The sequence below is a fragment of the Aotus nancymaae genome, unplaced genomic scaffold, assembly GCF_030222135.1.
Source record: "Aotus nancymaae isolate 86718 unplaced genomic scaffold, 86718_ANA_hifiasm-v0.15.2.pri h1tg000049l, whole genome shotgun sequence".
In the NCBI taxonomy this organism is placed as follows: domain Eukaryota; kingdom Metazoa; phylum Chordata; class Mammalia; order Primates; family Aotidae; genus Aotus; species Aotus nancymaae.
In genome coordinates, this window is record NW_026988463.1 from 28344060 (window position 1) to 28480559 (window position 136500).

General features: G+C 51.4%; 8 protein-coding genes across 22 annotated transcripts; 5 read left to right on the plus strand and 3 right to left on the minus strand.

The window, feature by feature from the left end:
• The first annotated feature begins 426 nt into the window (after window positions 1–426).
• ITGAD (integrin subunit alpha D) lies at window positions 427–37127 on the plus strand. 5 transcript variants are annotated; one of them, XM_064362683.1, is made up of 30 exons: window positions 433–506; window positions 1353–1458; window positions 4992–5095; window positions 5230–5300; window positions 5408–5522; window positions 9776–9906; window positions 11209–11354; window positions 15703–15856; window positions 15954–16104; window positions 16609–16682; window positions 18457–18586; window positions 18945–19087; window positions 19268–19408; window positions 19496–19708; window positions 21398–21528; window positions 21658–21815; window positions 23787–23941; window positions 24194–24325; window positions 26123–26196; window positions 26424–26565; window positions 27997–28113; window positions 28225–28304; window positions 28404–28487; window positions 32752–32830; window positions 32990–33097; window positions 33209–33286; window positions 33486–33599; window positions 33741–33842; window positions 34104–34214; window positions 35631–37127. In XM_064362683.1, the coding sequence occupies exons 1-30, from the start codon at window positions 476–478 to the stop codon at window positions 35742–35744; spliced, it is 3489 nt and encodes a 1162-aa protein (XP_064218753.1). In that variant the 5' UTR covers window positions 433–475; the 3' UTR covers window positions 35745–37127. The 5 variants fall into 5 exon arrangements, with proteins under 5 accessions (XP_064218756.1, XP_064218753.1, XP_064218754.1 ...); XM_064362684.1 differs by having other exon boundaries at window positions 19499–19708; XM_064362685.1 differs by lacking the exon at window positions 34104–34214.
• Window positions 37128–37851: 724 nt separating this feature from the next.
• Window positions 37852–53454, minus strand: LOC105729271 (cytochrome c oxidase subunit 6A2, mitochondrial). Of its 2 annotated transcripts, none has more exons than XM_064362688.1 (5): window positions 53372–53454; window positions 50081–50186; window positions 38381–38545; window positions 38143–38279; window positions 37852–37978 (listed from the first exon to the last, which is right to left on the minus strand). In XM_064362688.1, the coding sequence occupies exons 3-5, from the start codon at window positions 38451–38453 to the stop codon at window positions 37895–37897; spliced, it is 294 nt and encodes a 97-aa protein (XP_064218758.1). In that variant the 5' UTR covers window positions 38454–38545; window positions 50081–50186; window positions 53372–53454; the 3' UTR covers window positions 37852–37894. The 2 variants fall into 2 exon arrangements, with proteins under 2 accessions (XP_064218758.1, XP_012325375.1); XM_012469952.3 differs by having other exon boundaries at window positions 53354–53434.
• ZNF843 (zinc finger protein 843) lies at window positions 44648–53632 on the minus strand. Its single transcript, XM_021676240.2, is given in 8 exon segments — window positions 44648–44669; window positions 45839–46607; window positions 46610–46726; window positions 46729–46793; window positions 46795–47012; window positions 47015–47208; window positions 52983–53150; window positions 53434–53632. Coding segments are annotated over 8 exon segments (1752 nt in total).
• Window positions 53633–69814: 16182 nt separating this feature from the next.
• On the plus strand, window positions 69815–79016 carry ARMC5 (armadillo repeat containing 5). 3 transcript variants are annotated; one of them, XM_012469926.2, is made up of 8 exons: window positions 69815–70013; window positions 70375–70499; window positions 70994–71522; window positions 73451–73558; window positions 73663–74449; window positions 76597–77093; window positions 77699–77831; window positions 77929–79016. In XM_012469926.2, exons 3-8 carry the CDS (start codon window positions 71051–71053, stop codon window positions 78737–78739), a joined length of 2808 nt encoding a protein of 935 aa, XP_012325349.1. In that variant the 5' UTR covers window positions 69815–70013; window positions 70375–70499; window positions 70994–71050; the 3' UTR covers window positions 78740–79016. The 3 variants fall into 3 exon arrangements, with proteins under 3 accessions (XP_012325349.1, XP_012325350.1, XP_064218759.1); XM_012469927.3 differs by lacking the exons at window positions 69815–70013; window positions 70375–70499 and adding an exon at window positions 70700–70860 and having other exon boundaries at window positions 70992–71522; XM_064362689.1 differs by lacking the exons at window positions 69815–70013; window positions 70375–70499 and having other exon boundaries at window positions 70804–71522.
• A 5549-nt stretch (window positions 79017–84565) lies between these two features.
• Window positions 84566–90953, plus strand: TGFB1I1 (transforming growth factor beta 1 induced transcript 1). Of its 3 annotated transcripts, XM_021676235.2 has the most exons (11): window positions 84566–84615; window positions 85853–85968; window positions 86094–86146; window positions 86248–86390; window positions 86553–86640; window positions 86754–86859; window positions 86967–87161; window positions 88674–88847; window positions 89140–89221; window positions 89519–89667; window positions 90307–90953. In XM_021676235.2, the coding sequence occupies exons 1-11, from the start codon at window positions 84603–84605 to the stop codon at window positions 90571–90573; spliced, it is 1386 nt and encodes a 461-aa protein (XP_021531910.2). In that variant the 5' UTR covers window positions 84566–84602; the 3' UTR covers window positions 90574–90953. The 3 variants fall into 3 exon arrangements, with proteins under 3 accessions (XP_021531910.2, XP_021531909.2, XP_012325367.1); XM_021676234.2 differs by having other exon boundaries at window positions 84574–84615; window positions 89140–89667; XM_012469944.3 differs by lacking the exon at window positions 84566–84615 and adding an exon at window positions 84672–84862 and having other exon boundaries at window positions 89140–89667.
• Window positions 90954–96530: 5577 nt separating this feature from the next.
• SLC5A2 (solute carrier family 5 member 2) lies at window positions 96531–104070 on the plus strand. Of its 2 annotated transcripts, XM_012469928.2 has the most exons (14): window positions 96531–96670; window positions 98104–98175; window positions 98250–98354; window positions 99163–99327; window positions 99599–99704; window positions 100264–100344; window positions 100480–100709; window positions 100985–101120; window positions 101366–101473; window positions 101604–101754; window positions 101870–102038; window positions 102115–102330; window positions 103095–103221; window positions 103300–104070. In XM_012469928.2, the coding sequence occupies exons 1-14, from the start codon at window positions 96545–96547 to the stop codon at window positions 103524–103526; spliced, it is 2019 nt and encodes a 672-aa protein (XP_012325351.1). In that variant the 5' UTR covers window positions 96531–96544; the 3' UTR covers window positions 103527–104070. The 2 variants fall into 2 exon arrangements, with proteins under 2 accessions (XP_012325351.1, XP_064218760.1); XM_064362690.1 differs by lacking the exon at window positions 96531–96670 and having other exon boundaries at window positions 97270–98175; window positions 100606–100709.
• On the minus strand, window positions 102493–122094 carry RUSF1 (RUS family member 1). 4 transcript variants are annotated; one of them, XM_064362692.1, is made up of 14 exons: window positions 121899–122094; window positions 120532–120646; window positions 116635–116798; window positions 114183–114228; window positions 113029–113061; window positions 112831–112936; window positions 110404–110505; window positions 107171–107241; window positions 106908–107092; window positions 106772–106829; window positions 106275–106345; window positions 105175–105318; window positions 104987–105064; window positions 102493–103927 (listed from the first exon to the last, which is right to left on the minus strand). In XM_064362692.1, the coding sequence occupies exons 1-14, from the start codon at window positions 121933–121935 to the stop codon at window positions 103830–103832; spliced, it is 1308 nt and encodes a 435-aa protein (XP_064218762.1). In that variant the 5' UTR covers window positions 121936–122094; the 3' UTR covers window positions 102493–103829. The 4 variants fall into 4 exon arrangements, with proteins under 4 accessions (XP_064218762.1, XP_012325369.2, XP_012325371.2 ...); XM_012469946.2 differs by lacking the exons at window positions 116635–116798; window positions 121899–122094 and adding an exon at window positions 120833–121150; XM_012469947.2 differs by lacking the exons at window positions 116635–116798; window positions 121899–122094 and adding an exon at window positions 120833–121132 and having other exon boundaries at window positions 103840–103927; window positions 104987–105093.
• Window positions 122095–134762: 12668 nt separating this feature from the next.
• Window positions 134763–135733, plus strand: AHSP (alpha hemoglobin stabilizing protein). Of its 2 annotated transcripts, none has more exons than XM_012469950.3 (3): window positions 134763–134890; window positions 135064–135142; window positions 135388–135733. In XM_012469950.3, the coding sequence occupies exons 2-3, from the start codon at window positions 135068–135070 to the stop codon at window positions 135619–135621; spliced, it is 309 nt and encodes a 102-aa protein (XP_012325373.1). In that variant the 5' UTR covers window positions 134763–134890; window positions 135064–135067; the 3' UTR covers window positions 135622–135733. The 2 variants fall into 2 exon arrangements, with proteins under 2 accessions (XP_012325373.1, XP_012325374.1); XM_012469951.3 differs by having other exon boundaries at window positions 135068–135142.
• The last annotated feature ends 767 nt before the right edge of the window (window positions 135734–136500 follow it).

Consider the following 136500-nt stretch of genomic DNA (forward strand, 5'->3'; position numbering starts at 1 on the left):
AGTGGTAGCACATTGCATGACTGTTACTTTCGGCGTCCATTCTCATCTGGAGGGGCTCTGCTTTTTGAAACCACACCCTGGCCTAGCTCCCCCTCTCCCTGCCTCTCTCCAGGCTCACATCCACATGCTGGGGACTCTGCAGCTTCCTGCTCTTCCACTCCTGTGGGACCCCGGAGAGCTACGGGGCTCCCTGTGTACCAACTGGCTCCCAAGGCTGGGAGAGGGTGGTCTTCTGGGAGAAGGAAGCCAGGTCGCTGCAGGTGGTGGAGGGGGAGTGGGTGAGAGTTTTTCCCCAGGGCGTCATTGGCCTCTGCCCCCACTTCCGTTCTCTGATTAACCAGGGCCCTCTTACCCACTGTGCCCCTCCTCCTGCCACGTGGAGTCCTGAGTCATTATTTTAACTACCCCCTGGAGAGTGAGCACCTTCTGTGCTCTGTCCCCAGCGCTCCACTTCCCCTCGACACGCTGCTCAGGGATGACCTTCGGCGTCGTGCTCCTTCTGGGTGGTGAGTGGGGCCAGGGGGTTGCAGAGAAGCTTGGAGGGGTTCTGAGGGGTCTCCATCTGGGAGGGCAGGCTGGGGGCTGGTGGTCGGCTCTCACTACTCTCGTGAAAAGCTGAGACAGGGAGCCACCTCATGTGTGAGTGGCCTGGAGTCGGGACAGTGTGACCTGAACAAAGAGGGGCTCAGGGTCTGTGTTCAGGTGGCGACTGAGCTGCCTCTCCAGATGGCCATGTTGTCCCAGGCTTCCCTGCTCCTGTTCATAGGGTCCCTGATGTGGATGAGAGAGGTCTCCCCAGCATCCCCCTGGGAGTGGAAAGCCACAGAAGCCACCAGGGAGGGGGAAAGTTTAGATATCGCCTCTGTGGGCCTGTTTTCCCCAAATCCTGACTGCACATAGGGAAGAGTCCCCCCAGTGAAAACTGCATCACAGCCACATTCACGTGCCATCAAAACTCAGGCCTGGCTGGGCGCAGTGGCTCACGCCTGTAATCCCAGCACTTTGGGAGGCTGAGATGGGCAGATCACTTGAGGTCAGGAGTTTGAGACCAACCTGGCCAACGTGGTGAAACCCCATCTCTACTGAAAATACAAAAAAGAGCCGGGTATGCTAGTGTGCACTTGTAATCCCAGCTACTTGGGAGGCTGAGGCAAGATCACTTGAACCCAGGAGATGGAGATTGCAGTGAGCTGAGATTGCACCATTCAACTTCAGCCTGGGCAACAGAGCAAGACTCCGTCTCAGAAAAACAAAAAAACAAAAAACGAAGAAGAGGCCGGGAGATCTGAGGGGTTGGGGCTTCTTTAACTCCCAACTCCACCCCACCCCCACCCCCACCAAATATTCCTCAGTCCTGGCTTCTTATCATGGATTCAACCTGGATGTGGAGGAGCCCACGATCTTCCAGGAGGACGCAGCCAGCTTTGGACAGAGCGTGGTGCAGTTTGGTGGATCTCGGTAGGCGCCACTCACCATCCCCCACCCCCACACACAACCTCCACCGCATCGTGTGCTGTGGGTGGGTACACACGGGCTACCCCAGGGAGGTGTCCTGGAGGAAGGGCGGCAGGGCTGAGAAGTCTTTCCTCGGCTCCTTGGAGGCCCTGACACCACGCATTATTGATCTCTAAAAATGAGTGGAAAACAACAAATTTTGCTGAGACGAGCGATAATATGAGTTAGGCGAAGTTAGAGAATTTTACAGTTGCTGAAATCAGCAAATCGTGAGTTTCAAGCACTGCTTATGGAAGGAAGTCCAAAATTAAAGGTGATGTAAGAAATGTGTAAAAGATGAGGTGCAGGGAAGATGGAGGAAGTGAAGAGATCTTTAAATGTTTGAACTATGAACAATCATCAATCCCAAGAAGGGCCACAACACTCTAGGTGAGAGGCGTTTAACCTGCCTGCTACGGGGCCAGTGCAGTCACACGGGGCCCACACTCATTAAGTTTCGAGTTTAATGTTCTGCCCTTGACCTCTTGAAATTCCTGATGATTTTTATTTTTAGTTTTACTCCAGCTCTGTTGCCCGGGCTGGAGTGCAGTGGTGCAATCACAGCTCACTGCAGCCTCAACCCAGACTCAAGTGATCCTCTCACTTCAGCCTCCTGAGCAGCTGGGACCACGGGTGCATGCCAGCATGCCTGTTTTATTTTCGTTTTATTTTGTTTTACTCTTTATAGGGACGGGGTCTTGCTATGTTGTCTAGACTGGCTGAACTCCTGGGCTCATGCGATCCTCCCACCTTGGCCTCCCAAAGTACTGGGATCACAGGTGTGAGCCACCCTGCCTTGCCAATTCTTAATGATTTTATCTCTGCACTTGTGTTTTGTAAGTGAAGAATGATGGCAGGGCTGGGCACCGTGGCTCATGTCTGGAACCCCAGCATTTTGGGAGGTCGAGGCAGGCAGATCACCTGAGGCCAGGAGTTTGGCCAACACTGTGAAACTCCGTCTCTACTAAAAATACAAAACAATTTAGAAAGGTGTGGTGGCGGGCACCTGTAACCCCAGCTACTTGGGAGGCTGAGGCAGAAGAATTGCTTGAACCTGGGAGGTAGAGGTTGCAATGGGCCAAGATTGCGCCATTGCACTCCAGCCTGGGTGACTGAGACTCCATCAAAAAAAACAAAAAACAAACAGAAAAGAGTGATGGGAGAAGGGAGATGCACTGGGGGTTTGGAGCCTCAGCTCAGCAGCAGCCCCACCTCCCACCGCCTCTTTGGGAAGGGTCTCAGCTGCTGGCTCCACCACCCACATGGGTGCAGTGACCGCTGCCACCTTCCGCCCCTGGCATGAGCTGGGTAAAGTCAGGGTTAGTTGTACTCACCCTGTGAGTACCCTGAGGGAGTGGGGACACTACATAGCAAAAAAAAAAAAAAAAAAAAAAACAGGACAGATTGAAGGAGAGAGCAGAAGAAAGGAAAGAGCCCCCCAACCTCAAGAGACCTCACATTTTTATTTTGAATTGGGACCCACAAATTATGAACCTGCCCCCGCTTCCAGGAGCTCACATTCTCCTGTCCCAGAGAGCTCAAGTCACAATGTGACACAGGTGTCACCAAGGTCTGGGGGTCACAGGCAGGGAGTGAGCAGACCCGGGAGGGCTCCATGGAGGAGGTGGTGCTGGCAGTGAGCCCCAGAGAACAGGAAGGCTCAATTGGTCACAAGGAGGTACAAGAGGTCACCGAGCTCCAGCCACACATCCCTCCCCCTTCCTCACGTGGCCGGCAGTCTCGGGGGATGGAAGCAAGTGCCGGGCACCAGGCTTTTTTCTTTATTTGGAAATGTGGCCAACTAAACAGCGCAGATCTGAAAGACCCAACTTAATGAAGGACTACACCTGTGTGTGCCTGGGTGAGCACCACCTAGGTCAGCTGCTCCTGTGTAAAATCCCACAGGCACAGGGCTGCCATGGGCCCCTTCTCATTACCCAGCAAACCCAGAGATCCCCTGGCCTGACTTCCATCACCATCAGCTTTTCAGGTCCCATTAAAAAAAAGAATATATTGGCTGAGTGCTGTGGTTCATATCTACAATCCCAGCACTTTGGGAGGCCAAGGCAGGAGGATTGCTTGAGGCCAAAAATTTAAGACCAGGCTGGCCAACACAGCAAGATCCTGTTTCTATAAAAACAAAATAACAGCTGGGTGAGGTGGCACGCATCTGTAGCCCCAGCTACTCAGGAGGCTGAGGCAGGAGGATTACTTGAGCCCAGAGCCCAGGAGGTTGATGTTGCCATGAGCCATGATCGTGCCACTGCATTCCAGCCTGGGTGACAAAGCGAGACCCTGTCTCTAATTGAACAGAAAAAGAGAATATAAAAACTATTTATTGCTTACCATTCCCCAGTACTCACATTACAGTAAACTAATATATCGTTGGTAACGCTCTGGTCTGGTCTGGGGGGCCAGAGTCACCGAGGTCTGGGGGCAAAAGCAGGGAGTGAGCAGACTCTGGAGGGCTCCATGGAGGAGGTGGTGCTGGAGTGAGTCTCAGAGGATAGGAAGGCTCAGTTGGTCACAGGGAGGGGTCCATGGAGGAGGTGATTACAAGGAGGAGATTACTATAAAGTCACTGTTTTTTCTGGCTTCTGTTCATTCATAACCCAATACTGAAAAGATGGAGCCAGCCTGTCAGTAATGGTTTGGGTAAATAAAAACATGCGGGTTGATAGCTTCCACTAAAGGTTTGCTTGTCATTCATATCAGAGGGTCCCAAACTGCCGCCTCTCTAGCCAAAGCTCAGGGTTTCATCACAAAGCCTTAGGCGTCCCCTGAACCACGGCACACAGACTGTAGCTTTCTGTAAAGGAAGGGCCCTGTGGAAGGAGCCCCCGTAGGCCCATTTATCAAAGCCTTGCTTGGTGCATTAAAATATACCAGTATTTGTCTGTTTTTCTCACTCGGGTGGGGAGATTGTGGGTAGTGATAAACATTTCCAAAATTAAAAAATTTTTCCCACTCAGGGAGTTTTGCAAATAAACCGTCGACTCTACATAACTATAGATATAGCTATGAATCCTAGTATGCTACTTTAAATAATATTTTCATTGATCCAATGAATCGACTATTTATTTTGAAGGCTCCTGTCTTCAGGAAACTGTTCCAATTAACTTGAGATGATCTATTTCTTGGGTGGCTCAAAGTAATGGCAACTCAGAAATGCAATGTACTTACCCATGATGGGGAAATGCCATTTTGGTCTTTAAATAGTTTTCTTTTTGGTGAATGTTAAAAAAAAAAAAATTCTAAACATAAATACACACATACGTATGTATACATGCTCAAAACCAAACAAACAAAACCCCAGCAGGGTCCCTGGGCATTTGTGGGTTACACCCGGGCCCTGATTTCTGAACATTCTGCCAAGCGGCCAGGAACTACCCTCACAAAGTCTCACTTCCCCATGGAGGGCACTTCCTCACCCCCAAGTGCCCGCGGCTGCCACCCCTCCTGCAGCTGCAGTGACATGGCCACGGTTGTGTCTCCAGACTCGTTGTGGGAGCCCCCCTGGAGGTGGTGGCGGCCAACCAGACGGGACGTCTGTATGACTGCGTGGCTGCCACCCGCGTGTGCCAGCCCATCCGGCTGCACAGTGAGTGACCAACCTGGGAACTGGGGCCCTCAACCCTCCTGAACCCAACTGTGCCCCCCGCTTAGCTTCCAGTCTAGACCCTCCCCACAAATGAGTGTCTGTGTGAGTGAGGTCCCGCGTGTCTGCCCTCGCAGTCTGCCCCGAGGCCGTGAACATGTCCCTGGGTCTGACTCTGGCAGCCTCCACTGACCTCTCCTGGCTTCTGGTGAGTGAGTGCCTCCGGCCAGGGGAGGGTTGTAGGGGAGGAGGCTGGGGCTGGGGGTGAGGAGGAGCGGGGGCTGGGGGCTCCTAGCTCACAGGCTTCTGCTCCAGGCCTGCGGCCCGACCCTGCACAGAGCCTGTGGGGAGAACTTGTACTCAAAGGGTTCCTGCCTCCTGCTGGGCTCGCAGTGGGAGATCATCCGGACAGTCCCCGATGCCCTGCCAGGTAGGTCCCAGGCAGGCCATGGCTCCTGCTGGAGCACGTGCTGGCACTGAGGGTGGGCAGGTGTGAAGCCTTTGTCTGGGACCCTGTACCCTCCCTTGAGGGCTGAGTGTGGCTAGGACAGAAGCCGGGAGGGGAGGGCCTCTCAGGCAGAAGTCCTGCTGCTCCAGGTTAGAAATTCTTCGTAGGGTTTTTTCTTTTCTTTTTTCCTTTTTAAGACAGGGTCTCTGCTGGGCATGGTGGCTCATGCCTGTAATCCCAGCACTTTAGAAGGCTGAGACGGGCAGATCACCTGATGTCAGGAGTTCAAAACTGGCCTGGCCAATGTGATGAAACCCCTCTACTAAAAATACCAAAAAAATTAGCCAGATGTGGTAGGCTGCATCTGTAATCTCAGCCACTCGGAAGGCTGAGACAGGAGAATCACTTGAACCTGGGAGGCGGAGGTTGCAGTGAGCCAAGATTGCAACATTGTACTCCAACCTGGGTGACAAGAACAAAACTCCATCTCAAAAAAACCAAAAAACAAAAAACAGGGTGTCTGTCAGGCTGCATGCACACCCTGATAATTTTTTTGAGACAGATTCTTGCTATGTCGCCCAGACTGGAGTGCAGTGGTGCAATCATAGCTCACTGCAGCTTTGAACTCCTGGGCTCAAGTGATCCTCCTCTCTCAGCCTCCCGAGTAGTTGGGACAGTGGGTACATGCACCACACCTGGCTAATTTTTCTTTCTTTCTTTTTTTTTTTTTTTTTTGTAGAAATGGGGGTCTTGCTATGTTGCCCAGGCTGGTCTTGAACTCCTGGGCTCAATGGATCCTCCACCACAGCCTCTCAAAGTGTTGGGATTACAGACGTGAGTCCTTGTGCCTGGCCTGAGGGGTGAAAGTTCTGATGGGAGCAGAGAGGAGCCCCAGTGTGCAGACTGTGGAGGGCACGAGTATCTTCCAGTTGCCAACAGGTGCATGGCCGCTTCTTGAGTTTCAGAGGAAGGACCTTAGGGTGGTGAAGATGTGTTGAGGATGATAAATCCACGAGGGAGGTATTTCTTCTGGATGGTTAACTGCTGAGCTTCGAGGATTCCCCAAACTAACTTTCCTTTCTAAGGGGAGCCGCACTTTTTCCAGGACTCTGGAAAAAGTGATGTGCAATTTTGCCAGTGCCCACGTCTTCCACAGAGAACGGGGCCTGAGGACACCACCGTGGCATCTCTCTGAGGGTCGGTCTGCATCATAGTGGTGCCCAAGTTCACTTTCCATGGGTGCCAGGCTTCATTCCCTTAAAGCTTCATTTCCTCAAAGGCATTCAGTTTCCTCATTGGCAAAATGGAGCTCAATAATCAGGGGGTTATGAAGATGGAAGGGATTGAGGTGTATAAAGCACTTGGAACCCTGCCTGGCACATAGTATGTGCTAGCCCCTCTGACCCGTCTTCCAGCTGGGGACTGCGTCCTGGGACTGGGAGGAAGATACAGGCAAACTGTTTCATCTACGGTGCTGGCGGGAATGCCAGGGCCGCTCAGGGTGCTGACCGAGGGTGCCGCTTGAGCCAGAGAGGCCATGATGCCAGGCATGTTGGGCCTTTAGACAAAGGTGGAGCAGCCGCAGAAACATCCCCACAGCAAATGGAGAAGGTGGAGTCTATGGAGGGGTCCGAGGGAAGGGGGAAGGGGCATCCAGGGCTCCTGGGGGAACCACGACCAGCTTGAGATTTCTGTGAAGCCAGGTTAGGGAGGTGGCACTTAAAAACAAGGAGTAAATGTCTTCTCAGAGCCATCTCTGAAACTCATGAGGTGGGATGCCTGATGCAAATGAGACTGGAGCATAATCGTTGTGCAGGCAAGGTGGGTGTGGGTCCAAATGGAAGGGACCAGGTCCACTGAGCATCACCTGTGTGCCAGGCAGTGCTGAGTGCCTGGTAGGAATCACCTTACTGCATCCTCACAACATCCCGGGTGGTGGGCAGGCCCATTCCCATTTTACAGAGGAGAAAACCAAGGTTCAGAGAGATGAGTTCCCATCGATAGCAAGAGGCAGAGCCCAGAGCTTGAGCCATCCTTGCCTGATTGGCAGAGCCTGGACATGACCAGGCTCCTGCTAGTACAAGCCCAGGAGATACAATAAAAAGACCAAGAAACAGAAGAGACATTGTGAGAGGATTGCCACAGACCTGGCCTGAGAGAGGATGAGAGGGTGGTTTTTGGGTGCAGCTGAAAAAATGGGCACCACTGCAAGACGGTGGCTGCCCAGACGTGGGCAAAAAAGGGGAGCTCCTAGGGGATCTGCAGCCTGCTCTGTGGATGTTGAGATTTGCTGGTGATGGAAGAAGCAGGAAGGGAAGTGACCTTCTGTTTCTTCCCAGCACCCTTGAAGCACCAGGTGGTTGAACAGCTGGGGCTGGGGAGAGGAAAGAGGGAAGGCATTTTTTTTCACAGTGGTGGGCAGGGGGCAGAAACCGCAGCCCTGCGGTGTGGGCCTCACACCTTAGTGCTCTGGTGGCTGATCTCCCACCACCCTGGTGGCAGCACAGGATGTGGCTGCTGGTGGAGCCACCAAATGGGCCCTGAACATGGTCACATCCCCCACATAAGCCTGGGGACAGCATGAAGAGTCTTGTTTGTTGATGTGCATATGGTGTGTCCTCATGACTGTGGAGTGAGCTCCATAAGGGCAGGGGTGGCATCTCTTTTAAAGCCATGGTCTTAGGTGTGGTTCCCCCAGACAGACTCTAAGGTCACTTGGGAATGTTCTTTTTTTTTTTTTTTTTTTTTCTTTGAGATGGAGTCTCACTCTGTGGCCCAGGCTGGAGTGCAGTGACGTGATCCCAGCTCACTACGACCTCCACCTCCTGGATTCAAGTGATTCTCCTGCCTCAGCCTCCCGAGTAGCTGGGATTACAGGCACCCACCACCATGCCCAGCTACTTTTTTTTGTATTTTTAGTAGAGATGGGGTTTCACTATGTTGGCCAGGCTGGTTCTGAACTCCTGACTGCAAATGATCTGCCCTCCTCAGCCTCCCAAAGTGCTAGGAATACAGGTGTGAGCCACTGCGACCGGGGGAAAGTTCTTGGGTGCCGCACCTGTGGGAGTGTGAAGGGTGGATGCAATACAATCATAACAGAGGCCCAAGGCCAACGCAGGGGCACTCAGTTGTCATCCCAGCACTTTGGAAGGCCAAGGTGGGTGGATCGTTAGAGCCCAGGAGTTTGAGACCAGCCTGGGCAACATGGCAAAACTCCATCTCTACAAAAAGATACAAAAATTAGCCAGGCAAGGTGGTGCATGCCTGTAGTCCCAGCTACACAGGAGGCTGAGGTAGGAGAACTGCCTGAGCCTGGGGAGGTCAAGGCTGCACTGACCTGTGATCACATCACTACACTCCAGCCTGGGTTGTCACCCAGAGTCAGACTCTGCCTCAAAAAAACAAGAAATGAAAAAACTAGAGGCTTCAGCCTCTAGTCATCAGATAAAGGTTGCCTTCAGGGGCAGAAGGTGTCCCTGTGGGCGACAGTTCCCCTCTGCCTAGCGCAATTCCTGGGAAGGGACCCAGCTGAGAGCCAACTCCACGGAGCTGGAAATGAGGGCCTCTGTCCTGATGGGGGTTGGGGCGGGGTCTAAGGTGGATCCCTGGCCCTCTTCCCCCTCCCCAGAAGCCCACCACCCCGCATCATCCCTACAGGCATATCCTACAGGCCTCGAAGGTGCCTGGCACATGGTGAGGATGGTGACAGCGGCTGACCCTGGCAGAGGGCCAGGCCTTGCCTCCAGCATCTATGTGCATGTTGCTTTATCCTCGCAGTAATCCCACGTGGTAGCCACTGCTATTACCCTCATTTTACACACGGGGACACTGAAATTCCACAGAAGTTAAGTAATGTGCCTGAATTCACCAGTTAGCACGTGGCTGAGCTGCGGTTTAGCGCAGGCGCACTGGCTCCAGAACACGCATCGTGAACCATTTTGCTTGACATTCTCCCACGAAGCTTGTAGCACCCCTAATGTCTGTGTTTGATGAATTATTTGTTGATTAAATGAATGAGGAGCCCACCGGGGCCCGGCGTCCTCCTCCTGCTCTTTCCAGGCTATGTGAGAGGAAGGGAGCAGGGGGCTGGCGCGGCTGATCAGGGCCTCCTCCAAGGAGGGGTCGGAAACCAGCTGGGGATGCCAAGACCAGCCCCTGGGCTCTGTTGAGCAGGAGCTGCAGGAAGGGGCTGGGCCCCTGCAGTGCGTCTCTGATTCCTCCTCATTCCCCTACAGAGTGTCCACATCAAGAGATGGACATCGTCTTCCTGATTGACGGCTCTGGAAGCATTGACGAAAATGACTTTAACCAGATGAAGGGCTTTGTCCAAGCTGTAATGGACCAGTTTGAGGACACTGATACCCTGGTGAAGACTGGGCACCTGGGGCTGGGGGATAGGGGCTGGGGGCGGGGGAGGCTGGCCTGGGGCAGGTCAGTGGAGCCACGTGCGAGGGGGCTGGGCTGGAGGATGGAGCTGTGGTCCCAGCGCAGGCCTGACTTGAGCCCTGACCTAGGAGGCCCCCCATGGCATTTAATAGGTATCCAGAAACTACAGGAAATACAACGTTTCTGCCATTTAAAAACATTGAAAGTGTTTAAAAAATAATTTTGCTATGAAATTTGACTGACTATAACTCAGCCAACTGATTGATGGTTTTATTTTCCATGTAACTGATGATTTTTTATTATTTCCCAGCAAGTAGCGCCTATGTATGTGCAAAAAAGCCCACTTTTTTTTTTTTTTAAACAAGGTCTTGCTCTGTCATCCAGGCTGCAGTGCAGTGGTGCAATCATCCAGGCCGCAGCCTGGACCTCCCAGGCTCAAGTGATCCTCTGGCCTCAGCCTCCCGAGTAGTTGGGACTACAGGTGCATGCCACCATGCCTGGTTAATTTTCAAATTTTTATTTGTAGAGATGGAGTCTTGCTATGTTGCCCAACATGGTCTCCAACTCTTAGCCTCAAACACTCCTCCCACCTCGGCCTCCCAAAGTGCTGGGATTACAGGCATGAGCCACCATGCCCAGCCACAAATTCTTGAGAAGTGAGGAAATACGTAAATTGATTTAAGGCATGATAAAAATTTTTAAAAGCTAAGGGTAGCAAATATTGTGGTTGGCAAAGTGATTCTTTGTAAACTGTGAAGGAAACATCATTTGGTTTCGATTTTCCAGTTTACATTTTGTATTTTTGGGCCAGTGAATTTTCCTCTCTGGGTTTCAGTATATTATTTGTAGGGCCTCAAAACACATGGGAAATGGTTTGTAAATCCAAAATAATTCCAAATAAAAAGTTTACTAACAATAAAACCAATATGGCTGGGTGTGGTGGCTCACACATGTAATCCCAGCACTGTGGGAGGCTGAGGTGGGAGGATTGATTAAGGCCAGGAGTCCGAGACCATCCTGAGCAACATAGACCTTGCCTCTACCAAAAAAAAAAAAAAGCCAGGCATGGTGGCATGTGCCTTTAGTTCCAGCTACTTGGGAGGCTGAGGCAGGAGAATTGCTTGAACCCAGGAGGTAGAGGTTGCAGTGAGCCAAGATCATGCCATTGCACTCCAGCCTGGGTGACAAGAGCGAAACTCTGTCTCAAATAAAAAAAAAAAATTAAAATTAAAACAATAGTAACAGCCGCTGAGTCCTGGGCTCTCCCCTCTGGCCTTTGCAGTTCGCACTGATGCAGTACTCAAACCTCCTGAAGATCCACTTCACCTTCACGCAATTCCGGACCAGCCCGAGCCTGCAGAGCCTGGTAGACCCCATCGTCCAACTGAAAGGCCTGACATTCACGGCCACAGGCATCCTGAAAGTGGTGTAAGCACCCCCGACGCTGGCCTGCTGACGTGTCTGCCACCCCCGCTTCCTAACCATGGGTCAGCACAGCTCTTCTCAGAGGCTGAGGGAGGCTGGGGAAAGGGGCTACCGAGCATGTCGGGGCTGCAGGGAGAACCTCCCCCCGGGGTGCTCCCGGCTGCTCACTGCCGGTCTCCCTGATATAAGACTAGGTTTTTCTGCGTTATGCCTCCTCTTTGCCTGGTTCTGTGGAGCCTGGACCCTAGGACCTCCACTTCCTGCTCCCCCGCCCCCTACAGCAGCCAGAGGCCCAGGCTTTGTCTCAGATACATCAGGCTCCCATGCTGGCTCCCCGAGAGCTACTCTGGGTGTAACCCTGGGTGCGATGGGCTGTAAGTCTCAGTGACTCTCAGATGAGGATACGCTTACAGCTTAGAATTGAGACCATGTGTGTGGGGTACCCAGACCAAGTGTGTGGGGTACTCAGACCATGTGTGTGGGGTACTCAGACCAAGTGTGTGGGGTACTCAGACCATGTGTGTGGGGTACTCAGACCAAGTGTGTGGGGTACTCAGACCAAGTGTGTGGGGTACTCAGACCATGTGTGTGGGGTACTCAGACCAAGTGTGTGGGGTACTCAGACCATGTGTGTGGGGTACTCAGACCAAGTGTGTGGGGTACTCAGACCATGTGTGTTGGGTACTCAGACCAAGTGTGTGGGGTACTCACCTCAGCAGGAGGTATCGGATAAATGCCTGAGATTTTATCAGAGAATGGAGCAGTCAGGGACTCAGGAATTGTCACCCAGGGTCGTCCTGGTGCCTTTCTCCCCACTCAGTTCCTGCCCTGCTTCCCTCACCCCTGTGCTGCCAGGCGCTCACCTACGCCTGTCCCGCACATGCGGTCTGTGCCTTAAACAGTGTAGGAGGTGGGGCTCCCGAGAAGGGCATGTGGTTCTGTGGGAAGCTGCTGGGCTGAAGGTCTGGATCCTTGGCTTCCTGCACACACCCCTGGGAGCATGCTAGAATTTGGCTTAAGCATTAGGTGGTCCTGCCAAACTCACCCTCTTTATTTCTGGGAGGCTCTTCTGCCTTGAATGGTGGCCCCTTGTAACTCAGCAACCCGGAGGAAGGCCTCCATCTGTCCTGTAAGTTTAAAGTCACACGGGAGTGTCCCCTTCTGGAGTCTCCACCTCACCCCTCAAAGTTCTTCCGGTGTTGTGGCCAGGAGAAAAAAATGAATGAGGCAGGGGTGACCGAGTGGATCTCACCAACTCCAGTCCTGCGCCCAAGCCCTGAGTACAGGGAATTTCCCAGCAGCCTCCGCTCCCCAGACCCACGCACATCTCAGGGCTGGAACCAGCCAAGGATTAGAACTCCCTGACCCTGGTCCTTCCTTCCTCATTCCCTCCCTCCCTCCCTTTGCCCCTCTGCTTCCTTGAGATGGAGTCTCACTCTATCATCCAGGCTGGAGTGCGATGGTGTGATCTTGACTCACTGCAACCTCCGCCAATCAGTTCGAGCAATTCTTCTGCCTCAGCCTCCCGATTATGTGAAACTACAGGCCTACACCACTGCACCTGGCTAATTTTTGTATTTTTAGTAGAGACAGGGTTTCACCATGTTAGCCAGGCTGGTCTTGAACTCCTGACCTCAAGTAATCTGTCTGCCTCAGCCTCCCAAATACTGGGATTACAGGTGTGAGCCACCGTACCCAGCCTCTTTCTTCTCTCTCTTTTTTTCTTCCTTATGTTCTTCTCTTTCTTCTTTCCTTCCCTTTCTTCTCTCTCTTTCTTTTTTTTTAAAGAAGTTTTATTACAAAAAAGCAAAAACAAAGCAAAATCCAAATGGCAATAGCAGTAAGGAAACTTTTTTTTTTTTCTTTTTTTGGAGACGGAGTTTTGCTCTTGTTACCCAGGCTGGAGTGCAATGGCGCGATCTCGGCTCACCGCAACCTCCGCCTCCTGGGTTCAGGCAATTCTCCTGCCTCAGCCTCCTGAGTAGCTGGGATTACAGGCACGCGCCACCATGCCCAGCTAATTTTTTGTATTTTTAGGTAGAGACGGGGTTTCACCATGTTGACCAGGATGGTCTCGATCTCTTGACCTTGTGATCCACCCGCCTCGGCCTCCCAAAGTGCTGGGATTACAGGCGTGAGCCACCGCGCCCGGCTAAGGAAACTTTTTAAAAAAGTATTATATCACTTCAGTCCCTCTAGTCAACCACCCTACAGTATTTTAGCAACATCAAGGGATACCTACAAGTCAATCAGTAAATCTCAGTTGCATAGCACAGTGCTACTGCCATCCTCATCTTTATTCAGGCTTCTTTTGTATGGTCACATTCGGGGCAGAAACTATTTTCACCTTCTTTGGGTTTTTTTTCCCCTCATCTACGTCCACAATTTTTTGTTTTCCTTTTTTTGTTTTTTTGTTTTATGAGACAGTTCTCGCTCTGTCACCCAGGCTGGAGGGCAGCAGCACGATCACGGTTCACCGTAGCCTCCCACTCTGGGGCCCAACAATCATCCCGCCTCAGCCTCCCGAGTTGGGACCATAGGCGCATGCCACCACATCTGGTTAATTTTTCAAAACAGTTTTTGTAGAGACAGGGTCTTGCTCTGTTGCCCAGGCTGGTCTTCAACTCCGGGCCTCAAAAGATCCTCCTGCCTCGGCCTCCCCTACTGCTGGAAATAGCTGTGTGCTTTTCTGCTAACAGGCTAGGTCACGACTGGCTAGACCCTTTCCCGGTGTCGGATATTTGGGTTGTTTCCAGTATCATATTTGGAACCTGTGTGTATTTGCTCTGAGTTTATAGAGTTACATGAGCAGATAGTTATTTATTTATTTACTTTTGAGATGGAGTCTCGCTCTGTCGCCCAGGCTGGAGTGCAGTGGCACGATCTCGGCTCACTGCAACCTCTGCCTGCCGGGTTCAAGCGATTCTCCTGCCTCAGCCTCCTTAGTAGCTGGGATTACAGGGTCACGCCACCCTGCCCGGCTAATTTTTGTACTTTTAGTGGAGACGGGGTTTCACCATGTTGGTCAGTCTGGTCTCAAACTCCTGAGCTCGTGATCCACCTGCTTCAGGCTCTCAAAGTGCTGCGATTACAGGCGTGAGCCACTGCCCCGGCTGATAGTTACATTTTTAATTGTTTGTTACAGCTGCCATCTAATTAGTGTAAAAGCTTGGCGGCGTTTAAGCCTGGGGATAACCCACACTACTCGTTTCAGTTATCTACTGTTGCCTAACACATCATCCCCAAGTTAAGTGGATTAAGCACAATGCTTCATAATTTTTCTTGGTCCTGGGGCTCAGCTGGGCGGATCTCCTGTTCTTGCAGAGCGTCTCTCACATGACTGTGGTCCGCTGTTGAGCCGGCACATAGAGAGCGTCATTCCTGCGTCTGGTGCCTGGGCAGGATGGGCTGGAAGACAGGCTCAGTGGGGACGGCTGGGCCTCTTATGCCAGGTGACCTTCCTCCAAGCGGCCACTCTATGGGCGCCTCCAACAGGGCAGCCGGACTCCTCTTATTGTGGCTCAGGGCCCCAAAAGTGCAAAAGCAAAAGAAACTAAGGCTTCTGAGACCTGTAACTGGCATGATGTCATTTCCACCGCATGCTACTGATGAGGGTGGGACTTAGCCAGGCCAGGTTCAGTGTGGGAGGGAACCAGGTGTGATCCACTGGGGGCCGTCTTTAGAGACAGCTGCAGTGCAGTTATTATCCTCATTGTGCATGGAGAGGGGCAGAGGCCGGGAGAGGTTAAATCCCATGCCCCAGGTGTGTCTGACTCCAAAGCCCCTGCTCTGAACCACACTGCCTCCGGTGAAGAGAGTTCAGCTGTGGATAGAATTTTAGAAACAAAGAATGTGACTTCTTTTATTATTGATCCGACTAATTATGGTTTGCGTGGCTTTCAAAAATGGCTAAATTAGTCGAGTGCGATGGCTCACGCCTGTAATCCCAGCACTTTGGAGGCTGAGGCGGGTGGATCACTTGTCAGGAGTTTGAGACCAGCTTGGCCAACATGGTGAAACCCCATCTCTACTAAAAATACAAAAATTAGTCAGTGTGAGGGCGGGTGCCTGTAACCCCATCTACCCAGGAAGCTGAGGCCAGAGAAACCCTTGAACCCAGGAGGCGGACGTTGCAGTGAGCTGAGATCGCGCCACTGCACTCCAAAGCCTGGGCAACAGAGTGAGACTCCATCTCAACAAAATCCCAAAATGACCAAAATCACTTCCTTAACATGCCTTTAGAGTATGAGGGTACCAGGATGCCCCAGCCTTTCAGATGAGAGCGTGGCAAGCAATGTCTTCCAGAGTCAATCACATCTCAGTAGAATCATCTCCCTCTCTTCCCCGACAGGACACAGCTATTTCATCATGAGAACGGGGCCCGCAAAAGTGCCAAGAAGATCCTCATTGTCATCACAGATGGGCAGAAGTATAAAGATCCTCTGGAATACAGTGACGTCATCCCCCAGGCGGAGGAAGCTGGCATCATCCGCTACGCGATCGGGGTGCGCCTCCTCCTCACCCTGGCCCCAGGCTCAGCCTGCACCTCCAGCAGGTGCGGGGCTGCTGGGCTCCCCCTCCTCAGCTGCCTTTCTGCTGCAGGTGGGAAACGCCTTCCAGAAACCCACCGCCAGGGAGGAGCTGAACACCATCGGTTCAGCACCTCCGCAGGACCATGTGTTCAAGGTAGACAACTTCGCAGCCCTCGGAAGCATCCAGCAGCAGCTGCAGGAGAAGATCTTTACAGTCGAGGGTAAATGGAAGCAACAGTGCACCTGGGAGCCAAGGAGGTCCCCACCCAATTGTTCCGAGTCTTTTTTATTTTTTGACGGAGTCTCACTCTGTCCCCAGGCTGGAGGGCAATGGTGCTATCTCGTCTCACGGCAACCTCTGCCTCCTGGGTTCAAGTAATTTTCCTGTCTCAGCCTCCCAAGTAGCTGGGATTACAGGTGTGCACCACCATGGCTGGCTAATTTTTGTATTTTTAGTAGGGGAAGGGGTTTGCCCTGTTGGCCAGGCTGCTATCGAACTCCTGATCTCAAGTGATCCAGCGCCCTCGGCCTCCCAAAGTGCTGGGATTACAGGCGGGAGCCACCACTCCCAGCCTGTCCCTCGCAGTCTTGATGGGCCATTCCTGTTCACAGCGCACTCAAATTTGCTCTCTGGAACCCGAGCCCCAGATCATGTTTTCCTCCCTGTGTTCTGAGTCCTCATGGTCTCATGGCTTCTGGGAACTCACTCAACTGTTTTCCCACAGGAACCCAGTCCAAGGCAAGCAGCTCCTTCCAACACGAGATGTCCCAAGAAGGCTTTAGTGCAGCCCTTACAATGGTGGGTAGAGCCTGCCCTCAATCCACAGCTCTTGGACACCGACTCTGCTCCTGCCCTTGGCTGGGGGCTGGGAGCCAGATGCAGACCCCATCCTCAAATTCACCCCTTTGCCAAGGAGAGGCCCCCACGCTGTGTGTTAGGGGCCAGGAGCACAGCAGGGAGGAGGGTGACTGGGTTGCTCTCAGGGATCACATATTCTAGTGGAGGAGACAGTAAGCATGAGCCCCTCAGATGGCACTAGGCATGGGGGTAGAGAGAGAGATGGCCAGAGGAGGCTCAGAGATGGAAAAGGCTGGCTCTAGAGGAATCAGGGGAGACTGCTCTGGGCACAGGACAAAGCAAGTGCCAGGGTCCTCAGCGAGAGAGAGCCGGGGCAGCCTGGAAGGAGAGGGTTGGAGGCTGAGAAGGACCAGGTGAAATTAAAGACCTGGTTTGAAAGTGTGAGTGTGTTCAAAGGATCCAGATGGGGCCCGGCGCTGTGGCTCATGCCTGTAATCCCAGCACTTTGGGAAGCTGAGAGGGGGGGTATCACTTGAGGTCAGGAGTTCAAGACCAGCTTGGCCAACATGGCAAAACCCCATCTCTACTAAAAATAAAAAAAATTAGCCAGGCCTGGTGGCGTGCGCCTGTAATCCCAGCTACTTGAGAGGCCCAGGTGGGAGAACCGCTTGAACCCGGAAGGCAGAGGTTGCAGTGAGCCAAGATCATGCCACTGCCCTCCAGCCTAGGTGACAAAACAAGACTGTCTCAGGATCCAGATGGGTTTGCTTCAGAGTAATTTGTGGGTGTCTAGGGAGTGGTGAAATCAAACAAGATTGGTCAAGAAGAACTGATACTGAAGATAAGTCACATGTACTTGGGGGTTCATTATACATTTATTTCTATTTCTGTATGTGTTCTAAATTATCCATATCAAAAGTTCAAAAGAGCAATAAACGAAGTACACCCAGGAGGAAATGCCTGTGGCCCCCTGAAGGAGCTGAGGAAGCCCTCACAGAGGAGGTGACATTGAGGTTGACTTTTCCTGCCAGCCATAGTGACTCACACCTGTAATACCAACACTGTGGGAGGCTGACGTGGGAGGGTCACTTGAGGCCAGGAGTCCAAGACCAGCCTGGGAAACATAGTGAGACTCTCTCTCTACAAAAAATTTTAAAAAATTAGCCAGGTGTGGTAGCATGTGCCTGTGGTCTCACCTACTCAGAAGGCTGAGATGGGGGGATTACGTGAGTCTAGGAGTTCAAGACTGCAGTGAGCTATGATCGTGCCACTGCACCACAGACCTGCGTGGCAGAGCAACAGCCTGTCTTAAAAAAAAAAATGAAGTTGACTCTTCCAGAGAGGGAAAATGAGCAGAGTCCCAGAGGAGGAGAAGGGGAGGGAGGTGTCCAGACCATAGGCTTGATGTACTTTGGAACAGAGGGAGGCTCCATGGGTTTGACAGGGAAGGGTCCTAGGTGCCACCATAAGGCCTTGGAGATGGTTTTCCAGAGGGGGTGGCTGCACATTTGGGTTTGAGGAGGCCTGGGACTGGGGACAGGAGAGAGAGGGGAAGTGATGAGCACGGAGGGGGGCAGACAGGGCAGTGAGTGAGAGGGGATGGGGCTGGTGGAGCAGTGGCTGTGGGGACAGGCAGAGGCCCAGAGGCTGCTGGTGAGGGCTGGGAAGACAAGGAAAGCCCAGACTGTGAGAGGCACGGGCAGCAGGCCTATCTCCGGGACACGCTGTCTTCCTGCTCTGGCCTCTGCTCAGCCCTGGAATCCTTTCTTCCCAGGATGGCCCCGTCCTGGGGGCTGTGGGGAGCTTCAGCTGGTCTGGAGGTGCCTTCCTGTACCCCCCAAATATGAACCCCACCTTCATCAACATGTCTCAGGAGAATGTGGACGTGAGGGACTCTTACCTGGGTGAGAAATGGCCAGGGGCTGGGGACAGGTGGGAGATGCGCTGCCCAGGCTGGGGTCCAGGGTTCTGGGGAAGGGGGATGGGGGCTATGCTGCCCGGGGTGGGGGTCCAGGCTTCTGAGGAGGGGGGATGGGGGCTGCGCTGCCCAGGCTGGGGTCCACGGTTCTGGGGAAGGGGGATGGGGGCTGTGCTGGCTGGAGTGGGGTCCAGGGTTCTGGGGAGTGGGGGATGGGAACTGGGCTGGCTGGGGTGAGGTCCAGGGTTCTGGGGAGGAAGGATGGGGGCTGTGCTGGCTGCGATGTGGTCCAGGGTTCTGGGAAGGGGGATGAGGGCCTTTGTGCTGAGGCCTGGACCTCTCAGGTTACTCCACCCAGCTGGCTCTGTGGAAGGGGGTACAGAGCCTCGTCCTGGGGGCCCCCCGCTACCAGCACACCGGGAAAGCCGTCATCTTCACCCAGGTGTCCAGGCGATGGAGGATGAAGGCTGAAGTCACGGGGACCCAGGTTGGGCGTGGTGGGAGCCAGAGGCGAAGATGAGGGTGTGGGAAGTGATCGGGGCAGAGGAGAGGAGGGAGGGGCTTTGGGGGCCTTTGGGGAGGTCCTGGTACCTGGGGAGAGGCAGGACCTGGCCCTCAGGGCTGCCTCTGGCGGGGCAGGCAGCGCGACCCAGCCTCTGCCCTCCAGGTCGGCTCCTACTTTGGGGCCTCCCTCTGCTCCGTGGACATGGACAGCGATGGCAGCACCGACCTGATCCTCATCGGGGCCCCCCATTACTACGAGCAGACCCGAGGGGGCCAGGTGTCCGTGTGCCCGTTGCCCAGGGGGGTGAGTGGCCTATGGGACCTGGGCTGGGTGGGGTCTGGTGTGGGTGGAGGGGTCGCCCGGGTTGGGCCTGACACTGCTTGTGTTCAGCAGAGCGTGCGGTGGCAGTGTGACGCTGTTCTCCGAGGGGAGCAGGGCCACCCCTGGGGCCGCTTTGGAGCAGCCCTGACAGTGCTGGGGGACGTGAATGGGGACAAGCTGACGGATGTGGCCATCGGGGCCCCGGGAGAGCAGGAGAATCTGGGTGCTGTCTACCTGTTTCCCGGAGCCTCGGGATCCAGCATCAGCCCCTCCCACAGCCAGGTGAGGCCCCCCATCCCCTCCCCACGTCTTCAGCCACTTCTAGTCCCAGCTCCTTCCTGTGTCATGAGTTCACTGAAGGCAGCCTCCTGTCTCTGTCACCATTCCCTTCCTTGTTTTAGTGATTCGTCAGCTAATCACAAATCACCTCTTTTCTCTCCTTTGTTCCAGAAAGCCTTCCAACTGTGTGGGCAGTTTAATGGTTAGGAGAGCAGGTTTTGAGGTCAGAGACCAGTTCAAATCCCTGGCCTGGCCAGCCATCCTGAGCTGCGTGACCTACCGCAGGTGACTGACAGTCTCTGTCAGCCTTAGTTTCTTCCTATAAAACCAACTCCTTAGGCTTCTTGTAGAAATAACAGTGAGAGTGCTAAGGCCCCCAGCACCGCACTCGCTGAATGTTCACGAGTGACCTAACCAGTGTCAAGTACACGAATCTGTTATACACCAATTGTTAGGCTCTTATTTCATCACCAACCTGCACCCTCATGACGGGCTGGACCCAGAGAGCTCCCTTCTCTGTTTAGGGGCTCCTGAGGTCCTTACCCCATTTGCTTTTTTTTTTTTTTTTTTTTTTTTTGAGAGAGAGTCTCACTCTGTCAGCCAGCCTGGAGTGCAGTGGTGAAATCTTGGCTCACTGCAACCTCCACCTCCTGGGTTCAAGCGATTCTCCTGCCTCAGTCTTCCGCGTAGCTGGGATTACAGGCGCCTGCCACCACGCCTGGCTAATTTATATATATATATATATATTTTTGTTTTGTTTTGTTTTTTGTTTTTTTTTGAGACGGAGTTTCACTCTTGTTACCCAGGCTGGAGTGCAATGGCGCGATCTCAGCTCACTGCAACCTCCACCTCCTGGGTTCAGGCAATTCTCCTGCCTCAGCCTCCTGAGTAGCTGGGATTACAGGCACATGCCACCGTGCCCAGCTAATTTTTTTGTATTTTTAGTAGAGACGGGGTTTCACCATGTTGACCAGGATGGTCTCGATCTCTTGACCTCGTGATCCACCCGCCTCGGCCTCCCAAAGTGCTGGGATTACAGGCGTGAGCCACCGTGCCTGGCCTAATTTTTATATTTTTAGTAGAGAAGGGGTTTCACCATGTTGGCTAGGCTGGTCTCGAACTCCTGACCTCAGGTGATCTGCCCACCTCGGCCTCTCAAAGTGCTGGGATTACAGGTGTGAGCCACCACACCTGGCCGTATTTGCTTTCAATTTCTATCCCTTTATCTCTCCTTCCCAATTTCTATCTTCAGATCCTCTTTCACCACAATCTCTTTTCCAAATCTCTCTTCTCAAACCTTTCCCATCGCCTCCCTTTGGCTTCCGCCTCTCCTGTCTCTCTCTGGCCAGCAGATCGCTGGAAAGATGAGGAAACCGAGGCACAGAAAGATTGAGTCCTTGCCCCCTGCCTCGTGGCTCAGAGGTGGAGGAGTCAGAATTGGACTAGAGACTGACTGAATGAATGACACTCGGGTCACCAGGACACCCTTCCAATCTCCACTCCTACATCTCTTTCTTAGCAACCATCTCCCCACCCCTACCTCCTCTTTTCAGACTCTTCTTGGTGACATCTGTTCACACCTCACCCCTTCTGTCCTTCCCCCGCGGCCCTACCTCCGTATTCCCCTTGTTACTTATCTCCAAGTTCTTCCCCAGCCTTCCAGCCTGATTCACCCTTTTCTCTTCTGGCCAGCGGATCGCGGGCTCCCAGCTCTCCCCCAGGCTGCAGTATTTTGGGCAGGCGCTGAGCGGGGGTCAGGACCTCACCCAGGATGGACTGGTGGACCTGGCGGTGGGGGCCCGGGGCCAGGTGGTCCTGCTCAGGTAGCAACTCCTCAACTTCCCGCCCTTGCCCTCTGTGTCTGATTTACTGGTGCTGCCCACACCCCCAGCCTCGTTCTCCTCCCAGAAGCCAGTGTCCTGTCCTCCCCCCTGCCCTTTCCTGCCCCTCAGGAGTCTGCCGGTGCTAAAAGTAGGGGTGGCCATGAGATTCAGCCCTGTGGAGGTGGCCAAGGCTGTGTACCGGTGCTGGAAAGAGGGGCCCAGCACCCTGGAAGCGGGGGATGCCAACGTCTGTCTCACCATCCACAAAAGCACATTCGACCAGCTAGGTGCGTTTCCCCAGTAAAGGGGGCCCTGGGCTCTCATTCTATTAGGAGTCCCAATGCCATCCTGAGATGGGATGGGCCCAGAAATCCAATCTCACCTCCACATCCACTCACCACTTGTGCCAGAAACCTGGCTCATTCTCCCCCCTCCTCCTCACACCCAGGCCTGTGGGTCCATCTCCAGGGCTGACCTAAAGTCCAACCAGTTTTCTCTCGGACCCCAGCCGCTGCCTTCCCCCGGCCCCCAGCCACTGCCTTCCCCCGGCCCCCAGCCACTGCCTTCCCCCGGCCCCCAGCCACTGCCTTCCCCTAGGCCCCAGCCACTGCCTTCCCCCAGCCCCCAGCCACTGCCTTCCCCCAGGCCCCAGCCACTGCCTTCCCCCAGCCCCCAGCCACTGCCTTCCCCCAGGCCCCAGCCACTGCCTTCCCCCAGGCCCCAGCCACTGCCTTCCCGTAGCCCCCAGCCACTGCCTTCCCCCAGGCCCCAGCCACTGCCTTCCCCCAGGCCCCAGCCACTGCCTTCCCCCAGCCCCCAGCCACTGCCTTCCCCCGGCCCCCAGCCACTGCCTTCCCCCAGCCCCCAGCCACTGCCTTCCCCCAGCCCCCAGCCACTGCCTTCCCATAGCCCCCAGCCACTGCCTTCCCGTAGCCCCCAACCACTGCCTTCCCCCCGCCCCCAGCCACTGCCTTCCCCCAGCCCCCAGCCACTGCCTTCCCCCGGCCCCCAGCCACTGCCTTCCCCCAGGCCCCAGCCACTGCCTTCCCCCAGCCCCCAGCCACTGCCTTCCCCCAGGCCCCAGCCACTGCCTTCCCCCAGGCCCCAGCCACTGCCTTCCCGCAGCCCCCAATTATCTCCCACCAACACCAGAGTCATGACATGAAGCAGTTCCCACAGCTATTCTTGCACCCTCCCACCCACTTTCCATGAGGAACTAGAGTCAGCTGGTCCTAAAATGTAAATCTGGGCTCCTCACTCCCCTGCGTAGCCCCACCTTGCATTCACAAAGACCCCAGTCCTTCCCTCTGATCCCCTCTCTGACTTGGCCTCCTGGCCTCTCTGGCCTTGCCGCATGCCACTCCCCTCACTAGGCACGCTTTTCATAAATGTGCCAGCCTTGATCTCCTTTCTGGTCTTAGGCCCTGTTCTCACGGTCCTGTACGGTCTCAGACGGTCTCCCCACTCCTCACCTGGCTCCTGCTCATCCTCCGGATGGCTGCTTAGCCATGGTCCATCCAGGAGGCAGCCTGGCCAGGTCCAGCGAGTGTGTTCTCCTTAGAACCACAGGAGAGCCTCCCCTCACACGGATCATGCTGTGACATCACCGCCCATGTGCTTGGCTTCTTTCTTAGATTGTGAGGTTCATGAGAGCAGGGGCCATATCTGGCTAGCTAATCTACCATCTATCTACCAAATCTATCATATCTCTACTATCTATCTAATCTATCATCTACCTACCAGTCTATCACCTATTTATTATCTATCATTTATCAATCTAATCTATCACCTATCTAATCTATCTACCAATCTATCACCTATTATCTATGTAATCTATCATCTATGTAATCTATCATCTACCTATCAGTCTATCACCTATTTATTATCTATCATCTAGCTATCTAATCTATCACCTATCTAATCTATCATCTATCAATCTATCACCTATTATCTGTCATCTATCTATCTAATCTATCACCCATCCAATCTATCTACCAAATCTATCATCTATCTATCTAATCTATCACCTATGTAACCTATCCTCTATTTATCTATTATCCATCTATCCACCATCCATCCACCCATCCATCCGTCCATCATCTATCTGTCCATCTATCTTCTCTGCATGTATCCCCAGCATGTGGTACAGTTCACGGCCCGTAGAACTGTCCGGCAAAGATGTACTGCATGAACAAATAAATCAAAACAGAGCATTCTGGGTTATTCCTGCCTTTTCATTTTCCACTTCTGCACTTCAGGTGACATCCAAAGCTCCATCAGGTATGAGCTGGCACTGGACCCAGGCCATCTGACTTCTCGCGCCATTTTCGATGAGACCAAGAACCGAACTTTGACTCGAAGAAAAACCCTGGGACTGGGGGTTCACTGTGAAACCCTGAAACTGCTTTTGCCAGTGAGGACTTTAGGTTCTGGGAAAGGGGAGGGAGGAGGAACCCAAAGCTGGCCTGGAGCAGCCCGGTTCTCCGCTGAGTGAGGTGGGAAGGGTTAGGATGGTGGGGCTGGAGAGAGGAAAGTTGCGGCAGGAAGACCCGGCTCCAAGGCTTGGATGGGGCACTGTCAGGGCAGAGGGAGTGGATGCAGTGGAGGAGGCCTTGCGGTGGAGCGTGGAGAGGGCAGGGGGTTCTTGAAGCCTGTTCTCCCTCAGGATTGCGTGGAGGATGTAGTGAGCCCCATCATTCTGCGCCTCAACTTCTCCCTGCTGAGAGAGCCCATCCCCTCCCCCAAGAACCTTCGCCCCGTGCTGGCCGCGGGCTCACAAGACCTCTTCACTGCTCCTGTGAGTCTTCCGATGGAGCCCCAGGGATGTGCTGACCTCATTGTGTCTCCATGTGCTTATGAATCCACTGTAGCTCCCAATCACCCACCAACCACATCCGTCCAGAGACCTGGCTCCAGCCTCTCCCCTCCTCCTCACATCCAGGCCTGGGGGTTCTGACTCCAGGACTGGCCTGAAGTCTACCCTGTTCTCTTCCTGGCCCCAGCTGCTGCCTTTCCCCCACCCCCCAATTCTCTCCCAGAGTCGTGAGATGAAGTGGTTCCCATACCTATTCTTGCACCCTCCCACCCACTTTCCACAGAGGAGCTAGAGTCAGTTGGTCTAAAATGCACGTCTGGGCTCTTCACCCCCCTGCATAACCTCCCTTGCATTTACAAAGACCTCAGTCCTTCCTTCTGATGCCCTCTCTGACTTGGCATCCTGGCCTCTCTGGCTTAATGGAATCCCACTCCCCATCACTAGACACACTTTCATAAATGCACCAGCCTCGCTGTCCCTTCTGGCCTTAGGCCCTGTTCCCACCTCACCCACGTCCCCAGGCCCTGCACACATCCCAGGCGGTTCCCACTTTTTCCCAGCACAGACTCATTCATTCCCAGATCCCTCCCGTTTTCTCATTCCCACCTCTGTGCCTTTGTCCCTGTTTCGCTTCTCATTTGGAAAACACTGCCTTCTGCCTTCTCTGCCCCTCTATCCTCTGAAGCTCCAGCCTCACCTCCCTCTCTTCTGAAGACCACACTCAGCAGCTGCTGCCCCTTCCCTGGTCCCTGTTAAACCAAGGTGGTGACACAGCAGATGCCACACAGCTGTTATAACCATCTGCATCTACTTTTGAGACTGTCCTGGAACTGTAGTTTCCTTGAGCATAGGAACTGTAAGGTCTGTTCTAGCCGAGGATAAAACGAAGAAACTGAGGCCAGCATGAAAATAATCCAATGCGAAGGGTTTTATTTGGGCTCCCGGGTGAGGTTCACAGGAAGGGCCGGAGAAGTCACGCGGACTCCTGTTAGACGTGGGGTTTTATAGGGAGTGGAGGCGTTTGATTGGTTGTGCTCAAGGTGAGTGGGACAAAATGGCGGGGAGTGGGGCCTAGACAGGACAAAATGGTAGGCAGGAAGACAAAATGGCAGGCAGGGAGTGGGGCCCAGATAGGACAAAATGGTAGGCAGAAAGATAAAATGGCAGGCAGGGAGTGGGGCCTGGATTGGACAAAATGGTATCAGGTAGGTCCTGGCGGGGCTTTTTTTCCCTGGGCTCCCAGTGCGGGGGTTGTGTGCGAGCTCCTGGCAAGGGAAGGAGGTGTGTCCGAGCTCCCGGCGAGGGGAGGGGGTGTGCCCGAGCTCCCCAAGAGGGGAGGGGGTGTGTCCAAGCTCTCCGCGAGGGAGTGGGGAGCGTCCGAGCTCCCGGCGAGGGAAGTGGTGGGGGGTGTGCGTGAGCTCCTGGCGACGCTACCAGCCTTACAGGAACCATGGGGAATTCCTGGCATTTCCACCTTCCCCCAGCCCCCACCCAACCCAGAACCTGACCAGTTATTGGCACTTAAGAATGTTTGTGGAATAAATGTTCCGGGATGAGCTGGAAGTGACTCACTGAACTTTATGTCCCTTGAAGCCAAGGATCTTGTTTTATCTTTCTCATATACCAACCTCCAAACCACACTTCTGCCCCTCATTGGTGTCCAGCAAAGTCCTGGGGGCAGCGGCTTAGTAATGCTCAATGTTGGTGGGTGCTTCCAACGAGGAGCTTGGAGAAAGACTAAGATGTAAGATGGGAACAGAATATACTGTTTTGCCGCAGCTCCCCTTTGAGAAGACCTGTGGGCAAGATGACCTCTGTGAAGGGGACCTGGGTATCACCCTCAGCTTCTCAGGGTGAGCTGTGACACCTTTCATATCCAGACCCTCGAGCTTCCAAGTCCCCAGCCCTCCTGGGATGAGAAGTGCTTGTGCTGCTCTCTGGCTGTCTTTCTAACAAAAGTCATGTTGCCTGGGATGTTATCAGCCCAGAGCCCTGGAGTTCCCAAGGTCCTGTCTTGCCCTTCCCAGTTCCTGCCAATTTCCAGTGGAGTCCCACTCCCAGCCTCATCCTTCCCCCTTAGCCTGCAGACTCTGACCGTGGGGCGGTCCCTGGAGCTCAACGTGATCGTGACCGTGTGGAACGCGGGGGAGGATTCCTATGGGACTGTGGTCAGCCTCTACTACCCAGCTGGGCTGTCCCACCGACATGTGTCCAGAGCCCAGGTAACAACTGTTGTGGGCTCTAGTGGGAGGGGGCCTCTCTCCTGCCCTGCAGACCTGGGAGTTATAGAATGTTCTTTAAAATTCTTCTGTGATATGCGCTCTCTCTCTCTCTCTCTCACACACACACACACACACACACACACACACACACACAGACAGAGAGAAAGTGCATAAAGCATATGTACAGTTTAATGAATAATATTAAACAAACCATAGAGTTAACATCCAGGTCTAGAAATAAATCACTGCTAGCATCCCCAGTACCTTCTCCCCGTGTGTCTTTCCCCATCACAGATCCACTCTCTCCCCAAAGGTCATTATTATTCTGACTTTGTGGTCATCATTTCCTTGTATTTCCCTCTCCTTCACTCGATCCCTCCTTCCCTCCCCTCCTCCCTCCCTTCCTTCCCTCTCTCTTTCTCTCTTTTTTTTGAGACAGAGTCTCACTCTGTCACCCAGGCTGGAGTGCAGCGGCACAATGACCATTCACTGCAGCCTAGACGTCCTGGGCTCAAGCAATCCTCCCACCACAGCCTCCTGAGTAGCTGGGACTACAGGTGCATGCCACCACCCCCAGCTAATTTTTTATTTTTTATTTTACTTACTTATTTATTTTTTAGAGACAGGGTTTCACCATGCTTCCCAGGCTGGTCTCAAACTCCTGGCTCAAGTAATCCTCCTACCTCAGCCTCCCAAAGTGCTGAGATTACAGATGTGAGCCACTGTGCCTGACCATATTGTTTCTGTGTGTGGGTCTTGTTTAAAAAACATTTCCAGGTTATAAAAATAGCTCCCTATATTATTTTCCAAATGCTTCATCATTTTGCTTTTTCACATTTAAGTCTTTAATCTATTTGGAATTTATTTTAATTTATGGAGTGAGGTAGGGATCCAATTTCTTTTTCTTCTTTCTTCATTCTCCTCCTCCTCCTCCTCTTGTTCTTTATTTTTCTTCTTATTCTTTTTTTTTTTTCTTGGTATGAGTCCATTTTCCTGGCATTGATGGAAATTGATTGAAAAGTCTGTCTTTGGCCAGGCTTGGTGGCTAATGACTGTAATTCTAGCATTTTGGGAGGCCAAGGTGGGCAGATCATCTGAGGTTAGGGGTTTGAGATCAGCCTGGCCAATACGGTGAAACCCCATCTCTACTAAAAATACAAAAATATTAGCTGGGTGTGGTGTCAGGCGCCTATAATCCCAGCTACTTGAGAGGCTGAGGCAGGAGAATTGCTTGAACCTGGGAGGCGGAGGTTGCAGTGAACCAAGATCATACCATTGCACTCCAGCCTGGGTGACAAGAGTGAGATTCCATCTCAAAAAAGAAAAGAAAAGTCTGTCCTTTTTCCTGCTGCTCTGCAGCGCCACCACTGCTGCGTATCAAGCCCACACATGCATGTGGGTAACTTTTTAAAATTCATTCAACTCCTCTAGAAGCAGCCCCATCAATGCGCCCTGCGCCTGGCATGTGAGGCAGTGCCCACTGAGAATGAGGGACTGAGGAGCAGCCGCTGCAGCGTCAACCACCCCATCTTTCACGAGGGCTCTAACGTCAGTGCCTCCCCAAAGTCCCCATCCCCACCCTCCTCCCTTGTCCCCATCTGTCCCTCACTCCCCCATGGCCTTCTTTTTATCTCCATTCCTTCCTCCTTCTTCCCTCAGGGCACCTTCATAGTCACATTTGATGTCTCCTACAAGGCCACCCTAGGAGACAGGATGCTGATGAGGGCCAGCGCAAGCAGGTGGGTCCAGGCCAGGGGTCCCCCACCCTCCATCTCATGCCCCGGCTAGACATCCCTCTCCTGGATTCCTTCCTATTGGTCCTCCCTCTCTTTCTCCAGTGAGAACAATAAGGCTTCAAGCAGCAAGGCCACCTTCCAGCTGGAGCTCCCAGTGAAGTATGAGGTCTACACCGTGATCAGCAGGTGCCCAGTCCCTGGCCCTCCCCTTGGCCCTCTGGCCTTCCTCTACATCTGGTACCTCCCTCTGAGTCCCAAGCTGTTCTTCCAATGATGTACATCTAAGCTCTCCTGTTTCGGGACGGCTTTGTGGGTGAAAAGCCATATATAATGATGTTTATGCTGCATAAAGATGTTTCTGAGCTGCGTGCTGTGGCTCACGCCTGTAATCACAGCACTTTGGGAGGCTGAGGCAGGTGGATCACCTGAGGTCAGGAATTCCAGACCAGCCTGGCCAACATGGTGAAGCCCCGTCTCTCCTAAAAATACAAAATTAATTAACTGGGTGTGGTGGCACATGCCTGTAATCCCAGCTACTTGGGAGGCTGAGGGAGGAGAATTACTTGAATCTGGGAGGCAGAGGTTGCGGTGAGCCAAGATTATACCACTGCACTCCAGCCTGTGTGACAGAGCAAGACTGTCTAAAAAAAAAAAAAAAAGCTGGGCGTGGTGGCACGTGCCTGTAATCTCAGCTGCTCGGGAGGCTGAGGCAGGAGAATCTCTTAAACCAGGAAGTGGAAGCTGCAGTGAGCTGAGATTGTGCCACTGCACCCCAGCCTGGGCAACAGAGCAAGATTCTGTCTCAAAAAAAAAAAAAGTTTCTGTCAACGATGGACCCACATTTATGACAACGGTCTCCTAAAATTATAATGGAGCTGAAAAATTCCTATCACCTAGTGATGTCATAGCAGTTGTAACATTATAGTGCAACTCATTGCCTTTTTTAAAATGTCTAGACACAAATACTTTCCATTGTGTTACAATTGCCTACAATATCCAGTACAGTAATATGCCACACAGGTTTGTAGTACAGGAGCAACAGGCTACACCATATCACCTAGCCGTGCAGTAGGCTCTGCCATCTAGTTTTGCAAAGTATGAGGTTTCACAATGATGAAATTGCCTAAGGCCAGGTGTGGGGCTCACACCTGTAATCCTTGCACTTTGGGAGGCCGAGGCAGGAGGATCACCTGAGGTCAGGAGTTCAAGGCCAGCCTGGGCAACATGGTGAAACCCTGTCTCTATTGAAAATACAAAAATTAGCTGGGCGCGGTCGCATGTGCCTATAATCCCAGCTACGGGGGAGGCTGAGGCAGGAGAATTGTTTGAACTCAGGAGGCAGGTGAGAGAGAGAGAGAGAGAGATTGCCTAATGATGAATTTCTCGGAATGTATCCTTGGTGTATTTGTAACCTAATAATATATACACAGCTCTTGCTGCTTCTCTCAAATTGACTTGCTGGTGGGACACACACACTTTGCCTCCGTGGAGCCTTTCCCTACTCCCTCCAAAAGGAAAGCTGTTTCTTCTTTTTTTAAAAAAAAAACATGAAACAAATCCTGTCCTTTGTACTAAGTGTGAATGTGCTGAAGCAAAGCTGCTAGATGGAGATCAAGGCTTTTCTGAGCACCCTGAATTGGGGAGCTTGTTTCCTAAGCCCAACAGGATATGGTCTGTCACCACACAGAGGAAAGGAAAGGTCAGGTTTCTATAAAACTCAGAGTGGGGCAGAGGTGTGAGAAACTGTTGGGAAGGTCTCTAAGAGCCCAGCTGAGGCAGCACAGGAAGGGCGAGTGTAGGGCAGAGGGCAAGAGGGTTCTCTGCAGGGGGTGGAGGTTCAGGGGCAGGCCAGGCTGGATGCAGAGCAAGGCATCCCACACACTGTGGCTGAAAGCCTGTAGTATTGCCGTGGGACAGAGTTTGCTGCTTCTGCTTTTGTTTTTTTGTTTGTTTGTTTTGAGATGGAGTCTCGCTCTGTCGTCCAGACTGGAGGGCAGTGGTGCAATCTGGGCTCACTGAAGCCTCCACCTCCCAGGTTCAAGCAATTTTTCTGCCTCAGCCTCCCGAGTTGCTGGATTACAGGCATGCACAACCATGCCTGGCTAATTTTTGTATTTTTAATAGAGACGCGGTTTCACCATGTTGGCCAGGCTGGTCTTGAACTCCCAACTTCAGGTGATCCACCTGCTTAAGCCTCCCAAAGTGCTGTGATTACAGGCGTGAGCCACCATGCCTGGCCGCTGTTGCTTCTGATGTATGAAGTTGTTAGGGGAAGGAGGGAGGGAGATCAAGGAGTATCATTCTCCTTTCAAGCCACATGTAAGTTTCCCTTTCTATCCACAGGAAGATACTTACAATAAGAGCTTACAGTTATATATACCCACGCCAGGCATCGTTTCATGTTGCTGTTGTCTTACGGTGGTTTTGTCGCATCGTCATAAGTACTTTATATGTATTTACGTTTATTTGATTCTCCCAATAATTAAATTGTTATTCTCATTTTCACTGACAAAGACATCAAGAAGTGAAATACATTGCCCCTGTCAGTCTCCAAGTAAGCAACAGAACCAGGAATCAGACCCAGACGGTTTGGCTGCAGATTCCGTGCCCACAGCCATACATGGCATGCCCCTCTGAAGACTGGTGAAAGCTGGGTGGTTTACTTAGATCTGAAAACAGGCTTAGGCTGCACGTGGTAGCTCATGCCTGTAATCCCAGAACTTTGGGAGGCCGAGTGCTGTGATTACAGGCATAAGCGGGAGGAGTGCTTGAGCCTAGGAGTTTAAGACCAGCCTGGGCATCATAGTAACACCTCATCTCTAACAAAAAATAAATAAAAATGAAAAATGTTAAATTTTAAAAAATGAAAAGAGGTTTAGAACTAGATTTTAAGGTGAGAAAACAGAAGCATAGAGAGAAGGGTTTGGGGTAGGGAGTACAGAACACAGCCAGCATACTTAGGGAAAAATAAACCCTAAGATTTATGGAGGACTCCCTGTATGCTGGGCACTGCCAAGCCCTGGTCACAACTCTACTACAGGGAGATGCTATGGTTGGCATCCCTATTTTAAAGAGGGAAAAGCTACAGGCTCCGGAGATGTGAAGTGGCTTGCCTCGGTGACTCAGCTAGGAAGTGGTAGACCTGAGATGTGAACCCAGGTGGTTTGACATTGGAGCCCGTGTTCTTCGTCATCAGGCTGATGGAGGGTAGAGTGCTGGGGCCCAGGGATTCTGTGCGGCTGGTCTGGCTGCTGCATGTGAGGTGCAGGCCCCCCTCTGCTGGTCTGCTTGCTTTTGCCTTTTTTTGTTGTTTTTTTTTTTTTGAGACAGGGTCTCACTCTGTCGCCCAGGCTGGAAGGCAGTGGTGTGGTCACAGCTCACTGCAGCCTCGACCTCCCGGGCTCATGCAATCTCCTGCCTTGTCCTCCTGAGTAGCTGGGACCACAGGTCTGTACTGCCATGTGCAGCTAATTTTTGCTTTTTTTAATTTTTTGCAGACATGAGGTCTCTCTATGTTGTCCAGGCCAGTCTCGAACTCCTGGGCTCAAGCGATCCTAACTCTCTGTGTTGGGATTACAGGCGTGAGTTACCTCGCCTTGCCAGCTTGCTCATTTCTAGTAAAACTTTAGATGTTACGTGGTGAGAGGGCAGGGAGTGTGGCTTAACTTGAATCCCCAGTGCCAACACACAGCCTGTGTTTGCTGAAGGATGGTTAGATGGATAGACCCCACCCGCCACCTGGAACACTGATGTCCCTTCCACAGGCTTGTGTGTCCTGACCCAGGACAGATTAATCTATTTTCTCCATTCCCACCATGAAGGGGCCCTCACTCCATGTCTTCCTGAGTGACCCAGCTCTCATTCCTAGAGCCCCCTTAGACTAGCTTGTTCTGGTGCAGTCTCTGTAAGCATTACCAGAGCAACCACTACCTATTAGAGAAGGCAATGCAAACGCCTTTGCTCCATGGGAAAATGTTTGAACGTTAGGAGGGGTGAGGCTTAAGTTGGGCCTTTAAGTGTAAATTTCCAAAGGGAGAGAGAGTAGGAATGTTCCAGGAAGAGCTTGAACAAAGTCACGAGGCTATGAAAGAGCCAGTGGTGTGCAGGGCACAGCTAGCGGATCTGGGTGATTTGAGGGACTTCGGAGGGAGGAGAGCTGAAGCCGAGGCGGCAGAGGTTATGTGGGACCATCTTTCATTTATTTATTTTGAATAGGAACTGGGTCTCACTATGTTGCCTTAGCTGGTCTGGAACTCCTAGGCTCAGGCGATCTTCCTGCCCTGGACTCCCAAAGTGCTGGGATTACAGGCATGAGCCACCACCAATAGGTGGGACCATCATTATTTCCCTGAGACATCTGCCCGGCCCAACAGAGCTCTCTGCAGTAGGACAGGGCACAATTGGGAACAGTTTCAGGGCTGTTTTTCACCAACAGGCTCTCTCTCTCCAGGCAGGAAGAATCCACCAAGTATTTGAACTTTTCAACCTTCGATGAGAAGAAAATGAAAGAGGTGGAGCATCGATACCGCGTGAGAGCCTAGGGATTATCCACGTCTGCCTTCCACAGTGTGGAGAAAGCTGGAAGTTGGTGGAGAAGATGGAGAGGCGCCTCGGAGTAGGGCCAGGAGGGAAGTGGGACGTGGGAGGCTCCAGGGACCACAGTAGCGCTCTGCCTTTATTTCCTGCAGGTGAAAAACCTCAGCCAGCGAGGTCTGGCCATCAGCGTTAACTTCTGGGCTCCTGTCCTGCTGAACGGTGTGGCTGTGTGGGATGCGGTCATGGAGGCCCCAGCCCAGGTACCCGCCCACCTCTCCTCTGTCTCCAGACTGGCATCCCACAGCACCGCACTCCCTCTTACCAGGGACGTGTTGCTCATTCTGTGGCTAAGTGCTTCTCTCTCTCCCCAGAGTCTCCCCTGTGTATCAGAGAGAAAACTTCCCCAGCATTCTGACTTCCTGACCCAGATTTCCAGAAGTCCCATGCTGGTGAGAAGGGCCCTGAACCCCCATCACAAGATCAGCCCCCACCGGGGTATCCCAGGAAACGTACTGCTATAACAACTGTCATCCCGGAAAATGTCCTATAACTGTTCATCTGTCCCCTACCCCAAACCTGACCATATTTTTTCCTATGGTCCCTTCCTCAGTGAAGAACCCCTCAGCTTCACCCCTCTTCTGCCCCCAGGACTGCTCCATTGCCGGCTGCCTGCGGTTCCGCTGTGACGTCCCCTCCTTCAGCGTCCAGGAGGAGCTGGACTTCACCCTGAAGGGCAACCTCAGCTTTGGCTGGGTCCGCCAGGTGTGTGGGTGCAATGGCAGAACCCCTGCCCTGGACTCAGGCGGGACCTGGCGTGTCTGTGCCCATCTGCAAGCCCGGCTGTCCCCGGAGCCCTGAGCCTCCCCAGAGCCAGTTCCACAGGTTTCCCCAACCCCTTTGCAGACATCGCAGAAGAAGGTATCGGTCGTGAGTGTGGCTGAAATTACGTTCGACACATCGGTGTACTCCCAGCTTCCGGGACAGGAGGCATTTATGAGCGCTCAGGTAGAGACGGTGTGGGGGCAGCGGCCAGGCTGGAAAGAGGGCCCCTGGGGCTCCATCTGTGGTGCTGGGTGGGGATTTGTAAGCCTGGGGGAGGAGGGTGAAGGTCCCTGGGCAGGACGGCTGTCCCTAAGGGCATGGGTGCTGCTGCATCTCACCGCTTGGAGCAGGGACTGGGGGAGGAGAGGAGGGAAATAAACGTTGGGGAACCTGGGAGGCATCTGGGATGGCAGGAGGCTGGGTGCTCTCTGATCTCTAAATCAGATGGAGACCGTGCTAGAAGAATACAAGGACTACAATGCCATCCCCCTCATCATGGGCAGCTCTGTGGGGGGTCTGCTGCTGCTGGCACTCATCACAGCCGCACTGTACAAGGCAAGTGTTTAGTCCCACTCTTTTTTTTTTATTTCTTTTTTTGAGATGGAGTTTCCACTTGTTGCCCAGACTGGAGTGCAATGGTGCAATCTCAGCTCACTGCAACCTCCGCCTCTCGGGTTCAAGCGATTCTCCTGCCTCAGCCTCCTGAGTAGCTGGGATTACAGGTGCCCTCCACCATGCCCGGCTAGTTTTTTGTATTATTAGTAGCGACAGGGTTTCACCATGTTGGCCAGGCTGGTCTCGAACATCTATCCTCAGGTGATCCACCTGCCTCGGCCTCCCAAAGTGCTGGGATTACACACGTGAGCCAACGCGTCTGGGCTTATCCCACTCTTGACACCACCAGAATCCAACCCAAGCCCTCCTACAGACAGGGTGTTATAATGAGAACTCAGGTATCTGTGGAGGCAGGCAGGCCTGGACACACATTTTGGCTCTATCAGGTACTCACTGTTTAATGTTAGGCAAGTCGTAGCAAATCTCTGGATCTGTTTCTCTCTCTTTTTTTTTTTGTCTCAGTCACCCAGGCTGGAGTGCAGTGGTGCAATCTTGGCTCACTGCAATCTCCACCTCCTGGGTTCAAGAGAGTCTCATGCCTCAGCCTCCCAAGTAGCTGGGACTACAGGCACACCCCACCCCACCCGGCTAGTTTTTGCATTTTTAGTTAGAGACAGGGTTTCACCATGTTGGCCAGGCTGGTCTCGAGCTCCTCACCTCATGTGATCCGCCCACCTTGGCCTCCCAAAGTGCTGGGATTACAGGTGTGAGCCACTGCGTCTGGCCATTTCTCATTTTTGAAATGATAATAATGCTTATATCATAGAGTAGCTGAAGTGAGAGAGAGGCCAGGGCATGTGCACAGACCTGCCTGCATGTATGCTGTCCTGCTACGGTCATGTGTGTACCTACTGTGCTCGGGGCCAGCAGATACTTGATGTATGATAACTGTGGTTCACATAAACGTTCTTGCACAGAAACATGTTAGCTTAGTTGTCGTCTCCTCTTCTCTCTCAGCTTCTTCTTACTCCCAACTTTCTTCCCTGCCCTCTTCCCCAGCTTTTCTTTCTTTTTCTTTTTCTTTCTTTCTTTTTTTTTTTTTTTGGTATGGAGTCTTGCTCCATCGCCCAGGTTGGAGTACAACGGCACCATCTCTGCTCACTGCAACGTCCGCCTCTGGGTTTAAGCAATTCTGCCTCAGCCTCCTGAGTAGCTGGGATTACAGGCGCATGGCATCACACTGGGCTAATTTTTGTATTTTTAGTAGAGACGGGGTTTCACCATGTTGGCCAGGCTAGTCTCAAACTCCTGATCTCAGGTGATCCACCCGCCTCAGCTTCCCAAAGTGCTGGGATTATAGGTATGAGCCACTGTGCCCAGCCTTACCCAGCTTTTCTAATTTACTTCCCCTGATAGCTTGGCTTCTTCAAACGCCACTACAAGGAAATGCTGGACGACAAGCCTGAAGACACTGCCACATTCAATGAGGAGGATTTCAGCTGTGTGGCCCCAAATGTGGCTTTGTCCTAATAATCCACTTTTCTGTTTATCTCTACCCCTGTGAGCTGGTCTTCCTTGCACCCATAAATCAACTTACACGGAAACAACTTCTGCATAGATCTGCACTGGCCTGAGCAACCTACCAGGTGCTAAGCACCTTCTCAGAGAGATAGAGATTATAATATTTTTACATGTCTGTCCACCTTTTTCAGCGATGACCCACTTTTTACAGAAGCAGGCATGGTACCGACATACCGACATAAAATTTTATATGTATAAGAAATGTCACATGAAATGAGGACGTTTATAGCACACTTTCCTTGCATGGGAGAGCTCTAACCCAAGGACCTGAGTGCCAGTCTGGGAATAGTTGGGGAAACCTATTTGTGGGCATTGAAAAAGTTCTCTCCCTTTCTACAGCAACGGATGCCTGAGGCCGTCTTTTCTTTTTCTGTTTTTCTTTTTTTCTTTTTTTTTTTTAAAAAACAGAGTCTTGCTCTGTCACCCAGGCTGGAGTGCAGCTGGGCAATCTTGGCTCACTGCAACCTCCACCTCCCAAGTTCAAGTGATTCTCCTCTTCTCAGCCTCCTGAGTAGTTGGGACTACAGGCACATACCACCACACCCAGCTAATTTTTGTATTTTTAGTAGAGATGGGGTTTCACCATATTGGTCAGACTTGTCTTGAATTCCTGACCTTGTGATCTGCCCGCCTCAGCCTCCCAAAGTGTTGGGATTACAGGTGTGAGCCACCATGTTCAGCACGGTCATCTTTTCTTAATGGGGCTGAGAGGTGTATTGGGGAGAGGGTCAAAGTGTGTGTGTGTGTGTGTGTGCGTGCGTGCGCGCGCACATGTACACAGGCATGCATTGATCATGGGTTTCTGAACACACTTCAGGTTCTTCCATAATGGCAAGTGGGCAGACTGTCCTAGGAGGTGAATGTAGGAGGTAGAAAAGTTCCTCTTCAAAGTTTCTTTTCTTGTTAAAGAATAAATCCTTCTTGCTTGTTGTTAATAACTCTTTGTTAAGCCCTATCCTATGTAGCTGTTAGACATACTTACAGGCACATAGTACGTTCTATGTCCTTGAACTTTAACCAAAATATCTGTGCTGAACGTGCTCACAGGCATGTCCCCACTCGCAGCCTATGCCCCTTCCTTATTTGGACTTCCTTTCTGTTCTCCATTGCTTCTACCCTTTTAGAAAAATTTTAAGTTGTTAGCAAATCAGGTTTTAGTTTAGATTGTGAGGTCTGGCTCCAACCAATGGAGAGCAGACACAGCAGTAAGGACGACCTCAAATGTGTAAGGGATAAATATGTCTGCTTTTCCTTTGTTCATTGAACTCTTGTGGTAAGATGGCTAGTGAGGGTACCCTTCCTGCAGGAAGTAAAAATTGCCTTGCTGAGAGATCCTTTGTCTCAGTGCTAATTTTTCTTTGCAGCACTGAGCATCTGTTTCCAACATGAAATGTCCAGAGCTCATCTGAACTCCTGTGCCCCTTGAATGGGGTACCCAGAAGCCAGGAGAGCCAGGCTAGGAACATGTGATTTGCCAAATAGAAGCCCCATTAGGAAAGGTCATAGAGAATGACCAAAAGATTCCAAGTCCAGTATTAGGTCCCCAGGCCACACACACACAGGACTGTGGAGCCTGTGTCTGAAATCCAGATAGCTGGGATTCAGAGACACCAGTGGCTCAGGTGTCAGGCAAGAAGCAGACTTCAGGATCTGCAGCCCTGGGCTCCCAGGAGAACTCTGCCAGGCTGCCTGAACTTGGACAAGTCATTTAATCCCTGAGAATCTCAGGTTCTCCTCTGGAGAAGGGGAACCAAAATTATACCCTGCTCCCAGAGTTACTGCGGGGATTCAGTGTATAGGGAAGCCCATTACAGCCTAGAGCCCTAATTATTAATAGCTGTGTGTGAGAGAGAGGACTCATTATTACTAGGTCAGAGAGAGGGAGCTGGGATCACCTACCTGTGCATGGGGGAGGAACACCCCAGTATCAGTGACGTGGGAAAAACACGTGGAGCGCCCACCGAGCTGTGTGCATGCGTGGAACAGGTGCGCTTACCGCGCTCGGGGCCTCTGCCAGCGCTCCCCGCGGCCCCGCCCTCCCCACAGAGCCGCGGACTTGAAGCTTCACACCTTTATTGCACCCGTAAGCGTCACGGGCCTCAGGGGCTTTCGTAACCCGTGGGCAGAGGGTTGACGTGGGAATTGTGGAACAGAGTGTGGTTGCCGTCCCCCCAGGGGAAGCGCTGCGGAGAGAGCGGAAGAAGGAGGGCGCGTGAGCGCCCTGAGTCCGGCTCCGCCCCTCCCGCGCCACCCCCTCGCTCCCCTGCGCACACATCCCGCACCTCCCCACCGCCGTATCCCCAGTGCGCCTGTACCCCGTCCCCACCCACGCGCCTGTCCCGCGTACCTTGGTGCGGATGCGGAGGTGGGGGTAGGCAATGAACTCGGGGCGCGGGCGGTTGCCTGAATGGAGATAGGCGTTGAGGGTGCATAGGGCCACGCTAGGCAGCGCCAGCACGAAGGTCAGCAGGCGCCAGGTGCGAGCTGCGGGCGGAGCGAAGTGAACGTGGCGGGCCTGGGGGGGCTGGCCCGGGAACAGCTGGGCAGGGTCGGGGAGCCCCGGCATCCGCCCGCTCCCCACTCACCTCCTGTCCCTCCGTGGCCTTCTTTGGCAGCGCTGGCCAAGCCCCGGCTCAGGGGCCTCAGCGGCAAAGCCATGGCGGTGTGGGGAGCCGGGAATCAGTACTGTCCTGGCTCTCCTTCCTGGGGCCTGGGGTCTCCTCCCCTCTCTGGCCAATCACCTGTTGAGTCTGGAGTACAGGCGGCTATTTTTAGGGGTTTCTATATTTAAAATGGGGCCTGACTGGCTTGAGGGCGTCTCCAGACAGCTGTTGTCCTGTGCCTCTTATTTTGGCAAGGGGGCATTTAAAGTACAATGCCATTCTTTTTATATAGTTGCAGGGAAAATATTTTGTTCCCTATTCTATGTCTGGTTGCTGGTACACGGTTAGCCTTTAATAAATATTTGTAGAATGAATAAAATTGTCTTTTTGATTCTCAGTTTTTTCAGCTGTAAAATGTATAATTCATACCTTAAAAGAATTTTTAAATAATAGAGACGGGGATCTCACTGTGTTGTCCAGGCTGGTCTGGAACTCTTGGGCTCACGTGATCCTCCCACTCAGCCTCCCACAGTGCTGGGATTACAGGCATGAGCCACCGCACCCAGCCCTTAAATGATTTTTATGAAGTTTATGTAAGGTAGGAATGTGTCAACCTAGATTTTGGCAGGTAATACTAGTTCAGTATATGTATTAGTCACAGTTCTTTGCAAAGAACAGAACTCACTCTCACTAGTTTTAAAAGATAGATAATTGAGAATCTTAGGTAGCTCACTATGTCTGGTATGGTCAGAGAGGCCTACAGTCTGCACAGTCAGAAACAAGTCATTCTGTTGGCCAGATGCAGTGACACCCCCACAGCTCACACTGCTGGACCCTCAATGCCGAAAACTTCATTAATGCTGCCCTGGAAAGCCAGTCTTCTACCCTGATCCCCGTGAAACCTATATCCTGGGTCACTCTCTTCTGAGTCATGTGATTGCACCCATTGGCAACCCCTAGGTGCCCAAGCTGCAGGAGGGGCTGGGAAACTGAGCTCTGGATTCTGCCTTAGGGAGGCAGGAATTGTAGGGAAAATCCCCAGGTCTAGGATGAATATTCAAAAGACTCTGAGCAGCCACAAGCCTGACAGGTGTCTACTGCAAAGTGCATTATTTCGATCTGAAAAACATGACTGCTTGGAGAAAGTGAGCCTAGACGGGGCCGGTATGAGCCCTCTATCAAAGCAGGCCATGAGAAAGCCACAAGACCAGGCAGGAATGACATGTGCCTGTTCTGCCCTCAGCACCCGGCATGGACCTTGGCATGAAGTAGGTGTTCTAAAAATATGTATGTAATGAATGCTTGAATGTTGTTCCTTTGGTTAACCCTGCAACAATGCCTTTTCAGAATTACAATCCAATAGGAAGCTTCCAGCTTTTATCAAGGGTTGATGTATCTAATATGAACTTAATATACAAAAGAAAAATGAATTATATAGACATATAATCTGAACTTAATATATAAAAGGAAAACGAGGAAGGTACATTTTCAAGAAGGGGCCCTATACCTGTTTCTGGTCAGTAATAAACTGAACAAAATGCTGCTACTTTTTAAAAAACTAACCTCCTTGAGCAGTCAAATGTTATACAGCGTTGCAAAATTACTCCCTCACAGTTGTTTTTCCCAGTTGGACTTCCGCATTGTTGCAGAGAAGATGGGGCCCTATTCCAGTTAAAGATACCTGGCATCTCCCTCCACGCATAGCCCCCTCCCTACCTATATAAGATAATGGCTTCTGGAGAAAATGGAAATGAAGACAGATACTTTTACTTGAAAAAGTTCTAGTGAGATGTGGTGGCTCATACTTGTAATCCCAGCACTTTGAGGGGCCCAGGCAGGAGGGCTGCTTGACATCGGGAGTTTGAGATCAGCCTGGGCAATGTAGTGAGAATATACCATCTCTTAAAAAAAAAAAATTAGCTGGGTGTGGTGGTGCATACCTGTAGTTCCAGCCACTTGGGAGGCTGAGGCAGGAGGACTGCTTGAGCCCAGGAGAAGGAGGCTGCAATGAGCTGTGATTGTACCACTGTACTCCAGCTTGGTGACAGAGCAAGACTCTGTCTCAAAAAAAAAAAGGAAAAGGTTCTAGGCTTCTTTTCTTCCCTAAAATGACCCCCTCAGAGTTTTGCTGGTTGTTGCCAAACAATTCCTTGGAAATTCCCATTCCTTTGTTCTCAGCTTGGGACCTCTCACGGAGTTTTCTTGCTGGGACATGGAAAATGGCCTGAGGGCTGCTGTAGCAAGAGCAGCAGGAAACAAACTCGAACACCGAACTGCGGAAGGAAGCGGCTTTTTATTTGGCCAGGAGCTGTGGGAGATCTACAGCCTCATTCACTGAGCTCCCCGAGCTGCAGCTTCTCACCCCTTTTATAGGCTTATGATGCTAAAGGGGAAAGTGAGGCAGAACTATGTCATTGTCATTTGCTGGACGTCTGACTTTAAAATCTTTTGGCTTCATTGATTTGCTAATTCAGCAAGGGAGAGGGGCTTACAGAGACAAAAACAACAAGCTGTTTGTTGGCAGAGGTGTTTCCAGGAGGGCTCCTGGTCTGTGATGTGAGGGCATGAACCAGTGCCGGGCTTCAGCTAGCAGAGATAGCATTCATTTGCAGCTCTTTTAAGGTTAACAGATAGCAGAGGTGCTTGGAACTAAAGAGGGAGTCATTTTCCCAGCTCTTTGGTTTTTTTTTTTTCTTCTTCACTCTCCTTCCCATCTGGAAGGGGGGGGAGGGAGGAGGTGAAATTGAAGGATGCGAGGTGGCCTCTCCTCTCACTGTCACCATCACAAGGTGTACTTGCCCAGGTACCCAGAGACCACCAGTCAGGTGGTCTGTGCTTTTCTGGGCCCGTCACGGTCCTACCTCTCTACTCTCTAGAGGGCATGCAGAGCTGTCTCTTCCAGGCTGTGTACTCACTATTGTTTCTGTAAGTTCTCACTCATGCAGTTCATTAACCCGGCTGCTGCCAACGCTTTCAGTTTCTAGAGGTTTAATTTTTTTCTCTATTTTAGGCAGAGGGAAGAACAAACTCACCAGGTCCTAAATAAACCCCAGAGGGCAGCATCTCAGCCTCATGTATCTCAGCTGTTGGTGTAGGAGGTGGAGGCATGACTCAGGATCAGTTTCTCCACATTTTCTAAAGCAAAGATCGATTACAACATGTGATCCACTAAGTATAAATGTTTACGGGGGCCCTAGGGACAGCGTGTTTGAAATTGGAATTGTCCTGGAAAAAGGACTGTATGGTGATACAGGACATGGGTTAGCTAGAACAAACAGAGTTGCAGCTCAGATGGCATTGGGGTGGGGCCCAGGGGCAACAGGGGAATAGACTCTAACTAGTTTGGAGCTTGTGCTCCTCTGCCCCTGGGAGGGGCCAGTGGCTTGTAAAAGTGGATGCCTACTGTTTTGTGTCATATGCCCAATATATATGTCTTTTTTTTTTCTGATATTGACATGCCCCCTACTCTCCTTTTTCTCAGTTCACAGTTCAAGTGGGGTTGACTTCCTCCTCTAGCTCCAAGAAGGGCCACATTACCCAAGCCTAGCAGATCAGAGTATTCTATTTTCCAGGCCATAGTGATTTTTTTTTTTTTTTTTTTTTTTTGAGACAGAGTCTCACTCTGTCCCCCAGGCTGGAGTGTGGTGGCATGATCTTGTCTCACTGCAACCTCTGCCTCAGCCTCCCGAGTAGCTGGGATTACAGGTGCACACCACCGTGCCTGGCTACTTTTTTGTATTTTTAGTAGAGATGGGGTTTACTATGTTGGCCAGGCTGGTCTCAAACTTCTGATCTCAAGGGATCTGCCTGCTTCAGCCTCCCAAAGTGCTGGGATTACAGGCATAAGGCACTGCACTCAGCCATAGTGATTTTTTGTGTGTTCTGTTTTGAGACAGGGTCTGGCTCTGTCTCCCAGGCTGGAGTGCAGTGGTGTGTTCATCGCTCACTGCAGCCTCAACCTCCTGGGCTCAAGCAATCCTCCTATGTCAGCCTCCCATGTAGCTGGGATTATAGGCACATACCACTGTGCTCTGCTAAGTTTTTATTTTTTGCAGAGATGGGTCTCACTGCGTTGCCCAGGCTAGTGATTGTTGTAGGGAGAGGCACAAGTTCATGAGTCTCAATTTTCAGGCATATTTCTTGGACTATTGAGACACAACTGTACTTCATCTGGGCTTGGAACTGCTGGAGCCTCAGGCTGGGGCCTTCAATGGAAGCCAATATTGAAGCCATTTCAGAGCAGACCTGAAAGATGAGAGATCTAGCCTTGTTAATATTATGTGAACCCCTTAGTCAACATATACCAGAATTGAGAAAGAGCTGAACCCTAAGACTTTTCAGTTATGTGAAATAACAAATCCCTTATTTGTAAAAGCCAGCTTGAAATTGGGTTTTAAGTCCTAATTTACTGTTAAACATTTTATGTGAAGCTACAGCAAATCTCTCAACTTTTACCAGCACATTTCAGATTTCTGTTCCCCTATACTGTGATCCATGTTTTATTGAAGTTTTAGAGATTCTTTTGTAGAAATGATAGAAATGTCTTTAATAAACATTCTGGAGTATGAATGGCTTTAATGAATTAAACCTAATGGGCCCTTGATATGAAGGAATTTAATATTTGTTGAAATGAAGTGAGACAAATAAATTACACATTGAGATACAGCCCAAGTTGCTAAATGTTTAAAGGCTGAGGCTTGTAATTTTATTTTCTTCCGTTTCCTAATAGTGTAGTGTGACACATCACAATAAATCTCTACACTGTGACTTGATTTCTCCTGAATCTGTGTCTAATGCTGGGAACCCTGAGGTTCTGGCTCATGACACTTGCACACATGTGCTCGGTTTGCCTCATGACTGAGTCACTTGAGCCAAGACTGCAAATAGGACAGAGTTTGAAGCTGCTGCTCCTGTGGGAGGCCTTTATCTCACATCCTATGAGACCAGGACCACTAGGCCAGCTGGTCTATAAAGAGCCCCTAAAATGGTAACCTATTAATCTCAAATATTTGTTTTGAGACAGAGTCTCACTGTGTTGCCCGGGCTAGAGTGCAGTGGTGTGATCTCAGCTCACTGCAGCCTCAGTAGTTGGGATTCTAGATGCCTGCCACCACACCCGGCTAATTTCTGCATTTTTAGTAGAGACGAGGTTTCACCATGTTGGCCAGGCTGGTCTTGAATTGCTGACCTCAGGTGATCCACCCGCCTGAGCCTCCCAAGGTGTTGGGACTGCAGGTGTGAGCCACTGTGCCTAGCCATAATCTCAGATATTTTCTAAACCAGTATTTTGTCACCAGTAAATGCTGATTATTGAAAATATACTCAAAGTCCTTTCTGTCCTATGACTGATGCTGCTGAAAATTTGATGTGACCATCTTGACAATTTGTGGTAATCTCATTTCTACAAATGTATGGAGGTGATGCACCAGACCCAAGTCAACAACATTGTTTTTAGTTGCTTTTCTCTGTTACTGCTATAGAAATAACCATGGAATCATTGAATGACAGGCACAGTAACCAGGAAGACATAGATTGGGTGGGGTCACCTTCACAGTCACCTTGGGTAACTTTCTATGTATGTCCACGTTGTATCTTGGGAGGACAACAAGGATGAAAGAAATCCAAGTTTTAGCATAAAAACACGTGAGCGCTAGAAGTGGTTCCTTCACTTAAGTAATATTTACTGAGTGCCCACTGTAAGCCAGGCCCTGCACCAGGGTCTCTGCTCTTGTGGACCTCACAGACTGCTGGAGAGACAGACAGGATACCAGACAGACATGCCCTACGTTCTCAATGCCACTGGAGCAGTTACCATATCAGGTGTGACATGAGAGGTGAGGCAGGCTCTCAGTGGAAGTGGGGCTCACATAAATGAGTAAGGCAAGTTTGGGAGACAGAAAAGGAGAAAGGTCATTTTGGGCAGTGGAAGGAAATAAATCAAGTGCAAAGGCACAGAGGTACAGGAGGCCCTAGCCAGCAAAGGCACAAAGGTTGGGTAAAGTCCAGTGGAGAAGCATGCGTGGCACACTGAAGCATTTGAACCCTCTTCTGTAGGCCCTGCTGGGATTGGGGAGGGGGTGGGGGAGTAGCAGGCAGGAGATGCTTTCAGGCAGGAGACTGACGTCAGATTTAGTGTTGGAGTCTGGGGGAGGAATCTATAATAACTGGTAGGTTCTATGGATGATGAACCAGAATGCAGAGGCAGAAAGCAGGGGAGACTGGCTAGGAGTCTTCTGCAATAGTCCAGGCTCATGATGACAAGGACTTGCACCTGTGGGACAGCACAGGCACCAGACGGCATAGGGTGCCGTCAACAACTTTTCTGAGGTAGAACAAGTAGATGGCGGTGCCCAATACTACTTGTGTTGAGAGAAAGAGGCATCAAGGACTGGGGTAACAAGCTTGGAAACTGAACCGGTAATGCTACCACGGACTTTCATGCAGTTTAAATTCTCATAGGGTAACTTTTTTTTCTCACTCTAATAGCACATCGTTAAGACAATCAACAAACACTTTTAAAAACACTTCTTTAAAAAGCACAAGAGAGGCTGGGAGCAGTGGCTCATGCCTGTAATCCAAGCACTTTGGGAGACTGAGACAGGCGGATCACCTGAGGTCAGGAGTTCAAGACAGCCTGGCGAACATGGTCAAACCTCGTCTCTACTAATAATACAAAAATTAGCTGGGCGGGGTGGTGCACGCCTGTAATCCCAGCTACTCAGGAGGCTGAGGTAGGAGAATCATTTGAACCTGGGAGGTGGGGGTTGCACTGAGCAGAGATCATGCCACTGCCCTGCAGCCTGGGCGACAGAGCAAGACTCCGTCTCCAAAAAAAAAAAAGAGAAATATTAATCACTAATATTAAGACAACACAATATTTTCCTTGTCCACACCAGGAGTATACCTTGTATATTATTATTACTTCAATAACATACCTTTGCCTACTACCTATCTAAATCCTTTTGTTATTTTAGTTTTATTTAAGAGGCAGGGTCTCACTCTGTCGCCCATGTTGGGGTGCAATGACCTGATTATAGCTTACTGCAGCCTTGAACTCTCGGGTTCAAGCGATGCTTCCTCCTCACCCTCCTGAGTAGCTGGGACTACAGCCCAGCGCCACCACACCAGCTTGTTTTATTTTATAGAGACGGGGTCTCGCTTGCTGCCCAGGCTGGTCTCTTTGGCGTCAAGCGATCCTCCCACCTCGGTCTCCTAAAGTGCTGGGATTACAGGAATGAGTCACTGCCCCCAGCCTCACCTGCCTAAATGCCTTAATGTTTAGGGGAAAGGAGAGAGAATAATTCAGGGGAAAAAAAACAAAATAGCCCGCAGCACTTCTGCGGAAGATTTGCGGTACAGAAGAGCTGTCCTGAGCGGGTCTGTGTGGAGGGGAGGGAGTGCATTTCGGATCCAGTCCCCCCGGAGCTACAACTCTCCCACCCAGTGCTGCAGCACGCTGGTTCTTGGGTGTCCGGCCAGGTTGGACCTATGGCTGGAGGCCTTCCTACATTGGAGACACTGCTAGGGCTCCTGTCCAGTGTGGGTTCGAGGGCGGCAGAGAAGCTTGGCGCTGTCGCCGAAGCCTGGCCCAGCCTTGCTGAGCGGTGGGGCTGCTCTACGCTGGGAGGCCTCCCGGGCTGGCTCAGGGCAGCTTGGGGCCTGAACCGCCTCCCGCGAGTCCCGTCCCACACTCGCACAGCTTCTGGGTCCCGTCGCCTCCGCCTGCTGAGCTGCCGGCTGGCGGCACCTGGGTAACTTCCAGGCCTCCCAGAGGCACTGAGGGCTGGAAACCGCCACTCCCGGGGTGCACGTGCTGGGCAGCCGCGGCCGCCCTCCGCATACAGTTGTGGCTTTTCGGGACAGTGGGTCTTCCTGTGCTGGACCAGGGAAGAGCTCCAGCTGCAGCAGAGGCAAGGCTGCTCCCCGGCGTAGGTGCGCCGGTGCCGGAGAAGCTTCCCGCCCCCGAGCAGGCAAACCTGGCGGCCACAGCTGACCCCGGTTCCCCACGGAGGGCAGACTTGCATCTGGGCTTTGCAGAGAATCTGGGAAGGGGTGAGTGGAGAAGGGCTGAGGGCGGGCTGCTGTGAAAGAGATAGGTTGCTGGGAGGAATCTGGGGAAGGCCTGGTGGGACCAGAGGCTGGATACTGAATGGGGGGCCAGGATAAAGGAAGGGATGTAGGGGCAGGAGTGTGGATGGGGGCAGATGCTGAAGGACCCGGGGCTCCCGCAGGGCCGTAGCCCAGAGGTGCTGCCCGGGGCGGCTGAGCTAGATGCAAGGCTGACGCTCCCTGCCCTCCCGTGCCTACAGGGCTTCTCCCCTGGTGCGAGTGGATGCTAAGGGAGGAGATCTTTTCGCTGACGCTGTCACCGCAGCTGCAGCAGCAGAATGGACACTCTTCTGTGTGAATTCGCAGGTAGCCAATCAGCTTCGACCAGTCCCCAAAAACCTTCTGGCACTGGGGACAGATGCGGGACTTCGGCCAGTTCGTGCTTCGTGGTGAGCCAGCAGCAGAGCTGGCTGTGAAGCCCTTGCGACACTCCCCGCAGACGACGGTTTCTCCCGAGTGGACTCATGGGTGCTTGATGAGGTTGGAGCGGCCACAGCAGGTCTTGCGCCGCACTGGGGACAGCGAAAGGAACTTTCGCCAGTCGCTGTGGACCCGCCGGTGCTGGAGGAGGGATGTGCTCTGAGCAAAACCCCTCCCACAGGCCCAGCACTTGGGGGGGCTGACGGCCCGGGTGAATCTGCCTGCGCTGGAGCAGGTTGGAGCTCTGGCTGAAACGCCTTCCACAGTCGGCAGGAGGAAGGCTTCTCACTAGCAGGGCTTCAGAGATGACCACTCAGAGAGTAACTGTGCCGAAGGCTCTTGCCGCACTCGGCGAAGCTGTGGGGCCTCTGCCAGACTCAGGCTTCCCATGGCCACGAGCTCACAGTCTGGGAGCGGCAACCAGCCCCAGGCTTCGGGGGCTGTCTGGAGAGTTCTTTAATGTAAGCCTCTGGGTAACGTCATCCGAAAGTGTTTCTTGAGGCGCTGGGGCATGTCCCTGGGTGTTCCCCATAACTAAGTCCGACCTCTTGGATAAGCTGGTACTCACTGTTGTGCCCAGTTCCTGTGGAAGTAAAGATTTCTGATCCCGGAACCATCATTCTCTCCAGAGGGAGACCAAACCGCAGAAGAGTTTTACTACAAACTGCAAAGAAGACTTTGCTTTCAGAATCCTATAATCAGTATTTCTTTATTATTTTACTTTTTCTTTCTTTTCTTTTTTTTTAAGACAGGGTTTCACCATGTTGGCCAGGCTGGTCTTGAACTCCTGACCTCAGGTGATCCACCTGCCTCGGCCTCCCAAAGTGCTGAGATTACAGGTGTGAGCCACCACGCCCGGCCTCTTTTTTTTTTTTTTTTTTTTAAGACAGGGTCTATCTCTGTTACCCAGGCTGGAATGCAGTGGTGCGGTCTCTGCTCACTGCAACCTCTGCCTCCCCAGCTCAAGTGATCCTCCCATCCTAGCCTCCCAAGTAGCTGGGACTATAGGCACACACCACCAGGCCCAGCTTTTTTTTTTTTTTCTCCTTCGTAAAAGCTGGTTTTTACCATGCTGCCCAAGCTGCTCTTGAACTCCTGGGCTCTAGTGATTGGCTGGCTCAGGCCTTCCAAAGTGCTGGGATTAAAGCATGAGCTACCATGCCTGGCCTCCTATCATCAATGCTTCTTAATAGTAAGATTTATTTTAGTATTTGGATTGGGGTTATAAGACTTTCAGTAGTATTGGATATTATCATCTTTATCCTGAATGAAAGTGTAGCAAGATGCTGGGCACAGTGGCTCACACCTATAATCCCAGCACTTTGGGAGGCTGAGGCCAGAGGATCCCTTAAGCCCAGGAGACCAGCCTGGGTAAAAAAGCAAGACCCTGTCTGTATTAAAATTACAAAAGTGTGGTAAGGATCATTTCCTCATTAACCTTGAACATTCAAACAGAAACCACCAAAAATAATCAACTTCAGAAAGACATTATCGCTTTATTGGTTAAGGTGATTAATAGAAGGGGGCCCCTCAGGCCACAAAGATAATTGATTTGTCACGAACCATAGTGAAACTTTTTTAAAAAGGGTATAGATAACTTTGCAATTCACAATTTTAACAATCAAATTAGCCAAGAGTAGCGTTTGCAATAGGACTAGTAAGTATTCCAGTGGCTCATATGTAAGTAGGCTAATTTTATCTATTTTTAGGCCTATCAGGCTTATCAGTTTGGATTTTCCTTTACTTGGAAATGGGGTCTGGGGAACAGATGCTTCTGGCCACTGAGCCCTGGCTTGGTCCTTGGCTCTCATCTCTCTCTCCCCGTTTTTGCTTCACCTCACAGCGGATACCTGGCTCTTATCTCAGGACCTGACCTGAGCTGCAAGCCTGCAAAGCATGCTTCCACCCAGGTATTTCCCCCTTAATAGCCTGCCATCACTTCAAATGTAATACCTCTATGCTAAAAAAAAAAAAAAAATCACTGACTTCTAATTTCACCTTTGTCAGTGGCAGTTTCATTCTCTTGGATACCTAAGCTTAAAAGCGGTGGCACTTCCTTTAATTCATCCCTATCCTTCCTTCCCTAGAAGTGAGCTACCATTTAAAAGTGATGTGCTATCATCAGTCACCCGGGAAATACAAATTAAAACCACAGTAAGTGCCCTTATACACCCACTAAAATTGAGCAGACTGATGATGCTAACAGTTGATGAGGATACGGACTCTCACATGTTGCTGGGGAGATGTAAAAGGGCCTGGGGATTCTGGAAACCAGTTTTAGTTTGCTAACAGTAAATTAAATGTACACTTACCACATGACTCAATCATTCTACTCTCAGGATTTACCCAAGGAAAGTAAAAACGTATGTCTATACAATGAGTTTTTCACAAGTGTGAGTATCAGCTTTATTCATAATAGGCATAAGCTAGGAACATCCAAATGTCCATCAATGGGTCAAAGAATAAATTGTGGTTTACACATGTAACAGAATACTAGCAACAAAGATGAACTGCTGTTACCTGCAAGCAATGGATGAATCTCAAAACTATGTTAAACCAGAGACACCAGACACAACAGAAAACATACTATATGACTCCATTTCTGTGAAATTCTAAATTCTACAAAAGGCAAAACTAATTCATAGGGGCAGAAAGTAGACCAATGGTTCTCTGGGGCTGGGTCATGAGAGAGCAGCTGACTGCATAGGGCATGAGATAACTCTGAGGGGTGGCAGCAAAGTTCTGCATCCTGACTGTCATGATGGTTACACCCATGTATACATTCACCAAAAATCAGCAACCTGTACACTTAATATGGGTGTGTTTTAGATATACTTCAGTAAGGTGTCAGCACAGATAGGCTAAGGTAGACAGGAGTATCAGTGCTGATTGGCCAACTATCTTAAAATGATTTTATTGAGCTATAAGTTGGAATTGAATAGCCAGGACTTACAGCATACTTACTATGTGCCAGGTACTGTTTTAAGGGTTTCCCACAGCCAAGCATGGTGGCTCACGCCTGTAATCCCAGCACTTTGGGAGGCCAAGGCAGGCAGATCATTAGGTCAGGAGATTGAGACCATCCCAACTAACATGGTGAAACCCCATCTCTACTAAAACTACAAAAAGTTAGCTGGGCATGGTGGCACATACCTGTGGTCCCAGCTACTCGGGAGGCTGAGGCAGGAGAATCGCTTGAACCCAGGAGGCCGAGATTGCACCACTGCACTCCAGCCTGGATGACAGAACAAGACTCCATCTAAAAACAAACAAATAAATAAAAGTTTCCCACATATTGGATAGACCTCATAACTCTCCAAGATAAGAACGATTACCCCATTTTACAGATGAAGAAACTGAGGCATAGAAAGGTTAAGTAATTTGGAAAAGCCATACATATGGTAAAAATTGTTTTGGCTCCAGGGAACTTAAACAAGCTCTTACTACTATGCCACAATACTTCTCATTGAGACAATTTTGAATTAGACACCCCCTTCCTCCATAATTTCATCTTCTCTACAAAAAAAATTTTCATGTTTGCATATTTTATTCAGGCTTTGCCAACATGCATACGCATTTTAGCTACTCCATAATCATAGTTTAGACACAGAGCAAAAGGAAGCCATTCCAAGCAACAGATGAGTCTAATTTTGCGCTCTGAAAGATATGCATTTTTTTAACTTACGAACATTTCTCATTTTCTTTCATAATGATCTATGTTCATGGCTTTTTGTTTGAAATACCATATTGTATTTTATTCATTTCCTTTATTAGTGGAATAGATCATTAGTAGAGATAATGTTGTAATGAGCGTCTTCATGGAATGCACAGAGCTTATTGTTTTCCCCCATGGAATCTTTTGTGTATGAATCATTTGCAGAAGTGCACCTGCTGCTCTGTATAAGAAAGGGTCTCTGGCCTTGATAAAGCAGCAGGTCTTATACCAGTATGAATGAACTGCTGTTCAATTTGCTAGTGCCTGAGACTCCAGCCCATTCATGGTCTTGAGGGCCCTAAGGAAGACCACAGCAATTCCGGCAACTCTCCTCTAGAAGTCAACAGGGACATGATACTGAAATCAGTCCTTGTGCCAGTTAAAAGTACCACAGGCTGCCAGAAACTTCCATCTAGTTTGCCACTATCACCCAACATTCTTCCTGTGACTATAACTCCTTTCACCAGCCTTGCCCAGGCTTTCCTGACCTCATCCCTAGATGAGTGTTTTCCAACTGGCCTTTTGTGATTTGATTCCCCACTCTTCCAATGATCTGACACAAGGCTGTCAGGCATGCTTGTTACCATAGGGCAGTGCTTCCTGTTTTCACAGCATGAAACCCACAAAAAATGTTACAATCTGAGCAACTCACAGGGATAAAGGGTTGAGATTGCTCCCTACTGGAAAGGAGCTGCTTTAACCCCTACTTACCTGCCTTAGGGATTAAAGCAGTGGTTCTCAGAGCTAGCTTCGTTTTAGGATTACCCAGGAGCTTTCAAAATTATTTTGCCTATGCTGCACCCAGGAGTAACAACATACAGCCAAGGTTAAGAACGTTTTTAGCTAAATGGTTATGTTTATTCTCAATAACCTCCACAGCTTATCCTTCTGCTACAGTGCCTCCTGAGGAGTGGGTACAGGGTACAGTATTATTATTGAGACAGGATCTTGATCTGTCACCCAGGCTGGAGTGCAGTGGCACAATCATGGCTCACTGCAGCCTTCACCTCCTGGGCTCAGGCAATCCTCCTTCAGCCTCCTGAGTAGCTGGGATCACAGGTATGCACCACCATGCCCTCCTAATTTTTTTTCTTTTAATAATTAGTGTTGACAGGATCTCGTTATGTTGCCCATGCTGCTCTCAAACTCTTGGGCTCAAGCCCACCTTGGCCTCCCAAAGTGCTGGGATTACGGACGTGAGCCACAGGGCCCGCCAGAATACAGTAGTAATAAACTAAGGTCAAGGCCATGTACTGAGGTGTTCAAGTCTCTGAGAAGCTGGATTTGATGTCACAAAATACAATTTTTTTTTTTTTTTGGAGACAGAGTTTCACTTTTGTCACCCAGGCTGGAGTGCAATGGCATGATCTCGGCTCACTACAATCTCCGCCTCCCGGGTTCAAGGGATTCTCCTACCTTAGCCTCCTGAGGAGCTGGGATTACAGGCGCATGCCACCATGCCCGGCTAATTTTTGTATTTTTAGTAGAGACAGGGTTTCACCATCTTGGCCAGGCTAGTCTCGAACTTCTGACCAGAGGTGATCCTCCCACCTCGGCCTCCCAAAGTGCTGGGATTACAGGCGCAAGCCACCGCGCCTAGCACAAAATAAATTTTAACCTCACCATACCCTCTCAGCTTAAGAGTATCTGCTAAGTTCTGAGAAAGCAAACGGGGCATATGAAAAGATGGGTGTTCATGCCTGTGTGTATGTGGGGGGCGATGGCGCAGTTAAGGGCAGAACCCAGGGGAGGACTCAGGGGCCGGGAAGGAGGCTGGGGTTTTAAGGTGGGGCCAGGTGTGCTGCAGCCAGCCTACTGGAGAATCGCTGGACAACGGTTCCAGCAGGAGACTGGAGGGTGGAGAGCCGCAAGGGCGGCGGAGGTGCTGGCCCGACCCTTCCCTCCTGATAACACCGACGTGCGTGCCGGATTCACGGAGCGCCCCACCAAGCCAGCCGGGAGCGGGGTCGAGGGGCTCGGCGGAGGCGTGCGTTCAGAGGCAGAGACGCTGGGACCCGGCTGCGACCCTTCTCTCGTTTTTTCTGACACGGAGTCTCGCTCTGTTGCCCAGGTTGGAGTGCAGAGCGAGATCTCGGTTCACTACAACCTCCGCCTCCCGGATTCAAGCGATTCTCCTGCCTCAGCATCCCGAGTAGCTGGGACCACAGGCGTCGTCCAACACGCCCAGCTAATTTTTGTATTTTTAGTAGAGATGGGGTTTCGCTATGTTGGATAGGCTGGTCTCGAACTCCTGACCTCGTGATCCGCCCGCCACGGCCTCCCAAAGTGCTGGAATTACAGGCGTGAGTCACTGGACCCGGCCCCTTCGCTTGCTCTTACCCGGTGAGGTCCCGTGCCCGCGTGCCTCTAGCATGACACTTGGGCGTGAGGCCGAGCCGGTAGCGCCCCTGCCCAGCGAACGTCCCCGGAGAGACACCGCGTCTCGGAAAGCCGCCAGGCGCGCAGCTCCGGGAAGAGGACGCGGCGAGGGCCCGGCCGCCGCGGGGTCTGCCGGGAAACGTGGTCCCCCGGGAAACGTGGTCCCCGCAAGAGACCCTGGGAGCTGGAGGCGCCGGGGCCTGAGGTCCTGAACCTACGCCCCTGGACTAAAATGCCGGGGGTCCCGGGCGCCCTCCCTAGCTTCAGTCATAGGGCGCTCTGTATCCAGCCCGCCCTGCTTGTCTCTCGCTTCCCCTAAATACTGCCCCTACCTGTCCCCTGGCCCTCACCAAGACGAGGCGAAACGACTGAGGCAGGGAAGACACCACAGTCGCCTAAGAACCGACTCCACTTCCAGACCGGGCTGAAGGAGTCCACTCCACGCGCATGCGCACGCTCTGGTCCCGCCTGTCCCGCCCTCTGCGCCGGACGTGCGCCTCGCCGGTGAACCGAGGGAAGGGAATGACGGCGCGACGGCGACCCCTAGGGGCGGAAGGAGGCGCGAGGAGCCGGGGCGGGGAAGCGCCATGGTGCAGGTTGGAGGGGGACATTGGGTCACTGCACTGGGATTAGGGTAGGGCGAATGAGCCACTGGGCTTCTAGCACGGATTTTTTTTTTTTTTTTTTTGAGACGGGGTTTCGCTCTTGTTACCCAGGCTGGAGTGCAATGGCGCGATCTCGGCTCACCGCAACCTCCGCCTCCTGGGTTCAGGCAATTCTCCTGCCTCAGCCTCCTGAGTAGCTGGGATTACAGGCACGCGCCACCATGCCCAGCTAATTTTTTTTTTTTTTTTTTTTTTTAGTAGAGACAGGGTTTCACCATGTTGACCAGGATGGTCTCGATCTCTTGACCTCGTGATCCACCCGCCTCGGCCTCCCAAAGTGCTGGGATTACAGGCGTGAGCCACCGCGCCGGGCTGTAGCACGGAATTTAAGTAGGCACCCCAAAATTTAGTAATCAGCATAAACAGGCCTGTAAGCCCTGCACTTTGGGAGGGCGAGGCTACGGATCACTTGAGGTCAGGAGTTCGAGACCAGCCTGGTCAAGATGGTAAAACCCCGTCTCTGTTAAAAATACAAAACTTAGCCGGGCATGGTGGCGTATGCCTGCAGTCCCAGCTACTGGGGTGACTGAGGTGGGAGGATCACTTGAGCCCAGGAGGTGGAGGCTGCAGTGTGCCGGGGTTGTGGTACTGCACTCCAGCCTGGGTAACAGAGCATACCCTATCTCAAAACTAAACACAACAACCTAGAAAATACCTCCAATTGGTTTGAACAATAAGACGATTTGTTGGTTCACATAACTGGGAGGCAGGGTGGTTTCAAAGTTAATTAATTCAGCGGCTCCACAATATTATCAAGACTCAGGTTCTGGTTGGGCATGGTGGCTCATGCCTGTAATCTTAGCACTTTGGGAGGCCAAAACGGGTGGATCACTTGAGGTCTGGAGTTTGAGACCGGCCTGGCCAGCATTTTGAAACTCCCGTCTCTACTAAAAATACAAAAATTAGCTGGGCATGGTGGCACGCTCCTACAATCCCACCTACTCAGGAGGCTGAGGCAGAAGAATCGCTTGAACCTGAGGGGCGGAGGTTGCAGTGAACCGAGATTGCGCCGCTTCTCTCCAGCCTGGGCGAAAGAGCAAAATTCCGTCTCAAAAAAAAAAAAAAAAAAAGTGTATTGGAATATCTTCTCAGTCTTAGCCCCTTGTGATCACAGACAGCTACAACAACTCCAATCACCACATCCTCTTAAAACAATGCACAAGGGTTGGCAGAAAGGTCTCTCCTTAGTGTCCTCTCTCAAGAACAAGGAAGACTTTCCCATAGTCTCCACTATTCCTCTTACATATCATTGGCCAGAACTGCATCACATGTTGTTCTTAAACCAATCCCTGGCAAGGGGAATGGAATCACCCTGGGTGACTTAGGTATTCATTTTGGTTACATGATTTATGTGAATACAGACCATAGGGCTAGCCCATGGCTTCCCACTGGACATTGCTGAACCAAATCTGAACCTGTTTGCTCACTTAAGTTCCAAGAAAGCAGATCCTGTGGTGTCAACAAATTCATCAAGCAAGGATATTTTATCAACCAGGATTATTCTTCTTGGAGAAGCAGATTTGTCTCATAATCATAAGAATTTTTTTCATCCCAAAGTCATAAGATTTTTAGGCTGGAAGGAATCTCAGAATTCTGGGAAGTTTAAAAAATTGTTTTAAATGAGGACTCCAACCTTCTTCCAACCTTCCTGGGCTCCATGGGTGAGTCTAAGTCAAAATTTCTATTACTAGGTCAAAGTATATTATATACAGCCGGATGTGGTGGCTCACACCTGTAATCCCAGCACTCTGGGAAGCTGAGACAGGTGGATTGCTTGAGGTCAGGAGTTTGAGATGAGTCTGGCTAACGTGGCAAAATCCCATCTCTACTAAAAATACAAAAATCAGCTGGGCATGGTGGTGCCTGTGTGTAATCCCAGCTACTTGGGAGGCTGAGGCAGGAGAATCGCTTGAACCCAGGAGGTGGAGGTTGCAGTGAGCCAAGATCGGGTCACTGCACTCCAGCCTGGGTGACAGAGAGAGACCCTGTCTCAAAAACAAACAAACAACAAAACAAAACAAAAAACCCCAAAGTATATTATACTCATACTCTCTGGGTTTGATTCCTGGTTCCGCCAGTTAATAGCTGTGGGAGTTTGGGCAGTTTGGTTAATCTAATCTTCGTACCTCAATTTCTTTATCTGTAACATGGCAATAATAACAGCACCCACCTCATAAGGTTGCTGGGAAGATTCAAGGAGATAAGCCATGTGAAGAGCTTAGCACCATGTCTGACACGTGGTTAAGTGTTGAGTGAATGTCAATCAGTTGGTAGCTATGGCAGCCATCTGCTGAGATAGTTCCCAGTGATCCTACTGGTGTTCACACCCTTGTTAGTCCCGTCCCATAGTGCACGAGGGTTGGTCTATGTGACCTGTAGAATACTATAGAAGGAGTTACTTCTAATTTCTTTTTTGAGACAGAGTCTTGCTCTATCATTCGGCTCACTGCAACCTCCGCCTGCTGGGTTTAAGCGATTCTCATGCCTCAGTCTCCTGAGTAGCTGGGATTACACACACGGCTACCAAGCCTGGCTAATTTTGTACTTTTAGTAGAGATGGGGTTTCATCATGTTAGCCAGGCTGGTCTTGAACTCCTGACCTTAGGTGATCCACCCACTTCAGCCTCCGAAAGTGCTGGGACTACAGGTGTGAGCTACTGTCGTACCTCGCCGGAATTACTTATGATTTCTCAGATTAGGTTATAAAAGTCATGACAGTGAAAATATCCCAACTTATTCTGAGGCCAGTATTACCCTACTGTGAAAATCAGACAAAGACATCATAAGAAAATTATATATGTATAGTTTTCTGAATATATATATATATATATATACACATTCAGAAATATATATAAAGGATAACCAGGTGGGATTTATCCTAGGAATGCATGGTTAGTTTAACCTACGAAAATCAATTAATATACTACATCAATAAAATAAAGGGAAAACATTATGTTATGATTTCAATCGGTGTAAAAAAAGCATTTGACAAAATTCAGCACCCTTCATCCTAAAAATACTCAACAAACTAGGAATAGAAGGAAACTCAATTAACGTGATAAAGGGCATCCATGAAAAACTCACTGCCAACATCATACTCAATGGTGAGAGAATAAAAGCTTTTCCTCTAAGATCAGGAACAAGAAAGGGATGCCCACTTTTGCCACATCTACTCAACCTTGTACTGGAAGTTCTCACCAGTTCTTGCCTAGAAGCTCTTGCCATGAGGCAAGGAAAAGAAATAAAAAGCAGGCAAATCAGAAAGGAAGAAGTAAAATATCTCCATTTACAGATGAGATGATTTTATAGAAAATCCTAAAGAATCCATGAAAAAAACCTTGTTAGAGGTAATAAATTCTGCAAAGTTGCAGCAAACAAAATTAATACACGGAAATCAGTTGTGTTTTTATACTCAATATATCCTATATTCTGGTGTAGTCTATTTTCTGCTGCTATAATCATGCCACAGATTGGGTAATTTATAAAGGAAGGAGACAGAGTGAAACTCGGTCTCAAAAAAAACAAAAACAAAAACCAAAAAAATAGAAAAAGAGGCATAATTGACTCACATGACTTGGGAGGCCTCAGGAAACTTACAAATCCTGGCAGAAGGTGAAGGGGGAGCAAGGCATGTCTTACATGGAGGCAGAAGAGAAAGAGAGCAAAGAGGAAGAGCCACATACTTATCTAACAACCAGATCTCCTGAGAACTCTATCACAAGAATAGCAAGGGGAAAGTCCACCCCCATGATTCAGTCACTTCCCACCTGGCCACTCCCCCAACATGTGGGAATTACAATTCGAGACAAACAGAGCCGAACCACACAAGGCATGCAATCATGAGAGACATGAGACAGAGGAAGAAATGGTGCTGAATTCACCCTTGTATCAGGAGCCCACCCCTGTGATCACTAACTCATTCCCATGATAATGGCATTAATCCATTCATGAGGACAGAACTTTCATGACCTAATCACCTCTTAAAGGCCCCTTCTCTTAATATTGTTACAATGGCAATTAAATTTCAACATGAGTTTCGGAGGGGACGTTCAAACTATAACACTCTCAATAAAAATTATACAATAGGTCAGGCGCGGTGGCTCATTCCTACAATCCCAGCACTTTGGGAGGCCAAGGGGGGGCAGTTCATTTGAGGCCAAAAGTTCAAGACCAGCCTGGCCAACATGGCAAAACCCAGTCTCTATTAAAAATACAAAAATTAGCCGGGCGTGGTGGCACACGCCTGTAATTCCGAGAGGCCGAGGCAGGAGAATCACTTGAACCCAAGAGGCAGAGGTTGCAGTGAGCCAAGATCATGTCACTGTACACCAGCCTGGTGCCAGAGAGAGACTCCATCTCAAAAAAAAAAAGGAAACTCAAATTGGATCATCATAGACCTAAATGTTAGAACTCTTAGAATCTTTATAACTCTGAATTAAGCAATGCTTTCTTAGATATGACACCAAAAGCACAAACAACAACAAAAATACAGAAACTGAGCACTATCTAAATTAAAACCTCTTGTGCTTCATAGGACATTATTCTTTATTTTTTTGTTTTGTTTTGTTTTTCTTTCCAAACACTCATAGGACTTTTTTTTTTTTTTTTTTTGAGTCGGAGTTTCGCTCTTGTTACCCAGGCTGGAGTGCAATGGCGTGATCTTGGCTCACCACAACCTCCGCCTCCTGGGTTCAAGCAATTCTCCTGCCTCAGCCTCCTGAGTAGCTGGGATTACAGGCGCGCACCACCATGCCCAGCTAATTTTTGTATTTTTAGTAGAGGCAGGGTTTCACCTTGTTGACCAGGATGGTCTCGATCTCTTGACCTCGTGATCCACCCGCCTCGGCCTCCCAAAGTGCTGGGATTATAGGCGTGAGCTACCGCGCCTGGCTGGACATTATTAAGAAAAGGAAAAGATAATCCACAGAGCAGGTGAAAATCTTTGCTAATCGTATATCTGGTAGGGAATTTGTACCTAGAACACATAAAGAACTACTGCAACTCAATAAAAAAAAATAATAATAATCCAATTTAAAAATGGAATAAGACTGGGCGCAGTGGCTCATGCCTGTAATCGCAGCACTTTGGGAGACTGGGACAGGCGAATCACCTGAGGTCAGAAGTTTGAGGCCAACATGATGAAACACTGTCTCTACTAAAAATACAAAAATTAGCCATGCGTGGTGGCATGCGCCTGTAATCCCAGCTACTCGGGAGGCTGAGACATGAGAATCACTTGAACCCAAGAGGCAGAGGTTGCAGTAAGCCAAGATCATGTCACCACACTCCAGCGTGGGCAACAGAGCAAGACTCAGTCCCAACAAAAAAAGAGAAAGAAAGAAAATAAATAAATAAATAAATAAATAAGTCACGTGTGGTGGCATGTGCCTCTAGTCCCAGCTACTTGGAAGGCTGAGGCATGAGAATCGCTTGAACCCAGGACATGGAGGCTGCAGTGAGCCGAGATTACACCACTGCACTTCTAGGTGACAGAGGAGACTGTCTCAAGAAGAAGAAAAAACAGAAAATGGGCAAATGACGTGAATAGACAATTCAAAGAAGTTATACAAATGGCCCATAATTACATGAAAAGATCCTCAACATCATTTGTTCCCAGAGAAATGCAAATCAAAACTACGAGAGAAATGCAAATCAAATCATACCTATTAGGAGGGTGATAATAAAAAAGGCAGGTAATTAGGCTGAGCACAGAGGCTCACCCATGTAAACCCAGCACTTCAGGAGGCCAAGGTGGGTGGATCACCTGAGGTCAGGAATTCAAGACCAGCCTGGCCAACATGGTGAAACCTAGTCTACTAAACACACAAAAAATTAGCTGGACATGGTGGCAGGCACCTGTAGTCCCAGCTACTCAGGTGCTGAGGCAGGAGAATTGCTTGAACCTGGCAGGCAGAGGCTGCAGTGAGCTGAGCTCATGCCACTGCACTCCAGCCTGGGCAACAGATGGAGACTCCATCTCAAATAATAATAACAACAATAATAATAATATTTTTAAAACAATATTTACAGGTTGTGGCTTACACCTGTAGTCACAGCACTTCGGGAGGGCGAGGCCAGGCAGAATCACCTGAGGTCAGGAGTTCGAGACAAGCCTGATCAACTTGGTGAAACCCTGTCTCTACTAAAAATCCAAAAATTTTCTGGGCATGGTGGCAGGGGCCTGTAATCCCAGCTACTCTGGAGGCTGAGGCAGGAGAATCGCTTGAACCCAGGAGGTAGAGTATGCAGTGAGCCGAGATGACACCACTGCACTCCAACCTGAGTGACAGAGTGAGACTCCGACTCAAAAGAAAAAAAAAGTAAAAGCTGAAGAAAGACAGGTAATTAATGAGTTTTTGTGAGGATGTGGAGAGATTGGAACCCTCACACATGGCTGGTTGGAATGTAAAATCATACACTAACTTTGCAAAATAGTCTGGCAGTTCCTCAGATGTTGAAACATAGTTATATGATCCAGCAATGTTACTTCTAGATATGCAACCAAGAGAAATAACAGCATATTCCATAAAAAACTTATGCATGAATATTCATAGCAGCATTATTCATAGTAGCCCCTAAGTGGACACAACCCGAATGTCTATCAACTGACGACTGAAGAAATAAAAGTGGCATATCCATGTCTTTGTTTTGTGCTGCATCATAGAATGCCTAAATCTGGGTAATTTATACAGAATAGAGATTTCTTTCTTTCAGTTCTGGGGGCTGGGAAGTCCAAGGTCAAGGGGCCCTGCATCTGGTGAGGGCCTTCTTTCTGCCTCATCTCATGGCAGAAAGAGGAAGGGCAACACGGAGCAAGTGATGGGATGGGGTGGGGGCAGAACCCATCCATTTATCAACTGTCCACTCCCTTGATAACTAACCTACTTATGCAATAATGCCATTAATCTTTCATGAGGGAAGAGCCCACATGACCTAATCATATATATATATATATATATATATATTTTTTTTTTTTTTTTTTTTTTTTTTTTGAGATGGAGTCTTGCTCTGTCACCCAGGCTGGAGTGCAGCGGCAGGATCTCGGCTCACTGCAACCTCTGCATCCTGGGTTCAAGCAATTCTGCCTCAGCCTCCTGAATAGCTAGGATTACAGGCACATAACACCATGCCCAGCGAATTTTTGCATTTTTAATAGAGATGGAGTTTCACCATCTTGGCCAGGCTGGTCTCAAACTTCTGACCTCGTGATCCACCCACCTCATCCTCCCTAAGTGCTGGGATTACAGGCGTGAGCCACTGCACCCAGCAACCTAATCACTTCTTAAAGTTCTCACCTCTCAACGGTTGCATTAGGGGTTAAGCATCCAATGAATGAACTTTAGGGCACACGTTTAAGCCATAGCAATCCATAAAGTGAAACTGTATTATTATTATTTTTTTTTTGAGACGGAGTTTCGCTCTTGTTACCCAGGCTGGAGTGCAATGGCACCATCTCGGCTCACCACAACCTCCGCCTCCTGGGTTCAGGCAATGCTCCTGCCTCAGCCTCCTGAGTAGCTGGGATTACAGGCACGCGCCACCATGCCCAGCTAATTTTTTTGTATTTTTAGTAGAGACGGTGTTTCACCATGTTGACCAGGATGGTCTCGATCTCTTGACCTTGTGATCCACCCGCCTCGGCCTCCCAAAGTGCTGGGATTGCAGGCTTGAGCCACCGTGCCCGGCTGTATTATTCTTAATAAAAAGAAATAAAACGCCATAACACAAATGAACCTTGATAACATTATGCTATGTGAAAGAAGCCAGACAGAAAAGATTGCACATTGTATGATTCCATTTATATGACATGTACAGAATAGGTCATGTGCAGAGATAAGGTGTAGATTAGTGGTTGCCTAAGGTTGGGGATGGGGGTGATATGGACTGAATGTTTGTATCCCCCACAAATTTATACACTGACGTTTAACCCCCAATGTGAATGTATTTGAAGACAGGGCCTGGCCAGGTGCTGTGGCTCACGCTTGTAATCCCAGCTCTTTGGGAGGCCAAGGTGGGCGGATCACCTGAGGTCTTGAGTTCAAGATGAGCCTGGCTAACATGGCGAAACCCCGTCTCTACTAAAAATTCCAAAAAATTAGCTGGGTGTGGTTGTAAGGGGCCTGTGAGCAGGTGATAAAGGTTAAATAAGGTCATCAGGATGAGGCACTTCCAAAAGGATGCTGGTGATTAAGGGAACTGGGCCAAGGTACGGTGGCTTATGCCAGTAAACCAGCACTTTGAGAGGCCAAGGTGGGAGGATCCCTTGAGCCTAGGAGTTTAAGACTAGCCTGGGCAACATAGCAAGACCTCACCTCTCTTTTTTTTTTTTTTTTTTGAGACAGAGTTTCACTGTTATTGCCCAGGCTGGAGTGCAACGGTGTGATCTCAGCTCACTGCAACCTCCACTTCCCGGGTTCAAGTGGTGCTCCTGCCTCGGCCTCCCGAGTAGCTGGGACCACAGGCATGCACCACTACGCCAGGCTAATTTTGTATTTTTAGTAGAGACAGGGTTTCACCATGTTGGTCAGGCTGGTCTCGAACTCCCGACCTCAGGTCAGCCACCCGCCTTGGCCTCCCAAAGTGCTAGGATTACAGGCGTGAGCCACTGCGCCCAGCCTGACCTCACCTCTATTTATAAAATTTAATTTGTTTAAAAAAGGGAAGAAACTGCAAGGAGGTAAAAAGAGAAAGGGCCAAATGATTCAATTCTAAGCTTTGGAATTTTTGTTGTTTTTGTTCTTTCTAATTTTGAGGGGAAAATGTTGAAGCAATTTAAAAATTCTTACTAAAAAAATCCAAAAACCAAAAAACCTGAAACCCAAGAGCATAACCTTCCCAGGGAGCTGACAAAGCCCAAGAATCTCCAAGCTGCAAACATTCTTCTGTCTACTCATTTGCGAGGATCCAGTGCCGTGTGTTCACTGCTGGGAAGCGAGGGCATCTGCTGGTGTGGAGCAGCCACGCTGAGGGTGCCTTGAAGCCTGTGGACGCAGTTCTCTGTGATCTTCCCTGGGCTCTCTCTAATATCTTCTGCACCCCTGCCTCTTCACCTTCTCTGGGGCTTTCTTCTCTACCCATCTAGGGAGGATCCCTTGAGCCTAGGAGTTCGAGACCAGCCTGGGAAACATAGCAAGACCTCGCCTCTATTTTTTTTTTTTTTTTTTTTTTGAGACGGAGTTTCACTCTTGTTGCCCAGGCTGGTAGCAGAAAATGCTACCACACCACACACTGCATTGAGTTGTCATGACTCTCTAGTCCCCATCATTCCAGAGCAGCACCTCAGCCGTTTCTTAATTTTGATTACCTTAAAACTTTTCGTTACCCTTGTAGTCCCGGCACTTTGGGAAACTGAAGTGGGAGGATTGCTTGAGCTCAGGAGTTCAAGACCACCCTGGGCAATGTAGCAAGACCTCTGTCTCTACAAAAAAAATTTTTTTAATTAGCTGGGTGTGGTGGCATGTGCCTGTAGTCCCAGCTACTTGGAAGGCTGACACAGGAGGATCATCTGAGCCCAGGAGGTCGAGTCAGCTGTGGTTGCACCACTGCACCCCAGCCTGGGTGAGAGAGGGAGACCCTGTCTCAAAAAGACCAAAAAACCATAAAAACCTTTTTGTTATTGGGAAGGCACTGCTCCAAGGCCTTCTAGAGATAGGGAATCCATGGACACTCACACATCTGTGTGCACACACATATTGACACACCCATACTAATTTCTATGTCTATCTAAACACTTTCTGAAAATCCAGAGTCCACTCCTATACCTCCAGCTCCAATTCGACACCACGAGGGCCACCCATGTTTTCTGCCTTTCCCGATCCGCCTCTCGGTTTTCTCTAACACTGAAAAACCTGACTGTTGTTATCTTATTTGACTAATAGCCGGTGGAAGCAGTTTCTTATCTCTCTCATCATCTCCTTCCCGTGGCTGACGCCCTCCTAATCCTATCAGGTTCTGCCACGCCGAGACAGACCACCCTCTCATGTGGACACCCACCTCCCACTCCCCCCCCACCCCACCCCACTCTCCTGATGGAGCTCTGATCTGCGTTTCATTCCCCACAACCAGCAGATGCCTCTCTGGCTCTGCCTGCCCCTAGAAACTATAAGACCACATTGCTCAGGAAAGGGAGGAAAGGGAAGGGGTGTAGGAAAGGAAGAGCAGATCTTCTTTGAAGAATTCTCTTTAAAAGAAATTCTTTTTTAAATTTTTTTTAGAGGCAGAGTCTCACTCTGTTGCCCAGGCTGGGGTGCAGTGGCACAATCCTAGCTCACTGCAGTCTCAAACTCCTGGGCTCAAGCGATCCTCCTGCCTTAGCCTTCTGAGTAACTAGGACTACAGGTAAATGTCACCACACCTGGCTGGTTTTTATTTTCTTTATTTTTTGCAGAGATGGGGTCTTGCTATGTTGTCCAGGCTAGTCTTGCACTCCTGGGCTCAAACCATCCTCACACCTCAGCCTCTCAAAGTGCTAGCATTATATGTGTGAGCCACCATCTTCTTTTTTTTTTTTCATTTCTAATTTACTATAATATTTTTAGTAAGCCATTGGCTTAGAAACCAGATTCACTAATCCATTCATTTACCCTTCCATGATACAAAATCTTTTTATTTTATTTTTTTAGAGATGGGATTTCACCATGTTGACCAGGCTGGTTTCAAACTCTTGACCTTGTGAGCTGCCTGCCTCAGCCTCCCAAAGCGCCGGGATTATAGGTCTGAGCCACTGCGCTCGGCCTCATGATACAAAATTTTTTAACCAAGGGAAGCCTTTTTTGAGAATTGAGGGCATGAGCTTTGGTGCATGGACTTGGAGATCTCTGCTTCTTGAACTCCTAGGGGCTCCCTTTACTTCATTCACTCCCGGAGCTCAGCTGGGTTCTAAATGGGGGAGGTTGGCCAGCCTGGGAGAGGGAGGCCCATTTCCAGGAATCAGAGAGACCCTTTCCCAGGAATCAGAGAGACCCATTCCCAGGCAGCAGAGAGACCCATTCCCAGGCAGCAGAGACCTATCTCAGAGGTCCTCACACCCCTGATAACAAATCAGTCAGGAGGTAGGGTGGAGAGAGGAGTGTCCTACCAGGTCCGAGGAGGCCGTTTAGTTCCTGGACTTCTTGCTAAGGACTCCCCGTCCCACCCTTCATGGGTAGCTGAGGTCAGGGAACCTGTGGGGACAAGACTGGCTTTCTTTTAAATGCTAATCTGCTGACTAACTATGAGTCTGGGAATGCCTCCAAAATGTCATGCTAAACTATTTTTTTTTTTTTTTTTTTGAGACAGAGTCACTCTTTCACCCAGACTGGAGTGCAGTGGCACGATCTGGGCTCACTGAAACCTCTGCCTCCCGGGTTCAAGCGATTCTCCTGTCTCAGCCTCCCCAGTAACTGGGTTTACAGGTGCGTGATACAATGCCTGGCTAAATTTGTATATTTTTGGTAGAGACAGGGTTTCACCCTGTTAGCCAGGCTGGTCTCAAACTCCTGACCTCAGGTGATCTGCCCGCCTCAGCCTCCCAAAGTGCTGGGATTACATGCATGAGCCACCACGCCCGGCCCTAATGTGTTACCCTTTATGTAGAAACATCTCTTCACTCTTAAGTTTCCTCCAAAACAACCTTTGTGCTGTTCCAGAAATCAGACGCTGTGACGCCAGCAACCACCTGGACATTCCTTCCAGAGCATGCATACTTTTTCCCCATGACACAAGCCCTGGGTCTGGTACCTTGCAGTGCCGAGACCTCCCTGTTTCACAGGTAGACCATGGGGTCACTTTACATATGACTCTTGGATCTGCCAGCCATCCCCTTCCCCATCACCATCCTGTTCCCAAACCCTTGGTCTCTGTCCCTGGCTAGGGATTCACCTACGCCCATGCCTGAGTAGCCCTGGGGTCTTCAGCCCTGCAGCTGCTAGGGTAGAGGGTGGGCAGGTCTGCCCTAAGCCAGCCTCCCCTCCTTCCTCCACTCCTTTGGGAAAGGACCCAGATCCCAGGGAAGAGAAGCTGCCAATCACCTAGGCAATGAGGACACCTTTCTCACTGCTCTCTATACCTGCCCCATGTGGGATGCTGAGGACTTAGCAGGGACAGTGCAAACAGTCTCTGTCCTCCTGGAGAATGCCTATGGGGATATCCAGGGAAGAAAGGGAGGGAGGGAATCTGGCCTGGGATGGGGGACACTGCTCCAGCATCCCAAGTACCCCTCCAAAACCACCTGCCTCACCACATCTGAACTTCCAGGTGGGTGGGCTCCTGTGGCCACATCCACCCCACAGCATCAGTGTCTGTGTCCTGCCAGGCTCAGAGCCGGGAACTTGGGACCTGGGACCCAGGACTAGGTGAGCTGACATAAGTATGATTGCACTAGTGTCAGTCTCATGCCCAGAGCTAAGCAGGAGCAGGGCCAGCCCAGAAGAGACGATGTTACCAACTCCTACCCACTCCTGTCTAGCGTTTAGAGTACCTCCACACTGGCTTGCTTCCTGCAGTGACTCTGGGAGGAACGTCTGCCAGGGACCCTGACCTCTGATCCAAGCATGTGAGGGTCTGCCTTGCCTAGCTGGGCCTGCGCAGTCCGTCTTTACCTCCCTTCAGATAGGGAAAGAAGTTTCGAATTAGGGAGTGATGTCATAGTGGGGAGTGGAGGTGTGGTGGCAGAGACAGGGAGGCTCAGGAAGGAAGCCAGGTCATAGAGGAGTTGTGGGGGAGGGGAAGGAAAATGGCAGGGTAGGGAACAGGAAGGGGTGAAGGGGAAAAGTGCATGGAAGAGTACTTCTTGCCCACAGTGGGATGGGATGGAGACTACAAACTCAAGTACTTTTCTGCAGGGGACAGGCGAGTAACACATATAAAACGTGCTGAGTCAGGGATGCAACAGGCAGTGTCCCTGTTTCTATGTCACGGACAGCCACTTCTTGACAAATTGCTGCCATAGAGATCCAATGCTGCAGCATCTTCTGACATAAATAATAAAGCAGGCGGGATGTGGTGACTCATGCCTGTAATTCTACCACTTTGGGAAGCTGAGTCTCGCGGGGGAGGAAAGGGCCGGGGCAGGGGACCATTTGAGCCCCAGAGTTCAAGACCAGCCTGCAACCTAGTGAGACCCTGTCTCAAGTTAAAAAAAAAAAAAAAGGGCAAACAACATACCAAACCCCGGAAATTGATTGTGATGTGCAACCTCCTTATTTAAATGTTGGCTCTTTAACAAAATTAAAAAGGCAGCTAGGGGCAGTGGCTCACCCCTGTAATCCCAGCACTTTGGGAGGCTGAGGCGGGCGGATCATGAGGTCAGGAGTTCGGTCCAGCCTGACCAACGTGGTGAAACCCTGTCTCTACCAAAAATACAAAAATTAGTTGGGTGTGGTGGTGCACGTCTGTAATCCCAGCTACTCAGGAGGCTGAGGCAGGAGAATTGCTTGACCCCGGGAGGCAGGGGTTGTGGTGAGCTGAGATCAAGCCACTGCACTCCAGTCTGGGCAACAAGAGCGAGAATCCATCTCAAAAAGTAAAAATAAAAAAATTAATAAATAAAAATAAAAAGGCCAGATGAGGTGGCTCACGCCTGTAATCCCAGCACTTTGGGAGGCCATGACCAGAGAACACTTGAACTCAGGAATATAAGGCCAACCTGGGCAACACAGTGAGACATTTTCTCTACAAAACATTTTTTAAAAATCAAAAAATTAGCCAGGTGTGGTGATGTATGACTGTAGGCTCAGCTCCTTGGGAGCTAAGGTGGGAGGATCACTTTAGCCCAGAAGGTTGAGGCTGCAGAGCCAGGACTGCACCACTGCACTCCAGCAAGGATGACAGAGTGAGATTCTGTCTCAAAAATAAATAAAAATAAACAGGCATGGTAGCTCACACCTGTAATTGCAGCACTTTGGGAGGCTGAGGCAGGAGGACCACTTGAGCCTAGAAGTTTGAGACCAACCTGGGCAACACAATGAAACCTTGAGTAAAGATGTTGGCTTGTTTGAAAACACACACACATACTGTGAGAGCCAAAACTGTTTCTCATCTCCAGCCTGGGAACTAGGTCACAAGCTTGGACAGTGAGGCTGCTTCTAAACCCAGCGCCGGGCACAGTGGATGCAGGGCAAGGGATAAACTCCTGTGGGATTAAGCCCGTCCCTCTGCTTCTGGTCAGAACCTGTTTCATGCAATTGGAGAGGAGAGGGTCCCAGGAATACCTGCCCTAATGTGAGGAATTAGCTTACAGGTCTCTGAAAGGGATTCTGTAAACCAGTCCTCCTCCCATCCCCACCTCTACCCATACCTAACACTTCACATCCCTTCCCCTTTAGTAGCTCCTACTCTAGTGGACAGTGTCCTAGACACAGAAAGCCTGATAAAAGAAGGCAAAGTTTGGGGGCAGCAGACTTGATCCCTGGACTGATGGTAGGACTGTCCCACACGGGTGGGCATCAGGCCCTGGAAACAGACAACTCCCTCCACTACCTGGGAAGGGAAGGGCCTCAGAGCTTGGCCTCTTCTCTGAGCAGTTAGGTAGGTGCTTGGGAAGCCTCCCCCTGGCTCCCACATACACGAAGTTTTACCAGTAGAAATACATTTGGGCAATGCCCAGGCAAAAGGGCCACGTTCAGTCCCCAATGTCCAGGCCCAAGCAACTCTTCACCACTCTTCCCTCTATTGACGGAGGAGCAGAAAAGGAGCCTGGGGAACTTGGGAGGGAAGGGGAAGGGGCAGATGACAAACCCTGGGCCTCTTGCCCCTGCCAGGGGATGCAACAAAGCAACTCCTGAACTCAATATACAGGTTTTTTGTAAATTTCCGGGGCCCCCACCACCCAGCATCACCCATAATGATAGTTCTCACGTGTTGAGAGGTCTTTCTAAGGGTTCACACAACCCAGGGCTCATGCAATGGTCCCAAGTTCAAATTCTCTGACTAGTCTGCTGGAACACAGGCTCCCTCATGGTTCCCTCTGGAGGTTAGGAATGCCCTGCCCACCCCCTGCCATGGCACTCCTCACAGGAGCTTGCTTGATTTCTGGTCCCATTCCTCTGGGAAGAGGTAGCTGTTGCTCTAGGTGTGATTAATCCCATCAGTCCCTAGGCCTGTGAAGGATAGGGTCAGCCACTGCCAGAGGTATCCTACATCTGCAGGTAGCTGGGTGCGCGCCGGACAGCTCCGGCCATCCCCAAACTCTTCCTTCAGCTGGTTGACGTTCTGATTTTGTAGCTTCAAAGAACAAACATAAGCCCTCTTAGCTGGGTGGACTCTTTGAATTCCGTCAGTGATCACAACTCTAGTGTTCTGATTCCTCCAGACTGGTGTTCCTTTTTTAAAAAAAAAAATTTAAATTTTACTATTTCCTTGAGACAGAATCTCTTTCTGTCGCCCAGGCGGGAGTGCAGTGGCACGATCTTCGCTCACTGCAGCCTCTACCTCCTGAGGTTCAAGTGAGTCTCCTGCCTCAGCCTCCCGACTAGCTGGGATTACAGGCGCAAGCCAACACGCCTGTTTTTTGTTTTTGTATTTTTAGTAGATACGGGGTTTCATTATGTTGACCAGGCTGGTATTGAACTCCTAGCCTCCAGTGATCTGCCAGCCTTTCCTCCCAAAGTGCTGGGAAAACAGGCATGAGCCACCATGCCCAGCCCACACAGGGGTTCCTTGACTCAGCAGAGGGGTGGGCAAAAAGATGTGGAGCCCGCAACAAAATCAACAGGGGAGCAGAAGAGGGTCTGCTTAGAGACCCTGGTTCCTTCCCTTTCCTGGAGGTCGGAACCAAAGTCAGAGCCGAAGTTTCAACTAAAACTGAAGCCAGGGTTATCTGCAGAGGCTGCCGCCCTTGTGCGTCCGCTGGTGCTGGCCCAGGTTGGAGCTTCGGGCTAACTCTGCCACACTCCAGGCGGATGCAGGGCTTCTCACAGCTGTGGGCCACCTAATGGACGAGCAGGTAGGAGCTCTGGCCGAAGCTCTGGCCACACAAGCATCAAGCTTCCGGTCTGTGTGACTGTGCTGGTGCCGCAGCAGATTCCAACTGTGCACAGAACTCTTGGTACAAACAAGGCACTTAGAGGCCTCTTCACCCGTGTGGAGCGCTAGTGCTGCAACAGGTTGGAGCTAAGGCTGAGGCTCTTGCCGCAGTCCCCTCAGCAGTAAGGCTTTTAGCCGGTGTGTGCGCGCTGGTGCTGAATCAGGTTGGAGCGGACGCTGAAAGTCTTCCCACACTCGGCACAGGTGTAGGGCTGAAGCGACGGCCACACTCCGGGCAGGGGTATGGTTTTTCACTGGTGTGTACCCGCTGGTGCTGAACCAGATCACAGCCACGTCGGAAGCTTTTGCCATACTCCGCACGATGGTAAGGCTTGTCACCCGAGTGGCTGCCTTGGTGATGAATGAAGCTGGGGAGGTAGGCTGTGGTCAGCCCACACTTCCCGGCACTCGAAGAAAACCTGGTTTTGGGGCTTGTAGACAGTTGCTCTTGGCAAAAGTTTCTTCCTCCCCAGGGTCCGAGCTTGACTATTTTCCGGGCGGAGAGCTGCCCCGGCCACACCCGGAAGGGCTGCTCAGGAGGAGCCAACTCGCAATCCAGGGGTGACCTGGGGGCTCCCCGGGATGCGAACGTCCCGCTCCCCCGCCGCTCCGCCCCGTCTAGATTCTGCCTCGCCACTTCTGGCGCCGCCGACTGCACCGCGGGTGAAGAGCGCCCCATTTCCTAGATGCCAGGTGCTGAGCTCACAAGCACGCCCAGAGCGGGGGACACTCGGGACCCCGGGGTCCAGCTCCGGAAACGGAAAATTCCACAACCCCTTGTCACTCTAGGAAGCGGCAACAAACGGTCTCGGTAGGTTTAACCCTCTCCTTCCCCTGACCGAGCAAGGGCTCCCCATCTGCCGCGCGGTCAGGACCCAACACTTTCCGCCTGGCTCGGGGTTATCGGAGTCCGTCCCAGGGTAGGGCCCCGCCACCGCTGGGGGGCAGCGAAGCGAGCCTGGAGGAGGAAAGGCGGTCACCGCCGAGCGCACGCCGAGGGCGGAGCACGACACGAAGGCTCCGTAGTCGGACGTCCGGGCTGTCCGGAGGCCCCAGCGCATCTGGAGGGCCCTGAAGAGTCTCCAGCGCGTCCCGAGGTAGGCGTGCGAAGCTGGGCGCGAAATACACCTCCCGCATGCACCGCCCGCGCGTCCCAGGTCGCGCAGCGATTAGGTTACCGCCGTGCCTCCTGTGCAAGGACAGACTTCCGGGTTCAAGAACTACAACTTCCGACTCGCAAAGCTGCGGCGACGTTATTTAAACAGTGTCAGCAAGGCGGTGCCCGGCGACTCCCCTGTCTTCCAGTTCCGCTCCCTGGGATCTGCGGCGAGAGGCGGGGCGGAGTCTGAGGCCCGAGCCAAGATGGCGGCTGCGAAGCCAACCCTCACGGACTCGCTCTCGTTCTGCCTCGCGCAGCTCGCGGCGGCGACCGGGGAGGGTCTGGGTGGGGAACAGGACGCAGCTACCAACGAGACACCCTTGGGCTGCGCGCTTCTAGCCCTCCGCACTCGCCATATCAAGGCAGCAGGGGGAATCGAGCGCTTCCGGGCACGCGGCGGGCTCCGCCCCCTTCTCGCGCTGCTACGGCGAGCGGCTGCAGCGGGTCCCGCCCCGTCCCAGGCAGGCCCCGGCTCCGCCCCCTCGTCGGGCGCGTCAGCAGCTTCTAGCCCCGCCCCCGCATCGGGCCCCGCCCCCTCTGTGTCGTCGGCGACTCCTTCGCCACCAGTGCGCCTGCGCAAGACGCTGGACTTGGCGCTCAGCATCCTAGCCGACTGCTGTACGGAAGGGGCGTGCCGGGCCGAAGTGCGCAGACTCGGAGGTATACTCCCGTTGGGTAAGTGCTCCGCCCCTGTTTCCTAGAAAGATTTGGTTTGCGGCTCTCTCGCTCTAGACTTCCTGGGCAGTCTGGAGTTCTTTGTGTCAAATCCCGGAATAACGTGCTTTAGGATGGGGTAGCGCTCCTGTTTCTCAGGCTGTTGTGTCCCATGACGTCACTGCTCTCTCTATAGATTATTCCTGACCCCTCCCAGATCAGATAATTACAGCCATTATGTAGGAATTGGTTGTTGAGGACTTTTATCGGAGCTGGACTAGCGGAGGCCAAAGGGTTATTTGGTGACTTTTTCAGTTGATTCATATCCTCCAGTTATGATGTTCATAGCAGAAGTTCAATGCCTACTGTGTGTCTAGCCCTGTGCAAGGCTCTGAAGCCCCACTGATGAGCTGGAAGGTGTAGTTGTTCACAAAGGGAGTTCTGCAAAAGTCACCTAACCCTTCCGAGGCTAGAATTCCTTGTAAAATAGGGCAATAATAGCAACCTCAAAATATCGGAGGGGAGAGAAAACGAAGTACAAATATAGCACCAATATTCCTTGACATGTACAGGTAAAAAAAAAAGACAAATATAGCACGAATATAAAAATATTGTAAGCATGGCTACTTCAAGTTATTAAAAACTAGCACAAGCCAGGCGCAGTGGTGAGCGCTTGTAGTTCCAGCTACTTGGGAGGCTGAGGCGGGAGGATCACTTGAGCCCAGGAGGTCGAGGCTGCAGTGAACAATGACTGTGCCTCTACTCCGGCCTGGTCAACATAACAAGACCTCATCTATTAGAAAACCAAACAAACCAGTAGTCCCTTAGGGAGCAGGAAAAAATAAATAAAAATAATAAAAACCAGCACCGTAAGAACGAATCTTAGCAAAAGAAGCTTTTCTGATTACCAGCTAAATTGGTGCCTCCTAGTGGCAATGCGTGAAAGCAGTTTACATGTCACTACCTGCCCTCCACGAAATTATGCTAGTTTTGATGACATCTTAATTTCTTGGATAAAGAGAAACATTAATATATTTAAAATTTACATAAAATGTATCTGGGCTGTAATATGTTTGACGAGAGGCTCGATTATTAAATAACCTCCATCATTCACCGACTATTTTAAATATCTTCTGAATCCATCTGCTTCTCTGTCTTCCTACTTCCACTTTGTGCCCAGAGACTGGTACCTTTGTGCTGTGTGATGCTGGTAGCTGGGTTAGTTCAAGCTATTATCTTTTCTTGCTTGGACTATTATGACAGCCTTTTGACTCCTCCCCCTGTCCTATTCTTTCCCCTGTAATGCATTCTCCGTATGGATGCCAGATTGTACCATGTCACTCCCTTTCATAAAACCTTTGTGTGGCCCCCAGTGCCTTCACAGTCAAGCCCTTGGCCTGGCATTTGAAGCCTTTCACAGACACTGCATCTTACCCCTGGGCCTTTGCAAAGGCTACTTCCAAACCTGAAATGCCTTCTCACACCCCATCCACTGTGTTTCTAGCATATACCTCCCTGTGTACCCCTCCAGACCCAGCTCTTCTTTTTGTTTTTGAGATGGAGTCTTGCTCTGTTACCTAGGCTGGAGTGCAGTGACGTAATCTCTGCTCACTGCAACCTCTGCTTCCCGGGTTCAAGCAGTTCTCCTGCCTCAGCCTCCTGGGTAGCTGGGATTACAGGCATGCACCACCATGCCCAGATAATTTTTGTAGTTTTAGAAGAGACAGGGTTTGGCCTTGTTGGCCAGACTGCTCTCGAACTCCTGACCTTAGGTAACCCACACACCTTGGCCTCCCAAGTGCTGGGATTACAGGTATGGGCCACTGCGCCCTGCTGAGCATTAGCCTCTTCTGCAAGCCTTCCCAAACCTCTCAGGCCACATTCTCCAGGTGATTGATGGGAGAGACAATAAGGTGTAGAACCCTCATGAGCCCAAACTCTCCTTGCAGTGACCATTCTTCAGTGCATGAAGACAGACAGCATCCAGAACCGAACGGCCCGTGCCCTGGGGAACTTAGCCATGGAACCCGAGAGCTGTGGGGACATCCACTGTGCTGGTGAGAGGCTGTGAGGGTGGGGTCAGCTAGGGCTCGGGGCGGAAGAAAGACTTGAGTATCTGTCCTTGTTCACCCTCTGTGCTCCCCTTTCCTGCCCTCCTCAGGTGCTGTTCCCCTGCTCGTGGAGAGTCTGACAGCCTGCCAGGACTCGCTGTGTCTGCAGAACGTGGTGCGTGCCCTCCGCAACCTGGCAGACTCACCCCAGCACCGCCTGGCCCTGGCACAGCAGGGAGCAGTGCGCCCGCTGGCCGAGCTCCTGGCCACTGCCCCAGACGCTGCACTGACCTCAGCCCTCGTCCGTGCCCTCCTGGAACTCAGCCGAGGCTGCTCCCGGGCCTGTGCTGAGCAGCTTAGTCTGGGTGGGGGACTGGGCCCACTCGTCAGCCTGGCTTCCCACCCCAAGCGGGTAGTACGTGAGGCAACCATTCTGACCCTCGCCAACCTGTGTGCCCAGGGCTTGATTCGTCCTGCACTGGGCAATGCTGGTGGGGTGGAGGTGCTGGTACGTGAGCTCCAGCAGCGCCGGGGTCCCAGTGGAGCCAGCCCAGCCTCCCAGCAGCCCCTGGTGCGGGCCGTGTGCCTTCTGTGTCGCGAGGCCATCAACCGGGCGCGGCTGCGGGATGCTGGTGGCTTGGATCTGCTGATAGGCCTGCTGCGGGACCCTCGTGCCAGCGCATGGCACCCTCGTATCGTGGCGGCCCTTGTGGGCTTTCTCTATGACACTGGGGCCCTGGGCCGGCTTCAGGCTCTGGGACTTGTGCCTCTCCTGGCTGGGCAGCTGTGTGGTCAGGCTGGCGAGGAGGAAGAAGAGGGAAGAGAAGCTGCTTCCTGGGACTTCCCTGAGGAGCGGACCCCTGAGCGGGCACAGGGTGGAAGCTTCCGGAGCCTCAGGTGAGTCCCTGCCCCAAGGATTGGGAGGGTGAGCAATATGGTGACATGGGGTTTATGTCTGTCCTGGCCCTCTTCACTACCTCCACCCCCATTCTGTCCAAATAAGACTTATTACCCAGACTCCTGATTGCCTGCCACGACACACCCACCTGTCAGTTCCCATTTAACACGTTCCTCTCTACCTTTTCTTTTTTTTTTTTGGAGACAGGGTTTTACTCTGCTGCCCCGGCTGGAGTGCAGTGGTGCCATTTGCACTCATTGCAACCTCTGCCTCCTGGGTTCAAGCAATTCTTCTGCCTCAGCCTCCCAAGTAGCTGGGATTACAGGCGCTCGCCACCACTCCCAGCTAATTTTTGTATTTTTAGTAGAAATGGGGTTTCACGGTGTTGGCCAGGTTGGTCTCGATCTCCTGACCTTATGATCTGCCCGCCTTGGCCTCCCAAAGTGCTGGGATTATAGGCGTGAGCCACCGTGCCCAGCTGGATCTACTTTTTAACCTTGGTTCCACCCTAGCACCTTTGAACTTTGGGACCCAGACAAGTTCACTGGGAGGTGGGACGTACGCTGGTTAAGACAGTGGGTTCTGGAGTTCAAATTCTTACTCTGTTACCGTCATCACTCATGAGCTGAAGCATCCCAGGAAAGCTGAGGAATTCTGGGAGTCCGAGTCCCTGTGTGTGACATACACGCCCCATAGAGTTGTTGCAGAGATTTGAGGGTCCTTTGCCCCATGCCTGGCACTAAGCATTGCTCACTGGACGTCAGCCTTCTCATGAGCTCTCCGACCAGTCCTGTTGCCTGCAGCTCTCTTTCGCACTGGCCTTCTAGCTAGTTTTCGCAGATGATAGGTGGGTATACTGCATCTGGGGCTGCTGTTCTCTCTGCCTAGAACACTCTTCCTCCCATCTGCCCTCCTCTCTCAGCTCCTTCAAGTCCTTATTCAGATCTTACCTTCTCAGTAGAGGCCACCATCATCACCCTGTTTAAAATTTCAGCTCTCCCTTCCCCTAGCTTTTTATTTTATTTATTTATTTATTTTGAGACAGAGTCTTGCTCTGTCACCCAGGCTGGAGTGCAAGGGTGTACTCTCGGCTCACTGCAACTCCCACCTCCCAGGTTCAAGCAATTCTCCTGCCTCAGCCTCCCAAGTAGTTGGGATTACAGGTGTGCACCACCACGCTTGGCTAATTTTTATATTTTTAGTAGAGACGGGGTTTCACCATGTGGGTCAGGCTGGTCTCGAACCCCTGATCTCGTGATCTGCCCGCCTGAGCCTCCCAAAGTGCTGGGATTACAGGCGTGAGCCACTGTGCCCGGCCGGTTATTTATTTTTTTTTAACATTTGAGATGTAGGGGGGTGTCACTTTGTTGCCCAGGCTGGTCTCGAACTCTTGGCTTCTAGTGACCCCCTCCTGGCTCAGCCTCTTAAAGTACAGGGATTACAGGTGTGAGCCACCACACCTGGCCCCAGTGCTTCCTATTTTCTTTTTAGTTTCTCCATGATCCCTGTACTCTAACATGGCCCCGCACTAACATAAGTCATGGTTCACTTACTTGTCTGCTTCCTCTCACTGGAACATAAACTCCAGGAGGACAGGCGCTTTGTTCAGCGCTTCTACCCAGCACCCAAAGCAGGGCTTGGCACATGACAGGCATCGGTAATTGATGAATGAGGATTTGGTCCCATCCCCCCTCACTTCTGTTTCTTCCCTTTCTCTGCTCTCCTCCTCGCCCCTGGCTTTGCCTCCCTCCAAGACAGCTTTTAGCTAATGTAGCGGCCCATGCCTGTAATTCTCAGGAAGCCAAGGCAGGAGGATTGCTTGAGCACAGGAGTTAGAGACCAGGCTGGGCACCATAGCAAGACCCATATCTGCAAAAAAATTTTAAAATTAGCAGAGTGTGGTAGTACACACCTGTAGTGCCAGCTACTTGGGAAGTCGAGGTGGGAGGATTGCTTGAGCTCAAGAGTTCAAGGCTGCAGTGAGCCAGGATCCTGCAACTGCATTCCATCCTGAACTACAGAGCTAGACCACGTTTCTTTAAAAAAAACAATGAAAAGCGATGAAAAAAGACAGCTCATGGCTCTTGGACTCTGCCCCTTCACCTTGGCTCTGGGTTCAGTCTCCTTCCCTTTCTGTCCTCTGCAGGTCGTGGCTGATCTCCGAGGGCTACGCTGCGGGCCCTGATGAGATCTCCCCCGACTGGTCTCCTGAGCAGTGTCCTCCGCTGGAGCCCACGGAGCCGGCCAGTCCCGCCCCCAGCCCGACCTCCCTGCGGGCACCTCGCACCCAGCGCACTCCAGGCCGCAGCCCAGCCACCGCCATTGAGGAGCCTTGGGGACGCGAGGGGCCAGCCCTGCTGCTGCTGTCACGCTTTTCCCAGGCCCCTGACCCAAGCGGGGCACTGGTGACCGGCCCGGCCCTGTGTGGCCTGCTGACCTATGTGACCGGGGCACCGGGTCCACCCAGTCCACGTGCACTGCGCATCCTGTCACGCCTCACCTGCAACCCCGCCTGTCTCGAGGCCTTCGTGCGCAGCTATGGCGCCGCGCTGCTGCGGGCCTGGCTGGTGCTCGGGGTCGCGCCAGACGACTGGCCAGCCCCGCGTGCCCGGCCCGCTCTTCACAGCCGGCACCGAGAGCTGGGTGAGTTCCCACGCCCACCCATCTCCCCTCCCCCGCGTGAGTTCCCATCCTCCCCCATGGCTTCCGTGGGCCCAGAACCTCACCTTCCCACTCACCTGTCCTCCCCAGCCTGTCCTCCAGACAACCTATCGCCAGAGTGGGGTGGGGGTGGGTAGCAGGATGCTCCCGTCCGCATGCCCACAGGCAGAGTTCTGCTGCACCCCCTGCCCAAGCCCTGGGGCCCAGATCCCCTAACTCCAGATGCAGTCCCCAGCCGAGACCCGCCTGTCTGTGCCTCTTTCCTGGCTCTTCCCTTGGTTCAGCGCTGCCCTGGCTGCTCCCCACCTGCGCCATTACCACCCCAGCACTGCCAGGGACCGCCTTGTCTGCTGTGGCCTGACCACAGGCTGCTTCCGGGGCTGGGACTTGCACCCTGACCGTCCCACCTTCTGTCCTTGTCCTGGACTTCAGGTTCCCAACGTCCCGACTCCAGCCCTCGCTCTTCAGTGCCCTGATTTCTCACCCCGAGTTTTTACCCTCCTTCCTCTCACCGGCCCAGAGTCCTGTCTCACCCACCCCACCCGCCTCAGACCCCAGCTCCAGCCTGACAAGCTCTCCACCCGCAGGGGAGAGGCTACTGCAGAACCTGACAGTTCAGGCCGAGTCGCCCTTTGGGGTCGGGGCCCTCACGCACCTGCTGCTCTCCGGGAGCCCTGAGGACCGAGTGGCCTGTGCGCTGACCCTGCCCTTCATCTGCCGGTGAGTGGGAAGTGGGTGCCTTTTCGGGGTCGGGGGAACAGTGCTGTGTTTCCCAGGCCTGCCGTTTCCCACCTGAAAGGTGCTCTCTTCCCCGTAGGAAGCCCTCTCTGTGGCGCCGGCTGCTCCTGGAGCAGGGTGGCCTCCGCCTCCTCCTCGCAGCGCTGACCCGGCCAGCCCCACACCCGCTCTTCCTCTTCTTTGCCGCGGACTCCCTATCCTGCCTCCAAGGCCTGGTGTCTCCCACTTTGAGCCCAGCGCTCCCACCGGCAGTCCCCATGGACCTAGACCCACCCTCCCCTTGCCTCTACGAACCTCTGCTGGGCCCAGCTCCTGTCCCAGCGCCCGACCTGCACTTCCTGCTGGACTCAGGCCTCCAGCTCCCCGCCCAACGAGCGGCCTCAGCCACCGCCTCCCCTTTCTTCCGGGCCCTGCTGTCAGGCAGCTTTGCCGAAGCCCAGATGGACCTGGTGCCCCTGCGAGGCCTGTCGCCTGGCGCAGCCTGGCCTGTCCTGCATCATTTGCACGGTTGCCGGGGCTGTGGGGCCGCCCTGGGGCCCGTGCCCCCGCCAGGCCAGCCCCTGCTGGGCTCAGAGGCCGAGGAGGCGCTGGAGGCCGCTGGCCGTTTCCTGCTGCCTGGGCTGGAGGAGGAGCTGGAAGAGGCCGTGGGCCGCATCCACCTGGGACCCCAGGGTGGCCCGGAGTCAGTGGGTGAGGTGTTCCGCCTGGGCCGGCCCCGGCTGGCTGCCCACTGTGCCCGCTGGACACTGGGGCCAGAGAAGTGCCCGAGGAAGCGGGCCCTGGCCCTGGTGGGGCTTGTGGAGGCAGCAGGTGAAGAGGCAGGGCCCCTGACAGAGGCTTTACTGGCTGTGGTGATGGGGATCGAGTTGGGGGCAAGGGTCCCAGCCTAGACTGTTGACATCCCCTTGGGAAGGGGACCCAAGGATGAATTGGCTGTGAAGGAGCCTCCCTGAGATTGGTAAGGGAGGAGGCTGAGCAGAAGGAGTCGTCATGGAACAGTGGTGAGAACCTGGAAGCGGACCCCAGGATGATGGTCTGAAGACCCAGGAGTGACAAGCCAAGGCCAGGATCTGGGCATGGGGCCCACAGAAGCAGAACAGCCCAGGGCCCCAGGTTCCTGGCCCGGCCCGGCCCTCGAGTTGAGATTAAAAACTTTGGAGTTAGATACCTGCGTTGCGTGGTGTGTCTGCTTCTGTTCCTTGGGAATATCCCCTTCCCTTCACCCACCAAGCAGGGTCTTATTCAGGTCTGTGACTGGACACAGACCACCCTTGCATGTGAGAGTTTAATAAGTATTGGGACAGGGTGGAGTTCCCAGGCTGTGGCTTAGGATGTGGTTTTGGGCCCCAGGGGAAGCCTGCTTCTTGCTGTCAGGGCCTCATTGCTCTGACATAGCCACCCGGCTGGACACACAGACCTTGCTCAGGGCTGAGAGGGTCATGCCGAGGGAATGCTGTTAGTCTGATGATGTGTTGAAGATCTTGGCCCCCATTGTCTGGCTCCCATTTCATCTCCTGGGCCACGTGTCCTACTGCTGTCTGCCTGGGGGAAGACCTGCTGTGCTTCTGGAATCTCTGAGCCCTGTCTTAGTTGTGCCCAGAGACAGCCAAAGCCCTGTGCTGGCGTTCAGGAGAAGGAATGGCTCACATTGCTTTGGTCTCCAAATCAGGGTCTCCATCACCTGGCTTCCAGATCTTTTTTTTTTTTTTTAAACTATCATTTTGCTTTAGATCGAGGGGGCACGTACATGTTTGTTACGTGGGTATATTGTGTACTGGTGGGGATTGGGTTTCTAGTGTACCCATTACCCAAACAGTGATCACTGTACCTGGTAGGTAATTTTCCAGCTCTTGCTCTGCACCCACCTGCCCCCCTTTTGGAGTCCCCAGTGTCTGTTATTTCCATCTTCATAGCCATGTGTACCCATTGTTTACCTCCCCCTTATAAAGGAGAACATGTGGTATTTGGTTTTCTGTTTCTGAGTTAGTTTACTTAGGATAATGGCCTCCAGCTCCATCCATGTTGCTGCAAAGGACATGATTTCATTTTTTAAGGCTGTGTAGTATTCCATGGTATATGTGTGCATTTTCCTTTTCCTTTTTTTTTTTTTTTTAAGAGACAGGGTCTTGCTGTGTTGCCCAGGCTGGTCTCAAACTCCTAGGTTCAAGCAATCCTCCTGCCTCAGCCTCCCAAAGTGCTGGGATTTACAGGCATGAGTCACTGTGCCAGCCAACATTTTCTTTATTCAGTCGACCATTGATGGATACTTAGGTTGGTTCTGTGACTTTGCTATTGTGACTAGTGCTGCAATGAACACAAGTACAGGTGTCTTTAACATGATTTATTTTTCTGTGGGTAGGTACTCAGTTGTGGGATTTTTGGGTCAAATGGTAGTTCTAGTTTTAGGTCTTTGAAAAATTTCCATACTGTTTTCAGTAAAGGTTGAGCTAATTTACATTCCCACCAACAGTGTGTAAGTATTCCCCTTTCTGCACATTCATGCCAAGCTGTTGTATTTTGACTTTTTAATAATTGGTTGCAGATGGAGAGCGGAGGTTGGAGCTTGCTCTCTGAGCCTCTGTGAGTGTTGGTCTGGGTCTCTGGTTTTCAGGCTATGCATTAGAACTAAACAGAGAGCTTTGAAAAACTATCCATGTGGTCAAGGCGGGCAGATCACAAGGTGAAGAGATTGAGACCATTCTGGCCAACATGGTGAAACCGCATTTCTACTAAAAATACAAAAATTAGCTGGGTTTGGAAGCACATGCCTGTAGTCCCACCTACCTGGGAGGCTGAGGAAGGAGAATTGCTTGAACCCGGGAGGCGGAGGTTGCAGTGAGCTGAGATTGCACCACTCCAGCCTAGGTAACAGAGGAGACTCTCTCTCAACAACAAAAAGAAAAAAGAAAAAAAAAGAACCATTGATGCCTGGGCCCTTTTTGCTCACATTGGACTGGGCATCGGTATTTCATTTTTATTTTTGGAGTCTTGCTCTGTTGCCCAGGCTGGAATGAATTGGCACAATCTCAACTCACTGCAGCCTCCACCTCCTGGGTTCAAGCAATTCTCTTGCCTCAGCCTCCCAAGTAGGTGGGATTACAGGTGCCCCCACCAGGCCCGGCTAATTTTTTTGTATTTTTAGTAGAGACAGGTTTTCACCATGTTCGTCAGGTTGGTCTCAAACACCCGCCTTGGCCTCCCAAAGTGCTGGGATTACAGGTGTGAGCCATCGCTCCCGGCCAGGCCCTATCTTCGAATATAGTCACACTGGGGGTTAAACTTCAATGTATAAATTTGAGGGAACGGGACACAACCATTCAGTCCATATCACTCCCTTTCCTCCAACCTTAGGCAACCACTAATCTACATCTTATCTCTACATATGACCTATTCTGGACATGTCATATAAATGGAATCATAATGTGTGATCTTTTGTGTCTGGCTTCTTTCACATGGCATAATGTTATTAAGGTTCATCTGCACTGTGGCATTTTATTTCTTTTTATTAGGAATAATAGTTTCACTTTACAGATTGCTATGGCTTGAACATGTCCCCTAAAGTTCTTGTATTGGAAACTTAACCCCCAGTGCAACTGTTGAGAGGTGGGAACTTTAAGAAGTGATTAGGTTATGTGGGTTCTTCCCTCATGAAAGATTAATGGCATTATTGTGTGAGTACGTTAGTTATCAAGGGAGTGGACGGTTGATAAATGGATGGGTTCTGCCCCCACCCCACCCCATCTCTTGCTCCGTGTTGCCCTTCCTCTTTCTGCCATGAGATGTGGTTTTGGGCCCCAGGGGAAGCCTGCTTCTTGCTGTCAGGGCCTCATTGCTCTGACATAGCCACCCAGCTGGACACACAGACCTTGCTCAGGTTCTTTATCACTATTCTTTATAAATTACTCGTCTTGGGCATTCTATGATGCAGCACAAAACAAAGACATGGATATGCCACTTTTATTTCTTCAGTCATCAGTTGGTGGACATTCAGGTTGTGTTGACTCTGGGGCTACTATGAATAATGCTGCTATGAATATTCATGCACAAGTTTTTTGTGGAATATGCTTTTATTTCTCTTGGTTGCATATCTAGAAGTAACATTGCTGGATCATATAACTCTGTGTTTACATTCCAACCAGCCATGTGTGAGGGTTCCAGTCTCTCCACATCCTCATAAAAACTCGTTAATTATCTGGGTTTTTTTTTTTTTTTTTTTTGAGTTGGAGTTTCACTCTGTCACCCAGGCTGGAGTGCAATGGTGCAATCTCTGCTCACTGCAACCTCTGCTTCCCGAATTCAAGTGATTCTCCTGCCTCAGCCTCCCAAGTAGCGGGGATTACAGGCCCCTGCCACCATGCCCAGCTATTTTTGTATTTTCAGTAGAGACCGGGTTTCAACAAAGTTTACCAGGCTGGTCTTGAACTCCTGACCTCAAGTGATCTGCCCCCATTGGCCTCCCAAAGTGCTGTGATTACAGGCATGAACCACCAAGCCTGGCCATTAAAATATTATTGTAAGGTTTGTTCTTGGGTTCTTGCCGAGTTTAAAAGGAAGAAACTGAAGCCAACACAAGAAGATCCAATATGAAGGAATTTATTCAGCCTCCCTGGTGAGGTTCTGCGGTCCGACAGGAGGGGCCGGAGAAGTCGCACGGACTCCTCTCAGACCTGGGGTGTTATAGGGAGTGAAGGAGCTCGATTGGTTGTGGGAGAGCAGGACTCCTATTGGGTAAGTTACAAGCCTTTGTTTGCATACAGGACTTGGCTGCTATTGGTTAGAATTACTCAGCTGCTATTGGCTAGAAAGACTTAGCTGCTATTGACTAGAATCACAAGACCTCGCTTGCATACTGGGTTCTTTAGGGAAGGCCAGGCTGTACAAGAAAGGGAAAAGGGAACAACCCAAGCATGTCCGAGTTTTCGGAAAAAAGAGGGGGGGGATGTGCGTCCGAGCTCCCAGTGAGGCAACCGGCCTTACAATTATGATTTTTTTTTGAAATGGACTCTCCATCTGTTGCCCAGGCTGGAGTGCATTGGTGTGATTTCAGCTCACTGCAGCCTCTGCCTGCCAGGTTCAAGTGATTCTCCTGCCTCAGCCTCCCAAGAAGCTGGGACTACAGGCACCCACCACCATTCCCGGCTAATTTTTTTTTGTCTTTAGTAGAGACTGGGTTTCACTATGTTGGACAGGCTGGTCTCAGACTCCTGACCTCAGGTGATCAGCCCACCTCAGCCTCCCAAAGTGCTGGGATTACAAGCGTGAGCCATTGCTCCTGGCCTAAATATCTGTGTTTTTTATTATCGCCATCTTAATAGGTATGGTGTGGCATCTCATTGTGGTTTTGCTTTGCATTTCTCTGGGGACTAATGATGTTGAGGATCTTTTCATGTAATTATTGGCCATTTATATAACTTCTTTGAACTATCTATTCAGGTCATTTGTCCATTTTATTTTTTCTTTTTCTTGAGACGGTGTCCTCTGTCACCCAGTTCAGTGGTGCAATCTCGGCTCACTGCAGCCTCTGCCTACGGGGTTCAAGCCTCAGCCTCCCAAGTAGCTGGGATTACAGGTGGCTTCCACCACACCCGGCTAATTTTTGTATTTTTAATAGAGACGGAGTTTTGTCATGTTGGCCAGGCTGGTCTCGAACTCCTGACCTCAACTGACCTGCCCTCCTCGGCCTGCCAAGGTGCTAGGATTACAGGCGTGAGCCACGTTGCATTTTAAAAAGCTCCCCAGGTTGTTCTGATTTGCTCCTGAATTGAGACCCACAGTCCAGTGCTCAGATCTGTCCAGGAGACTGGCTGCAGCACAGTTGTCTGTCCATAACCACCTCTAGAGCCTCTAGTTTCTACCTTGTTTCCCAGGGTCTCAGTCCAGGGAAGGCCTTGCTGCTTTGTGGCTAGAGACTGCGTCTTGCTTTCTGCCCTGAATTCAACAGTAACTTGGGAAAGGGCTGTTTCGGAGCAGGCCTGGGATACTTCAGTGTTGGGGAAGGGCTTTGTCTTGCAGGCTGGCTATGGGTTGTTTGCCTAGGAGTGTTTTCCCTGAATTTGCAAGGGGCTTGCTTTCGGGTTTGAGTTTACCTGTGTCTGTGACCAAGTCTTGGAGGAAAGGTCCTATCGTAGAGTCTGTGGGTGGGTTCACTGTGTCTGTCCCCGTCGTTGAGATATTTTTTTTTTTGTCTGGTATATATGCCTCTTGGGGTCTCTATTTATCTGTCAGGGTCTCCGATAGGAAGGTCTCTGAACCTGCGGTCTAACTGAGCCTTAGAACATCACTCCTGCTACCAATCCAGAAATTCCATCTGGGACAAGTCTCCCAGGAATGGCATGGGTGGGAGGGGGCCTCTGTCTAGGACTCAGGCGCTGGCTTTGCGGGGTGTCTGCTTGGGGGCCTCACTCTGTGTCTGTAAGTCTCCCTAGGCAGCTGCTCTAGGGCTTGGTCTGGAGGAGCCACTTCTCTCTGGCTCTGGCCGCCTGGGGCTCCCTGCAGCTGAGGCCAAGTCTGGGGTGTGGCCGCCTCCGCGGCAGGCCGGCGGGCTGGGCTCGGGTGGGTCGGGGCGCTCCCTCCCTTCCACGCCCCCACCCCGGGTTTCCCGTTCATCGCCCCCCCTACTCCCTATCCCAGCGGGTCCCGGCTTCCTTACATGGTCACGGCCGGGCTTCCAGCTCCCGGACGTCCCCCGCCCCCCGCCCCCACCGGACACGGCCCCCGCCCTGCTCGCCCCGCGCCACCCGCCCGCGCCCCGCCATGGAGGACCTGGGTGAGTGGGGCCGGATCCCCGGGTCCGCAGCCCCTCACCGCTGCCCAGATCTGCCTCCCCGCCGTCGCAGTCCCGCATCTCCCCATCCCTGTCTTCTAGCTCCTGCTTTTCGCCTCTGCCCGCGCCTCCTTTCCAACTCCACGTCCCCCTTCCTGCCTCTCCCTTCCTGCCTTTCCTGGGCCGGCCGCTCCCTCCCTTCTTTCCTCGCTCCGCTCCTCCACCCCAGGCTGCGGCGGATGAACAGGAGGTGCGGCGCCCGCGGGCGGCAGGGCACTGGGCTCTGGGGAGGGAGGGGTTAAAGGGGCCTCGGCCCGGGGACCGGGAAAGTAGACGGCGCGAGAAAGTCTGGCATCAAGTTTTGGAGAAAAAAGCGGGCCTGCCTGCGCCAGGGTTTTGGGAGAGGAGTTACGGGCTCCTGAGCACGGTGGGGTCAGGTCCTTGAGGCAAGGGAGAGAATAGTAGCCCAGGAGGGCCTAGGAGCCCGCGAGGGCGTCAGGGTTTCACGCGGGTGCTCAGAGACGAAGACTGAAGGCAGGACTTCTGGGTTCTGGAAGGGAAAGGGCTCAAAGGACCCGGATCTGGGGATGCAGGGATGGAGGGGGGTGTCTTGTCCGGAAGGGGCGCACAGGTATCTCGTCCTCCCTGTTTGCCGAGCCTGGGGCTGGAAGGCTGTGCGCTCCACGGGAGAGAGGGGCTTCCGACCCCCGGCGGTAGAGGGCGCTGCTCGGTAGGGGTAACTGACGCGGTACCGCGGAGAAGCAGCCAATCAGAAGGCAGGTTCCAGCGAAGCGCTAGTAAGGAGCGCCGGGCCGGACTCAGGGGCCTGGGGGTGGCCAGGCTGGGCGGGGTCTGTGTAGGTAGCGGGAGGAGTTAGTGAGCGGGGAAGTGAGAGCGTCCAATCAGAAAGCTGGGGTCAGGCATGGGGCCAATGGAGCAATTTGGAGGGGAGCCAAGTTTGACTTGAGTGAAGAGCCCATTCTGACTGTATCAGAGAAGATGGGGAGAAAAAAAAGAGTCAGGAGACTGGGTTTGTGCTTGGCTCCCAGCGTGAGCAGCTGAGATGTTCTGGTCATAAATATTCCTTGCTACCCTTCAATCAGTGCTCTGCCTGGGTCTGGCCCTGTGACCTCTGGTCTTAATACTGGCTTCTGTCCTTCTATAGTACTGCCCATTGGGAACCTTACCTTCTGATCTAATCATGACCCTCGTCTCTCTCCCTGATGGCTTCTCCCTGCAGATGCCCTGCTCTCTGATCTGGAGACCACCACCTCACATATGCCAAGGTCAGGGGCTCCCAAAGAGCGCCCTGCAGAGCCTCTCACCCCTCCCCCACCCTATGGCCACCAGTCACAGGTGAGATCGGATGTTGGGGACTGGGGCAGCCACTAGGGCCAAGCTCGGCCTAAGCTATGGGGATCTCAGCCTGAGTGGGGCAGAGTGCAGACCTGTCATCCCACCTGTTCGTCTCTGCTCTGTAGACAGGGTCTGGGGAGTCTTCAGGAGCCTCGGGGGACAAGGACCACTTGTACAGGTGAGGAGCCTGGCAACTGGGGCATAGGGGGCCAACTGAAGCTCAGGTGAGGAGGCTTGGAATCCCCACCCCTGAACCCAGGCTCCCACTCTGCTTCCCAGCACGGTATGCAAGCCTCGGTCCCCAAAGCCTGCAGCCCCGGCGGCCCCTCCATTCTCCTCTTCCAGTGGTGTCTTGGGTACTGGACTCTGTGAACTAGATCGGTTGCTTCAGGAACTTAATGCCACCCAGTTCAACATCACAGGTACCAGGGTGACTGAGAGAGGACTTGATTGGATGGGGGGAGGGGAGGGAAGGGCAGGACAGAGACTAAGGGGAATACATTTCCCAGAGCAGCAACTCTCCTCAAGTTGGAGAGTGAGTTGAGCGTGGCCCTATGTGCAGCATCCTCCTCTCCTCTCTCCAGATGAAATCATGTCCCAGTTCCCATCTAGCAAGGTGGCTTCAGGAGAGCAGAAGGAAGAGCAGTCTGAAGACAAGAAAAGACCCAGCCTGTGAGTTTGACGTCATTGTCAGGGCTAAGAAGAGATGGGTCCTGGATGTCTGAGTCACTAGAGGGAGTGTTACTCTGGGAGGCTCTGAGATAACACAAGCATGTTCTTCACAGCCCTTCCAGCCCGTCTCCTGGCCTCCCAAAGCCTTCTGCCACCTCAGCCACTCTGGAGTTGGATAGACTGATGGCCTCACTCTCTGACTTCCGCGTTCAAAACCACGTGAGCTGGGCAGTGCGCCAGTGTCCATTTGTAGCTCTCCAACCCCTTCTAGACCCTTCCACATCTGCTGCTTTGCTGATTCAACTGTCTTGTCATCCCTGCTGCAGCTTCCAGCCTCTGGGCCAACCCAGCCACCAGTGGCGAGCTCCACGAATGAGGGCTCCCCATCCCCACCAGAGCCGACTGGCAAGGGCAGCCTAGACACCATGCTGGGGCTGCTGCAGTCTGACCTCAGCCGCCGGGGCGTTCCCACCCAGGCCAAGGGCCTCTGTGGCTCCTGCAATAAACCTATTGCTGGACAAGTAAGTGGAGCCTTGTGAGTAGCAAGGCAGAGACCCATCACAGACCCATCTTTACTGAGAGCCAGGCTTTATGCTGTTCCTTTTAATAAGTAACTCTGGGAAGTGGGTATCATTGTTGTTTATATTTTATGGATGAGGAAACCGAAGTTCTGAACCACACAGCAGATTAGTGGTAAGGTGAAAATTCCAACCATGTTACTATGCCATCTCCTTTACAAACCCATATCTCATCTGATCTTCACAAAACACTCAGTGGCTTCACCCACCATCTCTCACACATCTACAAAGACTCTGTCTTCCTCCATCAGAGTCTGGACTGGGGTCACTGGTCATTTGCTTAGTGACTGAGCAGATGTGATTGACAAGAGCTGTGCCTAGCGGTTAACCTAGTTCCTCCTGCTAGATTAAGTACCTGACTCCCAGTGTAGGATTGCCCATCTCAGCAAAGCAGGGTGACATTGTAATTTTTTTTTTTTTTTTTGAAACGGAGTTTCGCTCTTGTTACTCAGGCTGGAGTGCAATGGCGCGATCTCGGCTCACCGCAACCTCCGCCTCCTGGGTTCAGGCAATTCTCCTGCCTCAGCCTCCTGAGTAGCTGGGATTACAGGCACACGCCACTATGCCCAGCTAATTTTTTGTATTTTTAGTAGAGACGGGGTTTCACCATGTTGACCAGGATGGTCTCGATCTCTTGACCTCGTGATCCACTCGCCTCAGCCTCCCAAAGTGCTGGGATTACAGGCTTGAGCCACCGCACCCAGCGACATTGTAACTTTTGTGGATCATAGGTACTTTCATCTTCATGAATTCCTTCGTCCATTAAAATAGTTTTTTATGCCTGTGTTAGTGTAAACATAGATATGTTATTATATATTAAAGCAGTTTCTTCCAGTTAATTTTTTTATTCTGAATTTTTAAAATCTGATTTTTTCACTCCCTCCCTCTTATTTATTTATTTATTTAGAGACGAAGTCTCACTTTGTGACCCAGGCTGGAGTGCAGTGGTGCAATTGTATCTCACTGCAGCCTCCATCTCCTGGGCTCAAGCAATCCTCCCACTTCAGCCTCCTGAGTAGCTGGGACTACAGGCGCCAGCCACCACGCCTGGCTAATTTTATTTATTTATTGTAGAGATGGGGTTTCAGCGTGTTGTCCAGGCTGGTCTCAAACTCCTGGGCTCAAGCAATACTCTCACCTCAGCCTCCCAAAGATTAGAAGTGTGAGCCACCCAGTCTGGCCTTATTCTGATTTTAAAAAATTAAAACGTTTTTATGGGCCCCTATACGTATTGCGGGCTCCAGGCACTGTGCCTAGTGTGCCTGATGTATAGGTGAATAATGGAGCGCAGCTGGAAGACCGGAGCTGGATCTCCATCGATTACAGGCTGCACGATCTTGAACACTGGATCCTTCATTCTGATCGTTCAGAGACTCGAAACGTCGTGTAAACCTTGCCTCACTGAGCATGTGGCCGTCAGAGCCGCTCTGACCCCGCCTCACCTCCCACTCACAGGTGGTGACGGCTCTGGGCCGCGCCTGGCACCCCGAGCACTTCGTTTGCGGAGGCTGTTCCACCGCCCTGGGAGGCAGCAGCTTCTTCGAGAAGGATGGAGCCCCCTTCTGCCCCGAGTGCTACTTCGAGCGCTTCTCCCCAAGATGTGGCTTCTGCAACCAACCCATCCGACACGTGAGCCCCGCCCCACCGCACCGAGCCCTCCCGGTCTCACCCGGAAAGCTGTGGGACGGGCCTCCTCCGCATGGGTCCCGCCCCACTCGCACTACCCCACCCCACCCCACCCCCTACCCTTTGGCAACGTCTACGGCCCCTTGGACTCCACTATTCCTTTCTGACTCCCGCTTCCTAGTGAGACCTTCCCCCAACCCCCACGCATGCCTTAGGCCAGTCACCCGGATTCCGCGTGGGAGAGGAAGGCGCGAAGGCACGGAGGCCGCGCTGAGTGTTCTCTCTCTCCCTGCAGAAGATGGTGACCGCCTTGGGCACCCACTGGCACCCAGAGCATTTCTGCTGCGTCAGTTGCGGGGAGCCTTTCGGAGATGAGGGTGAGAGTGGACTCGACTCCCACCTTAAAAGCTGCGGGTCCCCTCGACGTCTCGCCCCAGCCCCTCTGACCTCCGGAGTCCTCCGGACATTGGTTTTCCTCCTGCTCTCTTCTGGCCCTGCCTCTCTCTCACAAGCTCCAGACCCGAGCTCTCCCGCTCTGCCCTGGCCTAGACCCGGCTCCTCCTTCCCCACGGCTCCATCGGACTGCCCCTCCTTCGGCCCCAGATCTCAGGTCTCCTGGGTCCCCCGTCCCGCTCGCACCCTTTGCTTTCAGCCCACTCGGTTCCCGCTCCTAGGTTTCCACGAGCGCGAGGGCCGCCCCTACTGCCGCCGGGACTTCCTGCAGCTGTTCGCCCCACGCTGCCAGGGCTGCCAGGGCCCCATCCTGGATAACTACATCTCAGCGCTCAGCGCGCTCTGGCACCCGGACTGCTTCGTCTGCCGGGTGCGCCCGGGGGTGCGGGGCCTTGGAGGGGAGGGTAAAGGGTGCAGGGCTATGGGGCGGGGCCTTGGAGGGGCGGGGCTCGCGTCAAGGGTACAGGGCTGCGGGGCGGGGCCTTGAACGGGGGGTGGGGGTCAAGCGTGCAGGGCTGCCAGGGCGGGGCCTTGGGGGGCGACTCAAGGGTACAGGGCTGTGAGGCGTGGCCTTGGAGAAGCGGTAAGGGCTCAGGGCTGTGAGGTGGAGCCTTGGAGGGGCGGGTAAACGGTGCGCGCTGTGGGGCGGAGCCTTGAGAAGGGCGGGTCAAGGGTGCAGGGCTGCCAGGGCGGGGCCTTGGGGGGCGACTCAAGGGTACGGGGCTGTGAGGCGTGGCCTTGGAGAAGGTAAGGGCTCAGGGCTGTGAGGTGGAGCCTTGGAGGGACGGGTCAAAGGTGCAGGGCTGTAGGGCGGGGCCTTGGAGGGGCGGGTCACGGGAGGCCCTTCCAGGTGCCTCGGTTGGGGCGAGTTTTCCGGGCAGGGTCAGGTAGCTTCGCGTCTAGAGCCACTTGCGGGGTCCCCGTACTTCATTTGATAGTAACGCGCGTCGTCTGGCTGGGGCTCCGGCCGCTGACCTGTCTGTCCTCTTTCGCGGCCTCCCTTCCCCAGGAATGCTTCGCTCCCTTCTCGGGAGGCAGCTTTTTCGAGCACGAGGGCCGTCCATTGTGCGAGAACCACTTCCACGCACGGCGCGGCTCGCTATGCGCCACGTGTGGCCTCCCCGTGACCGGCCGCTGCGTGTCGGCTCTGGGCCGCCGTTTCCACCCGGACCACTTCACATGCACCTTCTGCCTGCGCCCGCTCACCAAGGGCTCGTTCCAGGAACGCGCCGGCAAACCCTACTGCCAGCCCTGCTTCCTGAAGCTCTTCGGCTGACAGCCCGCCCGGCTCGTCCCCTCCCCCGGAGGCCGCGCCCTCCCGGAAAAGCCGGGTCCTCCAGACCCCGAGGCCTTGATCTCGGAGCGTGAGGCCCCACCCAATGGAGAGCCCCGCCCCTAAGGTACTCCGAATCCTCGGGGGGTCAAGTTCAGAAAAGGCCCAGACAGACCTAAACCCACACGCCCCTAAAGTGGATCGCACACAGAGAGCTCCCGCGCGAGCCTTCACTCTATTCCCACCCTTGAGGGAGCCCCCTGACTAGGGGAAAGTCCTTGCAATTCCAGCGAATCCGAGGCCAGGCCAGGACGTCCTTGCTCCCTGCACCTTCACTGTTCTGTGCACTTTTTCTACCTACATAAACACACCTATTCCACGTCTCCCTGGTGCTGTCTCTGAATGCGCGCAAGAGCCTGGCCCTGACGCCCCGCCCCCTCGCTGGCTCCGTCCCCGGCCGTCTCTAGGGCACTGCCTCGTGGCCGCAGCGGGATCTGCAGCCTCAGCCCTTGCAGGTGGCCGCTTCTGCACTTCCTACTTCAAGTATCAGATGAGCCTGAGGCTGGAAAGGGCTGCGACCCGTGCAGGACTGTACAGATGGTGGCAGAGCCAGGACAAGAGCTCCAACTGGGACCCCACAGAATCTTCCCGCCCTCATCCTTCTTCAGCTCTATTTGTTTTGTTTTGTTTTATTTTTTTATTTTTATTTATTTATTTTTTTTTTTGAGACGGAGTTTTGCTCTTGTTGCCCAGGCTGGAGTGCAATGGCGCGATCTCGGCTCATCGCAACCTCCGCCTCCTGGGTTCAGGCAATTCTCCTGCCTCAGCCTCCTGAGTAGCTGGGATTACAGGCACGCGCCACCATGCCCAGCTAATTTTTTGTATTTTTAGTAGAGACGGGGTTTCACTATGTTGACCAGGATGGTCTCGATCTCTTGACCTCGTGATCCACCCGCCTCGGCCTCCCAAAGTGCTGGGATTACAGGCGTGAGCCACCGCGCCCGGCCTTGTTTTATTTTGTTTTAAGAGATGAGGTCTCACTTTGTCTCCCAGGCTGGAGTGCATTGGTGCCATAGCTCACTGCAACCTCGAACCCTTGGGCTCAAGTGGTCTCCCACCTTGGCCTCCCAAAGCGCTGGGAGTGCAGGTGTGAGCCACTGTGCCTGTCCCTCCCTATAGTCTTGAAATTAGCTCTTATGGTGGCTCACCTCTGTAATTCCAGCACTTTGGGAGGCCTAGGTGGGTGGATCATGAGGTCGGGAGTTTGAGACCAGCCTGGCCAACACGGTGAAACCCCATCCCTACTAAAAATACAAAAATTAGCTGGTCGTGGTGGCACATGCCTGTAATCCCAGCTACTCAGTAGGCTGGGGCAGGAGAATCGTTTGAACTCGGGAGGCAGAAGTTGCAGTGAGCCAAGATCATGTCACTGCACTCCAGCCTGGGCGACAGAGCAAGACTCTGTCTCAAAAAAAGAAAGAAAGAAAGAAGCACTTAATCTGTTCCCCTTCCTGCACTGCCTTTGGTTCCCAGATTTTTCCCCCTATTAAAGGGCCTTTAGGGATGAAGCTGTATGCAGAGTGCCAGCTGTGCCCACCTTTTGGTTCTGGGCACTAAAGTACAACTTCTCTCCTCTTACTGTTGACCCACAACATCTCGGATCACCTGTATGTTTCATGTAGTCATGGCCCCAACTTAACCCTTTCTCACTCCCACCCTCAGGTGTCCCAGTCAAGGCAGAACAATCATCGTGTCTAGAGCCATTACTTACTGTCTCTACTGGTCAATCTGCCACCACCTGAGGCTTCTCCTGGCCTAGCCCTGTGCTGGGTGGTGCTGAGTCCAGAGATGAGTCAGGCTCACTGCTCTGGAGAGCCCCAGGCAGAAAAGGCAAATACTTGGGCAGAAGATGACACTTGGTGTGGTCAGGGTGTGACTGCGGGAAGCACTGGAAGCCAGAAGGTGGCTTCTAACCCAGACTGGGAGTCAAGGGATGCTTCCTGGAGGAGTTGACGCCTGAGACCTGAGCCAAGTCCCAGCAGAGAAGGATGGGGCCAGGGGTTTTCAGGACCTCTGGTGCTGGAAATGATGGGTCCTCAGAGGCCTTTCCAGCTCATCAGGAAGAGCTAGCAGCTGCAGAGACCATGTATGGGCACCAGGAAAAGGTGAGGTGTCCTCGGCCCCAGCCTCTGTCAGGTCCCCTGATCGCTTCCTCTCTGAGGCTCCTCTCCTGTGGTCTTCCCGGGTCTCCTGCTCTTCCCCTTCCACATATTGTCCCCGAAGAATGTCCCTCTGGCATGTAATCACTTCTCTATCTTGAGGATGCCCAAATTGGCATTCATTCATTCACCAAATATTTATTGAGCACTCCTGTGCCAGCCTCTGGGGAGGCAATGGGGAACCAAGCAGCTATGCCCCTTGCCCTCAGGGAGCTGAAGTCTAGTAGGGAAGAGAGATGACAGGCAAATACAAAAGTGACACGTATGATGAAGGAGTGGGACCTTCCCGACTGCCTAGCTAAAGCCAACGCTTCCCTGGTTTCCGTGCCACGGCCCCCCCTCCCTAGTTCCTTCCTAGCACACAGTGCTCTTGCAAGTAGAAGTTTTTGTTTTTGTTTTTTTGAGACAAAGTCTCACTCTGTCACCCAGGCTGGAGCGCAGTGGTACAGTCTTGGCTCACTGCAACTTCTGCCTCCCGAGGCTGAACCTCCAGGTTCAAGCAATTCTCCTGCCCCAGCCTCCTAAGTAGCTGGGATTACAGGCATGCACCACCACATCTGGCTAACTTTTATATTTTTATTAAAGACATGGTTTCAGCATGTTGGCCAGGCTGGTCTCAAACTCCTGACTTCAGGTGATTCCCCTGCCTCAGCCTCCCAAATTTCTAGGTTTACAGGCATGAGCCACCGTGCCTGGCCCCAGGCTTCTGTCTGACTCTGCAACTGGAACAGAAGCTCCCGAGAGCAGGCAGTGCATTTGTTTTGCTGACCATTTTCTCCCTGGTTCTAGAACAAGGTCCAGTACATAGCTGGTCTCCATACGTGTTTGTTAATGAAGAAAGGAATCAGGAAGAAAGGAAAGAGAGAGAGTTCAAAGGACGAAATAGAGAATTAAGTTAGGGGAGGTGGGAAGAGTTTACTTTCACCAGGTAGTGAAATGTAAGGTCTCGGCTAAGAGCCGAAAGTTGAGAAGGAGCTATGCAAAGCGCCAAGGAGAGCATTCCCCGCAGATAGGCAGCAAGTGCAAAGGACAGGGAGGAGAGAGTCTGATGCCTTGGAAGAAAGAAAAGGCCACTGTGGCTGGATTGGAGCCAGCAATGGGGAGAGCAGGAGGGGGTGAGGCCAAAGAGGAAGGAGATGTCACATGATGGCTGTGGTGAAGAGACCTTATCTGAACTGTCTGCAACACACACGTGTCCTCTGACACTTGGTGCTGGATTTCTCTCTGGTACTTTAAACTCATCACCCCCTGAGGCAGACACTGAGGGTGCCTCACCCTTATATCTGCATGGCCCACCTTGGAATCATATACAGTTTCCAGACACCCTGTCTTGCAGCTCCTCCCGGGGTTTCTTGTCTGAGGCTGCTCTCAGGAGGAGGGAGTGTGCCGCGTGTTCCCAGCAGGCCTGAAGTGTGTGTGGGCGTTTCTGCAGCTTTTAACCAGTGACAGATACAAATTGGGAAAGAAATACCCCAACCACCTGGCCCCTGAAGGATCACTGCTATGGGGTGTTCTTCTCAATGTCTCAGAGTGCCCTTTTTGGGATCAGGCTCCAACTGCTCTTGGTGGTAACCTCTTAAATGACACACCCTCATGCCAGGCACAGTGGCTCACATCTGTAATCCCAGCACTTTGGGAGGCCGAGGCAGTTTGGTTCAGGAGTTTTGAGACCAGCCTGGGCAGCATAGTGAAAACCCATCTTTATAAAAAATACAAAAATCAGCCCAGTGTGCCTGTAAGTTCCAGCTATTTGGAAAACTGAGGTGGAAGGATCCCTTGAGCCCAGGAGGTCGAGGCTGCAGTGTGCTGTGATCACATTACTATACTCCAGCCTTGGCGACAGAGTGCGACCCCGTCTTAAAAGAAAAAAACACATGCTTTATTGGCTATTCTCCTTTTTTTTTTTTTTTTTGAGACAGAGTCTCGCTCTGTCACCAGGCTGGAGTGCAGTGGTACGATCTCAGCTCACTGCAACCTCTGCCTCAGCCCTCAGCCTCCTGAGAAGCTGGGACTACAGGCACGCACCATCTCGCTCAGCTAGTTTTTGTATTTTTAGTAGAGGCAAGGTTTCTCCATGTTGGCCAGGATGGTCTCTTATCTCTTGACCTCATGATCCGCCCGCCTTGGCCTCCCAAAGTGCTGGGATTACAGGCCTGCGCCACCTCGCCCAGCCTTCTCCTTGTCTGTTTCTCTTCTCTACTCCTTTGACGTCATACTGGAATCACCTCCTCTGGAAAGTCACTGTACACAAATTCTCATCTCAGGGTCTCCTTTTAGAGGAACCCAATCTAAGGTACTCCTTCAACTACACTCCAACCCTGAAGTGTTTTTCTCTGTTCCCCATCTCCGGATGACCATAGCTACCATAATCAGGCAGGACTTCCCTTTGACTGTCTCCTGACATCCAAGTCTGGTCAATTCCTCTAGAAAGGTAGACAGACAGATATTAACCAGTGTCTCCCTTCTTGAATCCAGTCCTGTGCTGAACAATGAGACTCCAGGGATGAATCAGATAAGTCTTGCTCGTTTAAATTTTTATTTATTTTTTGAGAGATGAGGTCTCACTCTGCTGCCCAGGCTGGTTTCAAACTTCTGAGCTCAAGTGATCCCCCCGCCTCAGCCTCCCAAAGTGCTAGGATTACAGGCATGAGCCCCCACACCCAGCCAATCCTGATCTTGAGGACTCTCTAGTTTGCTGAGGAGGCAGACCCGGACCCAGGCAAGGACCATGTAGTGTGCACAGAACTGCATCAAAAATGTCAGAGAAGGCAGGGCATGGTGGCTCACGCCTGTAATCCCAGCACTTTGGGAGGTTGAGGCGGGCGGATCACGAGGTCAGGAGATCGAGACCATCCTGGCCAACATAGTGAAACCCCATCTCTACTAAAAATACAAAAATTAGCTGGGCACAGTGGCGGTGGTCCCAGCTACTTGGGAGGCTGAGGCAGGAGAATCACTTGAACCTGGGAGGCGGAGATTGCGGTGAGCCGAGATTGCACCACTGCACTCCAGTCTGACAACAGAGTGAGACTCTGTCTCAAAAAAAGAAATCTCAGAGAAGTCTTTCTTGAAGAGGTGACAAAGGCTGGGTACTGAAAGCTGAGTAGGAGTTTGTCATTTGGTAGGCAGGGAAGCACTCTAAACAAAAGATACAGCTTGTGTAAGGATTTGGTGGGGATGAAAATATCCAGGCAAAAAAAGCAAAAAGCAAAAATCTGGGCTGGGTAGGTTAAGGGGGTGGGAAGGGATTTCTGATTTCCTATAGATTTGGTTTAGAGAAGCAGGGGAAGGATGAGGAAGGCTTGGGGCATGGCAGATGTTGGAAATCAGGCTGAAGGGCTTGTACTTCCTCCTGAGTATGATAGGGAGCTATGGAGGGTTCCTGAGGAGGGTGGAGTGACCCTGTCAGACTTGGGTTTGAAAATGATTCCTCTGGATTAGTTAAATCCAGGCGTGCTGGCTTACCCAAGAAGGAAGCGATGCATTTTTAGGGAGTAAAAGATGTGATTTTAAGCCTGGGGCACCGGGTAGAGGGTGGAGGCTAAGACCCGGGAAGGAGTACTCTTGAACCTGGAAGGGCCCAGCTCCCCAGGACCAGCCTTCGGCCTTGATATGACCTGATTCAGCTAAACAAAGCTGGGGAGCGGGGACAAGACCTGGGGGACTTGTCGGCTCAGTGCCCCTGAGGTAACCATTAATCCTTCCCCTGGGGGAATCCAGGGGCTCGTCCCTGGATGGGGCAGATCCTGGGGAGAATGGAGGAGCACACACAGGCAGGCTTGGCACCAGAGCTGGGGGCCCAGAGGGCTCTGATCAACAATCCTGCTGACATCCTAGTCATCGCTGCATATTTCCTGCTGGTCATCGGCGTTGGCTTATGGGTGAGAAGTTAAGGGGGTGCTGCTGGGGGCTGCTGGCTTCTGGGGCCTGGGGGAAAAGTCTCAGGGGGACCCTAGGTGGGGGAAGGATGCTTGGATCTTTGAAGGACAAACCCAGGCCTGGGGACAAGCAGGTCTTTGGAGGGCCTCAGGGAGGCCCAGCCAACATTCCTTCCTTGTCTGCCCACCTTGGGACTGTGCTTGCTGAAGGGGTCCATGGATTTTTGTCAGGGTCGATATTCTAAATGGGGTCTCATTCCCCTGGCCACTTATGACTGACCAGCAGAAAATATTCAAGGCCCCCAGCAAGATCAGGCCAAATCCACACACAATAAATCCTGAGTAGTTGGGATGGGACTAGTGGCTCACACCTGTAATCCCAGCACTTTGGGAGGCCAAGGCAGGGGGATCACTGAGGCCAGGAGTTTAAGACAAGCCTGGCCAACATGGCGAAACCACACATCTTTTTTATTTTAAAAAAATGTATTGATTTTTAAGTGGGTAGGTGGTCTCACCGTGTTGCCCAGGCTGGTCTCGAACTCCTAGGCTCAAGCAATCCTGCCTCTGCCTCCCAAAGTGCTGGGATTACAGGTGGGAGCCACTGTGCCTGGATGAGACCCTGTTTCAAAGAAAGAAAGAAAGAAGGAAGGAAAAGAAAGAAAAAGAAAGAAAGGAAGGAGGGAGGGAGGGAAGGAAGGGAGGAAAGAAAGAAAGAGAAAGAAAGAGAAGAGAAAAATTAGCCATGGTGGTGTGTGTTCCTGTAGTCACAGCTACTCAGAGGCCAAGGTGGGAAGACTGCTAGAGCCCAAGAGTTCAAGGCTGCAGTGAGCTATGATCACACCACTGCACTCCAGCTTGGGAGACAGAGCGAGACGTTGTCTCTAAAAAGAAAAAAAAGATGTGGGCTGGGTGTGATGGTTCATTCCTGTAATCCCAGTACTTTGGGAGGCCAAGGTGGGTGAATTGCGTGAGGCCAGGAGTTTGAGACCAGCCTGGCCAACGTGGTAAAACCCTGTCACTACTAAAATATATTAAAGAAAAAAAAAATAGCTAGGTATGGTGGTGCGTGCCTATAATCCCAGCTACTTAGGAGGCTAAGGCATGAGAATTGCTTGAACCTGGGAGATGGAGGTTGCAGTGAGCCGAAATCACACTACTGCACTCCAGCCTGAGCAACAGAACAAGGCTCTGTCTCAAAAAATGAAAATAAATAAAAAGAAAAAGGAAAAATATGTGAAAAGATTTGGGGAATGGGACACTGGGATTAGAACCTGGGTTGCCCGAGTGTCTGGAAGGAGTTGGGGGGTGTACAAATGATCAGGGAAGCTTGGCAGGTTAATCTTCAGCCTGAAACAAGGCTGAGGAATGTGTTGAGGCGGCTAATGAGATCCAAGGCTGTGCCCCAAACCCAGGTCTCCCCCGCCTCTGTCTCCCAGTCCATGTGCAGAACCAACAGAGGCACCGTGAGCGGCTACTTCCTGGCTGGACGCAGCATGGTGTGGTGGCCGGTGAGACTGGCTGGGCTGGGAATGGGAGGGGGCTGGAGAAGCAGCCCCGCTCACCCTCTCCTCTGGCCACCCAGGTTGGGGCCTCTCTCTTCGCCAGCAACATCGGCAGCGGCCACTTTGTGGGCCTGGCAGGGACTGGCGCTGCAAGTGGCTTGGCTGTGGCTGGATTCGAGTGGAATGTGAGGCCCCTTTTTCCCAATAATCCCCCTCCAGCAAGGACCCCTGGAAGGGTCACACCTTGAGGAAGCTCCAGGAAAGGGGAAATGAGACTGGCAGTGGGACTTCCGAACAGAGGAGTGTGGTTGGGCTGGGAGTGGAGGTCACACATCCAGTTGGGAGGCAGAGGGGTGCAGGGGTGACCACTGTCGGGGCAGGGCTAGGTCCTGCTCCTGACCCATCTGAGCCAGCCTGCACCAGCCACTGCTTCTGGGAGCCTCCATCTACTCCTCTCTGAGTGGGGTGGGCAGCGTCAAAGCCAGGGAAGCACCTGTTCGGATGCACTCTGAAGCTGTGGTCTGCGAGGAATTCGGGGCCAAGTTAAAGCCCTTTGCAGAAGTGAGGAGCAGAGACAAAGCTCTGGGACTGTGGCTCCCCTTGGAGGGATCGGCTTTGAGCTCAGGGCTTCCTGGAGGAGGAGGCCTCTGAGCTGAGCCTTGGGGAGCACAAGGTTTGGGTGGCTTTGGCTGAGGTCAGTCTGAGGGGTCTATGCTGCGGTTCATATCTAGACGGGGAAACCTAGGGACAACATTGGGAGAAACAGGCCAGGAGTGATGGCCTGGAGAGACAAGGAGAGTGTCAGTTAAGACCAGGAGAGTGTCAGCTCTGTTCCTTAGTGCCCAGGCCCTGGGGCCATCACCTGCAGTTGTCTTTTGGGCCCCAGATGTGGCCCTATGGGCCACTTGCTTGGAGTAGCACCTTCACAAAGAGAAGGTCAGATCCTCGGGGGTGAGAGCAGAGCCACCCTCAGCGGCTGTGCCGCCCCCGCAGGCGCTCTTCGTGGTGCTGCTACTGGGTTGGCTGTTTGCGCCTGTTTACCTGACGGCAGGGGTCATCACGATGCCGCAGTACCTGCGCAAGCGCTTTGGCGGCCGTCGCATCCGCCTCTACCTGTCTGTGCTTTCCCTTTTCCTGTACATCTTCACCAAGATCTCGGTGAGCACACGTGGCTGACGGGATGGGGCCCTAGAAGGACGGGACCTCGAGTGGGGTCTCTAGATTGGAGGTCGTGGGATCAAGGAGAAACCGCTGCGAGGGTCATGATGATGGAGGCAGAGCCTGCAAGGAATGTCTCCAGGGCACCAGCCGCAGTGCTGGGACCTGGAAAAACGGAGGGAAGCTTTGAGGCTAGTAGGGGGTGGCCTGGGCAGGAGGTGGCCCAGGACACTGCCCTGGGTCCTGACCTGCAACTTGCTCCTGCCCCAAGGTGGACATGTTCTCTGGAGCTGTATTCATCCAGCAGGCTCTGGGCTGGAACATCTACGCCTCCGTCATCGCACTTCTGGGCATCACCATGATTTACACAGTGACAGGTGCCAGCAGGGGCTTAGGGAAGGGAGTGGGCCTGGGACAAGGCTGTAGGCTGTGGCTGGGGTTTAGGGATTGGCCAGAGGAAAGCGGGCTGGAGAGGTTTGGAAGTGTGGCGTGGTCCAGGCAGAAGGAACTAAACCTTTGGAAAGCAAAGGCTTCCTCCCTCTCCCCTGTCTCTTGGACTTTCGCTGGAAGTTCAGAAAGAGGAAGGCATGTTGGGCTTGAGTGAGGACTGGGAGAAAAGCAAGATTTAGCAGCTCTTGCCTGCCTTAAACACCCGGGAGAGCGCACCTGACCAGTCTCTGAGATCTCTGGCCAAACCCAGGGTGGTTCAGAGGGACCCCACCTGAGGTCAGATGCGGACCAGAGTAGGTGGGGCCTGATGCCAAGGCCTGCTTACTGGTCCCCGAGTGCATGAGTCCCAAGAATGGGCCATCATTTTGAAATTTATTCTCCAGAAAGGGGAACTCTCTCAAATTCCCACAAAGACACCTTCCTGCTAGGGCCAGCCTGTCTGTAACATAAACAGCTGGGCTGTCCCCTGATCCCGGACTGTTGCAGGAGGGCTGGCTGCGCTGATGTACACGGACACAGTGCAGACCTTCGTCATCCTAGGGGGCGCCTGCATCCTCATGGGTTACGGTAGGGGCTCGCCAACCGGGGAGGGGCGCGGAGGGCTCGGTGGCGGCGGCGGAGTTCTTAGCCTGCGCGCCGGGCAGTCGTGCGTCGCCGGCCTGAAGATCCTAAGGAGGGTCCCCTGACGGCCTTGCCCGGCAGCCTTCCACGAGGTGGGCGGGTATTCGGGTCTCTTCGACAAATACCTGGGAGCAGCGACTTCGCTGACGGTGTCCGAGGATCCGGCCGTGGGAAACATCTCCAGCTCCTGCTATCGACCCCGGCCAGACTCCTACCACCTGCTCCGGCACCCTGTGACGGGGGACCTGCCCTGGCCCGCGCTGCTTCTGGGGCTCACGATCGTCTCGGGCTGGTACTGGTGCAGCGACCAGGTGCGGGGGACAGGGCTGGGTCTGCAGCGAGGTCCGGGCTAAGCCGAGACGGGCGAAGCCTGAGCCCCTCCCCGCCTTTCCCCCATGGTCGAAGGCGCGGTCTGAGGGGCGGGAACCCCTCCAGAGTGGCGTTAAACCAGGTGGAACCTGCTCCAAGCGCGCAGCTGAACTTGGGGCACTCCCGAGCCAGAGGCGGGGCACACATTAGAGCGGAACAGGGGGGCGGCACAGGGCCGAGAGGCCCAAACGCGGGCAGCTGAATGACCCTCCTGCAGGTCATCGTGCAGCGCTGCCTGGCCGGGAAGAGCCTGACCCACATCAAGGCGGGCTGCATTCTGTGCGGGTACCTGAAGCTGACGCCCATGTTCCTCATGGTCATGCCAGGCATGATCAGCCGCGTTCTGTACCCGGGTAACGTCCGCGTCCCCGCCCCGCCCCGCCCGAGAGGCCTGGGCCCCGTCCAGCCCCTGTCCTGTGCCAGCGTCCGGGCGCCGGTCTCCCAGTTCCGTCACTCTCCTAAGGCTCGGGAGTCTGGGAGTGGAGTCCCGCCTCCCTCCGGGGGTCGCACGTCTCCTCTGCTAGGATTCCCAGTCCCCACCTCCTGGGATTCCCAGACCAGGCCCCGTCCTAGCCGCGCGGTGGCCTCTCTCCGGCAGACGAGGTGGCGTGCGTGGTGCCCGAGGTGTGCAGGCGCGTGTGCGGCACGGAGGTGGGCTGCTCCAACATCGCCTACCCGCGGCTCGTCGTGAAGCTCATGCCCAGAGGTGAGGGCGGCCCTGGGCCACAGGCGCAAGCTCGCTGCGGAGCCCGCTGCTGGGAGGGGTCGTCCCTCGCGCAGCTGCAGCCGTCCTGGCCCCTGGTGGCTCCAACAAGATAGTTGCCGTCGGCCCGCAGGTCTGCGCGGACTCATGCTGGCTGTCATGCTGGCCGCGCTCATGTCCTCGCTGGCCTCCATCTTCAACAGCAGCAGCACGCTCTTCACCATGGACATCTACACACGCCTGCGGCCCCGCGCCGGCAACCGCGAGCTGCTGCTGGTGGGACGGTGCGGCCTGGGCTCCCCTCCTCTCCTACTCATCAGTCCGGGGCGGGGGCGCGCGCACGCGCAGGGTTCAGGGGAGCCCAGGGTCCGGGGTTCCATCCGACGGCCCCTGCCGCAGGCTCTGGGTGGTGTTCATCGTGTTAGTGTCGGTGGCCTGGCTTCCCGTGGTGCAGGCGGCGCAGGGCGGGCAGCTCTTCGATTACATCCAGGCCGTCTCCAGCTACCTGGCACCGCCCGTGTCTGCCGTCTTCGTGCTGGCGCTCTTTGTGCCGCGCATTAACGAGCAGGTGAGCGGCATACGCGCGTGGCGACAGCGGGGCTGGGCTTGCACATCCTGAGCAGGCTGATCTGTCTCCCTCCTAGGGCGCCTTCTGGGGACTCATCGGGGGCCTGCTGATGGGCCTGGCACGCCTGATTCCCGAGTTCTCCTTCGGCTCGGGAAGCTGCGTGCAGCCCTCTGCCTGCCCGGCTTTCCTCTGCGGCGTGCACTACCTCTACTTCGCCATCGTTCTGTTCCTCTGCTCCGGCCTCCTCACCCTCATGGTCTCGCTGTGCACCGCGCCCATACCCCGCAAGCACGTGAGTGTCTGCCTCTGGACGGCCGGGTGTCCCAAACAAGTGGGCCACAGCAACCACTTGCACCCGCACCTGCCCTCGGCTTTCTGGAGTGCCCAGTGGGGACGACCTGAATTTCTAGACTAAGGGTTGGGAGCCGGCTGGGGGTCCAGCTGCAGCTGCAACTGCAGAGCAAGCACATTTTTATTTAAATACATTTATTTGAACTGGCCTGGGGGAGGCGGCTTGAAGATGTTGATGGGTTGGTGATTAAAGCCTCCCAAAGCCAGTCCTTGGCATGGCCTCTGGGACTCAAAACAGAGGATCTGACTGGTGGGGCACAATGCCATCTTGAAAGCCCACAAAAAGGTTTGGTTTTGCTGCCACAAGGCAGGTGGCTCTAGGCAGGGCTGATGGTGGCAGGGTGGGGTGGGGGCAGGTCAAGAGATCCCGGCCTGGAAGGATGGCTGGGATTCCCAGTAGCAGGAGGAAAGGGTGGGAGCACACAGACACAGAACACTGTGAGCAGGATTGCCAGGCCAGGGTCGCCAGCGATACCATCTGGGTGTAGACAGGAGACCTGAGCTATGAAGCTGGGGGAGCAGGGCCAACAACTTTAAACACAAGCTCAGGGGCTCAGGACAGCCACGTAGGGTGGAGCTGGCAAGAGCTGAACCTGGGCTGGGTGTGCAGACTGGACAGAGGTGGGTAGGGCAGGCAGTGACGAGCTGGTGTGCAGGTGTAGGGGGACAGAACTCCCACCTCATCTGGGCTCCCACCCTCCCTAGCTCCACCGCCTGGTCTTCAGTCTCCGGCACAGCAAGGAGGAACGGGAGGACCTCGATGCTGATGAGCAGGAAAGCTCCTCACTCCCTGTACAGAATGGGTGCCCAGAGCATGCCATGGAGATGGACGGTAGGGCACCACGCTGGGAGGTGGGGCTGGGGGAGCTGAGTTCCTGCAAACTAATTGCAGGGCCTTAATTTTCCCCAGAGCCCCAGGCCCCGGCACCTAGCCTCTTCCGCCAGTGCCTGCTCTGGTTTTGTGGAATGAGCAGGGGTGGGGAGGGCAGTCCTCCGCCCCCTACCCAGGAGGAGGCAGCAGCAGCAGCCAGGCAGCTGGAGGACATCAGTGAGGACCCGAGCTGGGCCCGTGTGGTCAACCTCAATGCCCTGCTCATGATGGCAGTAGCTGTGTTCCTCTGGGGTTTCTATGCCTAAAGCCAACTGTGTTGGACACCATAAGCCACAGCCTCACAGGAAATGGGGGTGAGGAGCCTGCTCTGCTCCCCAGAAAAGGGACAGGGGCAGTGGGGTAAGAAGCTTCTGGCTCCCCTTCTGCCGGCCTTCCTCTGCCTGGGGCCCACTGCATCTGATTGGCAGTCACTTCCCATGCGGGCCTGGCCCACCTGCCACTGCAGTTGCCCTAAGGAAAAATAAAGCTGCCTTTCCCTCCCTCCTGCTGTGGCAAAAGTGTCCTTGCTCCAGGCTCCTGTCCTGGGCTTGGGCCTCCATTTGGGCCGCTCACAGGATCTTCTTTTCGGGAGACAGAAGCCATGTGGCCCTCCACTCGTCCACCTCTAGCTGGTGCTTCTCGGTCTTCCAGCCAGCATCCTGCAGTCCTGGGGAGAGAGAATGGGGTGCTGCCGGGAATGCTGGGGACAAGGGTAAGGAGAGGTACAGGCTGGGTGCAGGCTTTGTGCACTACTGGGGCTGCCACTGCCTCTGCTGGGTGAGTCTGGCATAAAATGAGGTTGAAACCACACCTGGTTGCAGCAAGAATTCATTGAGACGGCACACAGAAGAGCGCTGGGATGGAACAGGCGCCAGATAAAACATCCTCATCAATGTGAGGGCCTTCCCGCTCCATCCTCCCATTTCCCACATGCCAACTGGGATTACACAGACTGTCCACACTGACACCGCTTCAGAGACCATCCTAAGCTCTCTGTCCTATAGACAGGGAAACTGAGTCCCAAACTTAGGGACTCAATCAAGATCGCAGGGAGAACCCATCTTTTTTTTTTTTTGAGATGGGGTCTCTGTCACCCAGGCTACAGTACAGTGGTGCAATCTGGGCTCACTGCAACCTCTGCCTCCTAGGCTCAAGAGAGCCTCCCATCTCAGCCTCCTGCCAGTCCCACAGGTGTGTACCACCACGCCCAGCTAATTGTTTTGTATTTTTTGTAGAGACAGGGTTTCACCATGTTGCCTGGGCTGGCCTCAAACTCCTGAGCTCAAGTGATCTGGCCATCTCAGCCTCCCAAAGTGCTGAGGTGTGAGCCATTTTGCCAGCAGTCTTTTTTTTTTTTTTTTTTTGAGAGAGGATCTCACCCTGTCACCCAGGCTGGTACAATCATGGCTCACTGCAGCCTCCACCTCCCCCAGTTCAGGTGATCCTCCCAGCTTAGCCTCCTGAGTAGCTATAACCACAGGCACGGAACCACACCTGCCTAATTTTTGTATTTTTTGTAGAGACAAGGTTTCACCATGTTGCCCAGGCAGGGTCTCAAGCAGTCTGCCCACCTAGGCCTCCCAAGGGGCTAGAATTATAGGTGTTAGCCTCTGCAATGGGCCCAAGAACCCAAGTCTTTTACCTTTCAGGTGGAAGGATGGGGGAAGGCAGGGCCCCCAGGGATAAGGCTTCAGGGGCCAAGCAGCCATGGGCTGAGGAATGTTACCTTTCAAGAACTTTGGGAACAGCTTGTCCAACACTTGGTGCGTCTCCTTGACGATGACCCAGCTCTCTTTCTTAGGACCTGGGTATGGGGGTGTAGAACCAGAAGCTCTGTGTCCTCCAGCATGACAGAGCCTGTCCTCTCTCCTCCCCGCCCTGAGGCATCAGCAGTCTAGATTGTGAGGCACTTACCCGCCCGCACACTGTTCCTCAGCTCCTCCAGTTCTGCTGGAAGGGGTCCATCTCCCTGCAGGGCCCCAAGCATCAGCCCATGTGTGGCGGCCCTTAGGACGGTCTTGGGATCTGCCTTCTGGTTCAGAACTACCTGTACCTGGTCTGGAGAGACCAGAGACAGACTGGTGTCAGGGAAGGGCCACCTCCCAAATCCCCTCGATCCCATCACCCTGCTTCCCCGGTCTCTCCCCAGAGATCCCGGCCTGGCATGGAAGGCCAGCCCCTCACCTTTTCCTTTCCAATTCATTTCCTGTTGCTCCCCAGTGCTCAGGCCAAACTGACCAATTTCTAAAGACAACTTCACAGCACCTTACTGAGCTGGGTCTATTTTGCATTTCTTTAATGGCTAGTGAGAATAAATGCCTTTTCACACTCGACCAGCAGACCGGCACACTCAAGGACATGTTTACCCAAGAGGCAACCCAGGATGGGAGAGAATGGTGGTTTCCCAGAGACAGCAAAGGTCACAGTCTTACTAAGAGTGCTGCAATGTATAAGGCCATAATCTTACTAAGAGTGCTGCAATGTATAAGGTCATAATCTTACTAAGAGTGCTGCAATGTATAAGGTCATAATCTTACTAAGAGTGCTGCAATGTATAAGGTCATTCTTACTAAGAGTGCTGCAATGTATAAGGCCATAATCTTACTAAGAGTGCTGCAATGTATAAGGCCATAATCTTACTAAGAGTACTGCAATGTATAAGGCCATAATCTTACTAAGAGTGCTGCAATGTATAAGGTCATTCTTACTAAGAGTGCTGCAATGTATAAGGCCATAATCTTACTAAGAGTGCTGCAATGTATAAGGCACTTGACAGTCACATTATTTGACCCTCATAAAAACAACACAGGGAATAAGGCAGGTACTGTTAGCTCCATTTTACAGAGGGGGTGAAGTGAATCTCACTGGGGCATTGTGGCTGTAATATGAATGGTCTAGAGCACCCCCCAGGACAACAGGCAGCCTCCAAACTGCACAGAGCTTGGGGCCCTGGGTTGGAGGAGAGGCTGAGCCAGGAGGGTGCGTCTTAGGCTCGGAAAACAAGGCACACTCACTTCGTGACTGGTCCCAGCAGAGGAGGTAGGGTTCTTGGTGCCCCTCAACCAGCTGCTGCAGCTCAAAGACACTGCGGGGAGAGGAGAGTGCAGTGGGGGTGGAGGACAGCAAAGGCAGGCATGCCCATCTAGCCACTGAATAGCCACCCATGGTGAACCAAAATGACCTACGCTTCACCCAGGTCCCCTCGCTTCCTCTCTCCCTCAGCCTTACCCACACCCCCAAATCCATCCTTTCTTCCTGTATGCAGTCATGTCCATCCTCCCCATCTGCCCATCCTTCCCTCACCCACCAAACACATCCCTTACATCTGCTTCATGTTTTATACCCTTTCCTCCCTCACACACCCACAATGACCACGTCTGTTCAGCAGCAATGAAGAACCCAGCAGGGAGGCAGGGCCTTGCCAGGGAGGCCAGTGTGTAACCGGAGTTAGGGGTGTGTTTGGGGAGCATGGGTGGCGGTGGTGATGAGTGGGAGATGCCAGGCCACTCACCTGGAGACCAAGCGGTGTAGGGGGACTCCTAGGGATAGAGACGGAGTTGGCCAGAAACCTGTGGGAAGCTGGGGTCAGGACACCTAGGCAGTGGGAGAGGCTGAGACACAGGACCGGAGACCAGGGGTAGGGTCACCTGTCCACAGAGGCTCCATGCGGTTGGCTGTGGTGGGGTCGAGCACCTCTCCCCTCTGAAGGTAGTGCTTTAGGACCAGCCGGAGCCGGCCTTCATTCAAGGTCTCCATGACCAGGGCTCGGACTGCACGGTAGTTGGCGTAGATGTGGAGGGCAGTGAGGAAGAAGAAACATCCGAAGCTGAAGCTGGGGCGAGAGAGTGAGGTAGCCGAGGCAGGCAGAGGCCCAGCTGGGGCTCTCCTGCCCACCCTGCTCCCGGCTTACCCAGGGAAACCTGACACCAGAGGGAGCATCAGGAGGCTGACCAGGAGCCCCGCCAGGTTCACCAGCGTCTCCTGGAAAATGGCAGAGGGGCTACGAGTCGGAGGGTGCCCTCCAGGCCAGACTGAGTACCCCTAAGTGTCTTTTACCCCATCCTCCCTGCTCCACAACCTCCCAGGGCTCCCTAGTGCAATGGGGGTAAATTTTTAGTTTTGGTGAATGAACTGTCATTTGCCAGCTTGAGGTGACTCACACCTGTAGTACCAGCACTTTGGAAGGCTGAGACAGGCAGATCACTTGAGTCCAGTAGTCAGACCAGCCTGAACAACGTAGTGGGACCCTCTCTACGAAAAAATTTAAAAATTTGATGGGGCGCAGTGGCGCATGCCTGTAATACTAGCAATTTTGGAGGCTGAGGTGGGCAGATTGCCTGAGCTCAGGAGTTCAAGACCAGCCTAGGCTGAACATGGTGAGACCCTGTCTCTACTAAAATACAAAAAATTAGCCAGGTATGGTGGCACACGCCTGTAGTCCCAGCTACTCAGGAGGCTGAGGCAGGAGAATTGCTCGAACCCAGGAGGTAAGGGTTGCAGTGAGCCGAGATCACACCACTTCACTCCAGCCGGGACAACAGAGCAAGACTCCATCTCCAAAGAAGAAAAAAAAAAATTAAAAATTAGCCAGGTATAGTGGTGTGCACCTGCAGTCCCACCTACTCGAGAGGCTGAGGCGGGAAAATTGCTTGAGCTCAGGAGGTCGAGGCCAGCCTGGGTGACAAGACTCCAACTCTTCAAAATACAAAAAAAACTAGCTGGGTGTGATGGCATGTGCCTGTATTCCCAGCTACTCAGGAGGGTGAGCCAGGAGGATTGTTTGAGCCCAAGAGGTCAGGAGGATTGTTTGAGCCCAAGAGGTCAAGGATGTAGTAAGCCATGATTGCAACACTGTACTCCAGGCTGGGAGACACAGTGAGACCCTGTCTAAATATATGTGTCAGTTGCTTCTTTGCCCTGGTAGGTACAGTGTCCTTGGAATACCCTTGAACATACCTTCTTTGTTTTGCAAGTCACCAGAATAGCTCCACACTCAGGCACTCACTAACGTGAGTACTTTTTTTTTTTTTTTTTAAAGAGATAAGGTCTCGCTCTGTCTCCCAGGCTGGAGTACAGTGGTGCAATCATAGCTCATGGCCACCTCAAACTCCTGAGCTCAAGTGATCCTGCCATCACACCTCCACTAATTATTACTACAATTTTTGGTTAAGATGGGTCTTGCTATATGGCCCAGGCTGATCATGAAACTCCTGGGCTCAAGCGTTCCTCCCTTCAGCTTCCCAAAGTGCTGGGATGAAAGGCATGAGCCAGAAGAACTTTTATTTACTATTTTAAAAAGCTGACTGCTCCCCTCCCTTGAAGCTCCCTTGGTATGCAATAAGGGGCAGATAAAATTTACAAAGGGGTCAAGGAATCACCCGGGAAGGAACAAGACCCACACCTCTTCCCTTGCATATCAATGTGATGCGAACACTCTGATGGCTGGATTGAGATCACCCTAGGGGAAGAGACCCCAGGCTACCTGCCCCCAACTCATCATGAGGGAGGAGTCTGGATGGGTGCCCCTGACTAACTGGGCTCCTAGGGAGAGCTGGTCCTGGCACAGAGAGGACCTGAGGCTGGAGAGCTCTTCTCACCCAGCCCTCCTGGCAAGGGCGTGTGCTGTGGAAATAAAAGCTGTGGGTGTGGCAGGAAACCGGAGATCAGGGACCTTAGGAGCCCAGAAGCAGAGTGACCTCCTCTCTCCCAGGTGGGAAGAATCATTTCCAGTGGCCACATCCAGTGACAGCAAAGCTGAATCAGCAGAAAGCTGGGGGCTGCTACGGGACTGACATGTTCCCAAGTTAGTCCTGGATATGTCACCGGCTCTGTGGACAGAGGAAGCCCTGTGGCCTTGGGAAAAATGGCTTGGGGTTAGGGAGAGGGCTGGGGGCCAGTGAGAGAGCAGGTGAAGGACAGCAGGCATGGAGCTGGGAGTCCTGCGGTGAGGGGCCTGGGCTGTGCTTCCTTCTTGCTCTTTAACAGCCTGTGGACTTAGGTCCGGAAGGGACAGTGGGAGGAATGAGCCTGAGCATCTCCTGAGAGAAGGGACTTGCCCAGCGGTTCCCAGGAAGACAAGACCTCTCCATACTTTATTTCCTTCTCTGTTCTAAGGCAACCGTGAGCATTTACTGCACACGCTTACTGTGAGAATTAATGAGTTCCCAGAAATGAAATACTTGGCACATGGTCAGTGCTTAATAAATATTAGCTTGGGTTAAGATTATTGAGCCAAACAATGGAAGAGAATGCCAGAAAGTAGGAATGCAGAGAACAGCAGTTTCTAAGTTGCTTCAGTGTCAAAGAAAACCATCTCACACTGCTGGGACTTCCCTGGGCCTTCATTTCCTCATCTGTAAACCAGGGATAAAGTGGTACCTACCTTACGGGGTTGGTGTGAGTTTGTTTGTTTTTGAGACAGGGTCTTGCTCTGTCACCTGGGCTGGAGTGCAGTGGCGTGATCAAGGCTCACTGCAGCCTCCACCTCCTAGGCTTGAGGCTGGGACTACAGGTGTGCACCCCTACACCTGGCTAATGTTTCTTTCATATGTTTTGTAGAGATGGGGTCTTGATGGGTTGCTCAGACTGGTTTCAAACTCCTGGCCTCAAGTGATTCTCCCACCTTGGCCTCCCAAAGTGCCAGGATGACAGGCATGAGAGTTAGGCGATGCAGTGCACCTAAGTGCTCAGCACAGGATTTACAGAGGTCTAATCCATGCAGGGTTCAGCCTTAAGGGTGTCCCTACCCTGACTCCAGGCTCCCTGGGGCGGGTGGAGGGGCTGGGCCAGCAGGCCTGCTAAACTGCTGAGTGGAGGCCCCAGCCAGTGACTCAGCAACCCGACGTGCTGGGTGCCTCTGACTTCCCAACTGCCTTGACATGTGGGGCTTCATGTGATCAGAATATCCAGCTTGCAAGGTGGGGTCTGGAGAGGGCAAGGCCAAGGGCTTGCTCTCAACTACACAGGTGGTGGGCAGAGCCTGAGATCAGCTTGGACTTGCTGCCACCAGGGCCCAAATCCCTACTCCTGCCTGTGTGTCTTGAGAGTCAGCAGTGAGCACCCACATGTCTTCCTGTTTGTTCCCGGGCCCTCCAGGGCACTCCCCTCCCTACCCCACGCCTTCCCTCCAGCCCTGCTGCTCACCTGGCTGCTGTCCTTTGCTGACACGTCAGCCATGTTGTTCCTCCGGGCCTGGTGCACGGTCAGGGCAGCTCGAGTGGCCCCACCAGCGACACTCACGATGCACTGGGTGGGGAAGGGATGAGAGAAGGTCGGCACAGACACGTGCCCTGGCAACGCAGGCACTCAGACCAGCTGGAGAAAACCAGGCCCTGGCCAAACCCCGAATGCCATCCCTACTATCTAGTTCTCACCTGGACGCCCCTAGGCTCACCTCCCCTGTCCTGTTCTAGGAAATGAGTCTTACCTGCCACTACCACTCTGGGGACTAGCCCCACAGCAGCTCAATTTCCTTCCCCAGGGTGGAGGCCCAAAGATCACTTTCAGCCCAGAACTCCTGGCCCTCCAACTCCTGCTTTGGCTACACCCTCCTCATTGCTGGTGGGAGGCCCAGGCTGGTTTCCAACTTCCTGCTTCCATCTGCCTCCTGTAATTCCTCTACTCTCCTCTTGCCCCAGTTAAAGCTGTCCAATCCTACGCTGGTGGCCCTGACCTCCCAGGGCGCCCAGGTCTCTCCCTCTTAGATCACAGGATATAGCTCATCAAGGAGGGTCACTGGTCTCCTGCATTCATCCCGAGTTCATCAAAGCTCTTTTACTTATTACTATTATTTTTATTTATCCTTAGTTTTTGAATAGAGACAGAGTCTCCCTGTGTTACCCAGGCTGGCCTAGAACTCCTGAGCTCAAGAGATATTCCCACACCAGCTTCCCAAAGTGCTGGGATTACAGGCGTGAGCCACCGCCCCTGGCTGAAGGCTCTTTTAGATGCCAGACATAGACTTAGGTGCTGTGATACAAGTCAGACCCAGGCCCTGCCCTCGTGGAAGGTATAGATCAATAGGCAATACACAAATAAACAGGTTAATATGCAGGGAGAGGAAACAGTCTGTTCAAAGGCCAGAGGAACAAGGGACAAAGTTAGGCTGGCACTTTGCGGCTGGCAGGGGCCTTACCAGGCAGAACCTGGCAAGCTGGGTGAAGGTCTTTCCCTAAGAGCAGCAGGGCAGCAGAGTGACCTGATGGCTTTCCTCTTTGAAAGGATCCCTGGGCTACTCCGAGAGGGTAGCGGCAGGGAGGCTACCTGGGAAGTAATGGTGCTCTCTCAGCAGCGAGGGGTGGTGATAGGGAGACAGAGAGAATGGACTGGAGATTTTGAGGGGGGAAAAATAACAGAACTGAAGGTTCAGCTGAAGCTGACGGGTAAGGGGAAAGGGGAAGAGGAGGTGGCAGTGATGGTGGCGGCAGCACGGATGACAGCCAGGTTGGCTTCTCTTGGTGCAGCTGGGAATGGAGGCTGCTGAGAGGGTAACTCTACAGAGAGGTCTTAAGAGGGAAGTCCCTGGCCTGTTCCACTCCCTTACTGGACAGATGAAGAGACTGAGGCCCAAAAGGCAGAATTTGAAGCAAAAGCCAGAGGGCACAACGCTTGGTCCACAGCCACAGCTACAGCTGTGCTTTTCTCTGGAGTTTCCTACCCTGTTTGGGGGTGCTCACAGCATTTAGGCCTGCACCATGGAAGCTAAATGTCCTCTGCCAGGGAACCACTGCACCCCAAATGCCAGTGCCTTGTGAAGAAACACACCCCTAAGGTGATTTTAAGTCAACAGATGGGCCTTGGAACAGGTCTTCATCTTCTTGAGTCTCTCTTCTGGGCCAGGTACTTTGACAGGATATGCTCTTTACTGAACCACGCCAGGCCTGAGTGTCCTTATCTGGATGAGACCAACCTGCAAGGGTTGTGCAGACAGCAGCCCGGCATGGAGGAAGCGTGTGCCTGCGCTACATGTGCCCCCAGTTCACTGTGTGGTCGATGCTCTGTCTCTGTCCCACCTCCAGACATTGAGCTGTGCTGTTTCTTTTGCCTGGTGTTACACTCCCTCTTCAGGACCCAGGCTCGGGGGAGCTCTTCCTACACTCTCTGACCAAGCTGGAATCCCCACTTCACCCTCTTGCAGGCCTCTATATTTCTCATTTGTAATACCTGTGCCTATAACTCCACAAACACTGGTGCAATTATATGTGGTTTCCTTTCCAAGCTGGGGGGCCCACATTCTGTGCCAAACATGCAGTAGGCACTCAATAAATACCGTACTGAAAGAACCAAAGGGAAGTCGAGAAAGCTGGTCCCAAAATGTCAACACTGGACCACCCCTTCCACTTCTCAGCTCGGAGCTCCTGCCCCAGTCCTCTGGCTCTACACATTGCTTTACACTATCTGGGGCCCTGGACGCTGTCTGGCTGGAGGAGGATCAGAAAAGATAGTTGGGTTCGAGTAGAAACATCTGAACTGTGTCACTCTTCTACAAGTGGCTTGAACACAGAGCCCAGGTGAACACACACACTACCAAGGCAGGTGTCTTGGGCAGACGGATGGCCCACAGGTGGCTACCTTGGCCAGGTTGCTGGTGGAGACAGTCATGGTGAAACAGATTGGGTATACGGGAGCCATAATCTCAAGGAACATGGCCACGTCATTGAGGATATCTGCAAAAAGCCTGGGGAGGGATCAGAGGTTAAAGGTTAGAGGTCAGAGGTAGGAGACTTTCATAATACAAGACTCTCCTCCCCCGTGCCCGCCCCTCCTCACCTCCACTGCTTGGCATTGCAGTCCAGTTTGCTCCTGTTGGGAAGGAGAGGTTGTTGCAATTTGGATTTAAGGAGAAACACATCCTATGGGCAATGTGGGGAGTCCTGGACCACAGTAAGGTCTGAAGGGCTCAGGAAAACCCACACCCCCCAGATAGACATCTGTCCCCACACCCTGTCACTGCTACCTAAAATGCCACCAATAGCTGGGAGGACTTTCAGTGACTCATTGATCAGCTAGTGTCTCCCTCTTACAAATCCATGATTTACCAAGGAAAAACCCTGACTGTCTTGTGGCTGCTCCCCAACCTCTGGCTGTCCTTGGAGGGAGGCTCTTCCTGGGTTCCTCTGCCTATCCCTGTTCTTCTTCTTGCTTTAGAGTGAGGGTACACAGTGAGCATATTTTGGACTAGTAAACATTACATTTAGTTGTCTGCGTGTTACAGACAACTAGCCCTCACAGGGGAAATGATTTCCCTGGATTACACAGAGTTGGGGGAAAAATCCAAGAGAGAGAGCTGGGCTTTGACATCCAGGCTTAGGGTATTTCTGCTACACAACACCGTGGATGGCTGCCTCCCCTGACCTTTTCATCGGACAGTGACTCCCTGGCCTGCGCACAAACACTTGGGAACCACTTCTCTAGGGTCCCATTGGCAGGAGATACTGCAGCCCCAGCCCAGCTCAGGATTTGCAGCATTAGGCCCGAGTCTCAGTTTGAGATCTCCTGGAGGGAATGGGAACATTCTTGGGGGAGGGCATCTGACACACAGGAAGAGATCCTGAACCGCCGGATACCATGGAAAGCACAGGCCTTAGGCTCAAATCCCATCTCACTAGTTACAAGGTGTACGGTCTGGGCAGGTAGCTTCTCTCATCTAGGTATATTTCACATTTATGGAATGTACATGTCCAATCCCATCCTACAGAGTTGCTCCCTACAACATACAGAGGCTCAGGGGGCACAGTTACAGCTGTTAATGGTGGCTGGTATTTACTGAGCCCTTACTATGCACAATGCTACATGCATTAAGCACTTTGCATAGATCACCTCATGGAACGCTTACAACTACAATTAATGCCAATACCATTGCTATCATTACTACCACCACCGGGGAGAGGTGCCAGAAGTCTGCTGGCCGGGAAGACACTCACCCTTTCCACCAGGCAAAGACGATGCGGCCTAGCATGCCGGTTGAATCTGGGGGAGAGAAGGCACAGGTAAGGAGCAAGGAAGAGGCGTGGGAGCTGTGGAGCCTGGCAGACCCTGGCACTGAATTGGCCAATTCACCCTGGGTCACCGCCCTTAGGAACTCAGTCTGGTACTAGAAGCTGTGGATAGTCACAGCTGCATGATGGGGTCAGAAGTGCCTAGACATAGCAGTTCCTCAAATATCCCCTAGGAGACATGGGCAAGAAACGTTCTTTGCAGAATTGTTCATAAAAGCAAAAAAAGTGGGAATAATGCAAATGTTGACAGAATACAGAAATTCTAATATATCCACCTAGAGACACTCATTCGTAGACGGATACTCATAATAAACTCTTACATGAAAACAACTCATGAAGACCACATACAGCACAGTTCATAAAGCTCTAAAACTAAATGACATAGCACTTAGGAACATTTACCTATTTGGTAAAACTATTCAAAAGACAGGAAGTCTTAAGTGGAAATTCAAAGGTTATTGCTAACCTATCCTAGCTCTTAGGCTGGGCAGCTGGCTCACAGGTGGTCATTATGGGATAAATGAATGAAAGCGTTTGGACCAGGTATGGTGGTTCAGGCCTATAATCCCAGCACTTTGGGATTACAGGGGATTTGGGCCCAAGGACCACTTGAGGCCAGGAGTTCAAGACCAGCCTGGGCAACACAGCAAGACAAAAAGTAGGAAAGAAATCAGCCAGGCATGGTAGCATGCCTATAGTCCCAGCTACTTGGGAGGCTGGGGTGGAAGGATGGCTTGAAAGCAGTGTATCAATGCTGCAGTAAGCTATGATCACGCCACTGCACTCTAGCCTGGAGCAAGACAGTCTCAGAAAAAAAGCAAGATAGTCTCAGAGCAAGACAGTCTCGGGGGGGAAAAAAAAAAAAAAAAAATTGAACTGCAGCTGGGGTTGCAGGGCAGAGGGATAGGCCTCCTTAGGCTGGGCAGAGTAAGAGAAGTCTCTGAAATCAGTGGACCTTGGACCTTCATTTGCACAACAAAAGCTTTCTGGCTACCTAACTCTCTGCCAGGAACTTCATGACCACAGCGACTGAGATGATTCCAGGCTCAAAATCTAGCCGAAGAGCAGACAGCAATCATAGCATACACTGACTTAGACCGGGCGGATCGCCTGAGGTTGGGAGTTTGAGACCAGCCTGACCAACATGGAGAAACCCTGTCTCTACTAAAAATATAAAATTAGCCAGGTGTGGTGGCGCATGTCTGTAATCCCAGCTACTAGGAAGGCTGAGGCAGGAGAATCGCTTGAACCCCGGAGGTGGGGATTGTGGTAAGCCGAGATCACCCCATTGTACTCCAGCATGGGCAATACAACCGAAACTCCATCTCAGAAAAACAAACAAACCAAAAAACCCCACTGATTGAGACCAGGGATTGGTAAACTGTTTCCACTCCCTGGTTTTGGAAATCAAGTTTTACTGAAATGCAGCCATGCCCATTTGTTTACAAATTGTCTATGGCTGTTTTTGCAAGACTACGGCAGAACTGAGTTGCTGCAACTAAGATCATAAGGCCTGCAAAGCATAAGATCTGGCCCTTTACAGAACAAGTTTGTGAATTTGGACCATTCATTATACAGAGAGTAGCACCCATTAAGCCTGGCAGTAATGTTTTAGAACCAGACACCTGGGAGGGACTCACACAGTGGGCACAGGCGAGGACAGATTCTGCGGGCAGAGGACTTGGACTTGTCTGATCTTGAGGGCACTAACCCTGATGTGGGGATGTAAGGAGAAAGGACACTATGTTATGGGAATGAGGGCTGGGAGCTTCCCACAAAATATAAATGCAATGACACGGGCCAGCCCTCCCATTCTCCACTGAGAGCAGATGCACTCTCCCCTTTCTAGAGCCTTCTTGGGCACTGAGGCCTTCAAACAGTCATGCTTGCCCACCCTGGACTTGAGAGAGACCACCAAGTGCTCCAGTGCACACCTGAAGTACCTGTGCCTTTTCATCTTCACAGTGATCCTGCGACCTTGGTAGGGATCGTTCCCCTTCACTGAGGCTCCGATTAGATTGGTGAACAAAATTGGGACATTTTATAAGAAAATATGGATTTCTAGCTTCTTTGGACGAACCTGAAGGATGGCCACACTGGGCCCACCTTTTCTCACGGCCAGCATCAGCTGGGGCTACCTCACTAAAGAAGAGCATGGGTCCAACCTACTCCCATCCAGTCTGCTTCGTTTCTCCATTTCTGTCGTATCTGGCCCTGTAAATAACACCCAGTAGGGTGGTTTGACAGGTCTCCCATCACTCACCTTAACCTCTTCTCTTCAAGTACATTATATTCTAGGTAAAATGATCATTGTACCATTCAAGATTCTGGTATTGGATCAACTTAGTGACTGTGAACATGGCAAGATTACTTTTACCTGTTGAGAAGGAGTCCACTGGGCCAGATGATTCTTTTTTTTTTTTTTTTTGAGACAGAGTCTCACTCGATTGCCCAGGCTGGAGTGCAGTGGCGTGATCTTGGTTCACTGTAACCTCCGTCTCCTGGATCCAAGCGATTCTCCTGTCTCTGCCTCCCGAGTACCTGGGATTACAGGTGCATGCCACACGTAATTTTGTATTTTTAGTAGAGACAGAGCTAATTTTTGTATTTTTGAACTCCTGACGTCAGGTGATCCGCCCGCCTCAACCTCCCAAAGTGTTGGGATTTATAGGCATCAGCCACTATACCCAGCCCAGATTCTATTTTTCTTCCCTTTGGCTACACATTTGTATCCACTCAGGTGTATGCCCTCCTTGGGCCACCAGACAGAAAGACAGCCTATTCCACCTTTCTATGGATCATCAGAGGCATTTACAGGACTAATGACATATATACTCCCTATCATCTGAAAGTCAATACTGTCCACTAGAGTCCTAGTAAGGAGTCAGCTGTCCACAAACTGTACTTGGCTCCACTTGAAAATCCTAGCTGGTAAGAGTGTGGTAGTTAAGAATGGGACATAGAAGTAAGTCTGCCTGGGTCAAAACCCTGGCCCTAAGTGACCTTGGACAATTACTTAACCACACTTTGGCCTCTATTTTTCCATCTGAAAAAATGAATAATGGCAGCTAACTAATATGGCTGCTGAAGAGATCAAGCCACATATTACATGTAACTGTACAAAATGTGTGGCTTACTGTAGGTCACCAAAATATTAGCAACAAGCTTTATTACTATTGCTACTCATGACAATTAGCATCATGTTCCATTGAGAGATATGTAACTGAAAATGATCACATCAAAAAATTCCGAGTTTCTCATATGAAGCTCTGCATGAAAATTTCCCATGTTTGATGAAAACGAACTTGTAAAATCCTAATTGAGAACTTCTTTTAATATCAATAACAAGCCTTAAAGTAGATTTTTTTTAATCCTTTTTTTTTTTAGACAGGATCTCACTCTGTCATCCAGGCTGGACTACAGGCGCCTACCACCAAGGCTGGCCAATTTTTGTATTTTTTGTTAGAGACAGGGTTAAACCATGTTGGCCAGGCTGGTGTACAACTCCGCATCTCAAGTGATCCACCTGCCTCAGCCTCTTAAAGTGCTGAGATTATAGGTGTGAGCCACCGCACCTGTATCTTTAAGTAATCTTAATTTTTCTCAGTAACCTGCCTGAGCTAGAGGTTGAGCATTTCTTTTTTTTTCACACAGGGTATTGCTCTGTGGCCCAGGCTGGAGTGCAGTGGTGCTATCTCGGTTCACTGCAACCTCCACCTCCTGGGTTCAAGTGATTTTCCTGCCTCAGCTTCGCTAGTAGCTGGGATTACAGGCACACACCACCATGCCCAGCTCATTTTTGTATTTTTAGTAGAGATGGGGTTTTACCATGTTGGGCAGGCTGGTCTTGAACTCCTGACCTCAACTGATACCCCCACCTTGGCCCCTCAAAGTGCTGGGATTACAGGCATGTGCCACTTCGCCCAGGCCAAGGTTGAGCATTCCTAATCCAAAAACCTAAAATGTGAAATGCTCCAAAACCTACAGCTTTTGGACAGCAGACATGATGCCACCAGTAGAAACAGCCGATGGTGAAATAGCACAAATTGTTCTGAATCAAGGCAATTGTGGTAACAGTGACAATGAAGATGACGTTGTTAACACTGCAGAAAAAGTGCCTACAGACAACATGGTGAGGATATGTGAGGGGATTATTGAGACCCTAGAGCAGCCTACATTCATAACAGAACAAGAAATCAGGCAGTTTATAGAATCCAAGAGAGACTTCTAAGACAGAAACCATGGTTATGAGGCAGATGACTCTGGAGGAAACATTTTAAAAAGCCACACAGCAGAATGCTTCCTCATCCCTAGAGGATGCTTCCTGTCCTTCAATCGCTTCTAGCATTTCTTCTAACCTTAAAAAAATAAAATACAGTGTCCAGTAACCTTTTCATCAAAACAGCATTGTAGCTGAAGACTGAGAGCCTGCTATTGTTTGTTTAGAAGCTGTGGTTTAGAAGCTGATACAGGTGTTCTGGTGACCTGCTGTGTCGCTTAATTACCCTGAACACACAATTTCTCACTGTCGAGCGGTATGTCATGTTTTATATTGTTAAGTACTTATTCGTGAAGGTATAAGAAAAGGACTGCTTCTTGATAGCATCTACATTCAGAGTCAGGAATGATGGGGACACCAAACAACCAGATTGTCCACATGTGTGGCTGAGATAGTGACATCTTTGCTTTCTCATGGATCAATGTACACAAATTTTGTTTCATGCACACTATTGAAAACACTGCATAAAACTGCCTTTAAGCCATGTGTGTAAGGCATATATGAAACATAAACAAATTTCATATCTAGACTTCAGTCCTATCCCCAAAAAATCTCACTATATATATGAAAATATTCCAAAATCCAAACAAAATTCCAAAATCCAAAACACTTCTGGTTGCAAGCATTTCCCATAAGGGATATTCAACCTGTATAGGCAACATGTTGGTGATATCACATGAAAACACCAATTACTGACCCAAGCTCCAAATGCATTCCAAAAATACGGCCAACAGGCCAGGTGTGGTGGCTCACGCCACTCACTTTGGGAAGCTGAGGCAGGTGGATCACCTGGGGTAAGGAGTTCGAGACCAGCCTGGTGAACATGGTGAAACCCTGTCTCTACTAAAAATACAAAAAAGTTAGTGGGGCATGGCGGTGCGCACTTGTAATCCCAGCTATTTGAGAAGCTGGGGCAGGAGAATCACTTGAACCTGGGAGGCGGAGGCTGCAGTGGCCGGTGGGATTGTGCCAGTGCACTCCTGCATTCCAGCCTGGGTGACAGAGCAAGACTCTCAGTCAAAAAAAAAAAAAAAAAATCGAGATGGGGTCTCCCTATGTTGCCCAGGCTGCCTCAGCCTCCCAAAGTGCTAGGCTTACAAGGGTGAGCAACTGTGCCAGTGTGCTTAGTCTTAATGGTAAAGGAGGCTCCTGTTTCTCCAAAAAATCCAGAGAGGCTTAGCAGAGAAGTGGCCAGACTGATGCTACCAGTGGAATGAGCCTTCCCTTGGGTCTCATTTATTAGGTTGGTGCAAATGTAATTGTGAGTTTTCCATTACCTTTAATGGCAACAACAACAAAGAAACCCTGCAATTACTTTTGCACCAGCCTAATAAATATCCCCTGGGAGCAATAGTGAAAGACAAAGGATAGTGGCAAAACCCATGGGGCCCCCTCCTGTAGAACGTGTAACAATTTCTCTTTTCTGTTCTATTTCCCTGTCTGGGTGGCATGGTACCAAACTGTATCTTTTTTTTTCTTAAACAATTTTTAAAAAGCTGTACGCACTCAGCAGATAGTCACTCTATCATTTACAGCATCATCTGATATCACAGGGCATACAGAATACCTTCCATTCTTTCCAGTCTCTCCTCTCTCCTACTCAGGACCAAGGATATGTTTTTTTTTTTTTTTTTTCCTGGAGCTCACCAATCTTCCCTATCCTGGGCAGCTGGCAGTTTATTCAACCAACCGCATTTTCATGCAATCCTCCACAAAGAATAGGAATAAAGGGGAGGGGACGGGATTTGGGATCCAGATGATTTAGACTCAGAAGTCTATGTGGAGAACGGAGTGCGGCTGCTGGGCTGGTGAGTGGGATGAGGGTCATCCAGATGTGGGCGGTAAGACTGGGTTACAAAGCACCGCTGTAAGCACTGGGGGGACCTGCCTGAATTCTACCTAATGGGGCATGAGACCATATATACACACACATCAGAGCCCAGCGAAGGCAGGGCTGAGAGCAGCAATACGTGAGGCTCCAGAGGTCCAGCTCACCTTTCACGAGCCAGGTGGCCGTGGCAGCTGAAACGGTGGCTTTTGCGTTCCCCACCCCTATGCCCAGCAAGACTGCCTGGGTGGCCAGGGAGCCGGAGAGGCTGGAAGCAAAGGCCTGGAGAAGAAAACAAGCAGGTGAAAAGCGGGCGCAGGAGCGTGGCGGTCCACGTGGCGTCATCTTTTCTGGTTCTTGGTGTTTGGGGCATGTCAGACCCCCCGGCTCCGGGCCTCGGTCACCCGTCTGTAACTGGGGAGGGAAGGGTGGCCTGCACTGTCCCCTGCCCCAGACGGCCGGGCTGACCTGGACGGAATCCCACAGCTGGTAGGGCAGATAGTCCGGGCTGACGCTATCAGGGAAGCCCTGCGGCAGGAACACGGCCTGGAGCCCGGAGAGGGGTGGTGAGGCGGCACGGGGAACCCCCACTTCGCCCGCATCTCGTCCTTCGGGTTTGACCGTGAAGGCCCTGGAGAGCCCCCACCAGCGCCAGCCCCGGACCTCCCACTGCAGGCTCCCGTCCGCGGCTGCGCGGCAGCCCAGTGCCTCCCCGGAGCCGAACTGCTCGGAGCACAGAGGCGCCAGCAAACCCGCGTCGTCAGCCATGCCGAGCTTCTGGGTCCCAGCCCCGCCCCTGCCACACAGTGGACGTGGCTGGTGGCGCTTCCGGCTGGGCTACGGCGGCCGCGGAGGGATACCCTTCGCCAACGGGCACCGGTCCCTGCCTCTCCCAGGCAGTTCGAAAATCGGCGATCGCTCTCTCCGGCCTCCGCGCCGCCTCGGACGCCCTGGCACCGGCCGGGCCCTGTCGTTTTGTAGCATTTTGCAGCTGGGCCACGGGCGCCACGGGCTCCCTTTGGTCCGCCAGTTGTGTTCGAGACCCGGTTCAGCCACAGAAGTTTTAGCTGTGTGACTTTGGGCAAGTCAGTGTCCCTCTCTGGGCCTCGGGTTCTTTTTTTGCTGTGAGGCCAGCGACTGTATTTTTAACCCTGATTTTATCCCTACATCTACCCAACACATAGTAGGTGCTCAAAAGATATTTATGAGTGAATAAATGCATGATGATAAGTAATTGGACCAGATGAGGCCCTATGAAGCTGCTTGTTTCTTTTTTTTGGTTTTTTTTTGTTTGTTTGTTTTTCTTTTTTCTCTTCTGAGCTTCCCTGGCCTGGACTAGAAATTCTCCATCCTTCAGCCTTTTGCGAGACTGCAGGAACATTACTTTTGAAAGAATGCTAAGGAATCTGAGGGATGAGAAAAATCAAGGGGTTGCAATGCAAGAAGTTCTTGTGTTTTTTGGAGGAGAGAGTCCATGAAAAGGTGGGGGGAGGGGAGAGTCCAAAGAGGGAGCGTCTCTGTCCTTCGAACTCACCTTTTCCTCTTTCCGTTTCTCTTCTTCTCCTTCCCATCTAGTGCACCATATTCACTCCAGAGTAGAAATTTGCCAAAAAAGAATCCTCTTTTTATCAGAAAATAAAATATCCTGGCTTCTTAGCCTGGCATTCTTGGACCTGCACAGTTTGATCCCAACCGACAGCTGTTTACTTGAAACTTCAGATTCTCCCAGAATCACCTTCCTCGTGGTAACCCTGGAAGGCCCTCCTACCCCACCTCAGTCTTATCTGACACAAACACAGTCTCTCTCAGGCTGAGATAAACTTGAACACTTCTTTTCTTTTAAATTTCGGGTTTCAAAATACAAATAGCATAGTCACAACATTTCTGTAATGTTTTCTTCATTCAGGTACTGGTTTGACTAGAGGACAAAAATAAAACAAGGTTTGAAGACTAAGTACTTAAAAAGCATTTATTTAAATAGAGACAGGGCGTCCCTATGTTACCCAGGCTGGTCTCAAACTCCTGGCCTCAAAAGTGATCCTCGGGCTGGGTGTGGTAGCTCACGCCTGTAATTCCAGCACTTTGGGAGGCTGAGGCAGGTGGATCACTTAAGGTCAGGAGTTCAAGACTAGCCTGGCCAACATGGTGAAACCCCATCTCTACTAAAAATACAAAAATTAGCTGGGCATGGTGGTGCATGCCCATAATCCCAGCTACTGGAGAGGCTGAGGCAGAAGAATTGCCTGAACCGTATAGTTGTCATTAACTCCGTCTTTCTTATCTCTTTTTTTTTGCCAATGGCTTGCCAGTTTCTTCCACAAATATCTGTCGCTACCTATTATGTGCTCATTGGGATAGTGAGCAAAAAAGACATGGGTCTGGGTCTTCTGGAACTTACATTAGGGAAGGATATTGATCAAATCATACAAATAAATGCAAAGTTGGAAATATTTCAATTGCTGTCGGGGGGGTACATGTTACTTAATATGAGGGATTTTAGAAGGAGAATTGAGCTAATCAGTGGAATCAAGGGAAACTTTTTTTTTTTGAGACGGAGTCTCCTTCTTGCATCCAGGCTGGAGTGCAGCAGCACAGTCTCGGCTCACTGCAGCCTCCACCTCCCGGGTTCAAGTGATTCACCTGCCTCAGCCTCTCAAGTAGCTGGGATTATGAGCATTTTTGTATTCTTTTGTATTTTTGTACACAAGCTAATTTTTATGTTTTTAGTAGAGATGAGTTTCACCATGTTGGCCAGGCTGGTCTCCAACTCCTAGCCTCAACTGATCTGCCTTCCTCGCCTTCCAAAGTGCTGGGATTACAGGTGTGAGCCACTGTGCTTGGCCAAGGGAAACTTTTTAACAAAAATTTAAGATGAGGTCTCTCTCTATGTATTACCCAGGCCTCCTGCCTCAGTCTCCCAAAATGCTAGAATTATAGGCATGAGCCACTGAGGCCAGCTGGGAAACTTTTTTTTTTTTTTTTTTTGAGGAAGTGTGTATTTAGCTGAGCTCTAGAGTAAGAATTAACTTGATTACAATGGGGAAAGAGTTTTCTGGAAAGAAGGAGCCACATGTCCTGAATGGGGAGGGAGCATGGTACCTAATACCCAACAAAAGCCAGTGCGGTAGAAGTCTAGAGCATAAGGGGCATGGGGAAAGGGCTGCTAGGGAGTTAGGGGCCAAACTGCAGGACACTGTAGGCCAAGCTCTTCTTTGTGCTTAGGATTAAGATTCATTTTTCATTCTATCTATCTATCTATCTATCTATCTATCTATCTATCTGTGAATGAATGAATGAGATAGGGTCTTGCTCTGTCACCCAGGTTGGAGTGCAGTGGTGTAATCATAGCTCACTGCAGCCTCGAACTCCTGGGCTCAAACAATCCTCTTGCCTCAGCATCCCAAGTAGCTGGGACCACAGGCACACACCACCATGCCTGGCTAACTGTTAAAATTTTTGGTTGAGATGGGATCTCATCATGTTGCCCTGGCTGGTCTCGATCTCCTGGCTTCAAGCGATCCTCCCTCCTTGGCCTCCCAAAGCTCTGAGATTAAAGTATATACTGATATATATTGGAGTGGTACTTTAGAGGAAGTTGAATAAATTTAAATTTTTTTTTAAGAGTCAGGTTCTCTGTTTTCTGTCACCCAGAGAGTGCAGTGGTGAGATCACACTACAGCCTCAACTTCCAGGGCTCAAGTGATCCACCTCAGCCTCCCAAGTAGCTGGGACCACAGCCACCATGGCTGGCTAATTTTTGTATTTTATTTTTGTGGAGACAGGGTTTTGCCATGCTGCCTAGGCTGGTCTCGAATTCATGGTTGGCTCAAGTGATCCGCTAACCTCAGCTTCCCAAAGTGCTGGGCTTATAGGCATGAACCACTGTGCCTGGCAGAAATTTAATTTTTAATTCTTATTTTCCAATTGGTGTATAACACTGTCAATAAATTATCTTTTCAAAAAAACGTTCAGTTTCCTGGTACAGTGAAAGGTAATAGGGCTACAAGCATTGTGTTATATTTGAAAGGTTAGCTTTCACGAGTGGACAGGACTCTGGGGCAAACGTCTATGAATGAATTCCATCAGAGGGCCTTAGTGTGAATGCAGGTTCTATCCAGGATTGTAGCTGTGAGATCCTGGGCAGGTTACATATCTCTCTATCTTTCAGTTTCTCTTTTGAAAGATGAAATGGAAATGGTAAAATGGAAATAATACTAGTACCTACAACACAGAGTTGAAACTAGAATTGAGAGTCATGTCATGGCCAGGGGAGGTGGCTCATGCCTTTAATCCCAGCACTTTGGGAAGCCAGGTGGGCGGATCATGAGGTCAAGGGATCGAGACCATCCTGGCTAACATAGTGAAACCCCGTCTCTACTAAAAATACAAAAATTAGCTGGGTGTGGTGGCACGTGCCTGTAGTCCCAGCTACTGGAGAGGCTGAAGTAGGAGAATCAGCTGAACCTGGGAGGCGGAGGTTGCAGTGAGCCGAGATCGTGCTACTGCACTACAGCTTGGTGACAGAGCAAGACTCTATCTCAAACAAAAAAAAGAGTCATGCCATATGTGCAAAACTCTTATTTAGTACATAGTGCATACTGTTTAAGTGTTGGTTGTTATTCAGAGATAATGTCAAGTGTTCAAATGCGAGGCCCTTGACTCCATGGCAGGTGGCCCTCATGACTAGTGTCACTGTATAATTTATTGTCCAAACCAGGACTTTTCAGAGTGTCATTAAAGGAAGCACTAGTAATAATTGTGTTGGGAAAACAGGTCCGAAGTAGAGCTGTCTTGGGCATACGGGAATAGGTGGTCACGTTATTTATGAACCCACTGCAGCTCTGCTGATCACCACTGTCCACCTTGACCTCCCGCCAACCAGAGACCATGACAGCCCCTGTTTGTTGTAGCATTTACTTAGCCCTTAGTGTATGCTGTCTGGGGCCGGTCTGTATTTGCTTGTTAGGTACTGATGTCCTGTCTTCCCACGAGGACTGTAATCGCCTGAGGGCAAGGACCCATTATAGGTCCCTGTGACCTGAGTGTGCAGATAGGTGTCTTGACGAAGAGATGAGTGATAGTTCCTCTTTTTCTGGAGGTCTCTTGAGAGCCTGTGCCTGAATCCTGTCATCTGACAGTGCAGTTGTCTCTTGTTACACTTGGGGAATTGGTTCCAGAACGCTGGAGTATACCAAAACCTGCACACACCCGTCTTGCAGTTGACTCTGCATATATGTGGATTTTGCATCCCTCCATTACTGTGCTATTTTTTTTTGAAATGGAATTTCACTCTTGTTGCCCAGGCTGCAGTGCAATGGCACAGTCTTTGTCACTGCAACCTCCACCTCCCAAGTTCAAGCAATTCTCCTACCTCAGCCTCCCAAGTAGCTGGGATTACAGGCATGTGCCACCACGCCCAGCTAATTTTTGTATTTTTAGTAGAGACAGAGTTTCACTATGTTGGCCAGGCTGGTCTCGAACTCCTGACCTCACAGGATGCACTCGCCTCAGCCTCCCCAAATGCTGGGATTACAGGCATGAGCCAGTGTGCCTGGCCTACTGTATTTTCTTTCCTTTTCCTTTTATTTTTTAACTGCATTAAAAAAAAAAATCTTGTTATCTCCCCTCCCCTCCCCTCCCTTCCCTCCCTTCTCCTCCTTTCTTCCTTCTTCCATTCCTCTTTTTGGAGATGGAGTTTCACTCTATCACCCAGGCCGGGATGCGGGGCTGTGATCATGGCTCACTGCAGCCTCAACCTCATGGGCTCAAGCGATCCTACCACCTCGCCTCCTGAGTAGCTGGAATTACAGGTGCATGCTACCACATGTAGCCATTACTCTATTTTTGATCTGTACTTGGTTGAAAGAAATCTGCATTATAAGTGGACCTGCCCAGTTCAAACCCGTGTTGTTCAAAGATCACCTGTATATCAAGCACCAGGCAGAATACTCCAGGCTCTCAGCCCCTTGACTTTCCCCTAGTTGATTTCCTTTCCCCTAGTTAATCTCCCCACTTCCAATCCTGCCTCCTATAGTCACTCTCCACACAGCTTCCAACTCCCTGGTTTACATGGTGGCTCATGCCTGTGATCCCAGCACTTTGGGAGGCTGAGATGGGTGGATGGCTTGAGGTCAGGAGTTTGAGAACAGCCTGGCCAACATGGTGAAATCCCGTCTCTACTGAAAATACAAAAATTAGCTGGGTGTGGTGGTGCACACCTGAATCCCAGCTACTTGGGAAGCTGAGGCAGGAGAATCGCCTGAACCTGGGAGGCAGAGGTTGCAGTGAGCCGAGGTTGTCCCATTGCACTCCAGCCTGGGTGACAGAACGATACTCTGTCTCAAAAACAGCGACAACAAAAACACCTCACAGTGGCTTCTCATTACTTTTGTGGAAGGAGATTGCGACATTCTCCTCCAAAGCCTTCAGTGACTTTCCTCCATACTTGAAAATAAAACCCAAACTTTTTGTCAGAGCAAACAAAGCTCTGCAGCTCCGGCCCTGCCCGATCTCTCAGACCTCACCCCTGCCACTCATCCTCTTGTCGACGTCACACCTAGACCTACGGCTTCCTTTCTCGTAAAACCAAAACAAAAAGGCTTTCTATTCAAGTACCTTCTGTGTGTGCACATGCGTAATACATACCCGGGATCAAAGCTGTCTATATAAAGTCCTTGATTCTGTGTGGGTTCAAACACATTTCAAAGCTTCAGGATCCTGAAAGGTTTCGCTCTACTTCCTGAAGACCTGAACACCGCTTCCCCGACTGATCATAAGATCCAGGAGCACTAATGTCTTGCCAGGGCCTTGTATCCATGCCTGGCACAAGGTAGGTGCTAAATGCCGATTTGTGGAAATAATGAATTTTTATTTTTTGAAAGGGATGGGGAGGCTGGGCGCAGTGGCTCATGTCTGTAATCCCAGCATTTTGGGAGGTTGAGGCGGATCACCTGAGGTCAGGAGTTCAAGACCAGCCTGACCAGCATAATGAAACTCCGTCTCTACTAAAAATACAAATATTGGCCTGGTGCGCTGGCTCACGCCTGTAATCCCAGCACTTTGGGAGGCTGAAGTGGGTGGATCATGAGGTCAGGAGATTGGGACCATCCTGGCCAACATGGTGAAACCTTTTCTCTACTAATAATACAAAAAAAAAATTAGTCTCGCATGGTGGTGGGCGCCTGTAGTCCCAGTTGATCAGGAGGCTGAGGCAAGAGAATCTCTTGAACCTGGGAGGCGGAGGTTGCAGTGAGCTGAAATCATGCCACTGTACTCCAACCTGGGCAACAGGGCCTGACCCTGTTTCAAATAAAGAAAAAAAAAACAACAAATTTTTGGCCTCTTGCATCAAAAACCAACAATGACAAGCACAAGGAGTTCATTAAGTTAAACGAGCCACAACTGGGGACTGGCCATGTTCTTGGAACTTTGCTCTTTCTCTACCACTTAGTCCATGACCCAGCAGTTATTTCCTTTCCCCACATGGCCTTGGCACTGGTCAGGTTCTGGCCCAGTGGGATCTCCTTTCCACACCAGAGCATTTACCCCACCTCCTGATACACTTGCTCCCCTTGTAGATGCTCCCTCATAGACCAAAATGTAACACACCCACCAGGCGCCTCCCTGCTGCCAGGCTGTCAGGACAGCCAGCGAGTGTGTGGAGGGAGGCCGCCAGGTCGGAGATACGGGCTCAAGATCCTGTGACCTCACCTCCCCACAGAACTGCAATTACACTTTCACCTGGGGCAGCATTGACAGTATACACCTGGGGAGTTGAAACTATTTTTGAAAAACTTTGTCCCAGTTACAATTACCAAAAACAATGACAACTTCCCTGCAGCACCGCCAGAGAGATGACCGTGCCTCAAGAGGCTCTGCTTTTCCGTGATCCTTTGAGGCAGACAGGGGCTCTCGTGGAGGGAGCAGAAAATGCGGAGTCTGAGACAGAAGGGGAAGAGAGTGAAGCACAGTGGGTGCTGGATTCTCTGCCTCCTGGGATGTGTTTTTGCTGAAACTAATTTTCTGTTACTCCCCAAATTCTTTAGATGAGCTATCTATTTATAATTGAATGCAATTATAAATAGAGAAATGGGATCACACAAGTGACTTGAGAAGGATTTGTCAACAGATTACAGTGCCAGGAAGAACGTGAGGTTCAACATTGACAGAGAAAATAAAGACACCTGTGTAATTCAATGCATGTTGATATGCACATGTAGATTGCATATATACATATGTCTGGAATATATGTTTTATCAAAATGTAACTCAATAGAGATAGACTCTAAACCGAGCAATATTCATAGAAGAAATGAAGACATTTAATAAGGAATTTCCTCACACACAAGCACCAAGTTTATGTAGTTGAGAGGGAAATTCTATCAATAGAGTAATCAATAAACCAAGGCTACTTAAACTACTCAAGAGTTATAGAGAGGTCCATCTTTCCTGAAATAGTTTTTAGGAAGGTTATATAAAGGTGATACCAGAACCTTGCCTAGATTTAGCCATGTAGAATACTAGAGACAAATGGGGCATATACATTTAAGAATAAAAATATTACATATTAGAAAATATTGCATCAGTATACTAATGCCTAATCAAGTATCCTTTATCTTATAAAGGGAAGTATGATTCAATATTAAGAAATTCATTGATGAAATTAATCACACTAATAGAATGAATGAGAATGTCATGTGACTATGTTCATCAATGCAAAAAGAAATGGGCATTTCTACATAGAATTCTGTAGGATTCTGTAAAGTTATGTTTAATACATTTAGTAAGAAATTGGTGGAAAGATTTCTGAAAGACACGAGAATAGACTTATACAAATGAAAATTAATGGCTCCAAATGTTTGGGTAGGAAAATTCAACAATATTGAGAAGCCAAATAATCTTTGAAGAAATTTATATGTTGAGTTTGAGCTAAATATAATACCATAACTTGAATTCTGAAGATTTAAAAAATGTATTGCTATGAAAAGTGAACAAAAAAAATGCATGAACAATTTGAAATAAAAAAAGAAGAGTGACTTCCCCTATCATATATTATTAAAACATGGGGACCCCGCTTGGTGGCTCATGCCTGTAATCCCAGCACTTTGGAAAACTGAGGCAGGCGGATCATCTGAGGGCAGGAGTCTGAGACCCATCTGGCCAACATGGTGAAACCCTGTCTCTACCAAAAATACAAAAATTAGCTGGGCCTTGGCAGGCGCCTGTAATCCCAGCTACTTAGGAGGCTAAGGCAGGAGAATTGCTTGAACCTGGGAGGCAGAGGTTGCAGTGAGCCAAGATTGCGCCATTGCACTCCAGCCTGGGTGACAAAGCAAGACTCTGTAGTAAAAAAATAAATAAAACGTAGGAATTAAAATAGTGGACTGCCGATTCGTGAATATAAATAGAAATGAGTGGAATACAAATTTTTTTTTTTTTTTTTGAGACGGAATTTCGCTCTTGTTACCCAGGCTGGAGTGCAATGGCGCGATCTCGGCTCACCGCAACCTCCGCCTCCTGGGTTCAGGCAATTCTCCTGCCTCAGCCTCCTGAGTAGCTGAGATTACAGGCACGCGCCACCACGCCCAGCTAATTTTTCGTATTAGTAGAGACGAGGTTTCACCATGTTGACCAGGATGGTCTCGATCTCTTGACCTCGTGATCCACCCGCCTCGGCCTCCCAAAGTGCTGGGATTACAGGCTTGAGCCACCGCGCCCGGCGGAATACAAATTTTAAAACAGAATAAAATATGTGAAAATGTTCTTTACAATAAGACGGCAGTGACAAAAGTAGAATTGTGGACTTGGGGGTCTCATTGGAGACCACAGCCCATAAATGTGTAGCTGAGCCTTTGTCTTCTGATGTGTTTTGTTGCCACAGAGATGGTGTTTCCACAAGCGCAAGGATATTCAACATTTGAACAGAGCAGCTTTGGCTATTGTCTGATGGATAACATTTTTTTTTCTGGCACAATACATATTGTAACCTGTTCTAAGAGCCCACAGCTTGTTTTCTGGCAAGCTGAGATGTGACTGCCTTCGGTAACACTTTATCACCTGCATCTGAGCCACTAAAAAGTCACATACTGTTTCAGTAATTTCTTTGGTTGGTGACTTGCCTGGTGTGAGACTATCCTGGGACCCCTCCTATCCAAGCCCACAGGTGATAACAGTCTGTGAACAGTCCAGGGAGAGAGAAACTGCTTGGGGTTGCTGGACAGTGTATTAACAGACGACATATGTGAAGACTTCTACCCATCATCGAGCTTTGGCCAACTGTTCAAACCATGTTCAAATAAGATAAATGTCAATTGTAACCAATGCAGCTGTTCTGTACCCCACTTCTGTACCTTTTTCTGTATGTCACTTTCTTTATTCTGTCCATAAATCCTCTCTGACCACATAGCAGCACGGAGTCTCTCTGAACCATTCTGGTTAAGGGAGCTGCCTGGTTTGCAAGTCATTCTTTGCTCAGTTAAATCCTGTTCAACTTGATTTGCCTAAAGTTTTTTTTTTTTTTTAATTTTTTTAACATGACCAAGGTGAACAAGAGCTTGGAATACCTTAGGTGGGAGGAACATGGTTGGTGATGTTTTTGGGAGGGTGAGTTGAGGCCAGAACGGGGTTTGAGGGCCAGAGAGGGATGCGTGTGAGGGGCTGATAAGGGTGCTGTTGGTAACTGTGCCTGTTATACCTGGACAAGGTTATTACCCCTATCAAACATGAGAGAAGAGGAAGAGTTCTCAAAACACAAGCAGGAGGTATTTCCCTCCCATTTTTTATATTTCTACAAAGAGCCAAGAGCCAAGTGCATGGCTTCTGTCCCTCATTCTCACAGTGTTCAGAGTAGCCAGCCATGTCCAGTGAGGAGGGTTCAGGTGCACAGAGCGGTCTTCTAAATACTAATCTACATCTTTCTCCATCACAAAATTTTTATCATGTCAATTTAAAAAGTTTTGTTTCATAAAAAAAATATTTTTTAAGGCTGGAGAAGGCTGGGGGCAGTGGCTCATGCCACCAGCCCACACTTTAAATGGCCCCTGTGGGAACCTTAGCTCAGTTTTCCCCTAAGAGGACCCCAATCCTCCAGCCTGGATGCTGCCTCCAGGGTCCACCCTTGTGGGAGTTCCCACTGAGACCCACCTCGCCAGAGCGCAGAAGGAGCCAAGTCAATCTCATTCTGCAGTGGCTGCTCACCTTGGACAATCTGTCTGTTCTGTGGTCAGTTACACCACTGCTGTCTACTTTTAACCAGGTCCACGCCAAGAGACGTGGGCAGTACATGCCCGATCATGCCTTTAGTAACAACCCCCCTGCATCTCACCTGTCTCCAGCTTCCCCTGTCCCTTGAAGCTTGGTTTCCTTGATCAGGATTAGGTGTGGTGGGGACTCCTGACAGTCACAGAATGGCATCTATGAGGCCAAACCATGTCTGAATTGACACTCCATGTTATTTAACCTTTTTATTCTCCTCTGCTCAGCAATGTGGGTGGAGTTCCCCAGAGCAGAAGCAGTGGTGAGAGTTCAGCTGTCTCCTATTAATCCAAGTATTTCAAAGACCCCAGCAATCAGAGCACCATGGTCTCAAGATGAGCAGGAAAACCTCTTCCAGTGGGTATGCGGACCTGGGAAGGTTTAGAGAATCCAATTCCAGATCTTTGAAGTCCATTCTCACTCATTCTCAAAATCAACTAGACCCAGAAACTGTGTCCAGGGGAGTCCCTGCCCCTGGGCCCTTCTCATGCCTCCTTCCTTCTCCTACCTGCCAATCTCACTGCCTGAAACTTACAAGGGGTATTGTCTCAGACCTTCAGAATAGGGATCCTTCATCAATTCCCCCAATTCTATGCCATCCATCTGATTAGAGGTTTATTTCCAATACAATTGGAATTTCTGTTTCACAAATATTTATTACAATTGGAAACATTCACTCTGGTGAACTGAGTTTTACTAAATATGTATATATATGTTATATATACATAAATTTCCTCTTGAATATATACGTATATGTCAGAGCTATCTATCCATCTATCTATACGGAGAGAGAGTGAGACAGAGACACCAACAGATAGAAAGAGATGGAAAATGAGAGAAGTTGCAAGTAAGTAGAATGGGACTGAACAAAACACTGAGAAGCAGAAAAGCGAGTTACCTTAGGATGAAGTTAAGTGGGGGTAGTGGAACAGAAATACAAGTTCAAGAAGTAAAAGGCATGATGTAAAACTCACAGCTGCTAACGAAGGACTTGTCTGGTTTTTTAAAAATTATATAGTGGTCAGGGCCAAATCACCACCCCAGTAACACTGAATGGACCCAGAGAAAGCTCCTCCCTCCTACACTGACCTTTGGATGTGCAAGGCCCCTGTCTCCTCCCCAGCCCTGGGCCCCTCGGTGCCTGCAGGTCCTGATTGCTGTGCCAGTTACAGCAGGAACAGGCCCCCAAAACGTCACAGCTCCAGGAAATAAGACCAAGGTTCCACCTAACCTCAGCTCTCACCTCCCTCCCAAAGTGTTCACAGGGGAAACCATGGCCAAACTATGTAACATGAAATCTACAACCTTCTTTTTGCTCTGATTCTAACCTGGTACTGCCATGAGCAAGTCAGGGTTTTGCTTTGGCTGAGAGCGGGATTTGTGTCGTCAATTCCAATCAGATTTCTGGACAAGGTTCTTCTTTCCCTGATGGTCAAGGTCTTCACTGCAGTCCTCTCAGTGGAAGGAGAGACATTCCTGGAGGTCCAAACAGTTACCACATCAGTTCTTTTCTCCTCCCTCTGGCTCTGGCTAATTTCTTGTTCAGAGCCTGTCTCGATGAGGGAGTTCCTATTAGGTTTCTTAATTTAAGAGACATCATCTATTGTGAATTCCTCTGTAAATCAGCAGTGCTTTATTTTTCTGTTGCAGAATGGGTTTGTGATCCTGGTTTTCTACAGTGCTTTAGAACATGTGTTTTTGTAATCTCACATTCAACCCTTCCTTCAGTGACTCATCTAGGATGAGACAGGCAAAGGTTGCAGTGAGCCGAGATCGTGCCACTGCACTCCAGCCTAGGTCGCAGAACGAGACTCCTTCTCAAAAAAAAAAATCAATAAGGGCCAGGCGCGGTGGCTCACGCCTATAATCCCAGCACTTTGGGAGGCTGAGGCAGGTGGATCATGAGGTCAAGAGATTGAGACCATCCTGGTCAACATGGTGAAACCCCGTCTCTACTAAAAAATACAAAAAATTAGCTGGGTATGGTGGTGCACGCCTGTAGTCCCAGCTACTCGGGAGGCTGAGGCAGGAGAATTGCTTGAACCCAGGAGGTGGAGGTTGTGGTGAGCCGAGATCGCGCCATTGCAGTCCAGCCTGGGTAACAAGAGCGAAACTCTGTCTCAAAAAAAAAAAAAAAAATTAATAAACTGCACACCAAAAGGAAGTCAATTTTGCTGTATATTAATTTAAAATTGCTACAACCAAAAAGGCAAATCAGCAAACCTTTCAGTGCATAGGCACCCATGAATGTTGGGTTTTGAATGGAAAAAAAAGTGACAGGAAATATACACGTTTAATGCTGGTTACTTTAAAGGAGGCAAAAATGATTCAACTTTTCAGTGTACATTCTGTATTGTTTTATTTCAATTAGTATGTAGTGATTTTAAAATTTGAGAAACATCTGAAAATGGAAAATACTAGGAAAAATATTTAAAAAGAAGTATTTCTGCTTTATTGGGTACCTGTGGACATGGTAATGAACAACACAAATGCATCTCCATTCTTTGTTTTTTATTATTTTTTTTTCAGATGGAGTCTCGCCCTGTCACCTGGGCTGGAGTGCTGTGGCATGATCTCGGCTCACTGCTACCTCTGTCTCCTGGGTTCAAGAAATTCTCCTGCCTCAGCCTCCCAAGTAGCTGGGACTACAGGCACACACCACCACGCCCAGCTATTCATTTCCATTCTTGTGGAGCGCGGCCTGGTGGAGTTTGATCCACACGCTTACAGATGGCTTATCTGCAAAATGTATCTAAAAAGAAATTTCACAGGATAAATTTTTATACATGTTTGAAACAGTGTTTGGCACATATGAATAAACGTAATGCAAGCTGTTATTAATACATCATCTCTGAATTAGGAGAATAATTGCCATCACATCATTGTGATTACACAAAAGCCTCTGTCATGTAACAGGGTCTCAGTAAATGTCAATTTCCATAGCATTTCGAGCCTGGATACTGAGACATAGAGCAAAGGGCAAGGACATGTCCCCGGTTTGGTTCTTGCATTTTCTGGGTTTCCTCATTTATGTTTTTTTTTTTTTTTTTTTTTTTTTTTTTCTTTTTGCCTTGTTATCTTTCTAACTTCAGGGAAGCCTCTCCCTTCTTCTCCTCCCCAGAATGACCTATCACCCTCCTTCAGGACCTAGTTGCAGGGCGTTTCTGTCTTAGGCTGACACTGGACTCCTTGCCTACATCTATAGCTTGGCACAAAGAGATTCACGCACCCTCAAGAGCGTGGGTGAGACCTACACAGCCTGTTAGAGCTGAAGGTGAGCCCAACCTGGGAAAATCATGACCTCATAGCAGAGCAGGATGTGAAAGGTTTTGGAAAGGAGGTGGCCCTGCAGGGCAGGAGGGATTTTTAAGGGGAGGGAGTGGATTGGGGGAAACACCCAGTGAGGCGGGAAACGAATATGTAAATTCTACCTTTTTCTCTACCCAGACAGATGGCTCTTCTTAAGGCCAATAAGGATCTCATTTCCGCAGGGCTGAAGGAGTTCAATGTTCTGCTGAATCAGCAGGTGAGTCCAGGCTTTCCCTTTCAGAGTACTGGCCTGGAGACTGGGGGCTGGAGGATGAGGGCAGAAAACAGGATAATTGGAGCGGACGAAGTAATGGTGGAGTTGATGGAAACAGCAAGAGACGCGGGATTACAACGCAGAGGAAAGAGGATGTGAGAGCTGGTGTTGCCGGACTATTCCGGGTTTTCTGAATTCCATTGCTGACCACATTCTCCCTTGCCGATTACCTCTCCGCAACCCCCCAGGTCTTCGATGACCCTCTCATCTCTGAAGAAGACATGCTGACTGTGGTGGAGGACTGGATGAACTTCTACATCAACTATTACCGGCAGCAGGTGACCGGCGAGCCCCAAGAGCGAGACAAGGCTCTGCAGGAGCTTCGGCAAGAGCTGAACACTCTGATCGACCCTTTCCTGGCCAAGTACAGGGAATTCCTGAAGTCTCGTGAGCTCCCGAGTCACCCATCGCCCTCCTCCTAGCCCAGGGACCCAGACCCTCCTCTCTGAGAAACTCTCAGACCTTCCTGTCCTCAGGCTATGCTCTTGCTCTAACCCGACACCTCAATAAAGAGCAGTGCTGGTTTTGTTGGGCTTCCTGGCTTCTCTTCCATGGTCTGTCCTGACTTGCGGAGGCGGTCGGTCCCTTTCCTTCTGCCCTCCCTCTTAGATACGCTTTTGGAGGCTTAATGCCTTAGATTGGAGGTTAGCAGCCTTGAGTGACCACTGGGCATCGATTCTAAACTAAAACAGGCTGAACGAGGGCCAGGAAGGCGGGGACTAGAGAGGCGGCCGCATGCGCCGGAGAGGGGGTGGCAGAAACAGGAAAGGGGGATAGAAGCCCCCCAGACATGGTCCCTTGACCTGCTTGTCGAGGAGGAAGCTGTTAGAAGTGTCCCGGTCTTGTTCATCCTGCGCCAGGTCCCCCGCCTCAACTTTTCCATCCCCTGTCCGTAGCCCCAGTTCAAACAACATTCTGGGATCTTCGGACTCTGACTACCAAAGAATACCTCCTCGGAGCCCCGAGCATCGCGGGAACTTAGAGCTGGAAGGGATCTTGGGAACCCTTCAGCGCGCCTCTTATGTTTCAGGCGGGCGAGCCCCTTCCCTTTGGGTCCGACATCCCTGGGCGCAGATACCAGGATTGGGAAGCAGAGGAGCCCGCCTTCCCCCTGCCCCAAATTTCTCCGGTCAATTCCCGGTCTAGGCGCCCTTTCTCCCAGACCTCTAGACTCGAAGCCTCTTTATTTTAGGGTTCTGGGCGGAACCAGGGCCAGGCCAGGCTCGCGAGCTTTTTCAAAACGAAAGGAAGGTGTTATACCCGCGGCGCAGTCTCCAGAAAAAGCCTCCAGGCGCAGAGGG

What these genes read in the sequence shown, in the direction of transcription:
- LOC105729271 (XM_064362688.1), bottom strand. Translation starts at nt 38,453, where the DNA reads ATGGCTTTGCCGCTGAGGCCCCTGAGCCGGGGCTTGGCCAGCGCTGCC. An exon ending in AGGCCACGGAGGGACAGGAG is followed by an intron (nt 38,280 to 38,380) that starts GTGAGTGGGGAG and finishes CTCCGCCCGCAG; the next exon opens with CTCGCACCTGGCGCCTGCTG. An exon ending in ACCTCCGCATCCGCACCAAG is followed by an intron (nt 37,979 to 38,142) that starts GTACGCGGGACA and finishes CTCTCTCCGCAG; the next exon opens with CGCTTCCCCTGGGGGGACGG.
- SLC5A2 (XM_012469928.2), top strand. Translation starts at nt 96,545, where the DNA reads ATGGAGGAGCACACACAGGCAGGCTTGGCACCAGAGCTGGGGGCCCAG. An exon ending in CTGCATCCTCATGGGTTACG is followed by an intron (nt 100,345 to 100,479) that starts GTAGGGGCTCGC and finishes CTTGCCCGGCAG; the next exon opens with CCTTCCACGAGGTGGGCGGG. An exon ending in CGTGAAGCTCATGCCCAGAG is followed by an intron (nt 101,474 to 101,603) that starts GTGAGGGCGGCC and finishes GTCGGCCCGCAG; the next exon opens with GTCTGCGCGGACTCATGCTG.
- ARMC5 (XM_012469927.3), top strand. Translation starts at nt 70,824, where the DNA reads ATGCACCGCCCGCGCGTCCCAGGTCGCGCAGCGATTA. An exon ending in CCCAGGTCGCGCAGCGATTA is followed by an intron (nt 70,861 to 70,991) that starts GGTTACCGCCGT and finishes CCCCTGTCTTCC; the next exon opens with AGTTCCGCTCCCTGGGATCT. An exon ending in CAGCCGGCACCGAGAGCTGG is followed by an intron (nt 77,094 to 77,698) that starts GTGAGTTCCCAC and finishes CTCCACCCGCAG; the next exon opens with GGGAGAGGCTACTGCAGAAC.
- RUSF1 (XM_012469946.2), bottom strand. Translation starts at nt 121,132, where the DNA reads ATGGCTGACGACGCGGGTTTGCTGGCGCCTCTGTGCTCCGAGCAGTTC. An exon ending in AGCTGTGGGATTCCGTCCAG is followed by an intron (nt 120,647 to 120,832) that starts GTCAGCCCGGCC and finishes TTTCTTCTCCAG; the next exon opens with GCCTTTGCTTCCAGCCTCTC. An exon ending in CTGGTGTCAGGTTTCCCTGG is followed by an intron (nt 107,093 to 107,170) that starts GTAAGCCGGGAG and finishes CTCTCGCCCCAG; the next exon opens with CTTCAGCTTCGGATGTTTCT.
- TGFB1I1 (XM_021676234.2), top strand. An exon ending in GCAACCAACCCATCCGACAC is followed by an intron (nt 88,848 to 89,139) that starts GTGAGCCCCGCC and finishes CTCTCCCTGCAG; the next exon opens with AAGATGGTGACCGCCTTGGG. An exon ending in CGGACTGCTTCGTCTGCCGG is followed by an intron (nt 89,668 to 90,306) that starts GTGCGCCCGGGG and finishes TCCCTTCCCCAG; the next exon opens with GAATGCTTCGCTCCCTTCTC.
- AHSP (XM_012469950.3), top strand. Translation starts at nt 135,068, where the DNA reads ATGGCTCTTCTTAAGGCCAATAAGGATCTCATTTCCGCAGGGCTGAAG. An exon ending in ATGTTCTGCTGAATCAGCAG is followed by an intron (nt 135,143 to 135,387) that starts GTGAGTCCAGGC and finishes GCAACCCCCCAG; the next exon opens with GTCTTCGATGACCCTCTCAT.
- ITGAD (XM_064362683.1), top strand. Translation starts at nt 476, where the DNA reads ATGACCTTCGGCGTCGTGCTCCTTCTGGGTG. An exon ending in TCATGGAGGCCCCAGCCCAG is followed by an intron (nt 33,098 to 33,208) that starts GTACCCGCCCAC and finishes CTCTCTCCCCAG; the next exon opens with AGTCTCCCCTGTGTATCAGA. An exon ending in GCTTTGGCTGGGTCCGCCAG is followed by an intron (nt 33,600 to 33,740) that starts GTGTGTGGGTGC and finishes ACCCCTTTGCAG; the next exon opens with ACATCGCAGAAGAAGGTATC.